The 137,279-nt window shown below is 40.1% G+C and overlaps 1 protein-coding gene across 1 annotated transcript; it reads left to right on the top strand.

Annotated features, from left to right (window-relative positions):
• The first annotated feature begins 79,167 nt into the window (after positions 1 to 79,167).
• Positions 79,168 to 136,941, top strand: cdh2 (cadherin 2, type 1, N-cadherin (neuronal)). Its single transcript, XM_061044771.1, has 16 exons — positions 79,168 to 79,479; positions 81,069 to 81,177; positions 114,507 to 114,727; positions 118,737 to 118,904; positions 120,022 to 120,177; positions 121,486 to 121,630; positions 121,949 to 122,121; positions 123,540 to 123,677; positions 124,157 to 124,342; positions 124,845 to 125,098; positions 125,894 to 126,036; positions 127,097 to 127,330; positions 128,108 to 128,341; positions 128,594 to 128,733; positions 132,672 to 132,836; positions 135,415 to 136,941. Exons 1-16 carry the CDS (start codon positions 79,420 to 79,422, stop codon positions 135,619 to 135,621), a joined length of 2,733 nt encoding a protein of 910 aa, XP_060900754.1. The 5' UTR covers positions 79,168 to 79,419; the 3' UTR covers positions 135,622 to 136,941.
• Positions 136,942 to 137,279: the final 338 nt, after the last annotated feature.

The raw sequence follows: 137,279 nt of genomic DNA, 5'->3' as shown, positions 1-137,279 counted from the left end.
ATCAGAGCACAGTTGAATCCTGTGCTCCGGAGGACAATCATCTTTCAACCCTGCGGTGCTCCTTGCAGCGAGGGCACAGAGAATTAATCACTGCAGCTCAGCCCACAGACATGGGAAAGCTGTTAACAAGTTCAAGAGGGGCCCTAGGTGCTGTCCAGAGAGGGTGTCAAGGGTCAAAATGCACTGCTGGGTTAGTAGGTCAACTCCTGACCACTCACACTGGCATTTGTTTGTGCACTGGCCAATTCAACAAACGACAAAATCAACGTGTGAGACTGCTGTATTATTCCATCAGCAGTTTTCAGTTAGTAAGGTAATTCATTATAACCCCACATTAACCAGAGATGAACAGTTGTGGGATTTCATATTTTTTGTGAAGCGCTAAAGGCTTCATGCCTTAAGTTCTGTTAAAGGTACAAATAAATGTAGAAATGTCAGAGGCCAAGGCACATAGGAATTTTAAACAGCACAACATTCTTGTGGTGAAAATAATTAATTTGAATACATTTGCACTGTTAACTGGATATCTCAACGGGCAGAGTAAACAACCCACTTTTTTGGAAACTTCAACTTTGGTGAACTTTGGAAAACTTTTTGTCAAATTGTCAACAGAAAGAGACCTTGACAGTGTTGATTACTTTTTAAGGAAAACAGATAAATGGACTACTGTTACTCATTAGCCCAGTTGCACCATCCATTTTTCTTCAACTCTTCCATGACCCAGAGCAAAACATGATTAAAAGAGAAACACGTAAAAGATTAATGACTTGCTGACAGTTATGAGACGGGACTTGATAGTGTAAATAAATACCTCGTTCTTACTGTTCTTACTTACTGTTCTGTTGGCAAGTGAGCTATGGAGCTTGAAAATTAGCTAAAATTTTTACCGCCTTACAAATTTTCCTGTGTAAAATTACATACACTCCTGAGAATAAATGTAGAGACAAAACTGAAAGAGGCTTGAATAACTACTATCACTGACTAGCACTAGCATGTTTCCATGGCTCCCCAGCTACATCAGTATAAAAGAAAGCCTGTTTCCTGTCATGTAACCCAAATATTACCCCGCCTCGAAAAAGTTATTGGTATCACATTTTGGTCTTGTTTTTATGAGCTATGAAAAGACTGGGTAAACCTGTGGTATGTATGGATAATGACACACAGCTCCCTCAGCGGCACAAAAAAAGATTTAGAGCTCCCCCTGCTGACTGGCTGCAGTATAGATGATAAACCCTGCCTCCTCCACATTAACAGATGTAACAACGGGCAAACTTTAAAATTCAAATACATGCCAATGTTACCAATCCAAAAATGTATGTCATCATTTGTATCCCAGTGGTCACTTTTCTAAGAATTGTAGCCGTAATTAGTTATTTTATGCGTAACAGAGTGGATGTAAAGTCATGATTGACAGCCCTGTTGACAAACGCAGCTAATGCAGCCTTCTTAACTGTTTTATCAGAGAGGAGTAATGGCAACAGAAATGAAACAAACACTAACTAGAGAGTCACTGAAAAGAATCTGTGCATGTCCCGGCTGCATACATGTATAACATCATCAGCACAATGTCTATGAACCGTTACCGGGGTATTTCGAAAAGGCTGAAACTCAGGCCACCTGCTTGCAGCTAGGGGAACTACAGCTGTGTAACCTGCCTTGTAACGAGATCAAAATCATCAAGACCAGAGAGAAATTCTAGATCTTCTATCATTTAAATACATTTAAAATGTCCATTGTCACACAAATCAATAATGCACAAAACAAGAGACCTGAATTGGAAGCAGCCAATTGTAACTTAGCCATCTTTCATTTTATCGTTTCCTTCTGTGCTTTACTACAGGTCTTCTAAAAAAAAACAACTAGGTTTCATTCAGTAGCTACTTGTAGTCTATATCTCTTAACTTTATGAAAAAAGAACCGATATATATATATATTTTTTGTGTAGGAAGTAGGACAAAAAAAAGTACAAAGTGATACAACAAAATCTGTGTAGAGAGGGAATTAAACTGTTTTGAGTGGAATAGAATTAGGTTGGAGGAGGATGTGTGAGCATTTGCCTGTCCTTTTGTTTAGTCAGTGTTTTATTTCTTTGTTAGGAAAAGCACTTTGTGATGCCTCGTTCAGATTTGCCAAATTACTGTAAAATGATAAACAGTGACAATAAGCACGAAAAGCAACGTTGGGGAATTTTGAAGTATTGAAAATCTGCAGATTAGTGCTTCCAGTTCCATTTGACCATTAGATTCTGCCTTTAGACAATAGCTTAAAAGCTTTCACAGATAACAGCACATTTTCTCAGATATTCCAATGTAAGCAATTACCAAGGCCCATACGCTCTCCATCTGCAGTCTGAACAATTTCCAGCCACTCTGCAGTTACTGTACAAACACAGCCTAGTCTGTTGTTAGTAAAGCAAAGAGAAAGCCTTGCAAACTTTCTCAGCCAAAAGAACTTATTTCAATCACAGGACTTTAATGAAAGTGTTTGAAAACTAAGTCTCAGCATGAACTGAGACATGCATCTTCCTTCTTGTTTAATACCCGGATTAACTTATTTGTTTTGGGCACACAGCCGTTTTTCCCCCCGTTTTTTATCAGCACAGGACAGTAGGAGATAATTACATGCCAAAGCACTCGATTGCCTGAACAAAATACTTCTTCAGCTACTTCAATCAATATCAGTTATGTTGAGATGGATAAACAATTGGCCATTTTAGAAAATAGGAAGAGCCTGCTGGGTGTTTCATCAGGTGGAGACGTAATACATTTCAAACTGTTAATGAAAATACAGTAGCATGTCTTAATGTTAATGTCAGACTAATCTGGAGGGTGGTTTGAGACGCCTGTGAAGATAAAATATTATTGTTAAAAATACAATTCTGGCTAAATTCATATGAAGACAGACATGAATGATAATGTGTGCTACAGAAAATCACATTTGAGTAAATAATAATACATTCATTTAATAATTATCAGAATGGATCTGGACATTTCTGGTCTTTTTTTCTACTTAACCTTTGATGTTTTGACCTGCTGTCTCTCTGGTGTCACTCAGGAGCCTCCACTTAATCTTCTCATTCTGAACACATGTTGGAACCGGCTAATACATGCAGACTTAAGCATAGGACTTTTTGATTAGTAGTGACCTCATTAATTCATGATCAATTTTGTTATCTTGCAGTGTGTCTGGGCCTGTCAAGCCAACCCCACATCATCACCACCACCAAATAATACTTCAAAGGATGTCGATGCAGAAAGACATTTGACATGAAACCGGGTCACAAACAAATTCTTATGACCTGAACCTGAGCCTTTCAATGATGGGCAGCATGCTAAAGATATTGACACAAATCCTAAAGTTGAATTGATTATCCTTTTTTATCTCACTTACATTAAGTGCAACTAAATACATCTTACAAGGCTAAACTAAACTAAGAGAAATATGTTACATTTGTTACTAAAACTTACACCTAGTGTCTTTTGGAGGCATAATAATTGGTGGGGAGGAATCAGGAAGTGGTTAAAGGCTTCTTTTAACACTTCATCTTATGAAATCAAATATTCACTCAGAGTCCTTAGAAAATCAAACATCCTTATTTACAGTAGCTTACAATAGGTGCCTATTTTAAAGGTCAAGATCACCGGTTCCTATTTCAGTTTAACTTGTATTTTCTTGATGCTTAGATTTAAATAAATCTATCAGTAAGATGTTTTTCCAAGCATTGTTTTCACACGGTGCCACTATAGTTTTGTTTCATGTTAATCAGAGCGATCCAACCCGGTGAGCTTCAGCTCAGCTAGTAGAGCAGGTGCCCCATGTACAGTATATATATGTAAAGTCCTCTGCACACATTGGTAGCTGGTTCCACTTAGCCTGCGAACATTTGGTGAATGTCATCCCCAATCTCTTTCCCCCCACTATTGTTATGGATCTTCAACAGTCCTACCTGATAAATGCAATTCCTTTGCCTGCAGTGAACTGGGTCTATAGTGTACGAGTTAACTTGGACCTTGCCTAGCACGCTGACAGTAAAACTGTGTTTTGATAATACTGCATCTCAGTTAAAGATCATTTTAGGCAACAAATGTGCAACGATTATCAGGCTGTCGCAGTCATGACTGTAGTTTGTTACTGTAGCTCAGTTTTCCTCTTTAACAAAGAAAACACAACGTATTTGATAAACATATTGACCATGGGTTAATGCAATAAAGTACAGTGCAATCTTGATAATCTTATTGTTTACATGATTGTGGGAAGCTAAAATAGTAATAGAAATTGAAACTCGATTAATTGTCCAGACCTAATGAGGTGACTAGCCTTTCTTCTGTGCTGGCACACCGGATGACATCTCCTGTGGCTAATACACTTACAATTGACAAATACCTGATACAATCCCACTTCAAAAAAATCCAATCCATCCCTTTAAAGCATCTTTGATCTTTCCTGTTGTATTAAGCTGCTATCTGCTATTTACTTGCGGCTGTATTTAGCACAAATGGCTTTTGCTGTTCTCCTCTGACTTCTCTTACAACAGAGGAGCACTGACTGAATGGATGTTTTTAAAAGCCTCTTCCTCTGCAAACTCCAGAAGCAGAATGCATGAAAATCCCAGGGCGCATGTGGTCACAGGGTCTCTAAGATGCTGGAGGCATATCAGACCCCTGTCAACATACCAAGTTCGAATCAGTTACAGTAGATCAGAGCCAGCACATTTTAACATTTATCTGAGAAGTAAATGAACCGACCAAACCTGTCTGCATGCTTTATTCTCATGCTTTATTTATAAGAGAATGACTGACTGGAGTTATGAGCTGTTTGTGTGGAGAAAGAGGCTAAAAACAAATGCTAGCCTACAGCATCCTTCATCAATTCAAGTCACTTTCATTGCTTCAGATGTTAAATCACCTCCATTCAAAGCTCAGTAAACACAAACATTTTCAATTGCCTATCATGATGCATTTACCATCCCATGTCCTCTCCTGCATTGGATATACTTATTTTCTGGAATGTATAAATGATGTATTGAATTTGCTGGAGACCGAATGTGAATATAAAAATATGATCAAACTGCATTTAAGTACAACCTTTGCTGGAGACGGAGACGCCATTTTCATACAGAGGAGGGCTCATATTATTCAAGAGTTTACAGAGAATACTAAATAGCACCGAGGCACCTCTGAGTATTCAAAGTAAAAGTAACACCTGATAAAAAACGAATCAATGTTTAATCAATCAGTTCTACATTAAAGACACATTCATGTAAATTTACATATATATAGGTTTGTTTTAGTTTCTTTTTTACATTATTTTCTTTTTTTATTATTAATTTGTTTTCTATTTTATTCTCTAATTCTTTCTGTTTAGTCGTATATACTGTCTGGTCACTTGGGGTGGGGGGGACACATTCAATTCTTAATAATAGTTCTCAAATATTTCTTTTTGCAAGCTAACATAGATCCAAGTAAAAAAAAAGGCATTTTCTTATTACACATTGTAGTTATGAGTTTCTCTAAAACTGACTGTGGAGACAAGCACCGGACAATTTGGCAAGCGCAAAATCAGTCCTGAAGTCTCCGTCTCTGTGAACAGCAGCACCCAGTTTGGAAAATTCACAACAGATTGTTAAGACATTCAACACTTCTGAAAAAATCTGTGTAGCAATGAAACCGTGACCAAAAATTGGAAGGCAGAAACAGTCAGCCGAAGCCCCTTCAGTCCAAAAACACATGCAGCCTTGGTATGGCAGAGCTATTAACATAAACATTGATAATGACTTCTCGCTGAGAAACAGGGGCCCACAACATGTTTTCTACAATAGCTACACCATCCAATTATCCACAGATGTTAACTTCACAGAATGCTGGTTCACCACATCTGTTTGTTGGTGGGAGATCTCATTATAACGAGCGTGTTTTAAACCCCAGCATCAAGCCCTGCTTGGCACATTTTATTGCAGTGTGTTGAGCATTTACAACAAACATTCCTGACTGCTGTAAAAGTTTGCATGTTAGACTTGATGACTCCTAACAGTCAGTTAAATTCTCCTTGTCCCTGCTGATTGCAGCAGACAGTTTCCATGTCGACCTTTCCTGCATGTTGTATGAGTCGGTTTCCATTTATTGTTAATTTTCCTTCATTTCTTTTCTTTAGAAATGTAAACTGAATGTTTTTGTGAGACGATATGAGGCTGAAATCCAAAACCTGATCCAAGTCCTGGCACGGACCAAATCCGGAAAATGGTCTGGTAGCTGGAGAGGTGCCTGAGCACTGCAGAGGTGCCCTTGAGCAAGGCACTGAACCCCAAAACTGCTCTGGAGCGCTCGCTGTGGGCAGCCCCTCACTCTGACATCTCTCCAATAATGCATGTTCTGAAGGTTTTGACTAGAAAAATGAATCTACTATCAAATCTACAGCACTGCTATTTGATGCTGATAGATGCATATTAGTCCAAATTGATCTTTAAATTGTATTCAAGAAAACCCCAAAGCAATTTTCACCAAGTGGAAAACCCCATTGGAATATTCTTTGCTTCCTTCAACAGATTTAGCCCCTGAAATTGATGGTGGTATAGCTCATCCCCTGTGGAGAACGTTCAACGCCATGCTATCTTTGAAAATACACCTCTCACCCAAATTACAGAAATTGCAAAGTAGACATTTCCACACATCAAGGACACAGTGGGGGCATGTGTGTGAAACCTCTTTTATTTCATTATATCATCAGGACATGTGATGTCAAGCGGTGATCCCATGCTGATAATATAATTGTCTCCGTGTAAGGCAGAAGCAAAAGCATGACACTGCGCTCCCTGTGAGAAAGATGAGGAAGTTGTAGGGTGTAGAAAAGTGTTGTGATGATGTGCATTACAATGTTTGTAAGTAATTATTGTGTCTACAACACTGAGAAGCAAAGGTAACATTGAAACAAGTGTTTGCAGGGTTGTACTCATTTATACAAAAACATTTCAGATACTTGTACTGTCAGTGCAGTTTAAGAAGGCTTCAACTTCTTAGAGTGCACCAAGTAAAAACAGGACAGCAGAGATGCCACACTGCACTTTACAGCCCTATTTCATGTCAAAGCCGAGGCCCCCCTGGTTCACAGCATAAATCACAGTTGAGTTGTAGGTGTGTGATGAATTTACATACTCTGTTTGCAAACGCTGCCCTCTATAAGGATCTTGTAGGCAGGGAAGCAGCAAAAAACATGACCTTTAAAGCTGCTTTGTTGAGCAATCCATTCCTGAACACACTGCAGTACTCGGCCTCCGTGTCCCCTGAAGAATTAGGTTGATTGAGGACGGCCGAAATTGGATCAACCGTATCTTGCATGGCGGAGCACAGGGCCCGTTAAATCGCCTGGAATATGAGGCAGCCAAATACTTGGCTTTTTAGTCAGTGGGACCGTTTCCAATCCAAAGCCTGGACGAGTTAAAGACCAGCCTGTCTTTGTGACTGACTGCTGTCAAGCTGCAGTGCTCATTTTAGGCGGGCTGCGAGCTTCGGGTTGTTCCGACATCAATTTTTTCCTTCCTAATACTGATGGTCAGATTTGAGTATTGCCAAAAACGAGTGCGTCTACCATACAAATATGGTTTAAAAATATTTATATTTACGGTGTGTAATATTGGGGGTTAAATACTAAATACTGTCATTTGCAAGCTTTGAAAAACATTCGGCTCTCTGCTAGCACTTGTCTGTTGATATTTGTTATTATCACATCATTATTAAACTAGTTGATCTTTCAGAGCTAGTGGGTTAAAATATAGGGTCCTCCATTGACTTGTGTGTTATACAGTATCCAATAAAGATTTAAAGTCAGTATTGGAGGCCATTACTGATACTGGAATCAGTGTCAGGACAACCAGTGTTACACACACGTAATACCCGCCTGCCCAGACGATGCCTGTGTAGGCTGTCTGAGTATATTTAAAGACCATCCAAGTTTGTTTGCCAACCAATTACAACATTATGGTTGTTAAAAGATTGCAATCCACAATTGAAAAACTAGTGGATATTCTCTATTCTGTGCCTCTTGCATTTGGGTCGTGAGAAGCCTCTCCACCCAAGCTCTGCAGGTGATTAAAAGAGAGTCTCCCCTCTACTAGTGTGTCCTTCCTGTCGGTGAACTGATTGAGGTGCAACATATCATGGTAAATATGGACCTTTTAAAAACAATGTTTAATGATAAAGGACATGCAAAGGAAACATATAAAATCCATTTACATTTCTTGTGGGTGACTTTATAAAATGTACAGTTGATGAAGAAAGTCAAAAGAGTCGGTACATACAGGAAGAGAGAAACAGAAAGCTGCTGTGTCATTAAGAGAAAAGAGGGAGCAAGCTATAAGTCATTAAAAAGTAATAAAAAAGGATAAATAATATATGAGCATTCATAAATATTGCACATTTCTTCAAATATTCTCTTCAGACGACCCCCCCCCCCCATCCCTGTCATCACCCTGCCACAGGTACACCATCTTTCTGTGACAAATGCTGACAATGCTGCTTGTTGCAGATCACACCAGAGCACTCCCATTTAACCTAAAGATACTGTTCTTTTTCAATCTGTGCAAAACTATGTTTGTGTAATATTTTAGTGTGTCTCATCAAACTTACTGTTTTAGTGTGGCTTTCATGACATCAAAACAACTTCAAATTGACATATTCCACAGTATAATTTATGAGAATAACAAACCAACAACTGTTCATGCATTCATTTCCTGTCGCTCATATAGTTCCTGGACCAGAAAAGTTGAACATATATAGCTTTGTGTCCATTGGCCCGTTCTACAGAATCATTTATTTCTGGATTTTTTTAATGCACTGATGGACAACAGTGGTGTATCAAAGCCTCTCAGCCTTAACACCTTCAAGAGTAACATTACATGAAAATGAGCCAAATTTACAATTCTACTCGGTGCAGCACTAACAGCTGTCTGCCCCAATAAAAAAGTCTGTATCCCCCCTAAATGTAACCGCTGTAGAAGCTATTAGTATCAATCACGTCTCAGTGGAAAAGGCCATTTGAGAGAAAATGAGGCTCAAATCAGCCTTCTAAAATGAAATTGATGTGAAATATTAAGATTTATCGAAGCACTTCAACACCCCTCTACAATCCACACAGATACATGAACATGAACACACACACACACACACACACACACACACACACACACACACACACACACACACACACACACACATACTTCTTTCTGTTGCTTTTCTCAATCCTCTTCTTCCACTCCTTTCCCAAGTGTGCTCTGATACAGCACGCGAGGCCTGAGCTGGGGGGGCTAATGCAGAGAAGGATGGCTGATGATCCAGGCTGCAGATGGAGACGTGCCATGGGAATTAATTCCCAGCGCAGTCAGAGAACTCCTGAGATTTTAATTACAAACGCAAAAAAAGAAAAGAAAAAACAAGAAAGAAAAAACTGTGAAAAAATGCTGTCACTTTAATAATTTACAAGCAACAACAGAAACATCAGTGTTTCCCCAACCATTATATTAGGGGGGCGGCCTGTCCCCCCCAACGGCTGCCCCCCGCCCCCCTTAAAGGTGTCAAGTTAAAAAAAAAATATATATAATAAAGATTTATTTTTGGGCTTTTTGTGCCTTTATTGTAGAGATAGGAAAGTGGACAGAGTCGGAAATCAGGGAAAGAAGTCATTTAGGACACCTTTCCGATAGAACAGGACAGCTGTCATTAAAAGTAAAGCATGAACACCAAGATTCCTTCAAGTGTTGTGTCGGCGTGTCCCCCCCCCCCCCCCCCCCCACCACCACCACCACCCCAAAGCTGTAAACCTAGGGGAAATACTGAACATGATCTTTTTTATTCCAGCTGAGGGACACACATTTCCCAGTTACCTGTTGTCACTGTAATGGATTAACTGATGGAAAGAATGGTGTAGTGATGGAAGACAAATTAGGGGATGGAAATGAAGGTGTAGATTGAGCAGGTGAAAGTTATTTTGGTATTCGGTAAACGCTGCCATCTCTTTTCCTTTTCCAGGTTCACAGACAGTATTACTGTCTGCCGAAAAACGGAGTTTTTATTTTATTTTAAATCTTCCAATTTTAGAACCTGGTGAAAAAGACATGAAAAAAATTGCGTAACATGATGTACTGAAGTCTACAAGTGATTTTGAAAGGGAATATTTATGTTGACCATGTTTGATCGTACTTTATTTTGTGTGTCTGTTGTATCAGAAGGAAAAGACTGAGCCCTCGGGCGGACTACTATTTTAGTTTTGGATAAACAACGTTAGACATAGCATCCTGAAGTGAAATGTAAAAACTTTTAGACTTTGATTTCAATCGAAAAAAGAGGGCCAGAATACTTTTGAAAGAGTTTTGTGTGGAGAAAAAAAAGAAAAAGACAAATGTGCTGCATTGATGTTCAGCAGAATGTAATGGTGCATAAGATGATTTGCAATGCAAAATTTCATATTACCACTGTATGCTAATGATATTCATTCCAATTGTTTAAACTATATGGTGTTTGATTACATTTTAATAAACTTAAATGCAAAAGCATTTAAATTGGAAAACACAATGTGGTGCACATCACATCTCATCTCTGCTGCCTGGGAAATGTTTGTGGAGTACTGTTCCTCTATGATGGATAAAGTGCATAAATTAGTGCTATTTTTACTCCAGCAATTTGTAATATTGGAAAGAGGCTTTCAAGTACAAATGAGCCCTTTTGTTTTCCCATTGAATAGTTACACAAACTGCTGCACACACAAAAGGATGGTGGCATGCCTCCTGTCTTTGTGAAGCTATCTGAACCCATTTAGTAGTATTTATTTGGTCAATTACCTTTAACAATTATCTTCATTGTCTTAATAAACCATCACAATTTAGTCAATATGTATCGGAGATATTCCTCATCGTTCAGCACGAGGGTTGACTGCAGAAAAGCCTTCTGCATGATTTATTCCAAAGGGCGATCATGGCGATAATGGTGTAATGGACTGAAGGCAAATAGACAAATAATGAGACAAAGAAATCAATAAATAAGAATTGAGCATGAAATGAGCGCCCACACAGAAAATGAAAGCAACACACACACATTCTCTATACAGGATAAGGAAAATCTGGACTTTGGAGTTTCAGCTGGCAGTCTGCCCTGTCCTGTATTCAGCTGTGTGACGTAGAGACTGACACAGAGAGACAAAAAAGAAGCTGTTCAGCGTGCCTGACTCACGCAATTACACATCGCTGCCTAATGTGGGCCACCATTATTCAGCATGAAAAGACGGGTGAGACATAGGGGGCCAGTGTTGGGTTTTTGGATGCCACGTGAACAAGTAATCTTCCCTGTCATCCTCCAAAACAAAGGAGATGTTTGGAAAGTTCAGTCACGGTTTTATCAGAAAACTTGTGCAACACTTGTTTGCTTTCAGTCTTCTGAAAATGTTTCAAAGTGAGATCACAACAAGTTCCACGAGGATGTGTTATGTCTGTTAAAGAAAGAGGAGAGATTACAACTGGAGAGAGAAGAATGTAAAAACTTTACATTTCATCGTTTAAGCTTTTGGTACTTTGTTTAAAAAAAAAAAGAATATAATCAAACAATCAAAGAGAAATAAAAACATAGCTGTTATTTTTTTAATTTTCATGATTTGACGTTTTTGAGCAACTTTGACCAGAATGTGGAGCTGCTGATCAATTTTAATTTAGTTCCGTTTGTTTGCACGAGTGAACGGCATCAGACGCTGTAAAACTACATGTGAGAAAAAGGGATGAACTGCTTATTAAAGATGAACTGAATATAATGTGGAGCTTAAGTCCACCAAGATTTTCTTAAAGCCATTTTTTTTAATACTGAAACAGACACAGTGTGTTTTATCAGGGGTTTCAAAGCGAAAGCAACAGGAGGCACATCTTCGTCTCCTTTTGTAGTGATGATCTCCCTGATGTTACCCGTTAAGGTAATGGCTTTTAATTTGAAAGGTTGAGATGATAAAAGGGCAGAGGACACTTAGTGGGTAAAAGTGAGGCTCCAGAATATAAATTGGTTGAGGTGATAGGATCAGGAGCAAACAGATTGGCTGGACAGATATGGCAAAGAGGCACCAGAATGAGAAGTCTGCTGGTCTTCTGACAGGGGTGATGGAGATGCTGTGTGTGTGTGTGTGTGTGTGTGTGTGTATGGTGAAGGTGGATATGTCACCTGCCCTGGCTTCACTTTCCACAAAAAAAAACCATGAACAAGGCCAATTCTTCCTTGGTTATTGGTGCTCAAATGTTCCTTTTTCCGAAGGGAAGGGTGCTGAAATGCTGGGAGGGGGTAAACCAAGATCCAGTTGTCAATTGAACATATTGCATTGAAGGATGTTTGAACGTGGCTGTGTTAAAGTCACAATTGTCTAATGGACAACAATGGGATCATTATTCTTAGATGTCACCAAGGATTTCATGATGACACCATTATCACCCTCTTTCCGTCATTTCCATCCCAGCTGACTTCAGCTCAATTTGAAATGTAAGCAGTCGAACAAAGGTCGTCATTATCATGAAGAATGTTGCTGTCATGCAAAGGGTACAAAATTAAGCACATTACCATCGTCATTGCAGATTCAGTGTATACGCTAAAGGCATTTTAGCTGCATATTTGTGGACAAACCATGTAGGCCTGCGAGGAATGACAAAAAAAATGGATGTGCGATATTCAATATTGAGAAAGCTAAAAAAAAAAGAAGAGAAAGTGCAATAAACAGAAATGAAAGAGTGCATGTTAGCTTTATCTCCAATATTGATAGCATATATCAATTATTCTTCACAATTTTTTTTTCACAATGCCTGTGTTTGCAACATGCACCTTATAAATCCAGAAAAGCTTTTTTGCCACTAAATTGGCACATATTATTCCAGTGGTAGCCGATAGATTGAGCATCCACTGACGTCATCAAAATCAAAAAATAAAATGTTCACATGCTGAGTGAGAAAGTATCGATTGTTTACATAAAAAAATCTTTATTTACCATGGTGAATTCAGGCTGTTGCGATGTTTTTTTAAATTTTTTATTTTTACCAATGCTCATATTGGGATGATATTGTGATTCAATGTGAATGTCAACAAAACTACAAACTTACAGTCATGGAAGAGGAGAAGGCTAATAGGAATAGAGGGCAGCATGAGGATGGACTGAATAAGGAAGAGCAGCACAACTGCACGCAGGTTTTTTTCAACTTTATTGTATGTATGGACAATGTTACGATGGAGTACAACAAACACACAAATAAACATGCCAGGGGTCAACAAAGACTAAGACAAAGTCAAACATAGGAAAAGGTAACAATCTATAGATCATCAATACAATTAAACTGATCACAAATTTCAAGAGACTTCATAAGTGTCGAATGTAAGGTCTTACCTGCTCTATATTTTCTGTCAATTTTGAACCAGGTGAAGATGCATCCCTGTGTGCTTCCTCCACTGTGATTGACTTCTGCTAACAATGCTGCCATGTAAGCTGAGAAGGCCAATAGAAAGAGAAAGTAGCCTGATGCAGAGTGTGTCAGGGAATCTCAGTCTGTTGGCTGCCACCTCACTCCCTGCTCGGATGATGACTGTAAGTGACGTTGGCTAAAACCACTTTTGAACCAGACAATGACATAACCTGCTTCACTGCTGTCCACTGTGACTGACTGTTCTGCTGACAGTACTGGCACGAGAAACACTTTTGGGTCTGGTGGAATTTTGTAAGTTAATCAGAAAAGGGTGAACACTTTCACTGTCTCTTACTGTGTAATAATCTGATTTATTAACCTAACAGATCACAAATTAAGACAGGAAAGCAAGACTCATATTATTATTAAAACAGATAAAGGCTGATAAGTTTTGTCTAAGTGAACCTTCAAACTGCAGGGAAACTTTGCTTTTCCATGACAGAAAGACAAAAGAACATACTCTTACAGCTTTAAGTAAAATATAAGAATATTTCAATTAGGCTAACAGCTCCACATTGAGCTTCACCTTGTACTGTTTAAAAAACATCCACATTTCTACTTAAGCCCAGTTGAACCTTGAATTAAAATGAGAATGAAAAAAACTGCTGTCCCCTTTTGTTGGTATTTCTCACAGATAACAATAATAAAAAAAGAAAAAACATCAGTGAATAGTTTCCGAGCAAGGACCATGTTAAAAGCCTTCAAGGCAATGTAATGTGCAGGAGCATTAGTCAAGGCCAGCATATTCTTCAGCTGAAAGGAAAAAGGAAACAAAGCATTCCTACAACTGGGTCAGGCAGAGTCACCTCACCAGTGAAAATGATTCACAGTCAGATGTGAAAGAAGCCTTTCAGAAACATCTATTGAGGCAAACTACAAGTATGGTAGTTCAGAGTTATTTTTAATTAGCCAGCAACTTGTATAATGTCACCTGGTTGTAGCTCCCGTACCAAAGTACCAATAGCCAGATGTCATTCTTTATTATCTGCTGCTGTAAGGACTCAAAATGGAAAGATTACTTTACCTTGGTATTAAGGCAATACTTGTCCTCATCTGTTAAAAGCTGACATTGCATCCTTACCTCAACTTTATAATCAAGGTCTATAATCCCTCCTGTTGATTATACTCTGCCAATAAAAGGCATCTGGTCCAACCTTCACACCATGGCCCTAAGTCTCTAACTAGAGTCTTCTCCTCTGTCGTGGTGGAACGAACTACCACGCTCCAATTGATCTGCAGAGCCCTTTACACCTTTAAGAGAAAGCTAAAGACCCAGCTCTTTCATGAACGCCTACGACCTTAATGACATTGATGATGACAATGATGATGATGATGGTCTAGCTGTTTGTTTGCACTTACTGACACGGTTCCTCTTTTCTAGATTCCTGCTTGTGTTGTACCTACTCTCTGATGTACGTTGGATAGAAGCGTCCGTTTAATGAATTGTAGAAAAGTTATGCGTCAGTTATGGTCACTGACGCTTCGCAGGTAATCTGATAAATTCCCTGTTTTTGGCTGCAGCCTTCTTCTTTTGATCTCTTTGGGTTTAAAGCATCACTGTCCTGCCTGTAGGGACGGTGGAGGCATCTGTGAAGCTTGAAAACATTTGAGGAGATCAGTTTTGAATAACTCCGCTGCTTATTACACGCAAAGCTCGGGAGATCATCAGGGCTTAAGGTTTAGATGACAATTCATGTTACACAGCAGCAACAGGTCATTTGAACCGTCTAAAATCATACAGACATTTCAATCCATGCTTCTGTCTAGTGTCCCCTCTTGACTGTATGTGAATTTAAAAAATATTTGAATTGGTCAAAAAAGTGTGGCTTTCATCAAGTAGTTTCTCTAGACTTTTAAGACTCTGAAAAAAGTAGTAGCCTTTGAGTTCATGTACTTGACCTCTCTTACTTTTTAGATTTTGGTTTTCAGTTAAATTCAACAGATGTTATTAAGAAGTCATCGTGAACATCAAAGAACTGATATTTTGACATAAATGACATACTGGACCTCAGTCGGATTTAATAACCCCATTGGGCCATAATAAGGTACCAAAAATGAGCTCTTTGAAAAGGTCAGGGAGACTGCATGGTTTGGGTAGAATTTCTATTTGATTAAGTTTTCAAGAGCATTGTTGCCATGGATACAATAATATGCATGCGGTTTAGGCCAAGCAGCAAGCAGGTTCAAGCCAAAAAATTAATAAGAATAAAGAAACAAAACATTTTTGGATGTGGATGCATTATCAATTTTCCATTAAATTTATTTTGGTTGTGTGTTTTGATTATTTCCCAAGTTCAATAGGATTATACCCGTATAAGTCTTTCATCAAATCGTTATTTGTATGTTTGTTTGTGAAGCAGAAAGGCTTAATCTCTAAACAGATCTCACTGGAGAAGTCTTGGCTACTTGGACATTTTGTTCACTGAAAAGGGAATTCTAAGTACAGGAAAATTGGTGAATGCCTAAAATTCTCTTGAATCATTTCTATGATCCACTTAAGCACAAACCTGTTCACAAGAGTGGTTTTGCATGAGGCTCTCTCGTTGATGAGAGATTTTCTCTGCTTATGTGTACCACTGTTTTCACATTCTTTCATCACAGCGTGTGTATTCCAGCGGGCCCCTCTGCTTTGTTTTTCTTGGATAAAGACACAGGTTTGCTGTTGATCTGTACTATGAGCATCTGGCACTTATTACTGAGGGATGGGAGCGCGAGCTTGGATTATTAGGATTACTGCTGGATTGGTAGAAGGACGGGATTCGTAGCGAGGTTAATAATAGCAAACTCTCCTTTACCCGTATAACAGCGGAGAGGCAGGACTGCCTCCCTACTTTACAAACGTCTGAGCCCACCCCCACTTTTTGAACAGACCAAAAAAAAAATCCCCTTAGAAATCTCACTAAAGCTGCTCTGCTACCAAAGGAAAGGCTCTAACATGTGTACAAAGATACACAAAAAAACAGAAGACAGCATGCATGAAGACCAAGGATTCAAAGAAGAAAACAGGTGATTTCTGTTTTTAACAAAATCGTGAGGATGATGCCCAATTTGCAGTTATTCAGAAACACCTTTCCGTTTGTTAATCTTATTTACAGCCTCAACACCTCGCTTCATCTTGCTATCCTGTCAGCACGGTTTTCTGTATTTCTTCGCCCGGGTGTGTGTGTGTGTGTGTGTGTGTATTTGTGTTTAGAACGTGGACTGTATGCGCAATTCCTCCAGGCAGATATAAAAGGACCACTAATCCAGAGCGACAGAGGAATAAACACAATCCCTAATCTCATTGATCCCTCGCAAAATCATTCAATTATACTCCACTGCTGAACATAGAATCATGCACAGAGGGAGAGGTGGTTAAGGTAAAAATGTCTCATTACTGAATGATAAAACCAAAACTCAGTGAAACATGGAAATGAAAGAGCAAAAGCAGACAGTAAGGTGGCTCTATTCAAAAGAGGCCTGTCATGCTGCTTTAAGAGCATGAAAACTGGCAGTCCGACAATACCCTATATAACCAGCAGCAGTTTTGTTTGGTGGTATTACTAGAGAGATAGTTACTGATATGAAAGGGGGGGGGGGGGGGGGGGCGGGGGCGACTCTGTGCGTCAGGGCTCTGCAGGAGGGTAGGCATTTTTTTTTTTAAACAGGGGGAGGAAGAAAAGAGACAAAAGAGAGGAGGAAAATACTGAGAGAGCTCAACAGATACATGCAGCACTAAGTGACCCAGTTTAACAGCCTAAAGCCAGCTACCTATTATCACAAGGGATGTCTGTTTTTCTCCAGCAGTTTCAGCATGGAGGGCAGACCCACTCTGATGTCAGTGTGACAGCTACAGGGTTGCTGCTGCCTGCTCATTGATTCCGGGGTTGTGTTTTTTATCCTGTTCATTAGAGCTTTCTAAGCGGTTGGAGCGCGTTTAGGTTCTTGACATTTCAGGGAGACACATCAAAGGCTTTGGCAAATAAGGTGACGTGTGGAGCAGCTGAGGGTATGAGAGGTGAGGCTGGAATGGTAGCAAACACACATTAAAATAAATGGATCAGAACGCCTCCATACAAATTATTGTGCTCCCTTTTTTTCCCACCACAAAAAAAGAAAAAGTTCAATTTCACTACCTGGACTGGAATGACCTTTAAAAAACAGGGCACAAGAACCTATTTCTGCCTCTGGACCCTTTCAGTCCCCTTTTCACCCCGTAAAGCAAATGTTAGTTTTGAGAAGTTAGTTTGATCAGGCTAACATTGAGTATGAGGGGCGTGGAACATGGTGGAGCTAGTTTGATGTATGGCACCAGATGCCCGCTGCCAGATGTTGTACAGGCTGACATGCAGGTCTGGCATGTGGCTACTTTTCAGGGCTGGCTGTGAACTAATTAATCTACTCCCGCCCTGGTTTCACAGAAGGTCACCGGAAAAATGTGAGTGTGTGAATATCTGAATGTCTGAGTATGTCTTTGTTTGAGTCTGTGTTGTATGAAGTGTTTATTTTGACAAAAGCTTTTGTGTCTGAGAATGTGCCCATATCCAAGGACAGTTTCTATTAATTTGAGATCGTACAAGCGTATGTCTGGTATCCTCTTTGTGGGAGTATATTATGACCAAAGAGCATGTCGGCCAGTGAGAGGATAAATTGAAACAAGATGTGGCGGCCCCTCACTCCTTTGAAGGTGTTCCACATCATACCTCTGATTCTGCGGAGGGTAGGAGCGCTACCATAAAAGGACACTCTGTTTACCTTAACCTGCCAGCGTCTGCTTGCCAGATGTTCCAACGTTTTTCTTTCATCTCCTCACACGAACCTTATTTTCATTTTTACTGCGAGTTTGTTACCCTAAATTTTGCCCCGGTGAGAAAGAAGAAAAGTCAACGTTCTTTGGCTGCAGGGCGGAGAGACTAAATTTGAACATTGTTTGATTTGCTTTTGGAGAGCTTGCTGAGATTGAAGGATTTGGGTGGAGAGGCACATAAGGCTCACTAGTCTCTCCTTCAGAATCCCTGTACTGATGAAAGCATTGATACCACAGAGACTAAAGGCTAAGACCTATAAACATGGCCTCCATTAAGTCCTCAGATTTGGAAAACACGTCTACACATGTCAGACTTTCTCTCAATGTCCCTGTTATTTTAACAGAAGTGTTTCCTTTGGATAACTTACTAGCTGATTTCAATGACGGCTAATAGCTATTTAAAGTAATTTTCTTTTCATTAAACACAAGGACATATTGCAAAAAGGAAGTGGCAAGTGGATGGATATTTATACAGAACCATATGGATGAAACCCTTAGCTCAACCTAGAGTATGTTCAGCATTGAATTTCCAATATTTTAATAAGAAAATAGCTGCAGTAAAGAACTTGTAAAACAGCATGTATTCAATAGGCTGTAGCAACTTGGTATATGAGTGCAATGTGGAGTAGATTAGCCTTGTATTTTATGTCAGTAGTTTTATGATCTTCCAAAGGTTGGTGTGCTGCTTGTTCTCTTTACATACCATTTCGTGTAGGGGTGCAACGGATCACATATCTCACAGATAGATCAGGGATCTGAGTCACGGATTGGATCGTTTTTTCAGATCAGCCAAAAAAATAAAATTTATGACTCACAACTTATATCAGACACAAACCAAGTGGGCAGTGTCATCAGGAAGCAAGCAAATCAGATGCAATCTATTCGAAACTCAGCAGCAAGAGTGCTAACAAAAGACCAGGAGGAGAGCACGTTACAGCAATTTTAAAATCGTTACACGGGCTGCCTGTGAGGTTTCTTGTTGATTTGAAAATTCTTTTATTAGTTTATATGGCACTGCATGGCATTGCACCGGACTACATCTCAGAGATGCTTTTAGTTTATGAACCAGGGTGGCCCCTTTAGATCCTGTAGCTCTTCTCTTTTAGTTGTCCCACAGAGTCAAACAAAAACATTTGGTGATGCTGCTTAAGCCACTCTACGCTCTGAGGAGCTGGAACCGTCTGCCAGAAGATCTGAGAGGAGCTGAAAATATCCATACCTTTAAACGTCAACTAAAGACATACCTATTCAGTCTTTATGTAGGTGTCTTATGCTTTTATTTTGTTATATTTTATATTGATTTTATTAATTTTGATGACTATTTTTGTGCTTTTATTTATTTTTTAACTGTATCTTTAAACTCTTATTATCTCAACTATTTGAACTTTAGTTAATCTTTAACTTTGAAACTTATTGTTTTTACCTTTTTATTGTTTTAACTACATATATTTACTTCCTATTTGCGTGCATTAGTCTCTACTTCTAAATCATCACACTATGTACCATGTTTTGTCACTATTTTTATGTTTTTTCTTTATTGTTTTCAGTCGCTGTAAAGCACTTTGAATTGCGTTTGTATGAAAGGTGCTGTATAAATAAAGATTGATTGATTGAATTGTTGGATTAGTGCTGGGTACATCCCACAGCTTCTTCATATGTTCACTTCAGGGACAACGTTAGTTGGGATTTGGCACTGTATAAATAAAAACTGATTGATTGAATGACGATAGATGGACGACTTTACAGTTTTTTTAAAGCAAAAAAAAAAAGAATCAGAAAATAGGAAAATACTGTTTACAATGCAAATGTGTCAGAGAATGAAATGTAATCAAATTCAGAGTTTGACCCTGAGCATTCTGCCAGACTTCCTCTTAGCAGACTGTTTAAATACGTTCATAAATTTCCACCTTTCTAATGTAATCAAGAAAGGCACTTTTCATGGAAATAGCTTTAATGTTATTATATGTAATGAATTCTTAACCTTGAACCTCAAGTTGTTTTATTCCAAAGAGAATCATTGAAATGCTGTGGCAGTTAAGACCAGTAATTACGAGGCCCTTAGCCTGAAAGAGGGAACAAATAATAATACGTGTAGAAGGTCACTCATTCCTGCTGCCACGCTGCCGTCTCCTCCTTAAAATTAAAGACGGAATTAAGTTCTGTATAAATGATGGTCTGACGAGAAAACCTTATTTAAATAGGAGAGAATAGTTATAGTACGATATATGTTTTATTAATGTAACTACCTGTTTAGTGGATGCAATGCAATACATTTCAATACATTTCAATACATTTCAATATATTTCAACTAGATTTCAAAGATGCTGCTCCTCATCAAGTTGAAATTAACATGTTTACAGATGAGTCTGGTACTTAGCCTCCTTTCTTAATTCTCTCAATGAGGTGGAACATTTGAGAGAGAAGCTAATGGGGAAATATTTTCCTAAACTGGAGATGATTATTTCTGTTGTCTGGTTGAAAGGTTCCTGATTTTCTCATGTTCACAAAGAGGATGTTTCAAAGAGATGAATGTCTGACTATGATCAGGAATAGTTCTGCTTTGATCTCAAAGATTATAATCATAAGGTATTGCTTTGTGAACAAAAAAGACATTCAGAAGATTTCATTTTCAAAGCGGCGTAACAGAAATGTACCTGTTACTGGGGTGCTGGTGGAGCAGAGGTTAGTGTGCGCGGCCCATGTATGGAGGCTGTAGTCTTCCAAGCGGGCGGCCCGGGTTAGAATCCAGCCTGTGACTCCTTTCCTCCATGTCATTCCCTATTCTCCCTCCCTGATTTCAGACTCTATCCACTTACCTATCGCTCTATTAAAGGCCCAAAAATAAATCTTAAAAAAAAAGAAAAAGGAATGCACGTGTTACTCCTGCCAACTTTTCAGGGAGGGAGTGAGAGAGAGAGAGAGCGAGAGAGAGAGAGAGAGAGGGAGGTGTGTTGTAGACCTAATGATTCTAATGGCAATGGTAGAAACATTGGTGCAATTGTAACATCTTATACTATGTGTTCTGTATTATGGAAGTTGTGTGGTTGAGAAGTTGTAGTACCAAATGAAAGAGCAATATACAGCAAAGTGAGGTGGTTGCCAAAAAGATTCCAAATGTAGTGCACACTTCAACTTACTCAGTTTTTTTTTCCGGGTGGTCTTTTTTTAGGTGGCTAAAATGAGTTTTACTGCAGTGCAAACCCCGTTCAATGGAGGTGCATGGCTGAGAAAATGACGGCTTGCAAACCACCTTGGAACCACCTGCATCTCCTGCAGAGGCTCCATCATATTTCTCAGCAGTTTCAACTCTGAGGGGACCTTTGATCTTCACTACAGCACAAGAAGCAAAGAGCAAAGAAACCAACATGGAGTGGGTACGCAGTAGAGATGAGCCGGAATCCGAATATGAATTCAGAAAGGCACCGATAAGTGAGATGGATACGGATATAGATGGTTCTTTTTTTAATGCAAAAACCTGCTTGGCCAGGTCTCCCTTGAAAAAGAGGTTCCTAATCTCAATGGGACCAACCTGTTTAAATATTGACACAGCAGTCCCTGCAGCTCAAGTTATATCCCTAATATCATTTCTAATTTGATTACGTCTTTTCTTGTCCTTTATGATAGTTGTTACAAGAAAGATTTAAAAACACACTTCTAGTATGAACCACGCCCACCTCCGGTTTATATCCGAATACAGAATACAGATCATTTATTGATTGAACAGATGCAGATATTGACGTATATCTGCACTCTCGTGAGCAGCCTTTCCTAAGTTGATCTATTGATGATCAAATGGAATGAAGTGGATCATAAATCTATACCTGAGAGTCATCCAGCGATGCTCAGCTAGTTGGTTTAGGCATGTTTTCCTACGACAGTATAAATTGCCTTGAGGAACCCAAAGACAGATAGAAAGCACAGGAGTTTAATCCTTCTCACACATCTTGATCTCCTTAGCTTTATGTGAGGTGTGTTGAATAACCACTGACTACCTAGAACTTCATTTACGATTCGAAGGATTCTGTAGAAAGTCCTCGTTCTGCAGATTGTGGGTTAGGCTTAAAGGAACCAAATAGCCTTATCAACACTTTTCCATTTGACAAAAAAAAAACACACTTTAGTGTGTAGAAGCCATCCTTTGTCTTCATTGTCTTTCACAAAGCATTACATAGTAAACAACCTTGGATCTAGAGGATGCACTTCAACAGACTTCATTAGTTTTACTGCATGTTTGAGGACAGAAAGAATATCTTCAGGCATGTTTTGGCTGTGAGGGTCTCATTGAAAACAGCCATGTAACCAGAGATTGGATGGACAGACTATCTTGTTGTGAGCCATAATCTCTGATTCCCCATCATTCCTTTAGTCCAGTCATTACACATTTCAACTCAGTGTGTTCAGTTAGAGAAGTCCATTAACTGAAGAATACCTTTTTTTCTGTTCTTCTGGAGAAAGTCTGCGGACAAAACTAAATATTTGTAGACTTTTGGGGGTGAACATGGTAAAACTCTCTTTTCTTCACTACACTGGGTCTCTAAACGCACATTTGACTACTTCTTTGGCATCTGGTGAGTGTACATCTTGAATGTGAGGAAGTCCCTTTTTTCCGCTATTCTGTACATAAAAAGATGGGAAATACAGCACATATTTGAGCAAGAACACAAAAAGGTAACCGTGGTGGCTTTTGAAATCTTGATCTAGAAAATACATAAAAGTGCCCTTTGACTAACATGTTCGGGTGCTGAATTAAATAAGGGAACAGTATCAGACAGCTGCTGGCCAAAACCTTACTGCACTTCACACAATGTGACTTGGTTCATAGGCTTTGCCAATGTAACAGTGTGTCATAAGAGCATGCAACATGAGCAAGAGTCAGCAACAAAATCTAATGTGCTCCATTGTTTCCTATTTGAGTGTCCTAAGAGCCTGCGAGCTACGCAGCGAGAAGCAACACCCCGCTTTTACCCCGACGCCCTGTAAATATTGAACAGATGCAGTGTGGACAGCGAGCGTCCAATACTGCGTGATGCGACATGATGTCAGATGCTGGCATGCTGTGAGGACACAGTGTAACCACATCATTTTTCCTTCCTTACCTTCGAGTATGACACACACCCATAACATCCTTTTGGTCGCCTCCTTTAAATATTTGCCTAACTCAACTACTTTAGCAAGTTTGGAGTAATAAATAATTAAAATGTGTTGTTTTTTTCTTCCAGCTAAGATGAATCAAGTCCATTATTCCCCAAGACAGCCTTTTCTACTTCTTCCTACACACTCTGCTTTACTGTACTTTTTTCATTTTGCTACCATCTTAGCACATCACCTGAAGGACAGCGACTAAAAAAAATAATAAAAAAAACTTCAAGAAGAAATCTTTTTTTCCTTTTGTCTTCCTGTTGTTTTGCATGCAACCTAAAACCCCTTCTCTTACCCTCCTCTTATTCCTGGGATAAAAGTGACAACATTTTCAAAGGCTGCTTGATTAGGCAGAGTGCAGTAGTCGCTGGGCCCTGCGGCTGTTGTCAGGCTTGTCTCTGCACCGCTGCCTCTGCTGGTGAGATTTATCCTGTTTGTTTTGGTACAGTAGCAACATGTTTCTCTTTCTGAGCAGATATGCACCTTCACTCCCTCGAAAGAAAAACAACATTGTCACAGGAGGAGAAGAAGAAAGGCACAGAGGCAGGTGTCTGCGCTACTTCCAGGAAGGCTTTCTCACCGGCAGACAGTATACAATGTAACACGTTTGGTGTTCCTTTATCTGCAATGCTTTGAGGACCCTTCCACACCTTTATTTATGTGAACACTGATTCATACAGTCACACCATCTGTATTAGTTTACAACACATGCAAAAAAAAAAACCTCAGGTGAGATCGTGCTACTGGAAGTTATTCTGTTTTTGTGTGTTTGTGTGACATGGTTTTCACACATGCACATAAGAACATATACTGTGCGAACGTGTGAGATTGTGCTTTATTTATACACACGATATCATTGTCTGTACAGTAAGTTGATGACTATATTCGAACAACTGTGAATAAATCAGGTTACTTAGTTAAAGCTTGAATCCACAGTGTTCTGCTTGTCACCTTGTCCTGTGACGACAAGTAATTAAAAGGATGTTTGAATTGTTGAGCTTCACTCACTGTGGACGCTTCCAATAAAAGACGGCTGTTTGAAGAAATCAGCCAATTGCAAAAAAAAAGGGGGGGGAAAGGCATAATTACTGTGCTCATGCAGCTTATATTGATGCAGGAGAATACAAACGTGGTATGAAAGGCTTCACTTTCAGTGTAATGGCATGTCGACCAGGGCGGTTTTAACAAAACAAGCAGATTGATGTTTCTATAATGGTGCTTTTTGAAAGTTGAAACGGTTATGAACAATATGAAGTATAGAGGGATACGGACATGATGTTAGGTTCCTATATTTTCTCATTTGTTCAGAAGTGACAGTAGAATGTAGATGTGCAGGGGCTAATCAATGGTGCAGACAAGGATGTGTAGAGAAGTGTTGTACGAACAGTTTTTTTTTGTTTCTTGCTCAAGTTTGGAAGAGGAGTTCAAAATCTGAGCATTAGCCTTTGCTAAAGCTAGCGTGAAGGAATTAGGATGCTTGTTGAACTTGGACACAGTCTTGGAGAGACCCACTGTATAGGGATAATACTTAGCCATTTGATATTTGGTATAGCCATATTGTCATCGGACCATTGTTTAAGTTAAAGCTTGAGATTACAGCTCCAAGCTGTAATAGGATCTAATAGGAGGAAAAAAGTAATTGGTGTGACTGAAGTCTAACGTAGATCATTGACCCTGGTGACAGCTAGCCCACAGGATTGAGCAGAACATGTACTGTATTAACTCAGTCTGTCTGCTCTCTGGATGGATTCCCCTACTCCAGGGAATTTCACTTAACCACAAAGGCTGAAACTGAATTGTAAAAAAGGAACCTTTCTCTACCTCTCCAGTCTGTCATACTTTGCATTCTTAAAATGAAGACGATTTTGGGTCAGTTGGAGGGAAAAGATCATTTAATGTAACTGGTTTCACTTGTGACAGTCGCTTCTTACAGGGCATCCCTCGAGAGAGAGAGAGAGAGAGAGAGAGAGAGAGAGAGAGAGAGAGAGAGAGAGAGAGAGAGAGAGAGAGAGAAAAAAACAGCTGTTCTCTCACTTCCCAATTGTCATTAAAACACTGTGCACCTCGCATGGTGTGGGGATACTACACACTCTATGATGCACATCACACACACCTAGTGCCTCTCTTTAACTGTGCCACCACTGTCATTGATTCTGTAACAGCCAGGTATGCCTTTAAGGCGGGGCCTCTTTGCTTACTGCAGGCCAGTGGAAACAACAGTTAAAAAGGAATGACCTTTGCAAATAAAAGAGATTCACTTAAATATCTGGCAGGTTCTAGGAAGGAAAACAGACTCTAGGCATAGGGCAGGAAAGATTGCGTGTGCATGCATTCACAAATCCACAAAGTAGGAGAAACTGAGATTGAATAGGAAAGGCTTTTCACTCTGTGTGGCTGATCTTGTAGTGCTGACAATCTGTGTCCATAGAGTGTGAATTGTTGTGGCACAGAAAGCTTAGCAGCTGCTCGACGCTAATTGTGGGCCTCAGGTGAATTGGCAGCTGATGCTTTCTAAGACACCTGAACAATGTAAGTCAGAGGAAAGTCATCATTAGAGGACTGGAGGAGAATGAGGAACCAATTTCAAATGCAAACATATATTCAGCTATAGCAGAATGGACAAAAAAGCTGACTTATTTGATCGTGTGATTTTAGATGTATCTCCGACTACCACACTTTCTTTATTTCTTCTTAGTGCGTATCCATGGTAACGCCTGTCGGTTGAGCACACATCTGTGGCAATTTTCATAATGACAGGTCATTTTAGCTCCAGATGAGTATGAGTAAGGTGCAAGTGGGGAGCCACAATTTATTTAATTTACAGTAAAAATCTGTGTTTCTTTTGTGTGTTCTTTTTTTATCGTCTCCTAGAGCCGGCTGAACTGATCTGCCATTTCATCCATCTCATCAAAAATATTTGATTGTATATTTCAAATTCTTAAAACCAGATGTTGTTTTTGCATTGTTAGCATATTGACTTATGACCTATGAAATGTGCTATAGAAAAACATTGAGGAACCTGCCTGACTCCAACTGCTACAACTATCAGTCATTCTTATTTGATCATTCCTTTAGTTTTAAGTGCTAATATCAGACCTGTTGACTCATTTCTATCATCAATACTACCTTTACTGCATTTCCCTTTATCTCACTTTCTCAGCCCACAGTTGCTGCAGACTCTAGTTCACCATGAGTCTGGTTCTGCTGGAGGTGTCTGCCTGTTTTATCCCTGCCACTGAAACAACGTGTTGTTCATGGTGAACTCATGTTGGGTCTCTGTAAATAATCTAACAGATAATCTAACAGAGTATGCTCAATACCTGCTCTTCTCTTTGTATCGTGTCCTGAGTGAACTTCTTTATTTGCTGTATAAATAAAAACTGATTGACATTTGCAGACGTATCTTGATGTCACTGACTAGCTCACAAACACCCAGCATCAAACATTAAAAGTCATTTTGAATTATTTGTTCAACTAATTTTCTTTCGTTGCCACATAAACAGAGTCTAGCAGAGCAGTGTGTCTGATGAAAATATATAAGTGATTATTGAGTTTTAAATTGAGAAGACTAAGAAAAAAGATTGCATATGCTTCACAATGTAATAGGCTTTCTAATCAAGAAAGAAATGTTTCTGTGTGGCTGTTTTTGTCTGTAAAACAGAAAAGAAGAACAGAGGGAGAGAAAGGAGTAATACTGTTTTGTATCCACTTCTAACCCCCTGCCCTGTGGCGATGACATGGTCTGTAGGAGTTCCTCCATTAGTACGCACTGACCTAATGTAATAAACATCCAGGACTGATTCCTCCCAGACCATGGGTAGTTTATCACAGATGATAAACCCTGTTCTGGTAAGGCAGGCTGGCTGGGGGGGTAGTGGGGGGTGGGGGTGGGGGGGTCTAGAGGGGAAGCTTAAAGGGTGAGCACAGCCATTACAAAGGGCAGGGACGGACTGTCGTGCTTTTGCGTCAGCCTCAAACCCCCCTTTTCTCTGTCTCCGTCTGCATTCTGCTTCACTTGTCAGGAAAATTGGCAAGCACAGGGAGTGAAAAAGGCGGATCAAGTTGAGCAGGCTCCCAGCTCAGAGGCCACGCTCAGGCATTGAAAAAGAAAAGTTAAGGTCCTCCCACTCGAGAAAACAAGCCGAAAGAGGAAGAAAAAAAACACACACAAAAAAACAGACAAGCTATTTTTAGACAAGACTTTTACAGCTGTAAGCATTTTAAACTGCAACCAAAAAGTTTTGACTATATTGTAACCATATAAGGAATCATGAAAGATGATCAGTGCATACATGATGGCCTATAAGGAGGGGTAAAATGTACTTCTTAACATCACACTTCCAGGAAAGTTGTGTTTCAATGGAAAACCGTTTGCCAGAGGTGGGTGGGTTCAGCTCTTTCTCTAGAGCAGATAAACTTCAGAGAAAACTGTCATTTACATGAATGCTAGATCAGCTGTTCCACGCTATCACACCACTCATCTCTCCTTTGTAGCTCTCACTTTACGAACTGAGGGTGCGATACAAATATGTGGTATCTGTCAGGATGGAAGGTGTTTATCTTACGAGGGTTTTTTGCCATGGGGTGTGCAAGAAGAAGAAGAAGAAGAAGGTTTGAACTCACACAAACCTGAGGCAAAGCCTGAACTTTACACACACACACACACACACACACACACACACACACACACACACACACACACACACACACACACACACACACACACACACATCACAGCTCTTTCTTTGAGCAGTGCATCAATAAAAAACACTCTGCCTTGTGTTACTGAAGGCTGACCCTTAGTGCTATAAAAACAGGCCAGGTGGGCTCAGTATAAAAGCAAAGGAGGATTTTGTGTCCTGGTGTTTCCACAGCAACGCTGAGCTTCAGTGATTAATATACCTCCCACAGTGAGTTCTCATTTATCAGACAGCAAGTGAGAACCGTGGGAAACTCTGCAATACAGTCAAGTACTGGGCTTCTACTAATGTATTTTCAGGCTTACTGTGTTAATTTACTTTAATTCCAATCTAAATATGAGTTTTTGAACTGTGTCTCACCTAGTGGGGGACTCCAAGGTAAGACTATTTTCCCACCAGTTAATAAACTTGTTCCAACACTTCTGTGACCTGTAGAAGTGGACAAGATATTAGCTGATGACGATTTCTTCATTCTTTAAATGCTGGATCCTCCACCATAACCTTGTCAATCATCATCCTTTTCACATGACTATGGATCAACTCTTTACACCATTCTCATGTTTTGTGAAATCTGATTTGTTATTCTGCTCTGTTGTAAAGACTAGACCACCAGAGGTTACGTTAGACGTTAGGTTGCTGTCTGACAGGGTTGTAAAAATTCTGTCATAACATTTCCTGTCATTTAAAAACATTTTAAGATAAGATACAGCCTATGATGGCTATCAGTCTCTCAGCAAACGATGAAAAATCTCATCTCTTGTTCAATCCTCTGTCTGTGTTGTTAGAATTCAACTTTCCACTGTTGGGCTATAGTTATAGTTTGGTTTGGCTAACATTCACTAGCTAATTGTTAGGTGGGGGTTGTTTGCTAGTTTGCTAGCATTAGCTCGCAGCAGTGTTGGCTCAACAACATGGGTTTGTTAGCTTTATCATCAGCTCAATACAGTGACTGAGCAGCTGAGACTGAAACGTTCTAGACGTGTAGTGGTTATTTCTGACATCACAACACAACTGTGCATTGGGCACACACAAACTTAACCTGGGTTAGACGTAGTTTGCCTTGCTGTTGCTGTTATTTTGAACAAATGTGAACTTACATTAAAGTTTTGTATCCAACCTGAGGTTATTTTCCCGCTGGTCATTCCCCTCTCTCTCGCTCTCTCCCTGATTTATGACTCAATCCACTGTCCTGTCTCTCCAAAAAAGGCACAAAATGCCCCCAAATTAAAAATAATAATAATAAATATGTAAAAATATTTTTGTTGAAACCCACGTTTGTGAAGGGGAGGGGGGGGGGGGGGGGGGTCGCAGAGGATTTCATGTTCTTTTAGGCCAGGAAAGATGAGCCACATGCAGTTATTAAGACAAGTTCCGGTGTGTCTTTGTTTAGCATAGCACACCTACAGCACTGCAACACTGTGGAAAAAAATGGAGGTCTGTTTGTGATCCAACTGACACTTGCTGACAGAGACACCCAACACCTGATAACAGCTCAGGAGTTTTTCCTCCCCTTAGTGAAATCATCTAAAGGAATCTGCTGTTGCCTCTATTGTTTCTGGTCTAGAGCTGTGTTGGTGTACAGTAGGATGGTGCCAGGTAATACATTGTGGTAAACTCATTAGGAGCCATTGGTAACTCATTGTCTAATAGAGGGGTGATACCCTGAAGGAGCTCAGCCCTAATGGGATTGGCTGAGTTTTCTCTAACCCTGCTATACGCGCATGTGTGCGACCAACGCTGCCAATACTATACAGGCACATAGCCAATCACTCTTTCAAATGCATAGTCAGTCAACAGCAGGGAGATTAGGGAGTGAGAGATGTAATTAAATGGATTGCTTTGGATGCAAAGAGCGAAGATTCATTGTGCCTTCAGGTTCAATGCTTCATTGACTGAATGGGATGGATGTGGCTGTATGTATGTGTCCATATATGTGAGCACAGGGATGTGTTTTCCCTGGAAAAATAATACACTTCAGTTATTCAGTAACATAATCTGTAATAACAGATTCTCTGAATGTACAGTTTATTTCCATTAGATTAAACACAGGTATCTCAATCATTAAAAAGGTAATTGTTAGCATGTAATTTAAAAAATTTTTTTTTTTAAATGGAACTTGGGGTCTGGTCTTGCATCTAAATGGACATTAAGTCTAATGAAACTGGGGCTGCAGTAACCCATATTTTTCCTTATCAGGTAATCTGTCGATTAGTCTGCCAATTATTTGAGCAATCAAATAAGAAATATTGCATGGTCAATTCATTTTTTCATTAAATCACTTGCTATATTCAAGAGCAATGGTAATATACAAAAGAGAAAATAAGGTATCTTAAATGAACAATTAACTTAGTTTGTTAATAATTACATTTGTTAGAAAGGGTAAATAAAAGATGAGCTTTTTGTTCATGCACACAAACTTCATGCCACCTCAGCATAAGTCAGGGTTGGGCCATCCTGGTCAAATCAAAGTCTAAACTCGCCCCTGCTTGTTGAGCTAACACGCTTGCACACAGGAAATGCGACTTTGTCCAGTAGAATAGGACAGAGGGCTCTGAAAGATTACAAACTTTCGTCCATTGATCCTCTCCACAGTGACTGATGTTGCTTCTGTTGAGAAGATCACATCTGATTTCATCGCAGTAGAAACATTTCCTATTGTGACCGACAAATCCTAGAGAAAAAAAAAAGCTGAAGATAGTGCTGAAAGTTCCGAACTTATCTGATCGCCCATATATTGTATTAAAAGCACATAGGACTGCATCTATTGAGACATGCCTGTAAAAATACTACACACTGCGTGCCACTGTCAGGTAAAAAGTCAATGTAGCTCACATACAAGCTCTCTCCCTCTCTGTGCTAAAAATATAAACCAATTAATAATGTATACTATCCATAATGGTTTCGCACTATAAGGGCACGTGTGTCGATTAAAATATAAAAGTCAGCGGGAGATTAAAGCTGTTTCGGTATCATAAATGTTTCAAAGAAATATCTTTTTAAAAAGCCAACAGAATATGGTACAAGAAAACGAAACAGTTGCAACTTCTCAGAAAAGAGGCTCAGCCAAAATTCATCATGCCGCTGTGTCTGATGAGGAATCATAAAGGCGATGTGTCAGTCAGTGTGTTTCACAAAGAAGAAAACTCGCCCGTGGTAGGAACACACGAGCAGAGCGGAAAAGAGCCCTGTGTAGTAATCCGGTTTTATACAAAGCCTCAAATAATTTGACCTCAAGGCTTTTTAGAAACTGAGGTACTCGACTGATGCGAGGAATCGTTTCAGACCTAACTGAAACACAGCTTCATTTGGAAAAAGGTACAGAAATTATTTTAAAAGTTTTGTGTAAATGCGACTAAAAAAGTGTAAGATAAACAATGAAATGCGTTTTAGGAAGCACATTGTAGCAAGTGGAGAGCAATAAGTTCATGTAACCAACTTTAAATCATAAAGTTACACTGCAGTAGTACAGCAGTAAGCATGCAGTCCAACAGAGTATCCACACAGGTATTTTCCATGCAAAAGCTATGTGACAGTTCAATTACTTGTAAATCATCCGGAGGAGAGCAGCACACCACACATAGTGATACAGTAGACTTACTGAGCTGTTCTGATCAATGATTAGTAAACCACTGAATCTGAATGATCTGTGTGGGTGAGAGCGCAGCAATCGTTATCAGAGCAAACAGAGTCAGAGCGTGTGATAATGAACTAAACTTCTGTCTTGCTCGTAGTTTGGACATGGATACACAAAGGACTGGTTATGTAAAGCAGTATGCTACACAGCTAAACTTTCATTGTTACTACACAAATTGAACAAGTGATTCTTTTTCTGGAGTTCTCCTTCAGTTACTCCATAGATTAGTGTCCCTTTCTGGTTTGTTGTGATTTGTAGGCAGAACACATTAGATTTGTCGTCTGGCGTACAGAGATGCATGTGTGCATATAAACTAGGGATGTCCGTCTTTTGTGGACTAAAGGATTAAACGTTGTCACCCTAGTTGGCACCAGAATTTCTAGTCAGTTAAAATGCATTAGTAATATTTTAGGCTGTAGTAATATTTTTGGCCCTCATTGCCAGTCAAATATTATGTCCAAGCTGTAACACATCCGGCCGCTACTAGTCAGAGCTAAAGGCATAGACTGCTGTAGCCTTTACTAATGGGCCTTCTCTTCTGGCTCTACTGCCCCGATGTAAACAAATACAGTCACTGGATTGCATCTCGTTGGAGCAACGTGTCTGTCAGTTTTTTGATCCAGAAAATTGAGGAAAAAATGAATGAAGGCTGTGTCAGGTTAAACTGGTTAATCGACAGTAGCAATCCATAACTTGCTAGGGGGACAATTTTAATTTTGGCTGACTATTAGTGTTATTTTACCTTTGGACTATTCGGTTAAACCGATTTTAAATTTTGCGCTTAATAGACTTTGAAAATTGTCACAGAGGAACATTTTTCGACTCTCTCCATTTTCAAATCTCATCTCAAAACACATCTTTTTAAACTGGCTTATTCAGTCTGATCATTCTCCACCCGTTCTCATAACTCCTTTTACATCCTGTACATTTGTGTTTTTTGTGTTTTTAATGTTAATTTGTTGTTTTTATCTCTGCTCTGTAAGGTGACCTTGAGAGTTTTGAAAGGTGCCTTTAAATAAAATGTATCATTATTTATCCCTATGAGTGAATTATGTCAACTGAAGCTCAAAATGTATTCTTAGCTGGCAGTGGTACGTTCTAATTTCAGATTTTGAGATTTCATTACAACTCAATTCAATCCTTGAAGGGAAATATTACAAACATATTTTTTTTTTTTTGGATTAAAGGCCTATTAAGACTTCAAGCTGAAAGTTAAGCCATTATGTAGCTATTAAGCTTCAAAATCTGTCTTTTTGGAATCTGTTTCTGTACTTGAAGTCAAAGAAAATATAACTGACACTATCATGATCATTTCTGGCAGTGTAGAAACATATTAGAAGCAAATACTCCAATAATACATCATATCTTCCAAGCTTAAGTCAGAGCACAACTGTTCAAAAGAAGTGACATGGTTCATCAAATCACACTTTAAGACAATGATAAACATTCATGAAGTTTAATTTGTTCCCTGATGGTGTGAGTGTTGTGACCGTGTTACTGCAGCCTCCGTGTGCGTCTTTACACGAAGTGTTTCTAACTATTATGTACTTAAAAAAAACAGCTGAAGACTCCCACCTGAGGCAGAGTTTTAATGCAATTCTATCAAATCTGTCTCTTTGCCGCGGGAGCTGTGTGCACTTCCTGCTGAAATATTTGCATTTTCATACATCTTCTGACAAATCCTGGGGGATACAGGCCATTAGGAACCTGGGCTAAAGGTACTATACATGAATGCTAAATGAGCTGTTAAATAAAATCACCGTCCTCATATTTCGTCTGTGGAGAGCTTGGCAAGCCATGTCCTACTGCTTGCTGTGACTTATTGCTACAAATGTGAGTGAGTGGAACAAATATCTCATTTTTTGCAACATATGGAGGGCATTACTTGTTACCTATGTTGCTAAAGCATTATTTCTTACTGGTGCTGTTACACTGATTATTAAATGGTTGTCTAAAATTAAGTGAATATCCAACCATTTCTCTCTTACAGGCTCCTTTTTTGTAGAGGATCCATGATTTTTTTGGAGTCTGGATGGATGGCTTAAGCATCAAAGAGTATTTCGCACTGCCTACTGCTAATTTATTATGACTATTTATGTGTTTCTATGAAGAAGTCATGCACATGAAGAGCAAAACCAAAGGTTCATGTTCTGTGCAAAATGAAACTTCCCATCAATATGCCATCTGTGAATCTCCGTTCAAATAGTTCAGCTTTACATTTGCATGAATTGAAAAGGAAGCACTTGTCATTGTGTCCACTGTTGGTTGCTGGATATCAATAATAAAGAGGTTTATGAAAACAACCTTTGATTGGACTTCCACAGCGATGAAGTGGTCTCCTGTGACATTCCTTCAAAGTTGCTCTCAGCTTTTTCAGGCTGTTCTCCAGCTTGAAAGTGTAAAATTCAAACTAACTTGGCCTTGAATTTAATGCTTGCTCTCTTTCTCATCCTGTCTCCATCCCTCTTTCTATATCTACCCATCTAAACACATCAAAAAGCATGCTGTTAAAACCCTGTGGTGAGTGCCTTAGAGGCCCGTGCATTGCACATCCACTGAGGTATCTGCATGTTAGAGAAGTGTAGAGAAATACTACAACTTTAAACAACTCCAGATCTTGTGAAAGTGGGATTATGATTTCTGATTCTCTTTTATTTCCCTAAAACTGACAGCTCTGTTGGCCTTGTACCAACTAAACAAACCAATTGTTAAGTTGACAGATAACTTCATTCTCCAGGCGGTATCACAGCCTACACAGAAAACTGGATTAGACAGATTTCCAAAAGTACAGCTACTCTGACAGTGCTGCCAGGGGGTGCAGGTTAATAGTAGCCCGGTTTTTATCAATACATTTGTCAAGGAGGTTTTACAAGATATTCCCCATCACTTTATATCGATAGTTTGACTTTTGTTGAACTAAAAGGTTCCTTAAAGGTTGGTGAAGGGATGTGTATTGAGAGGCCTCCAAGGCACAGACATACAAGCCGCAAGAATATATATTAATCGAGTTTCTCTGTTACTTAACTATCGGAAAGAAAGTGAAACTCATCTCTGCTTGAGGCAAATCAGAAAGTGTTTGGGGAAGTAACCCCAAGACAGTCAAATTTTTTTTAAAACCCATAAAGATACATGTAACTGGAAGGCATCGCAGCATGGTGCAAGAAGTACGTGTATAGGATTAAGATGTAAAACAGGATGTGTTCTCTTTGCAGCACATTTAATGGCCTGAATGAGAATATGAATACACATCATGTAAGAAGTCTACTTTAATGCAGAATATGCTAAACTCTTCATTACAAGAATGTCCGCCATAATCATACAGCACATACTGCTAGCAGAACATGTAATGTTTTAATGTTTCATGTACCTGTTGTAATTATCTTTACATACTGGAAAAAAAAACATATGTGGATAAAACTGGAGAAACAAGGGAGGTATTAGAGCCCTTGTGTGTGTGTGTGTGTGTGTGTGTGTGTGCCTGGAGGCTTGCATAATTTACATCTCTTTTAAAACATTCTGTTAATAGTGTTCTATAACCGTTTTTCTGCCAATGCCATTGGCAAGAGACAAGACAGGATATGATGTTTTCTCTACAACATATATGTTTATGAAGCATTTGAATCGTATAAGATCAGACCATATGGACACATAATACCATGGACAGCTATATTTATGTCCTACCGCAACTTCTGTATCGCATACAATGGGTTTTCAGTTTACTGGTATCAAATACTGTCACTACGCTGTTCATCTCTCTACACTGGCTCCCAGTTACTGCTCCCATCAAATTTAAAACCCTGCTGCTCGCTTACAAAACAGCTCCTCCTTACCTATACTCGCTCATCCAGGTTAACAATCTCTCCCGCCCACTACGCTCTGCCAATAAAAGGCGTTTGTTCCACCCTTCACAACAGGGCCCTAAGTCTCTAACTTGACTCTTCTCTGTCGCATCCCGGTGGCGGAACGAACTACCAAACTCCATTCGATCTGCAGAGTCCCTTTTGCACCTTTAAGAAAAAGCTAAAGACCCCGCTCTTTCTTGAACACCTACGCACTTAATGATATTATTGATAACAATAGATATGATGATGATGATGATGATGATGATGATGACAAATGTCTTGGTTGATAATGGTGATCTTAGGATAGTTTTGATGCTGATTAGAACTCTCAAGAACAGCTGTCGATGTTGTGTTTTGCCTCTGTAAATTGCCTCTCAGCACCAGTGTGTCCAATCAGACTTAAAGCTGTTTGTTTGCACTTACTGACGTTGTTTCCTCTTTTCTAGATCCTTGCTTGTGTTGTACTGACTCTCTGATGTACGTTTTGGATAAAATCGTCTGTTTAATGAATTGTAGAATTGCAGAATACTGTATTCTCTGGATTAAAGTATTTACCTAAACACTACAGTCTCTTAGCTTTAGACAGGAAAATAATATTAGAACCTTGTGTTAAAAATGGTTAATGTGCAGAAAATATACTGTATCGATATACAAAGCTGTGCTCTGTGTGTTTGCAGACCTGTACTACATGTCAGGAGTGTCCTGCTCCTTGTAGAGAAGTTGATTTCATTGTATTTTTAGACAGTTTTTGAGCCCAAAACATCTCCAAACTCTTTAGACTGTCTTTCAGACGGTTTTTTAAAAAGCTCCCAAGAGTGGATCGTATTTTTAGACATTTTTTTCCTTAGGGGGAGTAACAAAAGGGATATTAAAGTAAATTATCTGAAAGAGCAGCTATGTTGGGCTTAAATTCTTTATTTTCTCAATCAGTCATCAGCTAAGGTGCATGTCTTAGTAATACTTAGGGTAATGCTTTTAAAGCAACCAGATTTTTCAGTGTCTGCTTTTCAGTTTTATGACTGTGTTTTTGTTGCATGTTATAAAGCATCACTCCTTGAAGTGAGTGAAGTAGAAGGGCAGCGTGAAAAGAGCCATGCAGCATGAAAGGAGAACACATAGTAGCAAGTTATTTTGACATTTCAATAATAACCTTTGGAATAAAATAACTGTTGGTATTGTACAATAATGGAGTGCCAACAGCCTAGGGGCTATGTTGTGCCCAAGTTGAAGCTAAAGTCCTCTTCGCAGCGGCTGTGGGTTCGAATCCGACCTCGGCACTTTGCAGCATGCCATCCCCTCGCTGTCCTATTCAATTAAGGCAAAAAGGCAAAAAAAAGAACAAACAAAAAATAAAGTATTGTACGATGATAAAATGGTCAGTTAAACCTTAAACTGAACAGTAAAGATGTTGTGTATGGTCGCATTAAATATAACAGTGAGTAGAAATGGCTATAATGCGTTGAATCCCTTCTCATGAATTCACTCTATTAAGACTTTACATAAGAAGCTTTTCAATTCAAAATCTGATCTTCATCTTTTCTCTGATGTTCTCATCTCACTCTAAATGAAGAAAGGCGGATTTATTTATTTGCATAATTTTTTGTATTCATTTTCTCTTCATAAGAAATAGAACATTGGCAGTAGTGTTTCCTCCTCTGTCTACCTTAGACATCAGCACTCCAAGCTCAAGTGCAGCAGATGTGTTTTACTCCTTGATTGAACGACACGTTTTAAAGTCTCTGAAACTAGCCGGTCTGACCCTGCATTTGTCCAGCCCTTAAGAGTATATGGTACTGATAGAAAAATCATGCAAAATGCCTGTTTCTTGATGCTTCCCTGTTTCCAGCTCAGTGACTTCTGACACTTCTGCATAATTCCAAATCAGTGTTCATAAGACTCATCCGGGGGAAGCTCAGATGTTTTTTTGACTGGTTTTTCTCCATTTGATTCCAGGGATTAAAGGGTGGGAAATGATAGATTTTACCCAAATAAGATTTGACTGGTGATGTGCTTGTCATGACTCAGTACCAGAGGAAATCATTCTGCTAAGGGATGCCAGCCTCCACAGCTAAACCACTGGGACAGAGAGGAAAATGTGTTTAATGGATGAATTCTGCTTTATGTTACTCATTAGCACTTAATTTTAATGATGTGCAAGGTGTCAAAAATATGCAGAATTAGCTTTTCCTTTGTGTTATCTTATTTCCCTCTGTTGCTAGGTTTGCATTAAACGTATTATCCATTTCTGAATATTTGGTTTATGAGATAAATTCAGTCTTATTTGTCTTTTTTAAAATATTTTCCTCTTTTCCTTTTCTTTTTTATTATTGCAGATAAAAACCATCAGAATGAAAAAAAAAATGCAATGGATTCCGGTACAGTATACAGGTGGCCATCTTTACCCACAGTGATAATTCTTCAGTTCATCCACATCAGAGCTCTGCCTCAGGGGACGGTGATGAAAACACAGATAGAGCCTGTGTAGTGCTTTAACTGACGGGTGGAGAAAAACCTGGAACTGGCACTTAAATCATAGCTTTCTTCCCCCAAAGTATATAAAGCAGTAAATCATATTTGTAACCTTTAATGGCCGGCTTTACATTTAAAAAATTCAAGGTAGAAGATGACCAAGTAGTGATTTATTACAGCATGTATTTAGAATTGTCCCAATCGGGATATTTATGATCACAGTTTTTATAGAGAAATTGCTCAATGAAGGACATCAATCATGATCCAGGGCTTTAGAATAGGGGTCACTAACAAAGGAAATCTGTCACATGTGACTTAAAATACTACCACTAGTTTGCTTTTGCTCCAAATGGCCAACAGATTTGTTATGGATAAATATAACAGAATCCACTAATGTATTTCAATATCCAAACATTATATAAAATACAACACTAAGGTCAAATGTTAACAAATGTGGCCATGAATGGGGAATTATTTGAAAATGTATGAGTAAAGTCAGAAAAGAGCCTTACCTTAATATACACGTTTTCCATTTTTCTGCCTAAATGCTTTGACATACCCCTTTTTATCTTGATTGGTGTTTTGATCCTCTTATCAAAATGGCTGTCAAATAGTTTGCAATTTTGTTTGGCATAAAGAATGAGTGTAAGTTTTTAGTCAGTGCAATTGGAATTGTAATAAGCCCCTTCTTAAGAACAAGGTCTATACTAGGCATGCAACAATTCTCAAAAAAATATTGAACCGTTCGATACGGCATACACGGTTCAATACTGACTTGTGAATTGCGGTTTTTACGGTTTGGCGTTTAACTAGTTTCCGCGCATTGTATTTCTCTCTAAATTGGCTCTGCCTGTGTGTGCCTGTGAGTGCCTGTGAGTCAGCGCGCAGGGATGAGGAGTCCCCGCCAAGTGAGTTAATAGCCAATCACCACGCGCTAAAGTTTGGCGACGCTGACAACAGCATTACTTTTAGCATGGCGAGCAGTGAGGAGCAGCTACGGCTTGAGGAGGCACCGCCGTCTTTAAAGTCAGTGGTGTGGGAACACTTCGCTTTCATTGTCGAGACTAATGACAAGGAAGAGAAAGCGGTGAACATAAAAATGACTGTCGGTAAACATTCTTTGACACGTATCGCCTACTTAAATGGAAACACTTCCAACATGACTTCCCATCTGCGACGCCATCACCCAGCGATATCATTGTCTGGAAGCAGGGTGACCAAACAGGTAACACCGTCATCCAAAAAGCAACAGTCCCTCGCCAGTGCCTTCGTTCAGACATACCCCACTTGTTCAGAGAAACACAAAAAAATAACAAACGCAGTGGGGGTATTCATCGCCAGGGATTTGCAGCCGTTTTCGGTTGTTGGAGATGTGGGCTTCCGTCATCTTATAAATATGCTGGATCCACGTTACAAAATACCCTCTCGCACATTTTTCAGCACAGAGGTAGTTCCTGACCTTTATGAAACAACGCGAAAGGTTATTGAAAACGAACTTGCTAAAGCACAGAGCCTTGCTCTCACGACAGACAGCTGGACCTCACGTGCAACAGAGAGTTACCTAACTGTGACCGTTCACTATCTGTGTGATTGGGAAATGAAGAGCGCAGTACTCCAGACCCGTCCCCTGTATGAAAGTCATACAAGTGCCCATTTGGCACAGGAGTTAACAAATGCAATAAATTTGTGGAAGTTGGAGAGGCCAAACACATCACTCCCTGTAACCACAGATAATGCAGCCAATATCGTCAATGCGATCCGTGAAGCTGATGGACTGGGGCCACAGATTGGTTGCTTTGCGCACGTAATCAACCTTGCAGCCAAGAAAGCAGTGTCAATCAACTCCGTGTCCCGTCTCCTGGGGAAGGTCAGAAAAATTGTGACTTTTTTTTCACAAAAGCACTACTGCGCACCACGTTTGACTGTGAAGCAAGAGATGTTAAACTTGCCAAGACACAAGTTAATTCATGATGTCACAACTAGGTAGAATACAATACATGACATGTTTGAAAGATACACAGAACAGCAGTCCGCCATCTACTCTGCCTTACTGGACAAAGGTCTGAAAACGTCTGTCAAGGACACAGCAATGTTGAATGATAGTGAGCAGAAACTTGCAGAAGCACTGATTCAACTACTCAAACCACTGAAATCAGTGACAACTCTCATGAGCAGTGAAACAACCCCCACCATATCGATGATCCTTCCTCTTAAAGAGATGATTCTCAAATCCATGTCATCAGGAGGTGATGACAGTGCAACAGTCAAAGAAGCCAAAGCAGCCATAAGACATGACCTGGAAAGGAGGTACATTGACCCTGATCTTCATGATAGTGGTGGGCGATATAACGATATTAGATCGTGAAGGATTTCAACTTGCTGACGATCTGCCAAAGCAGAGAGATCGTAGAATCGGGCTAATGTGTTTATTCTATCATGCTGCAGTTTATGCTCCGACACAGACGCGTCTCCCTCCCTCCTTTTTTGCTCCGTAGCGGTGAAAAAGAAACTTAAAAGTAAAATCTGCAAAAACAACTTCATCCCGGTTAAATGCAACTGTTGTGATATTTTTCCAAACCGACACACTGTGAGCAACAGTTAACTTATCCGCATTGTTTGCACAGTTAAGTTTACATCTCGGATAGCGACTCAAGAAACCGTTTAACGAGCCGGAGAGACGTTAACAGTCTGCAGAGAGTCAGACAGAGCGGAGCTCAGACAGTCAGTGAGTGGAGATATAACCCCGGTGTTTAAAATGTTGCTGTCGGTGTTTTCTGCTCTCTCTCAGTTTTTAAAAGTTACTTATCAAGCTTCTCCACCCGAAGCTCACCTGTTGTGATAACTGAATTTATAGGGTTTACACTAAATGACGTTACAAAGCAGCAGGCAGGTGAGAGTGAGTAACCATGGTGACTGTCTGTCTGTCAATCAACGATGACTTCATTAAACTCTTCTGTCAGTAAAACTTACTTTGATCATGTGTTACAGAATTAACACATTATGTATTATGTTTGATTATATATAAACCAAACTAAAGTTAGTCCAATGATGTCATAAAAAACAACAAAGGCTGCAGAGCCTGTATGAAGCTTCAGCTGTAGGAACTCTGCAGGGCTAAATAGAACAGAAACACAAGAACTCGAAGTCTACATGTTTTTAAATGAATGCATCAATGCGTGAAAATGTTCCTGATGAACATAAAAAGAGGACACATTACTAAATCATAATTTCAAAGTGGTGCAGAAAACCTTCAATTTGTGCATAAATATTGATCAAATTGAGGGAAAGACATTTCTGTTGCTAAAGATGTTTTGGGTGAGAGACCTCCAGACCCCCTTCAAAGATGTTTTTCAAATAGATTAAACTTGTCAGCACAAGTCTAAAGATCAGTATGAAAAAAATCGTGATAAAATTGTGATTGGGATTTTGCCCCAAAAGAATCGTGATATGATATTTTTCCCATATCGCCCACCTCTACTTCATGACTACCTCCAAAAGGCCACAGCCCTGGACCCCAGGTTTAAATCCCTGCCTTACCTTGATGACAGCATTCGTGACAGGCTCTTCAGGAATCTCATCGATGAAATTCTGGAGCATGAACAGGAGGTATTATTTGATTACCATGTTTTTATTTAAAAAATGTGGTTTGATTGTTTTTACATATAATTAGATGTATTCTTGTCACTGATATTTTAACAATTGTAGTATGTTATACACTGTAGTTGTGTAATTATATTAAAGGGCCATTCTCTTTGTAACACAGGGTCAAGCAAAGAGTCCTGTGCCATACCTAAGGGAAGAAAATACATCCTCTCCCCCTCCCAAGAAGAAGACTGCAATGTCAGAGCTTTTTGGGGAGCTCTTCAGAACAGAGGAACAGACAAGGCCCATTGCCCAGATCATTGAGGAGGAAGTCACCACATACAAGTTGGCAGACTGCATTCATGTGGATGCTGATCCATTCATGTGGTGGAAAACAAACAATTGAAAGTACCCCCATGTAGCAAAACTTGCACAACAACATCTCTGTGTCCAGGGAACCTCTGTTGCAAGTGAGATAATTTTCTCCACTGCAGGTGACATTGTAAGTGCAAATCGCTTTCGCCGTAACGCAGAGAATGTCGACAAGCTTATCTTTTTACAGAAGAACCTCAAAATACAGGAATAGATAGCTGACCAAACTGATATTGCACTTTACAATCTTAATGTAGGCCACTGAGTACAGCTTTATTTATTTAAAATGACCAATTTAAGCTTACTGAAGTACAGGTTTGTTAATTGAAATGGTCAATATATGTTTACTGAAGTACAGGTTTGTTAATTGAAATGGTCAATTTATGTTTACTGAAGTACAGGTTTATTTATTTGAAATAGCCAATTTATGTTTACTGAAGTACAGGTTTATTTATTTGAAATAGCCAATTTATGTTTACTGAAGTACAGGTTTATTTATTGAAAGTAGTGAATTTTTGTTTATTATTTATTTTACTTTTGAATTAATATTTCCATAGTTTGTATATGGGCTACCGGCAGCTGTGGGCTGCCAGGGTTAAGCACTTGTCCTTTGGAAGTGTTATTTTATTTTATATGTATTTTATATAGTTTTGTTTATTTTATACCATGAATACACCATACACAAGGAATATGTATGAATTTGTTTTTGCTTCAAAGTAAAATAAATAGTTTTGAAATGAAAAAAGTAGCTGTCTTTCTTTATCTATTGCTATTCTGTAAAATTAGCCGACAACACTTAGCACTGGAAACACTTTAACGGCCCGGGCCATCAGAACCGAACCGTGAACCGTGAACTGTGACCAAAAAAACGAGGTGCGTATTGAACTGTGGGCTGACTGTATTGTTGCATCCCTAGTCTATACTGTAGGGCGCCACAGGAATGAGTCCTCAAACCAGGAAGTAAGTTAGCATTTGAGCGCCATGAGGTCTATCCTCTAAAAGTCAATGGGAAATATGAACGTCTGTGGTTAACACAAGCTTAAGAGATGTTGGCGTTTTGTTAGATGACATAAACTACGTTAGGCAATGCAAAAATCCTTTAGGCAAATTCTCAAAAGACCCCATGGCGATGCTAGTTCCGGGTTGGCCTACAAAAATATGTCATTTGGTTTGTTCCCAATTGTGTTTATGAATTTTGTATTCAAACTGATAAGCAAAGCTATTATAATGCATGTTTAATGGAATTCTTAGTAACTACATTATTTATGTGGTTCTTGGATTCTTGTAACTTTCATAGACTTTCAGAGAGGATTTTGCTTGGTACAACTGCATCTAGTTTATTACTATGAGGACACGGATACAGGCCTAGAGATTTAGACATCCAAATTGGAATGTTGTACGGATAAATCAAGATTGCATATTTTTCACATACAGGAATGACATGTACACACTCTCAGACATATAGGATTAACTGCAGATTTGTTAAACACGCTTACAAAACCCCATCCCATTTCTATCATGACGCAGATTCAATTGTTTCAAGTAATCATTACCAGAAATTTGGATTGTATGTCAAAGCATTTAAGATGTTTCAATCAAAATGTTTCAAGTAATGGAATAGCTGTGTGTCAATGTTTTCAAGGAAAATTAGTGAATACAAACAGAATTTCAGCAAGGTCTTGAAACGTCCTTTGGTTTCCATACACGTCCCACTCGGAGCGATGGGCGTCATCAGCACTGATTCAGGGATAATTGTTCCATATAGTCGTCTGTGACTGCCGGTTATACAGACCACTGGTTTAATTTCTAATCAATCTGAATGAATGATAAGCTGCTGTCAGCTCTATTACAAATACAGACTTGACCATTACATTTTTAATTAACCCCAAGTACAACATATCGGAGCGCTCTCCCAGATGTCACCATGTATAACTCTGGGTAATAGAATAAAATGCCTCCACGTATTTCACATACTGAATTCAAAATCGTTTTGGAAAATGACGTCTTAGGCCTGATGAGAGCAGAGTTTGTACTACTTTCAAGTGATTAAGGCAATGTCTTTTTTCAACCCTAGTTTCCATGGAAACATGACTTGATGGGCACAATGTTTGCATGTGTGTATAAGAGACTGATTTAATTGTGTGTGTGTGTGTGTGTGTGTGTGTGTGTGTGTGTGTGTGTGTGTGTGTGTGTGTGTGTGTTTACGTTTTCACAAAGTCAAGATTAGGAAAGAGATATAGCTGCAAGCAAACCCCAAAAAGTTTCCTTTGTGTTAAATAAACATATTCTGCAATAAGATCCCAGTTACCCTGGCAACCAGGAGCATACAGAACAAATCCAATATAAGTTTATTTGTCAAACATATTCATATATTTCAAAGACAATGTGTTGACCGAAAGGTATTAAAATGTGTTGTGCTACTACTTAAAGAAACAACATATCTTCTGAATTAAATCATAAAATGACCCGACTATATCATCAGACATTAAGGAAACATGATTGAATTGCTGGCTTCTCCTGCAACAATGCAGCAGCCAGTTTGTCCTAAATCTAATTTTGATTCCAGACCAGAATGGTCTTTATTTGTTTGACCAGACAAGGTAGGCGGTTTCAAGGCACCCCGAAACAGCCGATTCAGATGCCCCTCGCTTTGTCAGATATGAGAGCAGTTATCAGGTCAAACCAACAGGTATTGCAGTGATGGAAACAGGCAAGAGAACTGCATGTAACTGATTCTTACCGACCTAAAAAGCCTTGGCATTTTTCTAATAAGCTCCATGACCAGAAATATTGTAAAATCAGAATCAATATTGGAGATGTTTTTGATAAATGGAGAGAGGTAAGATACTGAAGCATCCATGTCTCCGACATTGGCAACCGCATGCGCATCGACTCTAGGGGGGAGGGGCGGGGGTTTGCTGAATTTTGAATTTAAAACACTACAAATCAGAGCTCCTCTAACAAAATTGCTTTATTTAATTTTAACAAAACAGTGTGTATCAGACACATGTGAGTGGACAAAAGCAACATAGTGTCTTTTAGGCCGAATGTGAATTCCAGTGCAGTGAGAGAGCTTTACAGCTTTACAAACAAAAACCTCTTGGAAAGCTGAATGGAGGACAGTTGCAAAGGGAAGACCTATTTGATGAATAATGCAGTCATAATCAAGACAATCGCAAAAATCTTCCCAGTACATTTTTGCACATGATTCTCAGGTTTAATATGCATTTTTTTATAGGATGTCCATCACTACTTTTACTCACTGAAATGTTTTAAGCACAGGAATTAAAACAGCCATATAAAAGCGTACATCCTTAAAATGTAAACGTACAATACCATATGATACCATATGGCACAGTATGATACAACACTTCATTGTCCTCAGAGGAAAGTTTGTGTTCAACTTCCTTATCTTGTCTTTGATGTGAGTACTGCTTACATTTATCTGCCTCCACTGTGGTTCTCAATAATTTAAAAACAATAAAAACAAACTAACAACAACCCACACAGTGAAACACAGTGACAACAGGAGATTGGAAAACAAAAAAAAATAATATCAGTTTCAAAAAGTAATGATTGTAAAACTTTTGTATTTCATTGAAATTTTGAGCGTTATAAGGACACAGTTATATTTTGATTGTGCTAATTTGTTTTTAAATAAGTTAAAGGCTTGATATGCGATTTTTTTGATCCAGCAGATGTCGCCCTTGAGCACCAGTATGAAACCAAAACAACTTGCACTGCATTGTTGTGTTAGCATGCTAATGCTAGCGATCTTTATAATGCTCGTATCTTCACACTGCATGTAAATTTACCTGAAATGACCGTGCAGTGAGTACAGTATGTTATTCTTCTTTTCTCTAGTCCCTCAATTAAACAACTTTTATACGCGAGGGGATGAGTCAGCCGGCCGTCCCGACGATGTAAACAAACTGAAGATAGGACTCGGAAAAAAACTCGGAAAGCATCACAGACAGTGGGACTCGGGTGTTACACCCATTGTAGACAGTCATTTTCAGAGGATATACTTGATTTCTATTACATTTAAGTGCGACAAATCGCATATTAAGCCTTTAAGCTAATTACATAAAGATTAACACAAAACAATAAGAGGGTATTTTTTGTCATGAATTCAGGATCAGCGAAAAGAAAAACATGTTAAATCATTCACTGTTATACAGATCTTTCTCACCTCATTGTACATAATAAACGCACATGCTGCAAGACTGTGATGGAAAGAGGGTATGGTGGGGCTGAGGAGCCAATAAATTCTCTTGATCCTAATTGCACTGTCCTGCTGGGGAAAACATGTACATCATTACAGCCATTAGTTATAATAATAGCCAATTTAGGGCAGAGCTAGCATGCACCAGGGGGCCAGCGCCTATCAGCTAACATGGGCTGGTTATGCAACTGTCGTCACATGCGACAAGCCGCAGCTCCTTTCCCCCTTTCACAGGACAATGTGACCGCCTGCTTTGATTTCCCTGGCCCCATGTGGGATTGCATTGTGAGGTGTAGAAATTGTATTCTTTCCCGGGACAAAGTGATTTATGATTGGTGGATGGTTGCCACGTGTCACAGGTTAACGACCATGTATGATGGATAGAGACAAAGCTCGTGGGGGTGGGGGGGGGGGGGGGGGGGACTTCCAGAACTTTGGAGGAGTCTCTGTGGCTTGAAATCCCTTCAATACTAATTGAAACAACTTTCAAATATATTTCTGGCCGCTTTTCTTTATTTTTGGTCTGGTTCTATCTTTAAAAAAAATCACAGGCTGGCTTTACAAAAGAGCGAAGACTAATCCTCTGAGCACATCCTTCCTCCCTGGTACATCTATTATACTGTTCTCTCAGGGTATACACACTGCAGCAGCGGAGCAGAGGAGGTCATCAGTAGTTCAGGCAGCAATTAACTCTGTGCCATTAATTGCTGATTTCAGAAGAATAAACTGTTCAGAAAAATAAGGAGCACAGTGGTATTTGGAAGGCTATGGTTTGATTGGCTTTCATGGTGGCTTAAACTGAACCAGCTCATGCATAATGGCTAACACTATGCATAAGTATGCCATTAGGTCCCTTTTTGCATATATAGGGAAGCATTTAGGAGGACTGTATATAATCTAATATGCCCTGTGTACATTTAATACGCTGGAAAAAGGATTTTATTTTATTATTCATCCAGGTAGCCCATTAGTTATCCTTGACTTTCATTCAAATTAATTTAGCCCTCAGCACCCAGAGAAAGACATAGCTAATCACTATGCATTGCCCGATACATTATGGTAGTACAGGATGTGTACAAGCACAGGTCAAGAGGTGCAGGTCACTTACAACCTCTGTCGGCCAGGGGTTGCATGGGTGAACCTGGATGTGATCTCTTGAGGCCTGCGAGGGGCAGGAAAAAAGGAGGGGCCGTCACCAATGCAAAAGAGAGATTAAGAGCTCTTTGCCTCTCAGAGGGAAGTGATTCTGAGGCAGAGCCTTCTCTCTACAATTAGCTCAAGGACTGAACTTTATTCTTTTGTAGCAGAAGAAGAAAGGACACTGTTGATTCATTTAGACAGAATAGAGTTTGCGGCCTATGAACCATTTTGGAAATGACATAGAAGAAACTAATCACAGAAAATCCAGCAGCCTCAAAGACAAGAGAATAGAAATGACAGGCTAATTAGTTTGGTTCCAGCCGGGTTTAGGACAAAAAAAGTCCTGATGCTGTGCAGTGAACTGGCATGTAATGATGCAGCAGTAAGATTGCCAGCGTGGCCCTGAGACCCAGAATTTTCTGGAGGCATGGGAGGAAAGAAAGCAAAGCTGTCCCCCATGACTTAACAATGTTTGTTTCACCATCTGATATTTGACATAATGAGCAAAAGAAAAATCTGTGTGCTCATTTGTGCATGTGTGTGCAGGCTAGTAATTTTCTAGCATAAGCATAGATTAGGTAGGTGGTAACAAATGGGGGGAAGAAACTGGGGGCTCCATCTGGTGCTTGGCACTACAACTTCCCCTGTCAACAATCCCTAATCACTGGAGACAGGGCCTATTAAAGGACACAGACTGAGATGTCCGGCTCTCAACGGGGGCCCCCTCTGAGTGCAAATCACTACTCTCAGTGTGTTAAATAAAGAGATGGCTGCAGCCCTCTGTCTTGTCAGCACAGGTCATTAGCCAGTGCAAATATGTTATGTTGTGACATTAAGGCTAAAGGATTTGGAGTAATGTAACAGCAGACCTATTAGGAAGAAGGGAAATGTAAATAAATTACAGGAAAATCCTCAAATAAATGTACGTTTTCCTGTTCAATGGAGGGAGAAGAACCCAAGCTAATTTTGTACTGAACTAAAGCAAACACTGTCTTATTACTTTGTGTTAAAGATCTGAGGTCTTTAAGGACTAATAGGATTCAGATTAAGTATAAAATATTATGGTTGAGTTAACAATTATAACAACAATTATTAAATTGCAAAATTGGAAAAATAAGGAAGCACCTACATTTCAAAAATGGAAAGCACTGATGAAATATATGTTGAGTATTGAGAGGACAGTGTCAAAGGAAAACAATGTAACAGTATATGGAGCACGATTTATGAAGCTCAACCAGCGTCCAAAAACTCAAATGACCCCTTCAATCTGTCCTGGTGTATGTCAGTTGATGTGTATGCATGTGTCTGTGTGCGGGCGTTTGTGTGTTGTTTGTAATTGTAATTGTTGGTGTTTGCATATTGTGGATAAGTATATATTTATTTATGTTTGTGGGTGAGGGATGGAGTACAACCTATGAGACAGGTTTTGATGCAGATGAATGGTAGTTGTGTCTATCAATTAAATTAAATTTGTATTTTTCTTCCTTTTCTTAGGGAACTCTGATTATTAATTATGTTGTAACATCGTATGTACTGATGTACTCAGACCCTCACTCATTCAATAGTTAAAATTATATTTTAAAAAAAGTTTACAATAACAAAAATAAATTGTATGTTTTTCATAATTTGTCACGTACTTTGCAAGAGTGAAGCCAGGATTTTATCTGGTCTTTCTTATCAAATACTACTACGGTCATTTGGATGTTGGAGTGATTCAAATGGACGGGACACTTTTTTAAGTTATGATAAATATTTTAAGAAAGTCAGGATCACCAGGCCACTTCTTGATGTTCAGATTTTAAGTGAAAGTGACAGCTGACCGCCTCAATCATCATGTTGTAATTAAAAAAACATGGATGTCAACCAATTCAAGAGGAAAAAAAGTACTCATAATTTTAAGCGCTTTGGGCTGAAGTGGCCTCCAGTTTATCTCTGCTGAAAAAATGTAGCATTAACACTTCCTGTGCACCACATGCATATAAGTCTTTCTGTCGTTTTTACGTCACACAAAATGCTCTGTTGTCTAAAAAATGATCATTTCCAGAACAAGGGGAGGGAAATAGTAAGAGACTGAGCTAGAAAAGAAATGAAATCTTACAGAGAAAAAAATGTTTTGATTGCTTTCACAAAGTTCTGGTTAAATAGGGATTTAAAGATCTAGTAATCAGTCATTCAGGCTGTATCACACATACCCCTTACTGCTTCACAGCAGACTGCCGACGGCAAGCAATTGTACAAAAAAAGGGGGGCTGAAAGAAAAATGAAAATAACATTTCCCTGGAGTCTATGGTTTAATAATCAACGAAAAATACAGAGCTGAAAAACTCTTCTCAGTGACGTGCTGCATTTTACAAACTCTTTCTTGTTAAGGGTATCACACCTTTCTGTGGAGAAAGAACATGTTTAACACATAACACATGTCACTTATCTTTTGTGTGTATGAGGATAGCCGACAGATGTCTGTGGCTTCACCTGATTGGCCATATTTTTATATTCTGAGTAAAAGAGCATGCCATCTGTATCTGTAAGAGTTGTATTTTTATTGCCATTCAGGAAGTCTTTTGCATTGTGTTTATTTTGCAAGTTGGTATCACAGTGAAGATTTATTGCGCACTGCTAATAAAAACAGAGGGCAGTGTGATGTCACACAATGTGCAGATTGAGGCAATGCATGTCACATGTCTCTCCTCCTGGATTTTAAAACTGAACATGAGTAGGATGCATACTTTTATTTTTTCTGACTGTGGGGACATCTGATGTTTTCTCTTCACAGATGAGGACATTTTGCAGGTGAAACAAAACTTATTTAGGTAGATACAGGAATTAAGGGTGGTGCTGATCTGAATAAACAATATGACAAACAATACTTTGTTTGATTGATTCAAGAGTTTGTGCTTCATATTAGCTACAAAACACAGATATTTAAATCTACTCTTCAGGGTTAGGGTTAGGGTTAGGGGTTAGGGTAATGTAGTGTGAGGGCTTTAAAATAAACATATTGGTAAATGCTAAATGGACTTGAGCTTGTTTAGCACTTTTCTAGTCTTCTGACTACTCAAAGCGCTTTTACACCGCAGATTACACCTACCCATTCAACCCCATTCACACACTGATGGCCGAGGTTGCTATGTAAAGTGACCATCAGAATTAACTGATCCCATTCATACACGCAGCCGCCGAAACAGCAAGAGCAACTTGGGGTTAAGCGCCTTGCCTAAGGATACATCAGATATGTAGCTGCAGGAGCTGGGGATGAGACCCCCAACCTTCTAGGTGAGAGACGATCAATTTTACCGACTGAGCCACAGCCGCCCTCATATTGCATCCGCTATCAAAGTTAGCCATTAAACAACGTGTTGATTGTCAACCAAACATCGATTTTGATTTGAAAAGATAAACAGACACTTTGCAACACAACTCAAAAAGCTCAAGTACACTGAGATATAAAAATGATGTATATGTTGAATCTCAATGATCAGTGAAGAATTGTGTCTCCAAATGTTCAAGATGGATTTATGTTTGTGTGTCGATACCACTTAGAGCCGGCCTCTCTCTGTCCAGTCTTCCATTTAACCTCGAGAGCTTTTACTTCAGGTTAATGTGTGCTGTTGAATGAGAGAGCTTATTGGGTTGTGTGTAAGTGGATTTGGCTGCGGCGATGACCGAGGCTTTGCACCAGAGACCTCTCAGACAACACATTTTAAAAGCAGGGAAAGCCAGTTCTGACCACCTGTCAACTTAAAAGCCATTAAAACAAACAGCACGATGAGAGATGCAGGGCGAATATTGACTCTCTTTTTCTCTGGGGAAAACACAGCAGAAGGAAATAGAGGAATGTCAGAGAAATGTGAAGAGGGGAGAGACACAGGTTGTTTCCAAAGGAAAAAGAAATCCACAAACAAAAACAGGCTTTTGTAGAGAATATTGATAGTTTCTCCTCAGAGACAGATATGCCAACAAGCTGAAATGTCTTATAGTTATCACAGCCTGTGGTTACAAAAACACAACCCCAACACTATATCTGCTCCTGTCCCTTTCTGCATCCATCATTTCCTTTCATGTTAGCTCTGCAGGATAAACTATTTAGAGGACAAAAAGGGCGGTCTGTGTTCATTCTGCGAAGCTCCAAACTTTTAATTAGGACAAGCCACGAAACAACAACAACATTAACAATAGAATACAAAAACAATAAAAGGGTAATTATCGTGAAGCCATACTCTGGCTGCCAAGAACACCATAAAACTAATTACCAATGGCTGACAGCAGATGGTTTGGGGGTGGCAAGTTAAACTAGGAAGGTATATGTATATCAGAAGAGGAGCTGTTGATTCCAAAACAAAGCTGTGTTTGTAGTTCTGCCGAGTCTTTGTCTTTGCTGCAGCAACATTTGGAGTGACAGAGAAGTACAATGATTGACGGTTTCTTTTTAGAATTCAATTAAGGCAGCAAGCTGGCAGGATATTCAGCCCAACTCTCACGCAAAACTCTTTTTCACTCTTATGTGATAGAAGATAAGAGAAGCGAGAATCAGAAACCCCTTTCACACACACTGCACTCCTGGAGATTTCCTAACGTTGTCCAGGTGGGTTGCATATTTGTTCACACCAACCTGAAGTGGACTTCCTCCTACCAGCCCCCGATTAAAGGCAGGGTTGGTAATTTTCTCCAGATACACTTTTTAAGATTTTGGTTGAAATCGCCTCTAGGTCCTCCTGACAGACATTAATAATTCATGCACTCTGAAAAAGGAACAAAGAAAATCCCTCATCTGTAGCAGTTGTAAGCATGTAAATGATGAACCAATCAGGTCTCCCTGTCTCCCTGCTCGTTCTCTACCCCATGCATGCACAAGCCCACACTCAAAGCACGAGCTGAGCTCCACTTCTTGACCAATGGCGCTTGTGCATGTAGGTGAGGGGCGTGGCTTTTGAGGGAGCACAGACGGGAGTGGGTGGGTGCAGACGCAGCAATGAGGGAATGCTACTTCCAGAAAAATACCAACCCTGCCTTTAAATGTCAACATGAAGTCATGGTGAACTGATGTGGTGAACATAGTGGAAACGTTTGACGACGTTAATGTCGAGCAAAGTTTCGCTGCTTTCTACTCTTTACTCCTTGTCTCAGTTACCTCAAATATGTTTTCAAATGTAGTGTTTCATGTGTATGTTGGATGCATCCGTGTACATGTTGTAGAGAAATTAACCCAGAAACAGTCTTCAGTGTGCAAGACTTCTAAGACTCCTATAAAAGTGTGTCTGACACAATCTCCTGCTGTGTGGAAAATGTGTGTAAGGCAGTTCCTCAAACTTCAGGAGTTGATTGTCCTGAAATAGTCTGGAAATTGCGCAAGGGACTGCAGTGCAACTAGGACTTTTAACCTTTAAAGTCCCCATGAAACTGAACTTTGAGACTTCTGAAACAGGATAGAACCTATAGAACCAATCGCAAGAGAAGGAGGGACCTAACGTGGGATAAATTTGATTTGATTGTTAGCTAAATATTTCCAGTTACGGTTATGTTGATCTAAAAATACTCAGATAGTGACTTATTGAAATAGATTTGGCAGATTTCATTAAGGGCATTTTAAACATTTTTGAAGTACTTTCAGATGTCATGAGAAGTGACTATTATCTGACACCTAGAGTTCAAGAGGAGTTTAAAGTTGAGGAAAGGCAACTGAATCTGTCAATTAAAGTGCAGAACAAGTAAACATGGCCGTGTAAAAGCAAACACCCAAGGCGTGATTTCCAGTTTCCTGTACGCCATGTCACACTGCTGATGGTGAGGTTTATTTATGTGAGAGTAGAGTTATAACACGTTGGCAGCCAGTTTAAAGATTCCATTTTTTCATTCAGTATAAAGCTGTCGAGCCATTATCCATCTTGCTTTTAAAAGTCGGTCTTTTCTCCTTATATGGTCATGTTTAGCCTGCCTGTAGAATGAAATAGGGCTCTACTTATTGAGTTTCAGGACTGATCGCTCAGGGCCCATTTAAAAAGGCAGAACCTGGAACATGTTGAGGACACCACTTTATATTCCTGAAAGCATCATGGCTGCATTCCAAAAGCACTGGAATAAATGTAATTAACAATTATGGTCTGCCCTGCTTGACATCTCATTATTTGAGCTTTCCTGATGTCCTTCGCCTTTCCTGTCTGCATCTGTTCTCCTCTGCCGTGGAAATGTTTTAGTCAGTCAAAACACACAAAGACAGCTGTTGGGGAGGAGCGGCAAGACAGACAAGAGTCTAAAGGCAACGCTTGTGTTTAAGTACATTTTTGGCTTGGGCATCAAAACCTAGGGGGGTTGAAAGAACTTCCAGCAAACAAGTGGATTAGAAAATCCATTTGTGAGCCCCTGACACTGTGCTGCCTGCTGATATTCTGACATAAAAAGAGTAGGTGGGTATGTGGTATGCACACATCAAACACACAGTCAAACATGGATGTCTGCGGCAAGCCATTAGGCCCAGGTGAAGTGGCTGATGGATGATATCTCTGTCTGCCCCGAATCGCTCACATTCAGCTTGCGTGACTGGATGAGGTCTTGTAGAACTTCTCAAAGTCATCGAGTGAGCTGACTGTCTACTCTAGCTCACCTCTGAGCACAGTGACAGAAATACATTTTTCTCTCTTTTTCTCTTTGTGTTTAATGCAATTGCCTTAGGCTTGGCTTATAAAATGACTTGCCTGCATTTCATCCATACATGTTACAAAAGAGGATTCTTAAAAAGCCGTGTTATTTACATGCAAAGGCAGATCTCTAGTTTGTCTTTTTCACTGCTTTCTTAACTTAACCGCCAAAAATGTGAGCTATTCCAGAGCCTCCAAAACTGGCTAAATTGCAGTACCACTTATTGGTGAGGATGACAGTCCATGCAACAATCTAATTCAATGACTGGCAGAAAGTGCAAAGTATGGACTAAAGTTTTTCAAACATTTTAATCGCATGGTATAAAAAGGTACTCAGTATAAGTCTATTCATAGTTTACTCAAGTACAGAAAAACTCAAGTCAAGGTATCAGAATCAGTTTTGGTAAATATAATCAAATAAATTATCCATAAGACAAACTGAGGGACACTGTACTAAATTAGCAGTATATTGATTTAAATTCTAAAAGGCCATCTACCTGATGCATCTGCAGGCAAAGAATAACCTTGTATCTCATCCAGTGATCTCAATATAAAATCAGGACAACATTCTTCACTGTTGTCGGGCGTGTGCATCAAAGAAAAATTATGCATGACTGATGAAACACTTGCAGAACGAGTTTTAAGCACACTACAGTGAGTTGACAGAGCAGTTCTAACATGGTCATACAGAAGGCTCTTCATTACTCCAGACAAGCTTCATTTTTGATTCAAGGCCAATCCCACTTACCAGTTAAATTATTCAGTCTGTTTTTAGAGAAGTGTGCACTGTAAGTGTGATAAGGAGTGGGCATTTTAAAGAGAGCCCACATAATTAAAGTAATAAGAAATCGCTTGGCAACTATTGTTAAAATTAGGGGCCAATACAAAATACTTAACTAGAAAAGTATAACTTACTATCTAAATGAACACAGTTTTTCAATGACTTGCTGTCATCTTAATTACACATCATGAAAATGATCAATATTTACTATGGCCATCAGAGGACTTTAGTACATTTAAATATTTCATCTGGCCAAGTATTTATTACGTATGATCAGTGTCTATCAGAAGCTCAGGGAGCTATAAGTTCCCCAAGAAATGCAAAGTAGATATAAATGTTTCACAATGTCTACCATGTCAAGAGTTCTTCTCAATTTCTCTCTTTCTCTCTCTCTCTCGTGTACTTGTCTTCCGCCATAAAAGAGGAAACCCAAACCTCTATATGTTTGGATTTAGTGACTTTGACACTTGTACAAAGTGATTCTTTCAAAATCTAGATTATTACTCTTGCCGTTTTTTTGTTGTATTCTCCAGCTTCAAGACTTACACATTGCTCTTTTGGTTGCCTCTATGAAGTAGTTTGCCGAATCACATTGTACCACTGTTAAGAAATGCTCCTATGAAAGACCCATAAATAAGATATCTACACAATAAGAAGGGCCGGATGAAGCAATTTATTTTTACTCAACAGGTAAATGAAACACTTTTGGTTGCTTTAAAGTCTTAAACAAACCAAAACGGTGGTTGGTTTTTGATCATTAGCATGTAGCAAATTTGTTTAAATATATAGTTGCTTGTAAAGACGATGACTTTGAAAGTGATGACAAAGGTGTTTTGTGAAAATGCATCAATATATATCCAAAAAGATGATACTATCTTAGATGGTGAATTCATCATCCTACCTCAACAGATCAAATTTAGAATGATTTTGCATGAAGCTGACTAAGTGAGTAAGTACTTTTTTAACATCTTGCTCCTAAAAAGCTAGTTCGATATCCCGACTTTCAGTTCCAATGTTACCCAGAATAGAACGGGTGTTTACAGCTACATTAAAGGTGGCCTCTTTTTGTCAGAAATCTATGATTCTCCGTGCCTCACTATTCAAGCTTGAATAGCTCAGGAGCTAGAAACTTTTTTATTTCAAGTCAAGATCTCATAACTCCAGAAACATTTACTTTCAATGCCTCAGCTTTTCACCATCCGGCTGCATCATATCAATGTTTACAGCATGTCTAGATGTAAGACGTTTTGTAAGTAAGTAGGGTAAGGAGTATTTTTCTCCCACGACAGCAGGTATCCTTGCTAAGAGAGAAAAAGAAGATACACTTAGAACGGATCAATATCGCCTCAGACCCAAGTAGGAATGGATGACACGTCTGACCCGCCGAACTTGTTGGAACAAAAAGTCATCTGACCATTATCGGAGCACTTGTGCGACATGTCAACAGTAGCAGAGTGCAAAAGGACAGAGCCTCTCGAGCTGCTTGTGGAGGACACAGACTCTCTCAAAAGTAAATCAATGTTGCAAGTAGCCAGCCAAAATCACTCTGACTATTTAATTTTGTCGAATGCTTGAAAACATATTACACACACATAACACTGACTGAGAAGACCGAGTAGACCGTTTTTTGTTTAATTGCTGCCAGTCAATAAGTTTTTGTTAATAGATTTGATGGAGACTGTTCATGTAGGCTGCTTTTAATCAAACCACTTCATTGTATTGATCAGTTCAAAATGTACACTTGTCTTCCTCTTCCAGACAAGAGATATTTTGCTCAGGGGAAACTGTCCTATAATTAAGAACCTGAAAACCATTAAAGTAGACAGTAGCTCGAGCCTCTTTAGTTTGGTGTGCAGAGCCTGTGATAGTCCATTACTTTGATCTACAGGTCACAGAGGAACAAAACTCAATAGGCAGGCTTAGACGCTGTTATGAGCTGTATCAAGTTCAGGTGGTGCCGACTCAAAATCCATGACTTTTCTACAGTAAATCAGCTGTAATTTCTCAATACGATGGAGAAGGCAGATAAAAATAGCTTTAAACTGTCACAGTGCATCACTTCAGTAATACAGCTGAGCGGCTCGATGGTGGCAGAATAAATGAATAGGAAGCCCCAACTCCAAACAGCTCCATCTAAATCCCCATAAAAAGATAACTGCGATTCACATTTGAATTTCAGTGTTTTTTGTTTTTTTTTGCTGGTGTGCCAAAGTTGAGGTTCCTGAACAGCGAGGACAGATTGGCAGACGCTGCTATATAAAGGACGCTGCTATTCCATCTTGTTACTCTGAAGCATATGTCCTTTTATAACCACTTCAACTGTCAGTTAAGCATAAGCACCAAAATTATATAATATTTTAAAACTTTGTTTATGAAGTTTTCAGTCAACCTTAGACAGCCGCTTTGTATTGACAAACTTCATTACCTGTCTTTACAAGACAACGGTTTATCAAAATGTTTATTTCATACAGAATTAAGGTCACAAATTAACAAACATAAATTTCTGTCTACTACCTGCTTTTTGTAAAGTGTCTCGAGATGACACTTCTTATGAATTGGCGCTATACAAATAAAGATTGATTCATTGATTGATTCCAAGGCCCAAAAGGATACGTAACCCGGAGTCTCATCCAAATTGGACGTACCCAGAAGACTTCCAAAGGGAGGTGGCCAGGAGGCATCTAATCAGATGCACAAACACTTTCTGTGTGTGACTGCTCTTTGGTGGGACTTGTCTGTTTGGACAGTAACGGTGCTGTGGAAAAGAATTTCCCCTTGGGGACAATAAAGTCTAAAGTCTAAAATCTAAAGTCTAAGTCTAAACCACCTTAATTGGGTCCTTTTGATTAGGAATGGGCAGCGTTGGGCACATTACTGAATATTAGTAACTAGTTACAGTTATTAGTAACTACTATCACAAAGTAACTGAGAGCATGTAAGTTAAGTGGGAAAGTATTTTAGCTTTATTTTTGCTTCAATGCTCATATTAATGTTCACATTATTAAGTGTTGCTGTGGCCGAATTCTGCTGTGACAACTTGCAAATTTCAAATAACACTGTAGTCATTTTTAATTTGTAGGTATCTTACTGATTAGATCTTCAACTGACTCAACAGTTGACATGAAGCACGACACCAACAACAACACACCTCTATCTGTCCATCAGTCTACTAGTCTAGCTTACAGGTCATGAAGTAGGCGGCGGTGTTTGAAATCAAGTCGGCTGTTTGTTTGAAGTGTCTCCTCCTAGGTCGTCCGACTACCGTGAGCTGCACCTGGGACATTGGTTAGGGTTTGAACGTAGATGGACTAGATTGATTAACTCTCAGCCTCCTGCATTTAATACAGTCCCTTGAAATGTTCAGCCACCTTTTATGGAATATCTGACGAGATGGTCTTTCTATCCTGAGCGACCACACACCTCTCTGGTCCAGACCAGCTGAGGTGTCCCCCGCTCAAAACAAACAGATCGAGTTAAAACCAGTGAAAACAGCCTCTAACTGCAGTTCAATGACTAGCCAACCTTTTCTGGTTCATTTTTATAGATCAAAAGATACTGGTAAAGTGATAACAAGAAACAATATTCAAGTAATCCACAAAAAATATTTTTCCAAATCTTATATGACTGAAACCATTCTGCATACAGCTTTAGTCGCCATCAAGTTTCTTGCCGAACACAAAATATCTTCCAAGCTTCACAAATCATTTGTCTTGTTTATTTGTTTAGTACATTTGTGCTCTGTGTCTGCTTCTCCCAAACAAGAACTGAAAGACTGGATTCTTTTCAACAGCCATTACTTAAGCACATGCTACTTCCTGTCTATGATGTATTCTGTACACTGCTCAAGGCCTTTAAAGATTACTTTTTTTTTTTTTTTTTTTTAAATATCTGCCCTTTCAAACAGGCCCCACATTCACTTTTAAAAGAAACTAAAAATTTTAAAAGAATGTTATTCGTTGCTTCAATATTTCAAGCGAGTTGAAAATCAGAAAGTGAGACGCAAAGTTTTTTGTACTTTGACTCAGAGCATGAATGGATGCATTGAAGGGTAAAAGCTAAAGATGACACACAAAAGAAAGAAAGTTTAAAAAATCCTCAGTATTTCCTTGTGTTGGCTATGCATTGTGCTTTCATAAGCACTGGTATTGTTAAGAAGACTAGTTCACCCACCAACTGAAAAATGCCCCGGACATTCAGTAATTGTAGCAATAATAACCCAAGAGCACTCAAAGGATGTATTCTTGTCCAAGGCTGCACAACTCTGAACAAAATGTTTTTTTTTTATAATAGAAGAATTTCAAATCTGTAACATACCTTTTTAGAAACAAAACAACAGATGAAGAGATGGGACTGAAAACATGATGTCCTTGGTGGGAGTAATGACAAAAGAACAAGAAAAAGATGTAGCCAGAATACAGAGTCTCTGCAGACACACAAAGTGACACAAAGTGCATGGTGCTTAAAGTCACAATTGGATGGTGACGTTCTGAATAATGCTTTTCAAGGGGAAATCCTTCACAGTCATTGTTTCTTTGACGACAATGTTTTTTCACTCACCTCCTGTTTAATTAAAGCAGATTTTTGCGTTTTTTAAAGCTAACTGACCATAAAATTGCTCAAAATTAAAGAAAACGTTTTTAAATATTGTCTACTATTCCACTGCTTACTGTGTCTTTGCATATTAACAAAAATGTGATTATTAAAAAAATGCACTGATTCTGAAAATGAGGAGCGATACAATGTTTAAAATAACGATGTAGCTGATGGCCGATTCAGCTACTGATGTCTGTTCATCATGTCTTTGTAATTCTTAGGGTTTGTTTGTATAAGAGCGGAAGTGCAAAATCCTGCAGTTTGTCGAGTGATCGCTTGAGGCCGGCTCAAACAGCCCCTGAAGTAACTTTAGCCTGGTTCACACTGTGCAATTTTTCGGGGGTGGCATGTCAGCTTACACTGTAGGACTGAATCGTTTATGACGCCCGACCAGACCTTGCGATGTACGTGCTCACACTGTAAGACCCAATTGTCGGGCACGGCCGGAGAGCTCACACTGTACAAGTGAAATCGGGATGGAACGTTGACAATTGTTAATAAAGTTTCACTTGAATACTCCAACGGACGGCGGTCCATGAAAGAGAAGGAAGTGGAAGTTGTTGTAGGATACAGGAAAGTTGATACAACCGTAGAAATATGGATACCAGTTTCAGAAAAGTGCTGCACTTATGATCTGTACCGAAAACTCCACAAAAGAAAAACGCCGGGTTGCGTCCTGCCACTGGTCGCCATGACTACAGTCACACACAACTTCTGCCAGACTCTTTCATGACGTAATCGTCAAGATTTTAAATTCTAAATATCAAACATGTTTGAAATAAATCGGGCCGTCAACGACGATCAGAGAGCAGATCGGGGAGGTTAAGATTGGATCTTTGTAGCACTCACACTACAAGACAATCTGAGCAGAGAATCGGTTCCGAGCAGCCTTGAGTCGGGAGCGACCCTGAGATTTTCGGGAAGGAAGAATCAGAGCTCAAATCAACCCGATTATCCAACAGTGTGAGCCAGGCTTTACACACACAACCCATTCAAAAACGCCCTTTTTTACAGCAGAAATGATCATGTTTACAGCCTGGTACAAAAACGATATTGGTCTGATTAGTTATTGTCCTCATGGGAACACCATTTGCATTTTTCTTTTGTTAGGGAAAGAAATTGATCTTCTATCTAATTTCTTTATAATTGAAGATAATAATGTGTCATGTATTCAGTATTGTGGTACTTATTGTATTCTGACTAAAGTAGAGTGGATTAAAACATCCCTAATCTATATTTTTAATGTCCTCTAATAAATACCCTTCAGCAGCGTTCATCTGGCTGAGATATCTACATGCAACGTGTTTGAAAGTCCTTTAATGGGTTCAGAAATTGGTTTTCCTTTTTCCCACAACTTGGATAAGCTCAAGTGATTTGTCTCTGTAATTACCGCCTTAATTCTGCAGCAGCAGCCTGAAAAAACCTCCTTGGCCTTCTGTACGGCAGCACCATTATAATATCTGATTTCAGTGGTTTTAACACACAGGTACAATAAAAAGGTAAATGATGCAAAGTCAGTCTCCCTACAGAGAGCTACGCCCTAACTACTGCAATGAATTTACAAAAGCCCTAGTGAGCTAATTATGTTACATTTCAGGGGAAATTCATTTAAATCAATCTACTTGAAAACGTTACCTTCTGATGCGCACTATGGGCCCCTGTGGCCCACTCCTTCTCAAGGTAAGGACAAACAAAATTCAATGTTTTTTTTTTTTTGTTATCACAATTATGTTAAGATGTGAGGGGTCCAAAATGAATCATCCTTTATCCAAAGTATTCTCATCATGCAATTCTGCAAAATGCTGCTCCGCCTCTTTAATGGGATGAAAACTACTCTGATTTAAAAGGCAGTGGGAACATTGTTGTCCTTAGAATTCAAGTCCTCGTCTTGTGCATTTATTAGGCGTTCGAACAATTCCCATGTCAGTTGAACAACAATAATCTTTTCATGATCACTCCCTCTAGATTGCAACTGTCACTTGATGTGACAACAGCAGCCCAAACGTTAGCGTGAGAACATCACTTTTTGCAACACCTTAATCAGAGCTACCAGTGACAGTTTGACACATAGAGACTTTGTATTTTTTTTCTAATGAAAATGTCCACAATCAGCCTCTTGTTTTTGTTTCACTAATCTGAATCACTTTGATGATTGTCACGCTCAACTAAATTTAGGCATCAAACTGCTTTGCTACTCCTTTGAATGAGCTGCATATACCCATTAACCGCAATAAGCACTGGAGGTGCACAGAACAGTGTATCTCTGGTATCAGGCTGTACCCTCCATTAAATTCAAATCTAATCCATTGCAAGCAGTGTGACATTTTATTAACCCTATCTACAATGAAAACTGTATTTTTAACATTATCTTCACTCAGAGAAATGAGAGGTCACAATCCCCAGTGTAACATCAAAATTAAAACCACGGATCAAATGCAAAACTCAACAGATTCGTTAATTAGCTTCTTCTATTTGTTGTCTCTTGAGTGAAATAGGAAAAACATCATTGCCGCTCTGTCTGTATCAGCTGCTTTGGTGTTGGAAAACACATTATATATTGATTTAGAATTCCCCACTAATGCAAAAAGCCTACCATCTCAATTCACAGATATTTTACATGTGTTCCCCCTCTTTTAATTGTTTTAACCAGCTGAGGTTTCTGAAGCTGTACTATGGCTTACTTACAGTGAATCACTAGATAGGCAGGGTTGTTTTCAGTGTCAAACTTTAACAAAATGAAGTTACACAAACAAAACCCTGTGCTTAATGTACAAGTCTGCTGTATTGATCCATCCCCATCGACCAAATACAATAGCAGGCAGAGAAGCAATGAAGCAACAGTAGCCTATGTGATGTGCACATACTGTACCTAAAGCCAAAGAAGCACAATCATTTCAGTGAGAAAAAATCAAACCTGACTCGTCACCATCAGTGTTACTGAAGATTGTGGGGGTCCCTGTCCTGTAGCACAGTCTCAAGATGAATATAGTCATAAGTGCAACTTTAGCCAGCTATGCCCTCTCATTTTGGCAACAAGCTGCACTTTCCCAGAGTGAAGTATGACACTTTAATGTTGTTCAGACAGTCAGTGTGGACAATATTGTTTGCCATGTAGTGAAACATTCAGGGTCCGCTGATGTTGAAATGTATAATCTCTCTAAAAGGCTTCTCTGTCGTCAATGTTGTGGGGGGGGGGGGGTGTAGGAGGTGGTTGACGGGTCGCACCAGAGCTTTGTTAGGCACAGGTGTCTGAACTTCCGTATTTACTCTCATGGTAAAATGATTCCTCGGCAGCTGAATATTTCTCAGTTTCCATGGAATTAGTAAACTAACGTAAAAGAAAACCACTGCGAAAACGTCGAGAAGATTAGCTAGCTAACTACATTTTCACGCGTAATGATTGTTGTTACACCAATTTTCATCCCATCAGACACAATGCACATGATAAGTTCCACTCCGTCATTCTACCCTAAAAATTAATTAATTTAGTCTTTTTTTTTATACCTATACAATTCACAGTTGTTATTTATATTTAATCTTGTGTTATAGCATTCAATGTTATTATTTTATTTCTTTTTTTTTTCGGGGGGGGGGGGTCCTTTTAGGGTGCTCCACCTTGTTAATTATCACCCCTTGTTTCTATCCTACCTTATCTAATTGATCACTTCGATTTTTTTTTAAGAGCAACACTTTTGATAACTCAACAACAAAGGATAAAAAAGGCTTATTTTTCACTGCAGTATGTATTACGGTTTGCATTACTATAGCCTATTGCTATGCTACTTTAGCCTGGTTTCACTCCCCTTCAGTCACCACTCTGGACTAAAAGACATGTGACTGTAAGCAGTGGTAGAGCCAGGTCAGAGAGGATGTGTCACTGCTTTTCCAAAGCATTTTCAGTAAAGGCACTCAGGCCAAGGACTTTAGAGATAGCTCTGGGTTAAATTGAAGTGCTGCCAGGACCACAGTCTAATCTCATGGAGAGCGAAGAACTTTTAGGGGGAACTTGAAAGAAAACTCAAAGCAAGGCCGTTAGGGTATTACATGTGCAAAGTGTTTATAAATCTTATCTGAAAAAGATTACTTTAGACCTTTTTGTTTTATCACATAGTTCCCTGGCGCCATCATTTCAGGGAAAAGCTGACTGAAACTTTGTTCTGACATTTTGAGTGTGTGAAAATAAGAACTACAGAACTAGATGGTACATTTTGCTTTGTTTGATTTCCTATAGCGCAGTCTAAGTCCAACTATTATAATGACCCAACTGAGCAACTGTCACATTCAAGTTTACAGTGCAGTCAATTACAGTGCTACATCTTTAAGAAGTCATATAGGCTGAAGGAAGCCAAGCAGGATGCCGATTCATTTCTATATTTGTGGCATGTTTTAAACTGGAAAGCTTTAAGTAATAAAATGAAAGCTGAAAAGTTTCACCCAAACACTCTCATAAGACAACTTTCTGATGAAGCTGTAAAGAAGGCTACATGAATGTGAAGACACATTTTCATCAAATGAACAGTAAATGGCTCAAATTTGCTTGTGTGTGCCTTTCAGTTATGCTTTTATAACTGCTCCATCCAATGGCCGCATGCTACATAATAGCAAAAATATGGAGAGACTGTAACAGAGGTCTCTTAGCAAATCAGGGGTGATTATTGGAGGAGCAATGATGTTAGTGGCATCAACAGTATGCAAATTTAACAGGTCATTTGTTATTGTTCCAGCGTTAGACATGTCCCATTTAGCAGAGTGGTAAGGAGAGGCAAACTCAGAAATAAACCACATGCTCAAACTGGACAGAATCATCAAAATGTCAGCATGACGTTTATAGCTTATCCACCAAAAGCATGCCAACAAGGACACATTATTTCCTTAGATTTTTTTTTTTTTAAAGCCTTGTTTTTCTTTCATAACCTGCAGCCATGAACAACATGAATTTCATGAGTTAAGCTCAGAGACTTGGGCGTGCTTGGGTCGATGATTCAGAGGATGTTGACAAATCAATACCGCTGACAACTAATTTTTCAATTTGCTTCATATGTCCTGTCACCTTGTGCTCAGACGTGCGGCTGCGGTCGCTACAGAAGATTTATTTTTTGATGGATATAATGGAGATTAGAAGCAGGGTTTGGTTACACATCTGTTTATGTGAAGACCTGCTGTGAAGCACCCCAAACAAAATGAGATGTGGCATTATATAAACGTCAAGTATTGTTTAATAATCAAGTGTATGCCGCCTCTGTTTGCAGATTTGTTATGATGTCTGTTTGACCTAGTTCAGCACTTTGTTTGCTGTTGGAAAATGGCAATCTATTCTCATTTGGAAATAACTTAACAGCCCAAATGCTCAACATCAATAGCACAACTCAAATTACACAGACCGCAAGATGTTTCCACTCTGTTGGCAGGATTAATGGTAATCATAAACATGAGTATGGCCCATGAAGGACACTGGTAGGAGACGTCTGTTTAACATGTCACTATTCACATAAGAAATCTAATTAGCTTTAATAAGATTATACATTTTTTCCTACTTTGCATGCAGGGAGATGTCCTTTTGAAATTGTAAAGTGGGAATACAAATTTAATTAAAATCATGATATTGCAATGGTGATTTCCAGCATCCCTTTCATAGCCTTTGTTATTCTTTGTTTTTCTTAAGTGACAGGCTGAACATATTTGTGTTGTCTGACACATGTGAGAAATTGATTTTGCAAATCTTCAGCCACATTTAAAGTATTTTTTCTCGGTATCTTCCGCGAAGGTTAAGGAAAGAACACCAAAGATGTCTAGCTTTTCGGCTCAAAGCTTTGGCAGGAGGAGGATAATGATGAAAGGAAGTCATAAAGTTGCTTCTCTCCCTATGTGACTAAGAGGACTCATCTCATCAGTGCGCATCAGCAATTAATCATAAAAAAAAAAAACAGCTTTCAAATATTCAAGGGGATTAAACATCAGAAATAACATCCCTTTCAAATCAACCATTCTAATCCTTTAAGTAATAATACAGGTTTAAGCAAGGTGATTCGCAGCCATTGCAACAGCCTTTTAATTGAATACCATTGAATGCTATAACACAAGCTAAAAATACATTTTAATTAACAGCAGTCAATTCAATCCAGACAGCTAATTAAAGCATAGGAGCAAAAGATTTTAAAAAAGAAACAAAAGTAAAGCTCTACAATACTGCATCAAGGTTAAAAAAACACAATAAAAGGCTTAGGGAAACAAAATATAAAAATGTTACATCGAGGTTTTCTCCTGAGTTTCTTAAAAGCTGCCATTAAATAGAGTAGACCATGGGGTCCACATAGAAGAGGGCAATATGTATGAAATTCAGCAAGCTCAAAGAATAGCTAAAAATAAAAGGTAAATCTCAGCTGGGTTCCTGCTCTCTTCCACCACCATATTTTGTGATTCCAACAGGATGCCGTGGGGACGTTTGACTTGTTCCCAGTTTTTATTTGGATAGGGAAGTTTGATAAGAACTGGAGCGTTTAGTTTTTATCTGATTATTTCTAAAGGTGCTTTTAGATTTTTGAGGCATACTGCAGCATATTTGTGTGTCTACCTGGACAGACATTTTAAAACAAAACAGCTCTGTTGAAATGTGAAATCATGTGATTCACAATTAGCATTTTTAAAAAATCGTTTGGATACACCGACTCCACCGCTCAGTGCTTGAACTGTAAGCCTGTCGGTAGTGAACAGTCTCGTGTGCTGACTGCCTCTCTACACCTCACTGCCACCTTGTTTAGCCTGATCCGCCAATCTCCAGTGGGCTAATGCAAGATGACACTTTGTCACCAGAATCCTAAACTCTAGCCACAATACAATTTGTCATCACACTCAGGAGCCTGTGACATTCATAAGAGCTTTTCTGTCAGGATCAATTTCAGTCTTATTTTAAGGGGGTCTGGGTCCTGGCATCCTCACCAACAGTGTCCCTGAGGTTCATCGTGTATTAGTAAGGCAAGAGTGTTCGCGGCCCTGACCAATAGTTGGGAATATTAATATGACAAAATGTACATCTCCTTTACATGTGAATGTTAGAGTTGGATTGAAATACTCCTTTAGAAATTAACAAAACACATATAATACTTCTATGCACAATGGTGGCAGTATGGGGGGAATTCTGGCCAACAAAAGCAACATGCAGCAATGGATTAGGAAATTATACAAAACATGCAGAAGGCTGAAACACCTTCCATGACAGCAAACAGGCTGTAAAAACAAAAGCTTTTTAAAGTCAGATAAACACAGATAACAGTTGCCACAGAAAAACGTTATATCTCTAGTCAAAACAACTGTAGCCCTCCAGATCTATAGGGGGCATTCACAATGGAATAGACTGTATAAAACATAGATGTAGTCTCCCATCTGTTTTTATGCTGTGTGTTTTTAAATTTACATCATTATCTTTAATTTGATGCTGTTTTCTCCCATTGGAAAACTTCTTGGCCATTGCAGCACAATTGCCGTAGTAGGCCACCTTAGGAGAGAGATGGTTATAATAATAATAATTCATACATCAACACATGCATTTAGAGCTGTATATTCAGTCCTGTACTGTATTACTGACCTCTGAAGCAGGAACTTTGTAACTGTAACCTCTAATCAAGGTGACGTCTGTCTAATGTAGCCCTGCAGGCAGAAGTGAAATACAGGCGTAATGATGCGTTTATGATAAGTAATTTCTGACCCTCAAGGAAACAAAGTAAATTAGACACTTGGGCATTAACATTTCAGCTTTTGACCTAGTCACTATTATACTAACATTTACATTACTGCTCCATGTATTTGAGAAGTGAGAAGGAGGTTTTAATTGAAGGTTGATGTAACCTTTTCATGTGTAAGGTTGGGCAATCAGTCTTAATGTAGGGGGGTGCAATGCTCGGTTAACCTACTCAGGTTACATCATGTCTAATATATCTGCTGTTTGCAATCTGGCTGCATTAGAAAAGCAAAGTAATTAAGGGAAAATGGAAGCTAATTAAACGTTGACTGTGAATCTGTGTGTCAAAGGGTCAGCAGTCTGTCTTACGGTAAAACCCCAGCCTCACAAAATTGACCTTGTCAAGCTAGATTAGGCGAAAAAAATGATTGTGGCAAATACAGAAACTCAAATATAAGAAACTACTCAATGAAATCGATGTTCTTTAAAAGGTGATTTCATAACCCTCTGTAAATTACTGCTTCCCAAGGCCCTGAAAAGTGATTAATTTTTTTTCTATTTTTAGATCAGTTTCCCATGTATTTATTTCTTTATTTAATGTAGGAGGCAGACGGCAGCTCAGCCAACAGAAATACTTTGTCAGCAACTTGATTGCATTTACATGGTAGACTGAAGCCAAAGCTGGAGCAAATTAGAGCGCTAAGCCATGGGCGATGCTGAAATAACAGGCACTCCAATAAATGCTATGTGAGGAGACTTCTCAAAATCAACACCTCAGGAATGTTGTTTTCTTCACCTTGTGTGTTTCACACATCACCATCCAACAAACTTTTCTCTATTTAAAAAAAAAAACTGTAACAGGAGATGACAAAAGGAATGGTAAGAACATTCTGCAACAACAGATGGTATGTTTTATCACTCAAATCTTCATGGGAAAATTCCCCCGTTGGATACTTTTATACAGTAGGGATTCAAGTGTGATGTTCAGAGCATCTCAGGGATTGTTTTATGGTTTGTAATTTAGAACCATATAGTAAACATTGGACTACTGCAGGCTTGTCAGCGAGGCTATAAAAACATCCTTATTTTCTGATTTGATTGATGTTTTTAATGAAGCATTTCCGCTATGATGCATTTCCTACAGCAGCTGTGAAAAAAACAAGGTGACCTTACCCCCCTACACATAAAAACACTAAAACACCTCCAAGAATTAGGCTCAGTCATTTTTGCTGTAATGATTTGAAACTGTACTTATTAATGAATCGGGTTCATGCAGACAGCAAAACAAGCAGTTAACATGACATTGACATACTGTATATAAAGTCTCTCTGGCTTACACTTGCCTAAATACACATCCAGAGATTCACTAGCATGCATTTGGAGCTGTGTTTATGGCCACCTGATGAAGTCCAATGTCTATAATCATTTAGCTCGGTTTCATTTAGTTTGGTTTTCCAAAACTCCTCAGGAGAATATCTGGCTCTTTCACTGTTTAATGCATCAATATTTCACCAGCTATTAACTAACTCTTGTTCTGCCAGCTCTTTGGCACTGGGCAGGTAGTGGAGTGCGTTTATCAGACCTTTTTTGGCTGAAAATAGCTGCCCGCTGGGGTTGGAGAATGGTGAGATCAAACTAAAACATTAAAGGTGCAGGAAGCCAAAACAAAACAATGAGCTGAAAGATGCTAAAACGCTACATGGAGTTAAGGGAAATGTAGCATTAGGTGATAAATTGACTTGGTTGAGGAGCTAAAAGGAACAACATAAATTTTACAATATGAATTTTTGTAGTTTAAGTCAATAAGAAAACGGAATAAGGCCATGGGCATATGTTAATATTTTGTGCCCTTGTGTAGGCTTATCATGTAAGATGTTTACATTTTGGCAATTCAATACATTCTGGACTGTCTATCATCATTAGACATGCTTTGTGGCCCAACAGAGCTCTCATGGATAGCAAATGTAAGGTTTTAGGTTGTCTCAGTGTGCTCCTGGAATGCAAATCAGCCCATTTTGTCCACTATGGTGTAATGATATCTCCAAAATTAAACAAAACAGGGTTCACACAAACAGCAGTGGCCCATGAAAATCTAAATCAAACAATAAAAGCCCAATTTAAATTGTGAGTTTGGATCATAGCAATATGAACACAACAGTTGTGTGAGGCTGATTCATGTAATATCCTCTTCTCTCTGGCTCCATAGTCCCGCTGACACAGCAGCTGTGAGCAGTACGTATGCATGTGTGTGTGTGTGTGTGTGTGTGTGTTGTGTGTATTGTGTGTGTGTGTGTGTGTGTGTGTGTGTGTGTGTGTGTGTGTGTGTTGTGTGTGTGTGTGTGTCAGTGCAGGTGGTATGAGGGAGGGACAGCAATGCCTGTGAGCTGAATAACAAGTCTAGCATACTGCACACCTGAGAAGCTGTCACTGTCATAATCAGCCGTTTATAATGCACGGTAGAAGGGTGACAGGAGTCGAGAGGAGGAAACGAGGACACAGTCGGTATCAAAGCTCTGTCAGTGTTATATCCTTTTCTTGTTATCCTCTCTATCGCTGTGTGCAGAATTGAAAGGGTGAATTTTTTTTTTTTTTTTTTTTTTTTTTTGAATTTCCACTCTGCTCAAATTCCCTTCAAGTTATTGCTTTAGCTCTCTCTTATCCACTGAGTCACAGTCATCACATATGGCACACTGGAAAGCCAGCTTTAGTTTTTTCTCTGCCTTCATCCTTCCTCCTTCCTCACACCCCGTCTGGCCCAGCAGGTTTGTGTCCGGACGCCTCCTCTAGAGAGCTCAAGGTGACACACGGTTGCTCAGGCACAGATGAGTGGCTGTGTCCCCGGGCCTCTTGACGACCGCTAGTTTGCCCCCCGCCCTACCATGAGCAGCATGCACTAACGTCGCCCCCCCCCCACACCCCCCCCCCCACCCCTCCCCCGGAGCCTTTTGTTGTTTCTGTGCGACGCTAATCTAGGGGTTCTGCTGTGAGGGCCACAACAGCGGCAGGTTGACTCACTTCCAGCTCACTGACACAATCATTCACTGCCTGTATTGGGAGTGCTGTGTGTGTGTGTGTGTGTGTGTGTGTGTGTGTGTGTGTGTGTGTGTGTGTGTGTGTGTGTGTGTGTGTGTGTGTGTGTGTAGCCGGAACAGTGCCTGTTAGACATCCTGGCTGATATTTTTCTGCAGGGTCAGCAGAGACCGGGCCAAGCCAGCATCATGGAGGAGTAAATCAATGAAACCCAATTAGGCACAGGGAAAGGTGAGAGAGGAATTGAAAAGCTAAAAAAAAAATCACAGACCAAGACAAAAAGTGTTCCTTGAGACTTTTTTTTTTGCAGAACTAGCTGAGAGTAAATCAAACATCTTTGTTGTAGACTCACATACACGCAAGAGAGCGCTTTGTGGTTAACGGAGCAAAAGCATGCTACCAAAAAAAACGACAAATCTGAAGGTAGCCTCATTCAAGATCTGTGGGAGTTTAAAAGTATCGTGTGGGACAGGCTTTGTGTGCCAGCGTGACTCACACTGCTGCATCATTCTGCTCTTCTTTAGCCAAACAAATCTGTGCTATGACTGTGGAGAGCCTTTTGTTGTTACAGTGCATGAACAAACATTACTGGACACCTGAAATATGTGGGTGAAGAGAGCAGTCATGTGCCTGTGCGGAGGGCAAGAGTAAAGGCAATATGTCTCATGATCACCTCCTGAGCGAGCCGAATGAGGCACCCGTTGCTCTGAGCAACCTGCCACTAACATCTGCTGCTTTGGCTACACATGCCCATGTAAGTTGTATAAATCCTGTCTGATTTTTGGTTTGAACCATTTTCTTTACTGCCAGAATGAAAACCTCAAATATAACATGAGCTCCTTTAGATGTTGCATTTTTCTTAAAGCTCCTTTGAAGAGATTTTAGCTGGTTATGAACCAGACTGAAATTTATGTCATTGCCTTTTTATGAGCTACAAAAACAATGAGACTGTCAGTGCGATTGCTATTTCTATATGGTATTTTTTAACGCCTGTACCCAATGCCAGGGGGGGGGGGGGGGGGGTTGGGGGGGTAGGTGTCAGATGAGCGATTTAGTCATACTGACAACACTTTTTTCTTTTTTTTCTTTTACATTTCTCCCAACAAATATTCACAATGACTCGTACAATTCACAGTTAAGGCTGTGTTCACACTGGACTACTTTTTTCAGCGCCTTTTCAGCACTTATACGCGAGTGTTCTGTAACCTTACCAACGGGATCTAGCCTACGGTGCAACCGTGCCGGAACCGGCCGGAGCACGACCGAGCGCGACGCATCAATTTAGCACAGAAAAGAACAAACGGGACGGGAAGTCAACATACAACATTAAAACATCCGGTTTATTTTCAGAATAAAACTCTCTGTTTTGACGGTTCAGAAAAACGACCGTTTGTGTGTTTCTTTACGTGTTTATAAGGTTTGTATTGAGTTTTATACCACAAAAACATATTATCTTGTGCTGTCGTGAGTGAATCTGTAACATTACCGCGGAAATTCCTTTGTCTCCGTACTCCAGCTGTCCAGCTGTGCTCTCCGTGTTGCAGACTGAGAACGCAGCTGGTGGGTGTTGACGGATGTTAGGGTGCACGGACCCGTAACGGACCGGAGCGGACACACAATGCACACATATCTGGTGGAAGTCCTGCTCGTCCTGATTGGTCAGCTGTCAGAAAGGCGCTTGACGTCACCCAGCGTTTTTCTGAAAAGTTGAAATAATTCAACTGAAAAAGGCGTCGGGCGCAGCACTTTTTGAAAAGTTACGCAATGAGATAATACGTAAGCCTACTGCTTTGCTCAAAGGGGGCGCCAAAACAAAAAACAGAAACCTAAAGCTCCTGGGTTAGAATAGATCATATTTAGGCTAGCAGGACCCTGATTTTGTTGAGGCGAAAGGCAGGTCAACAGTGCAAAGTCCATGATTTGGTTGCATCTCAATCAGAATCACTACACCAGCAACAATGCACTTTATAATGCTCCACAATGTGTTTTAATCTTTCAGCAATTATCAGATTCAGATGAAAAAAACATTTTTTTCCGCACTAATGAAAGAAAAACAACATCTTAGGCATTTGATAACCTGCTGACTGCTAATGAGCTGTGTAGATAGCATTATGCACAAGATAATAATCATGTTCATGTTGACAGGGGAAATAATAGATACTAATACCCACAGGCAAGGGTGCTAGTATAGGTACTATGGCAATTATCACCAATAAGGATCATATTCTATAACCTCATTACAACACAGTGTATTGTGCCAAATCTGGAATACTGTATACAGTAAAAAAAAAAAATCTTTAATTCAGTTGCTCTTTATAATAAGGGTTTTTTATACACATTATGTTTATTATATATTATGATTATATAATATGTTTATATATAATTAAGTTTAATATAAACTAGCTATATGGCATGCCTTGAAGGAACATTACAATAATGATGATAATCTTCATATTCTATGTTTTGGTGTATTCAGCTGCATTTCAACTACCTTGCCTTGTATAATACTTTTACTCCTGATTTTAATTCTTTTAATGAACACATTGTAGCTGTCTAGGCAATCTAACATACTCAGAGAGCAAGATAGCCCTTCACCACCTTCTTGAGCGCACAGCAATTATTCACAGATTTTATTAATCAGTCACCTCTGCCATTCGCATGAAAGCAGTCCAACAAATGTAAAAACTAAACTCTCCCGAGTAGCAGATTCCAATGACCAAGAAAAAAAAATCTAGCTCTTTTCTATTATAGTAAGCTCTAACCTCATTTACTCCGTGATTACCAAAAAAGGAAGAAAAAAACAGGACCTCTTTTACCGACTGCCTCCAAAATTAAGCCCATGGTAGGAAAGCTCAGTGTGAGACAAAGGAATGCACATGGGCGGATGAGTCCTCATATAAATCCATCCAGGCACCCGTGCTCAGACAGGCTGTTGGTCCACTCTTAAATCAGATAGGCCAGGCTGTCACCACCAAAGACCTTGCCTTCTTGCAGATCAATAGTGATAAGGGGAAATAAATTCCGAGCTGCAAATACTGAAGACACCAAAGAGACACTCAGGTTGGCAGGAGCTCTATAAACCTATACACTGCAATTTTGAATGTTGAAGTTTGAAATATTGCATACTGGAAGATATGATTTGATAGACTATGCTCATGCAGATAACAGCAAAAGGAGACTAAAAACAATTGATTGCGAAAATTGAGAAAATGATAGTGACCATGCATATAGCATGTTATGCATGATGTGCTATTGCAGTTATTGTTTGATTAAATTTTGAATATAGCTTTAAATTGTTTCAAAACCAGAGACAGCTGATATGAGCTTTATTATAAATATCTCTCAATGGGTTACTTGTGGGCTAACTTGTTAGCTGTGTTGTAGAAGAAGAATGCTAGCCAAGGTAGCTAGTTCCAAAATTGCATACAACATAGGGCACATCCTTTTTGAATGACCATTTGTGCAAAACCTATATTACCATCAAATGTTGATTCAAAGTGTTTCACATGAATGGTATATTTCTGTAAAATGATGTATGTAGTACATTCCTCAATGGCTCCCTCTGCAAAGTCACTCATCAGATTATCCCCGGCACTTTTTAGAGAAAAAGATGATTGGCCTGACTTGAATCAAGTCGGATGAAAATCTGCCAGAGGGGCGGTCACACACATCTTTTAAAGAAAATAAAACACTTGCAGATTTTTCTGGTTCCAAAAATGTACAAATTAAGTGACTGTATCTGTGAGCAAAAGTATTTATTAAAGCGTTTAATTTCAGTTTCCCCCTGAGAACACAAAAACTGGTAACCATTCAGCCTTTTAAGCATTAGCATATACGCATAGCCATTGTAAGATTAGCATTTATTTAGCTCAAATCTCAACAGCCTTCGTATGGCCTTGTATAATTTCTAACAATTCATTTGATTAAGTTTTTAACTAAGGACACACTCACAACAGGCAATCTGTACCGTGCCCAATCAAGTTTGACCCCAAAGTCCAGTTGGTTTGACTAGTGTGACAGCACCGTACTGTGCTCAAGCACGGTTCACTTCCTTGGCCCTGGCCCTGGTTCGGTTGCTAGCGCACGAGCACAAGCGTGGGTACACGAAGTTGATGTGACTTATAGCCTTACCGATCTGACCATTCCTCTCGACAATCATTTTCAACAATGGCGACAAAGGGTTCATGTTAGTCTGATGCAGGTCAGGTGATTACTCGAAATTTGGGCAGACGTGAATATTCAGAGTCAGCTGGACTCTGAGGTCTTTGGGAAAATCTGGAAATATTTAGAACTACTATGACATGTTTATGTATGTTCAAGAGGTATCCATGCTCAGGCTCAGTTGGTCCTGGAGCAATGTGAGTGCAGGCCAGCAGGGGACTGGGGCAAAGTACGGAGCAACTGGGCCTAGTGTGAGTGCAGCCTCAATTTCCTATTGTACAGTACATACTGTCACAAGATACATGTTCTATGTTTAATTAAAACATAGTGGCAAAACTGATTAGGCAATAATGGTTGTTGTACTAAACACTCGGTAATGTTAGATACTTATTTCAACAGTTTTGGACTGAAATAATGAAATAAGGAAAATCTTCCCTGCAAAATGACTAGTTTTGTTAGAAATAAAATAAAAGATAACATGTGAACAGTGAGTAATTGAGACAACTGCCTTTTTGCACACATGTGCCATTACAAATCAATAGCCACACTTTTATTGCATCACTTAAGAAAGATTCTTTCCTTTCTGCTCAGGTTGCTCTGGAGTTCAACACAATTTGCCTTAATCAGGCAATCAATCACTATTAGATCTGTGTGCCACGCCAGCACACAGCAGGCAGATGTGTCCCCCAGCAAAAGCTACAATTCCTAAATTGAGGCAGACACACACTTGTATGAGCCCAGTGACTCAGTAGACGCTGCCAGAGCTGCTGCCAGAGCTCGCAAAGCAGCATTTCTCCTTTATTTGTCGACAAGGGGGTGGCACCAAGCTGCTTTACTGACATGTCTTTTCACTGGAAATTACCGTGAATACACTCAGTGGAAATGTTCTTGGATGTCCCTGTCACTGTTTGTCACTTTGCACCAAATACAATATAATCAGATCCCTTAAGTTTACCATTTTTCAGTTAAGTCCTCATGCAATATTTTCATTAAATGTCCATCATGCTTAACATTTCTGGAGAATGACATGGTGTGACCTTGTTATGAAACACTCATGAAAACCAGAAGAAGAAAAAAACAGGCGTGATTTACACATGGAAAAAAGAGGAGTGTGTGCACATGTGTTCTGTGCATCCTCTGTTTGGCTCCATTGTTTAAACAGCATTAAACATTGAATGAGCCGATTTGGCACAAGAGAAGAATAATCAGAGCATTGCTGTGGTCCTTAGAGAAGCTTTATTGAATGCATAACAATGAAGTTTGATTGGAATTGATAATGGCTCTGAGGACTGGGTTGCTCCTTTCTAAACGCTAATCTGTTCCAACGCAACCTTTGACACACATCGGATTGCCGATGACGAGATAAAAAGCCAAGAGTTTTGTGGGGTTGAAATATGTGATTATTCCAAAAAAAGGGTACATACTCCCTTACTTATTACTTATATTAAACAGTTTCATTTTATTTACATTTAATATTTAAATGTAAAATAAAATGAAACTGTTTCAATGTCAATTAGGAAAAAAAAGAGAGATGATGTATGCATGTGTCACTGAATAAAATTATTTAATTTTGGCTTTCAGTTAAACTGACAGAGCTCTGAACAGTAACAGTATAAGAGAAGAGGTTGAACTGTGTGATATTCCTGTTTCAACACAGAGTCAGCAGGAGGAATTGCTGCAGATGTGAAAGTGCTGCTGACCTCGTCCATTTTTCTTCCCTTGCCATCAAGGCCACCCTGCTGCATCCAATTGTGCAGAGTAAAAGGTGTGGAATCAAGGGCTCCTCCAGGCCACCAGCCCCTCGGACACCTGCGTTTATGGCAGTCAACCGCGGTGTCAGCACCACGAACAACATGCATCATAAGGCTGCCTCACGCACATGCCTGCAACACAATGTTATCTGTCCACACACATGCAGCACAGGCAGGAGAATACATTCAGCATGGACTGCACAGTGACCTTGGTGCTAAATTTCACCTTTGACTGCACTTTTTAGGCCATGCGTAATTCAGGTATATGCTGCACACAGGGTTCTCAGGGGCTCTCAGATTGGTCTTATGAATCATGCAACATGATATTGTTTGATTGAATGCACCAAGTCCAAATTGGATTCCCACCAACGCCTCCTCTCCTCCCAGCCCAGACAAGTACTGATGAAAGATAACCGCCTCTGCATTAATCAAAGAGATGGGGGCATTTTGATCCCACTCTCAATTAGATTAGATTACATGAATTTAACAATTTGTGCAAAATGTGATATCAATTATCAACAGGTCATTCACTTTGATCTGCCCTGATTCTTTCAGAGAAAACAAAAAGAGAGCACATTGAATCTGAAACATGGTTTTGTCATTTTTCTTCATAGCTGTAGGAAAATCTGTGCGGCAAAGCATCAGGGGCATTTCCAGGGGGGGGGCTTAGGGTGGTATGGGCCCATCTTTAAACCCATCATCTTTAACCCATCATCTTTAGACGTGAAGGCGGGACTGTTATGCCCACCCTCAATATAAAACATGCCAGCCAGCGTCAGAGGTAGTAACAGAGGCTAAACAGCAAGACAACTTTGCTGTTACAGTATAAAGGCATAGTGACCAGGGGTAGTCGCCATGTGGCAGAATCACATGCTCTTTTCAAACTGCCGTTTCTCTGTCCCTGTGACATTTCACCATAAATATGAATGTAATGGCGGGGGACGAAGTGACCCCCCTCTTTACCGTCTTCACAGGTAGCAACAGAGGTGTTACAGGGGCTAGACAGGATCAGTTGAGCCATCTGGAGAGTGCAGTGCTTGTGTGTGTGTGTGTGTGTGTGTGTGTCTGTACATGCATGACTGTGTGTGTATGTGGGTAATGTGAATTCACAGACTGGAACACTAATATTACCCCATCGTGTAATCAATATGTATGTACAAAGACGTTACGACGGCTGAGCTAAGCTACGGCACGATCGCGCAATCTGAAATGGGCTACTGTGTGAAAAAGCTTAATATTGGCAGTCAGAGGCAGGACTTAAGTTCAAACCAACTAATTGGACTCGGGTGCATCAGGAGTAGTGCATCAAGAAGTTTTAATGAAGCTCTTTTTGTTGGTACTTTATTTATGACTTCTGAAGATACCGGTTTGTTTTTGAGCCTCTACAGAACTAAGCATGAAAGTCTTTTGTTTGATTTAAATAAAAGTGCACAAATTAATGTAACACTGTATGCTTAGATAAACTCAATAAATGCAATTCTGTATGCATGTGTGCACATACATATTTCACGCCACCCCTTGATAAGTCAATGCCTGGGTAGGGCCCCCCCAGTCAAAACATTATAGACATGTCCCTGGAACATAACACAAATCTTTATTTAGAGGGCGAAGAATGTTTGCTTGATTTTGTTGCACTTTCTTCTTTTGCTTGCATTTATTCCCACCAAAGAGACAACAGATTATTTTAAAACAAGGATGATCAGGTATACTAATCAATGACAAGATTGTGCAGTGACCCGTGTCACTTGTTACAAGCAGCAAACACTTAAAAACTATTCAGCCCTCTCTGTCTGTGTGTTTGTTGTCTGTGTGTGCTGTCTGTAAGTGGGATGTGATGGTGCTCACTGTTTGCTTAGGATAACAGCACACTCTCAGGAGCGGATGGTTTGATTTGTAGGAGGAGGGGAGCAGCATCTCTCCCATCAAATACTCACATGCACCTCAAAACGCCAATAACTTGAAAAACAACAGATTGCCCAGGAGGAAATGAACCAAAAGTCAGCCCTTGTTTTTTTTATTTTTTATGTGAAGATAAAAAACATACTTTTCCTCATCTACCTAACATGTCTCTGTGTTGCAGATACAATCTATTCCATACAGCCTTCTCTTTAATTCATCAGCAGCACAACCAAGGTAATTTAACCTTCATCAGTCCGTATCACATGAGAAGATAATATGAGGGAATTATTCATTGCATATTTTAGAGGAACATGAAAAAAAGCTTTACTAATGGATTCTACACTTAAGTAATGATACATGCAGAATTCAAAATTCCACAGTGATACAGTCATTTCTTAAACAGTGAGCTTGTTGGGCAGCAATGAGTGAGCCTGCGTGGGTTTGAATTTGTGTAAGAGAGGGAGTGTGTCACACACACACGTGCATACATTTGGTGCCAAATAATTGACACTAATGATACCTAAGATCCTTAAGATCAGATGAGCGGTAGACAGCAATTATTTGAGGGCAATGTGATTAAAATCTTTAAAAAAACAAAAAAAAAACATCAATGAAGCTTGTTGGCTGAGAGACAACTGACTGGATCCTGAATCACTGATGTTCATGACATTGATAAAGCTGAATTTACATAGGCTCTTATCATTTGACAACTTTAAATAACTTCCATAACTATTTTATAGTAATAGGCTACTTGTTTTTCTTTGCATTAATACCACAGTCTAATTTAAATATAGTGAGTGAAATTAACCAATAAGCAAATAAATGGTGTCCTTAAAATGCTGACAACTATGAAATGGGGAGACATATGCTAAAGACATTTTATTAATATCAACGAGCACAACATGATTATTGGTTAATGTCATTAAAATCCAGGTATGAAATGATTGCATCTAAAATGTTTTAAATATAATAGGCTACAACTGAGGGGGGGGGGGGGGGGGGGGTAGCACAACATAGAATAAAATAAAATATTATCTAAGATTTAAAAAAAAAAAATCACCGCAGAATCAACTCTGGCTACCACCCACTGCGAGTGAACATGACTATTACGTGTTAATATTATAATACTCTGTCATATGGGATGATGGCTAACATAGGGGACCCCTCTCGGTCCCAGCAGTGAAATTGGCTGTGTGACCAGTAGGGAGAGACAGTGAGATGGGCGGTTTATAGACTAGTGGCCGGGGCTCTTATTGTTTTGTGTGTAGGACTGAATGGGAGGGAGCAGCAGCAGCAGCAGCAGCCTCAGTACCAGGCACTGCTCCCCCTCTCAGTACTGAACTGGATAGACAAGAGGAGGAGGCTGCTGCTACATGCTGCCGCCGCCGCCACCGCTCCTGCCTTTGTCGTAGAGAGGAAACCTTAACCGCCACGGCCACACTTGAGCCAGAGGGATATTCTTAATTTTTATTTTTTTTACTTCTTCCTTTTTTTTTTTTTAACGCTGATTCCGAAGGGGGGAAATAAAGCAGTCACGGCCGTCCCAATGTACTCACTACACGAGGGCAGCGGTCTGCTCCTGCTGGCGCTCTTGGCAGGACTGCAGGTAACGAAATCTCAAAACCGGTTTTCAAGCTAGCGGAGTTTGCACCGGACAGTTTTAGCTGCTTGTTGTTCTTTTGGAGATGATGTTTTTGATTGAGTTGGCACTTAAACACGGCGTGTAAACAGTAAATGTAATGTCTGTGTAGCGCGAGCTAACGGGGCATTTTTACTCTATGCGCACGAGACGCTGTTTTTGGTTAAAATTGTAGCTCATTCAAATTAATTATTTAATGTTTGAAGTATCTAAATGGGGATGACGTACGCTTTGTTTTAGAGTTCGTTGCTTAATGTGCAATGCCTTGGGAAGTTAAACGTTACAGGCTCACATTAACCTAGTTCTTACTCGATTATATTTAGGTTTAATATTTATGTAGATTGCTGCAGCGTGTCTCTGTCCTCCGGTCAGATGATTGTCTGTCTGCAACAATGAAAAGTAGCCTACTGTAAAGTACTATCGCAGTGCACATTATTAAGAGCCTAACTGCATGTAACGGTGATGGGATAATGATTTAGGTCCAACCACAAGGATTAAAATAGTATGCTTGAGGAAATATATTTTCTGTGACTACATTGTTGAAACAGAGCTCCTTAATAAGCGATACACTTTAATAATGCAGTTTCAGCAGATTGAATAGTTAGTTTGTGTTATATCCAGAAATGCTTATATATATATATATGTATATATATATATATACTGCTGAATTATCGGCTCTGCTCCTCCCCCTTCTCTCTCTCCCAGTATTTTCCATTTAAATTCCTTTGATTAAGAATGGCAAGTGGCACGGATACCCACAATGCTCTTTTTCAGCAGGACTCCTCTCGTTTTACATTCTTTTTAGAGTGCATGCTAAAGAAATAGGGCCAGGCCTCTGTCTGTTCCTGGGAGCTGAATCAATGCTTGGGATTGTGTGATGGAGTGGATTTTGAAGCCAGAGCATTTCGTCCACTTGTGATTTCTTGCGAAATTCACGTTTTAACAAAACACAAGCCCATGCTGTTCACACAATTTCCCCCTTTGCAATATCCCACACTATTCTCCAAATCTTTTGTGCAGACACCCTTAGCACAGAGTTTCGCTTTGTTAAAAAAAAAAACACTTTATTGATCACTCTCTTAGCCCTACTGTTTCTTTCGACAGCACCAGTTGTTTTTTCGTTTACTCTGACTTTGCTCATGTTTACTCCTCTAACAGGGGATCTTTAGCATTTACTTTTTTATTCCCTTGTTCCTGTACTTCAAAGTAGAGTGTTTGTCCAGAGCAGCGTGTTGATCAGAGGGGCTGACCAAAAGAGAGTTGGTCGTAACCCTTGCCTGTGCCTGGGCCTCTCCAGGGGGACAAATGGAGCTTGTTCTTGCCTAGCCATGCTTTTTGGCTAATGCTTAACCCTTTTGGCCTCATTATCCTAATTGCGGTTCCTGCTATAAAAACAACAGATGCTTTTGTACAACGGTGGAGACTTCAGAACGTGACCGAGAGCATTTGGAGGCAACAGAGTGCATTTTTTAAGGTTGATTTATGACTCATTGTGCCCCCCCCCCCCCCCTCCTTCTACTGCTTTCCCCTTAACCCCCCTCCCCCCACTGTCACAGATTGTAGCAGAGGGCAGGGGCACCCCACCATGCCGACTGGGCTTCTCTGAAGATGTATACAAGGTTGTGGTGCCAGATATGACGGAGAGAGGACAGCCCCTTTTCAACGGTGAGTGGTGAAATATTGGTATACTAGTGCTGCCATTCTGGGCTTGATGCTTGTTATGTCTTTGTTTGAACGTGTGTGTGTGTGTGTGTGTGTGTGTGTCAGCATGCATAAGGGTTGAGCATGCTTGTCTAGGTCTACATGTGTTACATTTCAGGGAGGATCAGAACATGCCTGCCATATTTAAACAATTAGCTTCAGTGAGGTTGTGTGGTGTTGGAAGTCATGTAGTTTGCCTTGTAAACCTGCTCAATGTGGTATAACTTTCTATAGCTCCTGTCGATGTTGCTTACTTGCTGTTTTTTTCCCCCTTCAGAGCAGAAACAAACACAGGCAGATTGTTGCTCTTGTACTATTCAATACATTGGCTTTAACAGTTTGTGGTTTTGAAATTTGCTTTTAGTTAAAACTACATTTTTCTACTGACTTTTTCGTCAGATGCAGGAAAATATTGTTGATTGCACCAGGGACTTTTCTTGTTGCAATGAAGAAAAAAAAATCACCCACAGATTTTTAATACTTGCAACTTTAATGAAGCAAATAGCTTAGTTTAGAAAAATTGCATTTTATTTTGTTGGTGCATTTTTCAGTACTATTCGCCATTATTTATTATTTAGCTTCTCCTATTTCTATAACCTTCTCTTTACACTTCGTTAAAATCCCTTTAAACTATATGCAGAAAGTGTTTATTTCTGTTACTTGGAACACTTTTATGCCTTGAGCTTCATACTAGAATTATATGGTAATGTCTCCAATTGCAGTCTTACAATTGCTACACCCACACAATGACAGAAATAACAGCAATTTTAGTGTCTTTCAAAGTGTTTGTTGCAGCAATTGTCTTTCTGTGACCCAGCTGTAGTACGTTTATATTTTTAATAACAACCAGTTGCAGACAAGAAAGTGTAAAATAATGATTATTTTTGCAGTAGTCCATTACATTAAAGCAATCATGACCAATGCAGTCTCTTTGGAGTTTGTTATTGGCAAAATCAGGATGCAGCTAGCATGAAATGCAATCCTACAGACGGTAATAAAAAGTGGAATATATCACCAGTGTGCCATGAGAGAGGTTCGAGCCTTGAGGTCATTCGGAGCAGAAAACGTTCTCACTTGTGTTGGATTTCACAGCTAGTGCCTAAAAGTTGCATGTTGCCGTTGATGTGAGTCAGAGAGGTGGAGTGGGGAGGGGTAGCAATGACGAGGGAAGAAAGGAGTGAGGGAAGATGGGTGGTTACAGCTTTCACTGGGCTTTACCTTGTGCACAAGTTTCTGTTTGATCCTGCAGGTGATGGATTTCCCTCTGTCGCTTGTGGATGAGCCGTGACCAGGGGTAATCAGGTTCCCTTTTGTTTGCCCCCCCCCCCCCCTTCCTTCTTTCCTTTTTCTCTCTACCTCCCCCTCCCCCAGTGAGTTGTTGCTCTGTGGAGTTTTCCTTGACAGAGAGGGGCACTCCTGTGTCATTGTAATGCAGCAGGGCTCAGCAGCGTGGGATGATGTTAATGAAACTGCATTCTCTAATGAAAAGCTCCTGTGGCATGTTTTGAAAGACAAAGCCCCCACATTGTGGAGAGTATAGCGAAAGTTTTTCAACTTTGCTTTTACCATGCTGTTTTGGGTTATTGTTTTTGACCAGTAGCTGTGAGTTTTTGTCATTCAAAATGGTGCTTTAGCCACATGTAGCTAATGCCTTGAATTTCCTTAGCATTTTAATAACATAGTAAATGGTGCTCCAATAGACATAAGATTATTAACAGGATCTTATTGTAGCTGTCACTAATTATTCTACCTTCAAGTCCAAACATGGGCTTTTTCATGATATAACTAAGCCAGTCATCTTATTCAAGTATGCATACAATCCTTAAATTATTTGTTTCATATTAAACTTGTTTGAAATAGATTCTGTAATACCACCAGTACCTTGTGTAAGATGTCCGTAATTTGATCCCTTTGCTCATATTGTATTGCTTTCGACCCCAGAACATGCATGCGATGCAGCAGGGGTAAGCTGTTAGATATGGCTGTCCCATCTAATCGCAGTCTCGTCTTTGTTATTGATTAAGAGAATACACATCCTGAGGTCTGTAAAACCTGGAAATGGTAGCACTTCACATGCAAACAGCTGGCATTGTATGCGCTGAATTAGAGACATCCTGTGGATTTGATGATGGCAATTGTGGCCAACCAGTTGACAAAGCTATTTGACTGTAAGATTTAATCACATTCCTGGGGGCGTAAAGACTTTTAAGTTAACTGTTAGCTGGCCATGGGATGCCCCATTGATTCTCAATAGATTTTTAAAAAATGTGTTTCTTCAAAGTTGCTAGGCAGAGCAGCACAGGGAAAAAACAGGAAGGACAATTATTCTTCCATAAGAAGTCCTCTCCAATGATCCATTAAAGGGAGGTTACGCTCATTGTTTGAAGATACAAAACCACATCAGGCTTAGCAGGGCCCACATGACCTTGCTTTTAGGGTTGGACTATTTGCTCTGGCCTGATACCAAGAGGAGGGAAATGACCAAACGTCGTTAGCTCCTATCAGACCATCATACAGATGAAAGCAGCTTTAAGCGTTGTGCAGTGTTTTCTCTTATCTGGTTTAGTCACTTGATGAAGTGTCTTGTTTTACTAAATTGCATTTAATTTCAGGTAGCCTGCGGGTGGTTTGCCCCTGGGTGTCTAATGGAATTCTGGTGGCTTTGGAGAGCTGACACACATTGTGCAGGTCTTCTTTTTTTTTCAGATGAGGCCTTTAAAGCAGGGTTGCAGAGTGAGTCAGTCGGAGCATTATTCAGCAGAGGTTTCCCTCCCTAAAAACTGGGTTAATGAAAAGCCCAAAAGCCTAATTGGGCTTAATACACTCTCTTATGCTGCTGTTCTTCCATCCCTACCCCTAACCATCTTTTTCTGCTTTCATTTTTCTTCTCTGCACCCCACCCCCCTGTGTTGTACTTAATTTTCTTGACAATTATGCAAGCTCTGGCGATGAAAGAAAAGTGCGTCTGCCGCCTACTTTAGCTTTGGTTTAAATACTTCAAGTGTGAGCTCGTCATGGAGGTCCAGTGAGGCGGATCCACAGACAAGTTGAGGGGAGGGACTTACAGTTGACTAGTTTAATAATGTGATTGTAGAAAGTTGTAGTGTCAACGTCAGCAATGAGTACATAAACTCGAGAGCTCTCTTGGGCTATATGTTTCTCAGAATTTGCAGTTGATCCATCATTAAGTTTAATTACCCCTCTTTTCTGTTTGTTTAAATCAAACCTGTTAAACAAACCAAACCTCAGCCCTTTGAAAAGAAAAACATTGTACTCTTGAAATCCTGAAATTCTGCACCAACTGAACCCATTTGAATGTTGTTCTGGTTCTCTGCGCTCTGTTAAGATCGTGATAGCTCTTGGGTACAGCTGGGGCCACTCAGATGTGTTTAAGGGGCCCCAGTGTTTGGTGAGACGTGACCCTGCTCGACCCTCTCCTGTAAACTGGGCCAAGTGCTCGCTGACATGCTCTCTTTCCTGAACACAGATTCGGGATTTAGCGAGTGGGGGGGTTTTCTTGGTGCGGTGTAGATGAATGAAAGACCAGCCAACAAGGTCCTGACCCCCCACCAGGGTGACGGCAATTGTACGGCACCCCTACCTCTTGTTGTTGTGACCTGTGGGGTTGATCGTTCATCATGGAGAAACAGACAGAAGAAAATTTCACAAAAACAGGTTTTCAGGCAGTCTGCAAAGTGAGATCTCTATTTATCTCTATCGCTCTATTTATATTTGCCAAGGAATACAAAGAAATATATTTTTTAAAATTGCAGAGTTTCGATGTAATATCAACCTCTGTTGTTTATGGAAATATACAGTCTATGGTTGGTAACTTTAAGAAAAAAACTGGTATCTTTGGAAGTCCAGGGTGTCAGAAAAAGAGCGTCTGCCTCTCAGATCTTTATGTCTGAGGTGTATGAGGTCTGTATTGATGTCTGTGTGTGCTGAATTATTCAATAGCCAAACATGACTTTCTTAATATTCAAATTCTTGCCCTATAGAGCACAGCGGTGTTATCATGCAGTCGAAGAAGGGTGAAAAAAATGAAAAGAGGCATGAGATACATGGAAGTTCTGGCTTTTAAATGATATTGCAAAAATAATTCACAAGAGTCATCTTTGTCTTATACATTGGGTTTAAATTCTTGTACTTCTTCCTTAATATTTATAATCTAAAGCAGCAGTTTGACTCTTGAGTTTGTTTGTAAGCGCACTTCATTGCCCCCATCCCCCCATCTTTTTTTTTTCTGGAAGTGGATCAATGAATCCAGGGTCTTTGTTTGCACTGATCAATATGTTGTAATGAAGGCTGCGTTCCAATTCCCAGCTAAAGCATCAATGGCGGGTTGGGGTTGAATTCCCTTTTTTTCATTGTTGTCAGCCTGCATACTTTCTTTTCTTTTCTTCTCCTTGTCACTGTTTTTTTTCCCTGGTAGCACCATGGCCTAGATATCCCCTACATATTATGACGGCAGATTGGATCTTGGCAGTGTATGGTTTTGGGAAGTAACCTTTGATGTTATTTGCCTACAGTAAAGCAAGGAAGAAGAGTAAGTCAGAGCTTGTGTAAGGGCCGACAAAGCCATTTTCAGAGGATCTGTTCAAGTCAAAAGTCTATATCGTTAAAATGAAATAATAATGTTAGCATACTGAAGCGATTGCGCCCATCCATGTCTAATTTGTGGGTGTGTTTTTGAGCCCGCTGGGTGGCATGGCAGGAGACAACATATTTTATTTATGTCTGACCTTTTTTAGGATCTGGGTTCTCCACAAAAACAAAGGCTGGCCTGAAAATAATCTCTCCTTGTTCTGAGGTAGACAGGTACCTGAAAAATGCCTCTGCCTAGATAAAGTATTTTGTAGAGGCGGACATTATCCTGATGGCTTCTCGTCACCTCTGCTCATATCACTCTTATCAGCTGCAGGCCCTGCCCTCTGCTGTTGGCACCTAACTGTGTGTGGCTCTGACATTGGTCAGTAGTAAAGGTGTTTCTCTCATGCCTGTAAGAGTGTGTGGGGGGTTGTCCTTGGCATATAATTAGCTTGAACCCAGACAGCTCCTGGTAACACAGACTTCTATAACTATCTGTTAGTCAAAGTGAAAATCAGCAGTCAGACTTTACGGTATAATCTGACTTAACTACATAAATACAGGATGTCATTTGTTTTTCACAAGGTTGCATTTAACTACATTTGCAAACTCAAAAAATATCATTGTCTGGCATGATTCAAGGGGGCAGCAAACAGATGTGGGCAGACCTTTTAACTGTATTGCTCCTTCTCACAGTCGTGTGAAGGTTAGACGGGTTTTATAGGTTATTTGGTTCTAGATCACACCTGGGCCCCTCCATCCCTGACGCTGTATTGCTAAGGTTTTAAAATTGATGTGTGCTTCCATCTAAAGCACTGTCACAAGAGAAAAGATTTATTCCTTCTACTAAAACAATCTTTTCCTATTGGTCATGATGTGAGAGGGAGCTTGAAGCTTTCTTGGTGATTTTTCTTTGGTTCAGCTGACACACTGCTTGTGATGGGATTTTATTTAATACTAAGAACACCCAGGAAGCGCATACTATGACCCGGCTATGTAATGAGGCCGTGTATAAATAGCTATATTGACCTGACTTTCTGCATATATTCCAACTTATAACTAGGCTAGTGTTATTTTTCACAAGAGAAATGGTAGAACCAGTGTGGAAAAGAAAATGCCACCTTGCACTTAGAAGACAATACATCAGCTCAGGGAGTGAATTGTTTACTTTTCCGGGGACTGATTTGTGGATTTGGGTGCCATTTTTCTTCTGTGGGGCGGCCTTTTTTGGCTGATAGAGCAAACAACACCATATCTCTTTCACAGATCCTGTCTCTACAAAGAAAGCCCTGTTTGCTGTGTTGCCCCAGCTGTTTATTGTGCAATACCCCCGTTGGATTTTGCCTACAATTTCTCTCTACACAGTGCTTGTTTTTCTCATTATGTAGAGCTAGATTAGAGCACAGAGAGCCTTGGTTTCATGTTTTTAATCGGCAAGCATGTGAACGGAAGCTACAGCCAAGCCCCTACTTTCTCCTTGTCTCGTTAAATCTTTTGTCTTTACAGCAATACATTTAGCTTTCTTTACCTTTAGCTTTGTTGCTGTTAGACAGGAGTGCATTCACTGGCTGCCCAGATGTAGATTTAGCAGGACTGAATGACACACCGCTCGCAGACACAGTGTCTTTGTGCGCTGGGTCAAACGGGGAAGCTAATACTCAAATGAATATATTAATGAGACAGTTTGAAACAAATAGAGAAATAGAAACAGAACTAGCCTTGTGTTTATCCCTGTTCTGTATAAGGGTGACACACATAGCTCACATATTTAAACCTCAACTGTGTTCAAAAGGCTACATGAATTGGCACGCTATTATTCCCCCGACAACAAAAGAGAAATTTGAAGCAGGGAAACGTTAATTGACCCAGATACTGTAACCATGTTTCATGAAGACCAATATCCTGCCTGGGACGAGATGTCTACCTCCTGCCGGCCACGCCGACTATTGTGTTCCGGCGGAGGCTTCAATTTCAACACACCAGCGCATCTCTGGACATTAGCCTCTGATGAGTCGTTAGGTCGTATGCCATGATATTCTCTTCTCTTCTCTTCTCTTCTCTTTATACACCCTCCACCACTCCCTTCTCATCCCGCCCTACCCCCCTTTTACACGTGTGCTTTGAGATGGAGGCGCTCCCTCGACTCTAACTGATGATTGATGGGACTTAATTGAGTAATGCAAGGACAGTACTGTAGCATTTAGTCCTTTATTTTACAACTGAGATTCTCTCCCAGAGTGACCTTGGTTGGTTCACAGCTTCAGTCATGAGTGTGATGTGCGATTTTAGTGGTGTTGGTAATATATTTGATAGATGGTTGTCTTAGATTTTGTGGAGGTTGTGGGTTTTTTGATAGTTTCTTATGAGAAGTGTATGCTCAGTGTGTCTGCTGCGTCGGTAGAGAGCAGGATATGATTTAAGTTGCATATACTCCTGATTGATCTTATCATTCCTGGAATTATTGGGTGAGAGTTGTTTAAATTATTTTTTTTATTTTGCCTGTCTAACAATATAAAGAACATCATACTTTTATATATCGTAAATATGTTAGTTTAATCTTGATAGACCAGATATTGGGGAAATTGTTTAACGGTTGGTTCATCAGATAAGCATATGTAACCCACCATATTCCTTGTCTCAAGTGATCTACTGTTACCAGGCCTTCCTGACACCAATGTCTGCCATCACCACATGGATATTATGATTGACCTGCAACAATTTCTTGTCCCCCATTTGAGCGCACACTATGGCAGTGAGCAACATATCTCTCTGCAGCCTGCTTTGTCTGAGTTTATATTATCTCTGCCTTTGTCGATATTTACTGAGGCATTAAAGAGTGTGCAGCATGTCGCCACTTTATTTCCTGTAGCACTGCCTGCTCAGCAGGACAGGGGCTGGGTGGTGGGGGGTGCATTCTTACTAGAGGTTATAAATGCTGCTCCAAGTTAAAAAGCATCTAATTTCTCCATGCATGTTGAGTCTGACTTGCATAACGTAACTTTGTCTGTTAGACAAATCTTCACCTCTGGGGTGTCTTAGAAGAAGGCTTTGCCATACCAGTTTGAATGTGATTTTGTTGTTGTTGTTTTTAACTTTATAACTTAAATTACGAACACAATAAATAGAATTGTGGAGACATTACAATGGCTCGATTGTCTGTTCCTAGAAGTGACTGTCATCATAAATACATTTTCACTAAATCAAGAGATTTCCAAATACTCTATCATCTGTCATCACTACTACAGCACAAACCCTGTTTTTTTTTGTTTTTTAAACCCTTTTCAGCTCTTAGAGTAATGGAAAATGTTTGCCAAGATGTTGTCTATCAAAAGTAAGAGCAACATTGGCACCTCAGTGCAGAAATCATTCTAGTTTGCTGTCAAATATCAAAGGTTTGCATCTATATATCTGTTCCCAGTCCTGAATTAAATATATGGTTCTCTTTACCTTTCTAAATGTTTAAATTACTTCACCAGTTTCTAAGATTCTTTGTTTGCCTATTTACCCTGAGCAGGTAAGGTTCTGCTTGTGTGAGGCTGGGAACTGGCAACTGCCATCCATTTGAGCTGCATGATTAATTCTATTAAAATCAATATTTACATTCAGAACTCTGAATCACATTCATACACGACAATGATTTTTTGGTTTGGATTAGCAGGAGATCAGTTGCATTAAGCCAAACACTCCTAATTTCTTCAAAAACTGCAAATTGAGATGAAAATGAGTCTGAGAAATGGAAGCCCTGCTAGTAATGTTGAGAAAAAGGGAATTTGTGAATCCAGTTTCGACAAGTTGTACTTAAATAAGGGTTATATACTTTGGTGTGATTTATTGTATTATACTATCAGGGTGATAGTGGAGGGCCCATTGCAGCAACAAAGGGATCAGCATTGTTCAGTATGAGTCCTGAAAAACTAGTCCCTGTTGCCTTCCCTTGTTGTTTGGAGGGGGAAAACGTTCCTTCACAAAAACCTTCAAGGTTGTACTTTTTCCAAGGCTGTTGCATTGCATTGAATTGCATTTGGGTCTACAGGTGTCACTATTGTTGTTTAGTAAACATTCCAAATAAAGCAAGTATCCTAGTCCCAGAGAGTCTTTTTTATTCTGCTGTCAAAAAGTGTTTAATAACGTCTGCACATTTTATGTAAACTGGAACTGCACATACTGTAGGCTTGACAACAGTGACACAGGTGTTCCAGTGCTCACCAGCATTCCAACCACCATCCATCTGATTGCACCAGAATGTGATACACTCAATCTTGTATAGGTCCTGTGTCAGCCCTTCACTCTCACACTAATTGTTCTAAGCACTGTGACCTTTGTAGAAGATAAGCTTCCTTCGGCTGACTTGAAGAGTTTGGAATAACGGCCTCAACCATTAATTTATGGCATTGCTAACCATATGAGGGCTATGAGCCAAGGTTATTGACCTTTCACGCCTGTCACTAGTGATAGAGGGAGCCAGACCCAAGAGGAAAATGAATTGGGCTTATTAAGGAGCTGGGCTTTGGATCAAACCTAGGGGGCATCTTTATTCTCCAGTTTTCTCTTTCATTTAAATCATGACTTTTTCACACCGTTTGACCAATTGTCTTCTGCCAAAGTAGAAATTGAGAGCACATACAGCGGGAGTTTCTCTGAATCATAATGCTCCCATGACTGTGTCTAGGAGAGATCAGGGTGCAATGCGTGAAATGCCTGGAGGATTAACACTTGGAGCACAAAACACATTAAAGAGTGCATCTTGAACTGAGGTCATTATTATTAGATGAAAGATTCTGCAGACTCAGAACAGCAAATCAAGATTTTTTTTTTCTGCAAAGGCAATTTAAAGTGCTTGACAACACTTTGCAGTTTTAATTCTCTCGCAAATCTTTTGTCTTTGTGGGTCTTAGCTTGTTATTTACTTGTACAAAGGGTAGCTGTTAGACAATGGAGAAAAGCTGGACAGGCATAAAAAAACATTTGAATAAAATGTAGCATGCAAAGAATGTTGTGTGCCGTGTGGACAGCCATGGATAGAGATGATTGAGCACATGTTATTTCAGCCCCATCCTCCCTCTTAGCTCCGAGTCTGTAAAACCCTTGTGGGAGGCAGGGGAGGCATGCATTTATATTGGATCAACATGCTATGATGTTATTTTTCCAGCTCCACTACTTGTGTTTATAATCATACCCGGTCCCTTATGGGGTTCAACTAAAACCATTTTTATTGACTCTGGAGAAGCTTATCTATTCCTGATGCATTGTTTGTACATAGGACCGCAATCACATCCCAGTGGAAATAAGCAATAGATGACAACACAGAACTTGTGCTATAACTGTCTTTTTGTTATTAGAAGGCCTCCCTGGTGGGGTCCAACTTAAAGGGCATTTTTAATAATGTATGTTGTGTTTTTTTTATACATTTATCTCTGAAATTTCAACTGGCCTTACCTAATTTGGAGAGCAGGAACAGACTGATTTAGTGATGCTGCTTCACTCCCCCTCTGCAGGATTAATTTAGAGGAGCTTGTTGAATTTTTCAAGTGTTTGTTTATTTGCAGCGAGATAGCCAGAGGATGAGGTAAAGGACTAATGCATCAGTATTTTGTGTGCCTGAGAGAGCTGTTTGTAAATGCATGTGCATTTGTGTGTTGGAGGGACTTACTTATGTGCTCAGATGGACTACTTATCAAATTGTACAGTACGTACGAAATGTGAGGGGAAAAAAAACATTATCTCTACTGCTGAGTAGCGTTAGTACCTTTGAGTGGGAGGGCTATTTTGGAACTGAAAACCTCACTACCGCTGGAGCTTATACCTTGAGCGGGGACTGTGGACAAGTGGGTGCCAGGAGATGGGGAAAAACATGCTCTTAGGGTGTGATCACACTGCAGCGGAATATGGTTGTCACTCGAAAGCTTTAGGTTCAAACATAGTACTGTTGCAGAAGAGGATGCCAACCAAATACAGGAAATGCTTGAAAATGTCTGTTGAATTTCCGTGTGTTTGTGCGGGGTTTCAGCTGCAAACACAATCAGTAACTCAAAGCGGGCAACATAATGGTCATTCAATCACTCACTTCTGAGTGGCCCTTTTCCCATGCAACGTTACTCATGGAGATAGAGATGAAATGTAACATCCTTAAATTTCCACATCTAGATGTTGCCTTTAAACTCTTTTTTTGCCCTCATTGTTGGCCACATTATGGTCTGGCATTGAATGCTGCATCTTAAGCTGAGGACTTTCCTTAAAGCTTCTATATTTGTCAGGAGGAAAGCATAAAAAGTCAGTGTTGGTTGATCACAGCCTGGTGGATGATATGATGTCACACTTTGGTTGTTTGAGGAATCAAGGCAAGCTGAAAAAACACTGCTGGTGGCCCCTTTTTTATGTTCAAACTCGTGTAACCGTGGTTACTGGTGTTGGTAATGGATAAGGACATTAATTTAATTGGCCTGTTTACACTCCTAGTGCTCTGATGTAGTATGTAATTTCAAATCATTGTCAGTGTTTGATAAAAACTATAAATCATAAACTTTCATTAGAAACAACAGAGCTGCACAACATTGTCCATTAGTCATCAGGGTTTCAGGCGACACATATGTTTCGTCAAAGATTTTGTTTTTATGGTGAATGAGTGTATAGCCATTATTCATGCTTCAAATCTACAGAAACCTTTTACGGACAATAATGTTTGACACAGTTTACAGTAATATCAACAGACTTAAAAAGCCTCTCTAGTGGACAGGAAACTTCCCAGACATGAAGAGTCCTAAATAAAGTGTGCTGGGGAGGATTTGCTTAACATAAACCATCAGGTTGACATGGCTTTATTACTTCAGAATTTAGTGTTTGTTTAAAGCAACTCCCCCAACCACAGCACACAAGCACACACGCACACACACTCACACACACACACACACACACACACACACACACACACACACACACACACACACACACACACACACACACACACACACACACAGCTTCTCCTTAAAGGGGATCTTATTGGATTAATAGCCGAAAAACTACTTTGACGAAGTTGTATGAATCTTTTCTCATCTCTTCTACCAAGAATGTGTTGTTTTGGAGAGCTGAGGTCAAAAGACACAAACAAGCCTTTGTTCTGCAATTACCAGGCTTATTCTGTGCACACAGACTGCTGTGGACAACACTGGCACACATTGTTCTTTCATATGTCTATTTGATAGATTTGGTTGTTGATTGACAGATAATACTTATTTATGAGCTGTATATAAATTATCTTCAAAATTTGAATAAAGTAAAAAAATATGCACTGTGGGATTTTTCATAGACAAAGAAAAATTTGAATGGAAAGATTCATGACCCACCCAAAGATCCATAGTGTTGTTTGGAATTATTGACAATTAGTGATATGAAATTGAGTCGAATAAAATCCTCTTATATGTTTGAGATGTCAGAAGACTACAGACATTATAAGCGTCCATTACTGCTAGATTTCTATTGCTTCAGACCTAAATATTATCAATTTGCCTATTCAAAAACAAGAGGCCTGTAAAATAATAATAATAATAATAATAATTGATAACAGAGATAATCTATTATGGAGACGATTCATTCATATTTTTGCTCCGCTTACAAGTATAACCAATACTATCTCACAGGAAGACAGCATGGTCGTTGTAGCTTTCATTTGCACACATAGTAACAACTAGGCCACCTTCAAATTGATCATTAAATTGAGGACCATGAAAAGGGCTTTTGCTCGCATTAAAGGGTGTGTATGTGTGCAGCACTAGGTGTTAGGCATTACTGAAAGCTGAAACAGCCTATGCAGTGTCTAGCCAACCATCAACCTATCCTCTGATCACCAGCCTTATTGGTCTGTCTGCAGTGGGCTTGGAAAATGCAATCTCACCAACATTGATTTGTGTCTGTTTGAAAAAAGGCGGTCCAGATACCAGGCACATGCTTAAGTGTGAGTGTTTTTCCTTTTTCCATCCTTTCCATCCTCTCCGTCTTTCTCTCTCCATTTCCAGCCATCTCTCTTTCATTCCTTTGCTTCTTGCAAATCCACTCTCAGTGTTCCACACAAGACAAGACGGCAGTTCCTTAGCCTCTTATCGTGCCTTCCACAAGACCACCGAGGGGTCTAAGCATGTGTACACAGGCAGCTGTGCACCACTGTAAGACTCCATTCTGTGCAGGATAAGTGGGGATTGGCATGTTCTCTACTCAAAAATGCAACAGCTGGGCAGAGCTTTTCACTCCTCCCATATGAGAAAGACAGACTAAAATGAGACATAAAGAGACAGAATGAGAGAAGGGACACAGACCCAAAGAGGGGTTGCCTCAGCTTCCCGACTGTGGCTTGGAGCAAAGCAAATGTTGGCACATGTGTGATGAGTTAGCACCGACTTAACAGTTTTTAAGAGTGGCCTAACACATTAAAGATGTGTGGCTAGCCACTCGACTTTCTTTCTTTACTCTTTTTGCTGTAAACACTGAGCGGTAATGGAAGGAAGGGCATAAGAAGAGTAATTTATGTGCGGAGGAGAAGCCCGAGATGAGCCCTCCCTCTGGGATTAATGGGAGTCTCTGTCTCTGTTCACAGGAAATATGAAAGGCCCTTTGTTGGTAAAGGGCTTGCTGCTGCCAGCAAATAACTACCCCCTGTCATATTGAAAATCCCCCAACCTCTAAATTCATTGCCTCCTCTGCTGCTCATCCTTCACCCCCCTTTTTTTTAAGCCTATGTGTTTTCTGTCAAAGTCGCTCATTTATGATTCTACGCTGCGCCTGCTGTACAGAAGCCCAGGAGACCCTCGCTCACATTGTTAGTATTCACTGTCACTTCTTGAGTTCTGGCCATCGGGCGAGAGAAGAAAAGAGTGGGAGAAATAGTGCAGTACAGGTGGAGATTCACACTTTGACTTGTGATGCCATGTTCTGTCTTTTACCTCAACTATTTTCTGTCTGGTGTGTTTAATTCTAAGAGTTACTATCATATCAGGCAAGGAAACGCTAGCTTTCTGCACTTAAGTGTGACTGGTGAACTGCGCTTAGGGTATGGGTTTATTTTTAGTATTGGTGCCGGTTTGTGTTGGTCTGAGCACACCTCCTTAGGCTAGACTAAATAAAGAATGGCCTATCAGTGAGGGAAAAGACTGTTTGGCACTTAACTGGCAGTGTGTCTTTCATCAGGTCACACATTGGTCTCCTAACACCTGCGGCTTAGGACAGGGGGGTGAAAGGCTGTTGGCAGGTGTTAATTGCAAAACAAAAAGGCAATAGAAAACCTGGCTATATGTAGTTTTAATCATTTTCCTGCTCTCTACATAGCTCATATTTCACACTGCTGAGAATATTTTCTGACCAATATCTTTTTTGTATCCAAAGAAGAAAGTAAAAAAATGTTGTGCTTGTCCTTTGTCTTTGATTTAAACCTTTGCTCAAGAACATCAATATTGTGTACAGATTATTGTGTGAAAAAAACAACCTTTTTCTAGGCTCTGACCTTGTACACCCTCTGAGGAAAGTTTCATATTTTTCCCTCATATGTCCAGATTTTCATTAAGCATGGGGACTTAAACTTTTCTTTTACTTGTTCATGGCTTTGAGGAAAAAAACTGTGAACTGGAACATCTCTCTCACACCTGAATAAATCTTCAGTAAATGCATTAAGAAATAGCAGCTTTGAATTGCTTCTTGCCTGAAAAGATAGTCTTGCTTTATAAAAAAATTGCAGTTGTTTTGAGCTGTCCGTGATAGTTTCAGCTGTGTTTGCCTTCCCTGCCTCAGGAGTTGCACAGTGAATCTATTGGCTCCATATTGACTTCCCCAGGCTGTCTCCAATGGATTTGACATGGATAACACGGTTGTGTTTGTAACGAAAGGGGGAGGGGACTTAATAAAAGCAGGAGACCCCCAACTGAAAAAAAGGGAGGGAGGAAGAGTGAAATGAAAAAGAAGGGAACTTAAGTGGTGAGGGCTCAACTTCGCAAAAGCCATGGGTTGTCAGGGGCAACCGAACTGACTCTTTGTAACCTCCCCCCCCCCCCTCCTTCCCTGCCTTCAGGAACGCTCAGATGCAGGAACATAGTAGCACAGGAGAATATGAGCCTGACATTGAAAGGATGAAACAAAATACACACATTAGATGTCTGCCTTATAAATGATGTATAATTGAGTTATCCAGGGCTCTGCTCTTGGAGTGTAGATGGAGGAGAGCTTTAATGAGCTGCATAGTTTCATGTTATTCTATGCTTTAATTGTGATACTGCAGGACGCCATTCATTTGTTTAATTTACTAGACTTGGAGCTGATGGCATGGTAGGGGGGGAATTTTATAGCCATCCTCTGGAAAGGATAAGGCTTATTAGGTCTGATGGTGTCCTGTCTCATATAACCTAATGTGGCCATGATAGACAGAGGATTCTAGGTTTGGATACACAGGGACTATAAATCCGAGCATATTTCCAAGACACTGGTCATCATAATAGCCCATTACGGTCCATGTTTGTAGATGGAGGGGCCGGATGTCCCCCGTGTGGCTGAGGGTCCAATGTAGGCTTTGAGGCAGCATGCGGTTGAAGTGAGGAGGAGTATGAGCAGGACATCGGCACTCATTAAATGGACTTGCTCTCTGCTAGCAGACCCATAAAAAAAGCCCTTTAATGTTCTTAGCAGAGAAGCTCCACGATTTGCCCACAATTCCGTAGCCATAAAACCGGGAATTGAATTCCATATGAATTCTCTGCTGTCATAGCTCACGGCACCAGCTGTCTGTCCGTGTTAAAATCTAACCCTTGGGCGCCACTCCCTGTCCAATTGGTGTCTTTCCACATGTTACATTGATCTTAAAAAGCTGGAGTCCCTTTGGTCTACTTGAGGAGAATACCTTAGCTTGATTGAGTGGGACATATGCAAGGACAACATCAAACATTTTAGTATTTTGGTAAGATCATATGACCTTGGAGATGTTATCCTGATTGATTTATGATGCAAACTGGGATTCTCATGTTACCACATGCCTCATTTCTCATCCTTACCCCCTCATACTTGGTGAATATACATAAATGTGTGTGTCGATTCTACTCATGAAATGGTAGTTTAAATTACTCCAGGCTGACTGTCAGCAAGATCATGTCAGTGTCATACTGTACATGCATGGCAGCACCAATCCCTCTCTGAGCATCCAATCTCTTGTTTGTGTTTGGGCTGTAAACTCCCCTGCACAGCTGCCACCGGGTCATGTCTGGGGGTTTCAGTAATGCGGCTGACCTCCTAATGTGGATTCCAGTGAGGCAGAAAGGCAAATGTTTGTGCTTCCAGGTCTTCCTGGTATCCCGGGTCGCTACAGCTGTCATGTTATCCCCTTCCTGCTCCAGCCTTCCAGCTCAGAATGCAACACAATATCTGCTAGCATCCCAGCTGCAGACGCTTAAAGATATCTGCTGTTATTTTGACAGAAGCCTGCATACTTAATCATTAGGCTTCCGGCACAATAGCCCTCTTTGAGTCTTAACTAGAAAACAACAACTGTAGTTTTCAAGGCAGGAATCTGATTTAATGCCCTCATAAAACAATTGTCTCCCATTGCACTTTACACGACCCACACTTTTTTAAAGTTAATTCACACTTTAAATGCGGTTGAGGGTAAGAGGTAGTTAACTCTCTGCTTAGCTACGCTGGGTTAGTTTGCAGAAATCCTCCCTCCCATTGTATCTTTAATTTCATTGTTTTTTTTTTTCTGTGGAATGTTAAAGCCCTGTTTGTTTGCTGGTCATAATGAGTGCCAATGGAAAACTTATTTACACTATCTGGGTTTAGTAGTGTTGGCCAGCACAGTGGAAAGTCTCTCCCTTTTTGCCAGTGTGCAGGGACTACACTTAGTCCTGCTTCTGGCAAATGGGTCTTTAAATGTGACAACTGAAGGAAGCCCCACAGTTGCTTCCATGGTCCAGGATACAATAAAACAGCTAGTAGTGGAGCTATGCATCCACCCCCTCCTCTTTCTCTTTGTTTCACAAGGTTTTTTTTCAATTCTTTTTCCTCCTCTCTGTTCCACAGCGCTGGTTTCTCTGTCGTAAATTGATATGCAGACTGCTTCAGGTTACAGTACAGGATAGGAGATTCTTTTCAAACGGTCAATTCTGTGAATACCAGAATGTAGCGGAGTTGCAGGGATGGAGGAACACAGCACCTTGGGAGGAGTTGCTCTACCCTTTGCCGCTAGGCTAAAAGCATTCAGCTCCTGCCCATTGTGCGCCTTACTCAAAGGGATTTGTGATGGGTATGATCTTTGACCCTTCTACGCCCACATTATGTAAATGAGTGTACAAAAGAAGGGGATGATGCAATTTCCCGAGACACACGGATTTTAATTTGAGTGTGTGCATACTGTGAGTGTGCAGACCCTGAAGTGATTGAACTCTTAGTACTAAAGTGGACTTAGTGTCTTTGTGATGATGCAAAAATGTAAGCCTCGTCCGTACTATATTATGGCCTCAACACTCTTGTATTTTCCCCAGTGTGTTTTTTTAATTTATTTTTTTACTGCTTAACAATCAGTGTCCTTAGGCATCTAAAAAACACATATAGAGAAATATAGGAAGATGGACCTGTTGTCATGTTACTGAGCATCCTCCATATGTTGTTATGACAGTGGTTGGGAAGGTAACAAGATCCCCCTCTGTCAGCCCTGCAGCCCTCCTCCCTCTCCCAAATGCTGTTATTGTCCCTGTGCACAAAGGATGGGGGGGATGTGTAACTCTAGATGAAGCAACAAGCTGAGGTTCATGGACAACGCCCTTTCCCAGACTGTATCAACTTGCGAATTTCTGGTCATAGTAGTGTTATTTATTTCACCTCAAAGAAACTGTTTGTAATCAGCATGAATGGGTTCAACAGGACTTTTTCTACTTGGGTCTTTATCCTGGATTCTCCCTGCTTTAGTATGAATGGGGTGTATACCATGCGGAAACCTCCGGTGTTGAAAAATGAAGCGATTGCGGAAGTGCAAAATCCTTGCTGTGTGTCTGCTTGATGAAGAAGCACTGGAAGTCACATACACACCAACTGCTGTTTTTACAGCAGAAATTGTTAGGTTGAATAAAGTTAGGGTGAGACAGCATTTGTCAGTGAGCGCAGTTGACAGGCTTCAAAAGCCCTCTGCGGTAACAGATGGGTGACGTCACTCATGATCTGTTCACTATTATTTGCAGTCAATGATGTATACAGGTTATCATGCAACTCCTGTGGTCCAACATGGTTTCTATAACAAGCCTTAAGTCACTTTAGCATTACACATAAGATAGTGGTATTAAATTCCATGAATGTCAGCCATGTAAAAGAGAACTGTTTACAGACCTCAACAATTGGAACTAATGTGGATGTTTTACTGACCTGTATACATTTAAAACAAGATTCTGTACATGCTTTAAAGTAATATAAAGTTCAAACTAACCCAGTTCTACTACAGTCCCACCACATGACTAACATGGATTGGATGGATTTTTTTTTAACTATTTCATACTCTGCTTTTGGAAGACTGTGGTTCCCATTAGTTACTCATTAGTTTAAGCCTGGTCTCTCTCCAGAAACCCAAGTAAACATTTGCTGTGCTTTGTGTGTTTGCTTTAGCCACAGACTGGAATCCAGTTTTCCCTGCCCTTATGCGAGGGTTAATGGATAAAACAGTACCCCTTTTGACACTAGGTAATGGACTTTACGGCCCTCCATTTTTTATATTGTCCTACATTGTTTTTACACATCTTCTATTCTTTTATGTTAATTTTGCGATAGTGTTGGACTTTAAAACAGAAAAATGCCATTATGAAGAAAGAATAGCCTTCAATCTCTATGAACTTAAAATAGGAACAGTTTTACTTTTGTGTGATTAATGATTGTTGATTAATTTGTGTTATGTGTAGAAGAAGAAGGCCGTCAGGTTAGCGTTGGAAAATAATTTCTTGAACATTTCCCCCCTCGATTGTATTTTTGGAGGTGGGAAAATTTCCTGTGATACTCAAGCACCATATTAGAAAGCTGATTGCTTGATTTAAAATGCATGCGACTGTTCAGTTACAGTCAACCTCAATAACAAACACAGCTTCGATTCTAATTTAAAACAGGATTAAACAGTGAGCCAAGTATGTTTTTTTTCTGCATTTGAAAAGTGCTTTCGAATTATGTGGCCTCAACAGTGCAGTGTCAGCATTTCTATACATCAAGATGCATTTTATGATTTGTTTTCAGTGTTTTAAATTAATCCAGCATTAGCGAATACATGGACCCTTTGCTTGTTTTTCAAACTCAGTATGACTGATGTACTTGACTCAAACCATATGTTGAGCAGGGCTTGAAAGGGTTCCACAGCATCAACAGACACAGCTGGCCAGCAGTCTGTGATCTCATTGCAAGCCATGTTTGCCATATTTTGCTGTACTCGTTGGCCTTGCCAAAGCCCTACCTCTGCTAACTAATTATTTGCCCTCTGTTGCCAAATCGTGCCCTGATGAATAACCTTCAAAAGTGGTCACTGTCATGCTTTCCTCAGAAAACAATCGAGTGAGATTAGTCAGACAATGTGGTGAGTTTTTGGGAATTAGAGTTCAACACTGGCGTCACTGAACTGGTGAGTTTGTAAAAATGTCAAAGGGTTGTTATTTTATGGGTGCTGTGGAGGGACATTTTTCAATACTTGTGTTAAGTGTTAGCATGAGAATAACAGCCTGTATTGGCGGTGTGGCGGCTGTAGACAGTGAGTTACAGCCTTACTGCGCTCTGAGCTGATCATTAACAGGTCTAACACACTGGGATATTAAAGTTTGTTTTACTGCTCCCATCAACAAGCATGCAGGCCTATAGACATGTGTTATTGAATTCATATAATGTGAGTTATTAGGCCGTACATCTTGGGTGTCCATGTATATTGCCGGATCTGTCCGGTGTGGTCCTAGAGGAAATAGAGTAGCAGAGGAGATCATATTGGTTATTAAGCAGCTGTGCCATAGCTGACCACATATTTATTATTTATTATAATTGTTATCACCTCTGGACTTCTTTTTCAATCACAACGTCCATCTGAGCATGCTCACACACCTGGATCATATAGACTTTGTTCGAAACAATAAATGAGAAGCTCACTTTTAGTGCAGGGTTTTATCAACCAATGAAAGTAATGAGATTAAGCTAGTAAAAAAAAAAAAAAAAAACATAATTCCTCTGCCCACTCCAGTGAATCAGAGGAATGGGGAGAAGTGGGGAGAACAGCCTTAGATGAGAAGCAGCCACAGTAATAAAACCGGCCGCCTGGTGATGCAGCCTCCATTATTCCTGTTGGTATGTTCATGCGCTTTGAAAAACAGAATAAATTCCAATGTCGGGAATTGCTGTTCTTATACCTGCAAGCCCAGTAGGGGAGTTTTAGAGAAAATAGAAACCCGCCTGGAACAATTGAATCCTCCGACTTCTCTAAGAAAGAATAAACATGCATCCTGCTTGTATTATGTGCCAGTTGGCCAGTTGTTGCCAACTTTAAAAGCCCCACCTTTTGACTATTTTAACTGATGAAATACAAGAACTACATTTGGCCATGAAGTGAGCTTTCGGTTCTCTTATAAGCATGTAAACTATAACAAAGCAGAGTCTTCTCAGCTCTAAAACAAAGGCTTACCAGCACTTTTTAAACACAACATCTTATTGTGGGATTATTTCTGAATAGTGTTCGGCATCATCTCGTCTAAACTTTGCGTATATGTGAGAGAAGAAAGCGGGACAAACGGAGGCACGTCAGAAACAGTTTGGTGGATTAGGGTGCAACAGCGTGGTTTGATGTTTAATCACTCCTTGTGCGTAAGCTGTTCTGAGGGGGATAGAAAGGCTTTCCTGTAAGCTCCAGCGGTAGTGGGATGCCTTTCTGGTGAATCTCGCCTCTGTGGGCAGAACTTGCTGTGAACCTGCATTTTTTTGTTTGCCTGAGAGGTTGCACTGAAGCAGAATGATAGGACAGCTCAGACCAAACATAGCACCACACTTCCCTCCCCCTCTTGCTCTCTCTCTCTTTCTCTTGGTAAGGGTGACTCAGGGTTGAGGCACTATGATCACTTGATACTTCAGGCTGCTTAAAAACTGTAAAGATGAACAACTACACTTCCTAATCACAGATCATGTTTTATTTGTGATAAAGAAAAAGAAGAACGGAAACAGCCTTACTGTACAACTGAGATTTATAATGAAAACAGAAGTGATAGTTTGCCTGAGACCACACAATAGCACCACAAGCTGTCAACAGTGATTCACATGTTTATGCCACCTGCTTGCTCGTGCCACTGCTGTCGATGTTAGTGTGACCCTGACGAACATCGGCATCACTGCGAGGAGACAGACTACTCCCGTGGGTCCTTGCGTTAAAAACCCAAGGTCTGGAAACATTTCCGCAGGCGGGCTTTCCAAGTGGAGACAGATTTGTACACGGCCATGCTTGTGGTTTGGTGTTATAGCTGCAGACAAACTGAGGACAGATGTGATTGGAGTCATTTTCATCCCCCCCCCCCCCCCCCTCCACCTCCTCCTCCTCCTCTTCCTCCTCCCCCGTTATTCCCTCCTTCCTCTCTCCTTCCAGTTCCCCTAATCTGGGACTCATTGTGTCTGTAATAAAGCACAGCTGCACAGATCCTTCCTCTGAACCTACTCAGTTCAGCTGATTACATGGGAGTGAGAGGGCTCTACTCTCACTGAGTCCAGTCACATAGCCATGCTCAGCACATGTTAATGCTCCACTGTTACATACATGTGAGAGAAGACACTTCCTTTAACTGGACTTGTGCCATTGCTATTTATTAACAACCTTTTTTTATATTCACCCTAGCCAACTGTTTATATCAGTTTCTATTTATATCTATTATGTATTACATAGATTTTGCTTACATAAGGAAAAACAAATCAGCATTTTTTTGTTTGATACTGATTGAGATACCTAGACTTAAGTATTGTCCAACACCAAGTACTGCTCACATACCAAAATGTATATACTATTGTTGGAGCACTGGTTGCTGTGTTGTTATTTGTTAAAATAATAATGATTAATTGCCCCAAAAATGTGACATTATATCGGAGGTGTTACTATGTCATGGTCTAAGATTTGTTTCTTGTGGCAGCTTTTAGGTTAAAAATGTAACTAGAGATTTGTAGTTTTTTGAGTTTCTGAGATGTATTGTTTCAGAACAAGTGGTATTGGGGTGTGCACATGTCTTTGCTCTTCAGGCTACAAGATTTTTTTGATGAAACCTTTTTTTGAATGAACAAAACGGTCATCTTTTAATGCTGCTCGTTCTGCTTTACATGAAGGCACGACTCCACTGCATTTTGTCAATTTGTTGGGTTGGAGTGTTTTAAATTGCTTCTGCCCTGAAAAAAAAAAAAAAAAAGATGTCATGCATATGAAAGTGAGCAGCCCTAATAGAAAGATGTGTCTCTCTTACAAAATGGTGCAGTGTTGAGCATCAGCGGCTAAACTTCTGCATTTTAGGGAAAATAAAAAGAACAGTAACAGGGATAAATATCAGCTCGGAATTGTGCAGGAGATGTCTGTATCACACTGCGTATCAACTTTCAATCCAAATCAAATGAAAAAACTGAAGCTCTCCAAGTCTTCAAACTGGCCTCGATCTAAAGAAAGCATTTAAATTGATTCCTTTGTCTTCTGGAAGTATACAAGTTTGTTCTATCATTTTGAAAACACGATTTATTCAGCCTTGAGGTACAGACATAAAATTATTTTCACAGTAGATATGTTTTCTTCCACCCGTCTATAGAAAAAACCTGCCCCCTCCCCTTTGATCTTTTTTGAGCACAAACTATGAGTGGGGGAGGGTCACGCAGGTCAAATATGTTTAGTTGCGAGCTGCATTCGGCATCTCAGCTGCAGCTTGATCTCTCCAGGAACCAGCGCAGTACAAAGGGATAAGCTCGTTGACACATTAAGACAGCGTTTGTAAATTCATACAAATGCATGCCTTCCTCTGTGTTTGCTTTTCTTGTGCTGGAGCAGCACATAACAAGCTGTCATGCGTCTGAAAAGCTGTGTATGAGTTGAATGCGTAAGCTTCAGATACAAACATTGGGCTTGTCTTTAATCTTTCCTCTGTGTATTTTTTGTCGTTTTCTGTAAGCACGGGCTAATTGTGATTCAAGCAGAATTTGACACATATTGATTTAAACGTGCAATGGGCAAATGCTCACTCCCCGTGTATTGGCAGCTGCCCTAATCCCTCTCTTTGAAGAAGCTTCTTTTTCCTTACTGTCATTGTTTTGAGGAGGGATTTTCTTTTTCTTCCCTCCTCGCAACCTTCCAGAGAACTCAGGTTACTCAACCTCGTGACTCTGCAGCTGCTGTTTTTTTCCATATGTTAGTTTGTTTTGCTCTCATGAAAGGGTTCAGAGAAGATAAATTGTCAAGTGTCTCATAATGTGTGGCATAGGGTGAGTGAGTAAAATGAGGATAATGGTTGGTAGCTGCAACAGTAATGGTCTGCCCACTACGGTGACTCATTTCCTTTGTTTAGCTGAAAAAAGAAGTATTCAAATGTCCTCATTTTCTCCTGAGCAAAGACTTTCTTTTTATTGTTCTCTTCTTGAAATTATTTTGTTTTAAAATTTGAAATATATTTCATCTTCCATTCCTCCAGGAATATTTGAAGTCACTACAGTACGTATTTTTTTTTTTGCACTATACAGAGGTTTGTGTAATCAGTAAGGCAGAATATATATTGTATTTTTGCGTGCAAATGACTGGGTAAAACATTTTTCTTTTCTTGGAGAGAGACGTTGAAGCAACCTCTATCTCGCAATATAACAGTCTTCTCCAGAGGCTGTCAGCCTCATCTTCCTTTGTCTGCCGCTTTGTTTCTCAGCCAAAGAGGATTCACATGCCTTCTCCTTGTTTTTCCCCGTGCCTCGACTTCTCCAAAGAGAAAAAAAAAAAAAGGAAGAAAGCCGGAATTCCATTAGCTTTGTTCTCAAAAACTCAGTGTGAACTTGTGACTGTGTTACACATGACATAATGGCCCCAGAACTGGTCCCAGAGCTCCATGCATTTAATTTAACATCTTATACTATAGGTGAGTGCATCTCGTCCCTCCATGTTCTTTCTCGTTACAGACACTCTGTGTTGTGTTAAATCCCTCACTTTATGAATCTGGTTTAAATTGCTGGGCGGTTCTGTCTGGCGGAAATTGAAGGTGTGTGTGTGTGTGTGTGTGTGTGCGTGTGAGAGATAGATAGATAGAGTGCCCCACCACGTGTGCATGTTAAAAAGAAAGCGAGAGAAATTGAACAGAAAGGGCATGTTTGTGTGTGTGGTTAGGTTTGTAATTGGATGCAGTGGACCGCATCAGTCTTTACCTGAGCCAGTCATTTGCATGGGTGTGATTGACAACAGTGCTATGCAAAGCGGGCACACATATTATTCTCTATATAGGAAGAGAGGTTGCAAAAACCATGCCTTTTTCATTAGCTATCACTTTCCTGTTAAAGTATTGAGTCATTATTGCTAAGACACAGGTTGAGATTTCATTTGCATAACTGCGCATCAACTTGACCTCTCCATGGTCCATCTGCTGGTGTGTTGGAGTTTATTTTTGCAGATTAGATCTCACCGCAGTTTAAACATAGTGGGAGGTTTCCATAAATTTGCTGAAGTCATCAAACTTAATGGACTCAGAAGAATCATAAATGTTAAAGCCCATCTTAAAAGGTGCAGCAAGCATTTTTTTTTTTTAAAGGCCGTCACGGCGGTTTCAAGCAAGTACAGATAAAAAAACATCCTGACAAAAAGTAAAACTCATTCAACATGTTGGGTAATAATAAAGTAATAAACATGGAAATGTAAGTATTTTCATTCATGGGTTACATTGCTTTCTAGATCACATTATACTCTTGTCATTGTGTTTGTTCTGAGTGGTCATTCACTTAGCTCATTCAGTGTATTATGAAAGTTTAAACTTATTTAAAAATAGGAAGATTATTAAGATAGTTACATTTTAAACCAGACAGGAAGCACATTAAGGTGTAAGGAGTAGCGTTAACCACATGCTGCTGTATGGCTATGCTCAGAGGTTGTCACAGATGAAGAGGGGGCGCGTAGCTCTGTCCCGCATGGAGGTTATTATTTATGGTTGCTTGATCTGCCTCCTTTCACTGTCGAACCCCGTGTCAAGCAATGACACAGGAGGTTAGACAATATGTTAGAATTTAATCACTTCCACATGTACAACAGTGTTCATCTTATCAAATTTGATAACTTACAAATAGCTTCCTCGGTGGTCAATCTCCCAGGCTTTGTCTTCTTGAAAATTAATTTGCACAACCTTTGTCCTGTTGAAAACAAAGTTTTAATGAACTGTTTGGCTGGTCGTGTCTGTCTCTAAACTTCCTATGAATAATGCAATATGTATAAATAGATGCTTTTATAGATGGATTAAAGATCACATTTATTTTTCTTACTTCAACTTTTATTACCATTTTCATTATTAAGCACAAACCAGGCATTTTATGAATACAAATAGAATACTAAAATAAACACCCTGGGTTTTTTTCCCCCTGAATTATAATTCATTAAAGTCATATTGACCGTAGTATTTATTTATATTAAATTGAAAGGTAATGTTGGTGGTTTTTCTGCTTCCAAAGAATTTCTTGATAACAATGTTTTCAAAAATGCATCAAGGTTTAAACTCCTCAAAATTCTTCTTTTATTCATTCCTTATCTGTTCATTTGTACAACTATGTCAGAATGTGGCTAACCTCAGCTTCAGTTTGTCTCTTGTTCACCTCATATGGTCAGGATTTCGTTGATATAATATGTTTCCTCCCTGTAAAAAAACATGCTATGTTTGCATACAAACTTGTACTGCTCTGGCACCAGCAATCTTCTACCACAAAGACACCAACAGTCTTTTTCTGCCATGATAACAGTCTTACTCTTTAAAAAAAAAAAAAAAAATGAGTATCCCTTTGCAGCAGTGTCAGTGATTGTTGATATAATTTCCATAAACATTCTCTCCTGACTCAGTTTAAATAGGAGAGATGCCGTGCCAATGCTGAGCCATAGCATTTGGGCAGCAGTGTTTGATGGATGATCTCTTTTACAGCTGGACACATTGAAACTGGAGTCCATAGCCTTACTGTCTATGATTTAACACTATTAGTTTTCCACTTGGTGAAAGCAGAACTAGACATTGACATCATTGCATAAGTCACCTTTTCTGTTTTTCCACCCAAAGCGGGATAATGATTGTCCCTTTGGATCCATGATTGGTACAGATCGGTGCAGTGACGAATGTAAGTCTGTGTTTCTTATCCCAGCAACAAATCAGAGACAGGACCAGCTCTGCCGCTGTGATTAAAAAAGTCTTACAAGAGCCAGTGAAAATGCCAGCAGGGGTTTCCTCATCACTGGTCACTGCCTTCTTCTTTGTCTCTTTGATTTTTATGATGGGATTTTGACAGAAATGATCAAGGGGAAGAACTAAATAGCTTCGAGTCTGTGCTTTCGAGATCAAAGGGACCTAATAATGTCATATTACAGGTTGCTCTGAGGCAGTTTTAGTGCCCAGCCCTCGTGGCTTCTCAAAAAAAAATATCAGTCCGCTGGTGTAGTCGTTGGCTCTATTATAATACATATTTGTCTTTTATATCCCATCTTTATGACATTAACCACCAGTTATATTTAAGAAAGTAGTTTAATTATTTGAGGCAATTGAGCTAATAAATAATTTAAACCATGATTTTACTGAGGCATTAATGCAGGTGTCTGAGTAGGCTGATTGTGCATAATACTTGACCTCCTTCTTTTAAGTAGTGTCTTTGTTTTCATCACAGTGAATGTATAATACATGACTGAGATCAATATCTGATGTGTAATATTCATGGATATTCCCACCCGATGAGAGCCTGCAGAGATGAGTCTAAAAGAAAACGCCTGAGCACGGTGGCAACAGTGATGGATGTACAGTTCAGCCAAGCATCTCCTTAAAATGTGTATTACTGCTGTGTATGGGCACCAGAGAATGACCTGTGTAATGCAGAAACAATAAAAAAGTGATGCATGTGGACATCTTAAATGGATTATTATTCACAGTCTGATTTCCACAAAGACATCTGAAATGTCTCGACCCGCTTCTGACCTCCAACCTCACACAGCTTGGTTTATTTTAACCTCTACCTGCTTTTGTTCTCAGTCTTTATCTTCTCTCCTCTGTTAATCATTAAAGCTTTTGTAGACCCAACAAAGTCATCTATTCCAGCAGTTGTATGTTGAATTAAGGTAAAGAGAGCAAGTAAAAACCATTAACCTTACATGAGAGGGAGGTCAGCGAAAAGCTGTTATTGTCATTAAGTTCAACACATTCTTTAATGTTTACTCTGGGCGTTGTCGACTCTTAAGCTCTGAGATTTCGAAACAGGAGACTAGATTTTTATTATAGGATCAAAGTCACCTAACGCTTAGCTTCATCATATATCATATAGGTTTCTTTATTCGAAAAAGGATCAAAAATTCTTTAAACTTGAAATAGATAAGACTCTCTGCAAAATCTCTGCAAACCTATTAAGATATCACCTCTCCTCAGTTTATCTGTTTGATTTATTTACCAGCAATTAAATGTGATGCTTTCCATAATGATGTTCACCTTTAAACAGTCACAGGGGTCACAGAGCTCTTCTAAAAGACGTCATGAAGCGTTTAGAGTCTGACATCCTGGTAATGTGGTCACCAGACTAAAGCCTCTGTATCAAGCCTCTCGTCTCTATAACTCACAGAACAAAATCCCAGTAGCTATGCACTGATAACTGCAGAAGGATGTAGCTTAGTCTTATCAGCTCTTGGCTCCAGTGACACAGTAATCCACACAATGTGCGCCTGTCATTGTACTGGAAACACACAATCATTTCATTTACCCAACAAAGGCCTGGGAATAATTGTGATGTCCCTAATGCACTTCCGCTTTACCAATAACCAATTGAGATTTCTAATTTTCAAAGGCCAAATATTATTTATTCAAAAGAGCCTGAATGTCATCATGCATTTCCTTTTCTTTGCAGAGAAACCTGTTCTGCCTCTGGAATAATGTCAGTTTAGCATGATCAAAGAAGCTCGTAATAGTATGTTCTCCAGGCTGATCATAGCTGGGACATAACAGGGAACAATTGTACTGAAAATGAATAAAGAATTTGGCATCCTGAAGAAAATGGGGGTGACTTTTGGCCTGGTGGGGGGTCTGCTTACCTTGTAATTGTCCCTTTTTTTTAACACAATGGTTGTCAAACTTGGTTGCTGTATCCCCAGGAGAACAAACGGCAATGTGCAAATGCAAAATAAAAGCAAGTGTAAAAAGAAAAGAAAGAACATGTCAAAAGGAATAAAAATAGTTTTCCCTCTCCTAAGGGCCAGTTTGCTAGATCAAGGGAGCTTAAAAATCCACGTGTTTCAGATTGAGCAAGCTCCTATCGCCGCAGCGGCTCAGACATTCATGCTACTTAGATTTCTCTCTGTATACCAATGTGGGCGTGTGTGATAAGGGGAGGTAGTATCAATACAGTTTTTGAGGGCTTCCTCATAATTCTCTAATCGAGGCGGCAGTTTTAGGAAGGAGAAATAGCTCAAACAATATGCATAATCACGACACAAAATGTTGGGAGAATGGTCACTGGAATCAGGCTTAGAAACTGAGCCAGCTGCATGTTCAATGTGCCTATGCTCTGATGCAATTCCTCTTTAGTTTTTTTTAATTGCTAGAGACACTGAACAGAGGACAAACATTGCTAGTTTTTTTTTCTTCATGCAAATCCCTTACATATTTTAGGCCCAGCTATAAATGCATGGAACGCTTTGCGCGTTTGAAGTGCAGTGCATTAGTAAAACGCCTTCAAGGGCTTAGTCTGGCAAAAGGCAGTATCATCATTCCCAGATCCAAGCTTCAGCTACAAACAGTTCACTCTCTCTGAAGAATACACTGTTTTCTGAAAAAAACAAAAAAACCTTTGTCTCCTTCCTGTATTTTCAAGTTCTTTAAATAAATAGAATTTCTAGAAATGTCTTGATTTAGTAGTGACATTGTACTGGGGGGAATGATTGCTATTGTACAAGCGCTGGTTATTTTATGAAGACATGATGGGTTATGCTTCCACAACCTGAGATGTATGACTTAATTCTTTACAGTAGTGTTTCTAGTATCTAAACAATGTGGTAAAAAAAACATATTAATAATTCATTTTGTGAAAATAATAAAAACTGAACATTGTCCATTGGAAGAATTAAAAAAAATACTCATGCATTGTATGCATCTCCATGGAAAGAAGCCATAATAGTGAAGAATAGGATGTAATAAGCTGCATAATGGTGTTTATTTCGTACCGGCCTTGAAGCTGTGAAATCTACATTCATAAGAGCAGCGTTAGAAAAAGAGTCCAGTCAGAGAGACAAAAAAAAAGCATGCCTGCACAATTACGTCCTGAAGCAGCCATCTTAGTTTAGGAAACATTAGCGTGTTGTGATTTTAGCAGTTTGGGCAATAATTGGGCAATTACTGAATATGCTGTGAAGGATATTTTTGTGGTCTGGCACAAAGTCTGCACACTGTTAGAGAACCTTGTCCTTAATTTGGCATGTTCTCCCCAATGTTTTGGGACTGGATTAGAATTTCATATCACAGCAGTTTGAATTGAGGTACCCGAGTGTGAGCTCCACTGGGGCTTAACAGGATCTTATGAACAGCGGGGCTGGCATGGATGTCTCACGCAGCACATTCAGCTGGAGCCTCTGCTTCATATTGCATTGTCTCAATGCCAGTGCAGGCCACTCTACTAAACCTGGTCACATTCATTTGTGAATAATGCATTTTGTCAGGGGTGTCGTAGCATTTGCCCGGGTTGCGTGTGTGTGTGGAGGGATTGCCACTGGGGTATTTGGCTGGGTCTGCATTTATCCACAGCTACTGATGAAACACCTATGCAGAGTATTTCTCAACTGTCAGTGACCTCACTTCCCAGAAATGAGTGATGGTGTATTGGGATGATCTCACATGAGAGGTTTCAGGCTTGTCACATTTACAGCACATTAGAGGCACTCTCAGCTCTGCTCACTTGCAGCCGGTGATTTTGGCAGGCAGGCATGAAAAAGCTGAGATCGTGGAACATTTTCTTTGCTTTCCTGCAGTCCAAATTCTGCATTCCAAATTAAATGAATCTCCCTCTGCCTCTCCTGGTCTCTCTCTAACTATTTGTGTCTGTCTGAGTTAGAGTTATCACGTGACGGAGTGGACAATAGAGAGGCACTTTGGCTCCACTGAGAGGTTAGCCGGGTTTTTTGTGTTGCTTGTCAGTGAGGGGGGGCATCTAAGCTGTGAATAGGATCATTGAGTCGGAGGTAATTTTGGGCCCCGGTGCAGGGCATTAGTTGGACAGGCCTTTCTGCTGACAGGCCTGTTTCTCCCACCCCCACCCCCTTTCTCTCTCTCCCTCCCTCCTTTTTTTAACCCCCAGTCCCCCCTCTGCTGCATCGGCATTTCTATCCAAACCATAGGCCTTTATCGTTGTGGCCATGACGACATGTCTGATAGGGTGGGGCAGCCAAGACCTCTCTTAGCCCTGTACCTAGGGAGCCAATACATCTAGATAAAGATAAGCTGCAGAAGCCAGGGTTTAAGCGGTGCCACACTACACATTTCTGTGCTTTCCTAAACCACCAGAGTGTTTCTGATAAATGAAGAGACACACGCTGGACACTCTCATTCATTATCATTGGAAATGGTCGTGCCTGTTGGGAACTTGTGCAGTGATTGCAGAGGGGGCTGACTGTTGAAGGGCCTCTCAAAGGTGTCCTGATGGCCAAATTTCAGACTAAGTTAAAGAGCGGGACCACAGCTCTGCAAGAGGATTGGGTAAAAATAACCGGCAGGGGACTGCTGCTGTCAAGTGCACTGCTACCCATGTTCACACAAATGTATGGCCAAAAGTGACAGAAGGTTAGAAATAGAAATACATGGACAGCAGATCAAAGGCATTTAGTGATGATTTAAAGACGTGTGTTACATTACTGTTTTCCTTTAACGATTTATTGACCACATGGGGACTGAAAGCCTCTAAGCACAATTAGGTGGAGTGGCATGAGCAGAAGAAGAACTGCTAAAATAATACACAAGCAGACAAAAACAGCAGACGGATTGAACAGCCTGGTTCAGACAGTTCCAGATCATTACACAAACATATACCTGCTCACACTTTTTTGGTTCATTAGACATTTATTTTCTGTATCTATATTTGCTAGTTTTTTTAAATGTATAATCTAAAAAGTAAAACTGTAGAATATGCTGAAAAATGGCCATGACAATTTCCCGGGGTCCAAACTGATGTCTTCAAAAGACTGATTGTCAATCCTCTGAGAATTCAAATATACAATGAAAACAGAAAAAGAACAGCTGATCTTTATTTGAGAAGCTGTTGAAATAAAATGCCTGAAATTTGTATAAAAGAAAAAACTTACCGTACATAATAAAACAAGTAACAAAATAGTTGCAGTACAAGTTTTTTTAAAGTAATTCCAGCACAGCTTGTACATTTGCTAAATACCATAATAAAGTACAAGCACCTCAGATAGAACATTTAAGTTAGATGTTACCAACCTCCAAGTGAAATTTAAAGCCCATGGACTGTCTTCTGCTGCATTGTGAGGTGTGTTTTTTTGACAGACACTTACTCTGTATTCTCCCTCTGTCTGTGTATCTGCTGACTTGGACCGGCTGGTGATTGCCTGAAGGCTTTGAGTTTACAGGCTGCTGGCTTTAAGGCAAAACCTTCACAGAGAGAAGGTCATCTATCTGATGTCAGCTGTGCCAGGTTCAAAGAGAGAGAAAAAACTAATTGGTCAAGGGTAATTTAACAAAGGCAGCCAGGAAGAAGATGGTCAATATCAAGTGCATTCCAGTACAGAGAAAAGATCGTGTCATCTTCTATCTTCATTATTGTAACGGCTGCCTCTCCTGTAAAACCATTTCACCTTGAGAGCTGTTGAGCACCATTTAGATGAATAGCTATTCTTAAAGTAAAAAAAATAAGCTGTTTTGTCACTGTTGAAATATTTGACTAATAGCTGTAGTGGGGTGCAGCACATAGTCCTGGCGGAAGATTTGTTCACCTTGTTCAGTGCTTGATAAAGTAGAGCAAGTTTTCAGATTCGTTCAACTGGGTGAAAACATTTTGATTACACAGCATGTCAGTTTGCAAACTTTCCATAAACCACCTCAACATTCTTATTTGTATAGGATGTTTTCTCATTCACTATGAATAATAGTCTGTTTTTAAAAGGGAAGATTTCTCTTCCCTCTCCTGCTGCGTTGCTTTCAGCCATTCTTCTTTTAGTTGCTCACCAGGAAAACAAGTTCGTCTTTGTCAGATGCCGGGACCAGGGGCATCTACCTGAAAACATCTGCTGTTACAAGCAATAAGAAAAGCGTTCAATTTGCCCCTGTCACCGCTAGAGAGAGATTTAGTAGTAGTAGGGTGTGGTGCACTTCAGGACAATTGATTGCATGTGTTTGGGTGATATTACTAAATTAAGCCTGGCGGTTAAAGTTATGACTTCCTTTGGACCCCGGACGGATCTACTGCATCCTCTCCCAAAGCCCGAAGGGACTCATGTGCTGAGAGTGCAGATGATACTCTGAAGACACCATTGGGTCCCCAAGGTAGCAGCACAAAGGAAGATTAGGCATCCTCCTTCAAGGCTTTTGTTAAGTAATTCCACATCTCCTTTAATAATTCAGAGCGGCACCAGCAGAGCCTCCACACAAACAGTATAAGGTAATATTGTGATCTCAGTGGCCGGGAGGAATTTGTATCTTTCCATTTATGCCATTTGGTGCTATAAAAAAAATAAAGGGGGAGGGGGCTGCCAGGGAAACAAGGCTATACAAAGAGATCACACAGTGGAGCTGTTAGTATTGCGGTGGATGTGTTTGTGTGTGTTGGTGTGTAGAAGCTACGTAGGCTCTGCTGCCCTGTCACTCACTTGTAACATGAACTGGGGTTGTACCACTGCCGCTGAGGCACCCATGGGACTCGAGCCCCCATGAGCCACCTGTCTGTGGCCTACGTATGCGTGCACGAGTTTCGTGTGTTTTCTGTGTGAGCATGCTGATGAAATAAACATCACACGCGCTTACTTCTGTCTCAGGAGGAGCTGAGGATCGGTAGTCATCCGCGGAAGGCAACCCTGTATGTCATTGAGGACAAAGCTAGCATGTGATGGCCTGAGCTGAAATAAAAAAATAAGACTTCTTCAGCAGAATTAAACATGTTTATCCACCCTGTATCTTTCTAAACCTAAGGCAGTGTAGACAGTGTAATTTACACATCTGGTTTTAAGGTAATGCTTAGGGCTTTTGCATTCTTCTTTAATAGCCCTTGAGGGGCACCCTTCTTTTTTTCTTTAGTTTTTCTCTCCCTACAACTCCCTCCTCCACTGCACCTGTTTTGAGCAATACCTTTGGGGCACAGCTTGAAGTGAATAATGTATGAGCGCGAAGGAGAATCAGAAAACCTTTGTGGACCCTCTGACTGCATGTCTATCTGTCTTCCGCCTCCATTGTCTAACTCTAGTTTATTTTCTTGAGTTTTCTCTCTTTGTTTGGCTATTTTTCTAACGTAAATCTATCTGTGTCCGTCTCTTGCAGTGAGGTTTGTTGACTGTGGCCGAGGCGATCTGGTGAGGTTTGAATGCAGTAACCCATCCGACTTCCGGATAGAAGCTGATGGAGTGGTTTATGCTGCCAGGAGTATTCAGCACTCTAAGCTCCCTGCGTCACCGTTGTTGATCAAGGCCAGCGACACCACCACTCAGCAGCAATGGGTGACTCAAGTCAAGCTGACGCACTCCGCTCATTCCAGCCAGCAGGTAAATAAACCTTAACCACCTCCATAACATTTCAAGCCTGTTGTCGATTGTCTGACTGATGTTACCGATATAGAAAGGTGGAACGATCAATTCTCCCTTCGCCTCAAATAACTTACACTTATTAGGCACACTGCACATTCACAGATGACTAGTTCCCTAAATTGTAGCAGGTGTTCCAAGAGACTGGATGGATGCTTGCTAATTAAAACTTAATGTGTCAATTTACTAGCAGCGCAAACATAGGAAGAGGGTAGCAAGAGCAGATGCAAAATAGCTCCTCATAAAGTTGATTTGAGTGAGCATGCCTTGTCATTGTAAGGTTATTGCCTTACCATCCAAAAGGGGACGCACCTCTTTTCAGAGCTCTGGAAGACAGGAAGCATCTGTCTGAGCTGTGGAGCGCTTCTCTAACTGTTCCACTGGACGTGTTGTGCAGTCATCTGCAATTAGTTAGAATGACCGTGTGCTCATATGTCAACATTGTGCTTGGCTGAGGATCAGAGGAATTGCACACAAAAAAGCACTCGCATGTCCTATTGGTCTGCCTCATAACCAGGAAATGAAAAGAAGCCCTGTTATTGTAGTGGTTTTTAACTGCAGTGCCAGTGGATTATGTGATCCTGCTCAATTAGATAATATCTGTTGCTTTAGTCTTACAGGACTGACGCTAACACAAATGCTATTCAAAACTCTGTGCTACTCTCCAGCTTTACCCATTTTGTCGGCTTCAAAATTAGCATTTCCATTCATTTGTAAATAATCATGGTTGTAATACTTTAGATTATTAACCTCTGGTGTCTTAATGAACACCCCTAAATGTAATAATCATGTTTGTAGTACAAAGAAAGCAGTGCACTTTCTTTTTTTATCTCTGTAATACACTAAAGAAAATGGTCACAAGTGGCCATTTCTAAATTTGTAGCACAGAAGATCATCTCAGGACCTAGCGTCGTATTTTATACTGGTGTAGATTAAAAGTTAGGGCTGACAGTTATGTGTAGTTACTGCGGGCTCAGTGGTCTGCTGGGCAGAAATTAAACGTGTAGCCAGTAATGATTTCATGGCTTTGAAAACACCATCGTTACCCACTGACACTCATTAACTTTAGGGACTGCTGCAGGTATGTGATTTTAATGATACCATCAGTCACTGTTGTCGGTTGGTCAAAGGCAAAAGCATAGTTTTCCCGTGCAAGGTAAACAAGTCACAGGAGGTTTTTCAAAGTTTTTAACTAAAAGGCAGAGCCCCACATTGGTAAGACATGTTTACAGATAATCAGCGGTGTCATCAGTAGCTGTGCTCTGATCTGTATCTGCAGAGAGCTCTCGGGTTTGCCCTGATTTGTCTGTAATGAAATCAGAGATTGACTTTCCTGTATCTTGCACGTTTAGGAGGTCATGAGCGGTTGTCTTCCCCACAGCATAATTATTGTCATGAATCATCACGCATCTCTTAATCACACCAGCGATTACATTTTGTATTAGTCCATGAATGTAGCAGCCTTGGGGAAACATTTTAATCAATGACAACCAAACAATATCCTCATTACCATGAGAGGACACTCACGTTCACTATCTCCACCTCTATAAGAACCTCAGCTCGACCGTAGTCCGTAAGGAGAAAACATTTACCGGTATGTACTTGAACAAAGCATTTTCTTTCTAAAGAGGCGAACACACACATGCCTTATCCTCCCTATACACCCACAAACACTCAGGTCATCACTCTACCTAACATTTCCCTGGACTCTAAAGATGGAGGGCGGTTCACAGAGTGTGGATAGGTGCAGACCCCCAGTGCACCAGAGATAGATGCATGTTGTGCTCAACAAGCCCACTATGCCATTCATCATTCTAGACACAAGTTGCAAATAATTACTGCTCTCACCCGGACCCATTTTAATAGGGTAATAGATATTTCTGAAGCATGCTCCTTTACTATCTGTCTGCTTGCCTCTCTGAATATCCAATGTGTGAAAGCAGTATAATCGGATTTCAAACATGATTAGTGGAATCTCTGTGACAGCTCCCCAGATGTTAGAGTAGGGGGAGTATGGGATGTGGATCACATTTTAAGGTGGTAAAGTGGTAATTAATTTCTATTTGCATTGGACACTTTGTAGTAGAGTGTAGGTCTTAACTACCTCACAACAATCAACGTTCAAATGATTTCAGGCACCAGTAGAGAAGATACTTCAAGGGACTTGACAGTGCTGTTCAAATCCCAGCTATCATTCATTGACATTGACAGATTTTACATATTGTTTTTCTGTTTTCCTTCCCGCCTTGTTTTGTTCAAGGTTATTTTAACTTTCTCTGGCACTACTTCAGTCTCCTCAGTCTCTGGAGCAGCAGAGGCAATTTGAGCCATCTGTGTGTTTAGTGTCTGGCTTGCAGGTACCATCCTCCTTTGTTTCAAATCTCATTCATTACAGCAGAGGGAGGATGGCAGATCCATTATGGGAACTGGTCTGTCTGTGTAGGTGCATTTTATCAGGACATAAGAAGAGGCCTGCCATTTAAAGCAAACCAGTGCTGGTGTTGTGAAGCTTCTGCAGTAGCCACACCAAAAGCACTTCATGGCATATCATCACAGGATGTACTGTAGATATTTTAAGCTACAAAGGATGTCATAAAAGAATGGATGGTTTGATTGAACACACATTTTAAATGGGAAGTAAATGACATTTGGAAGAGCTTATTAGGTTTTGTTTCCTTTTTATCACCACATCAATTTCCCTTTGTTAAACCAAAAGTGAAGGGCCATTGATCAATCTAAAATACGATTCTATGAAGTGAGGTGTCACTTCAGCATGTAGTGTTGTGCTCAAAAAGTTGTAATGGCAATATATTGTCATGCACTCCTTGCAAAAAACATGCATCAATGCAGATTTTACAGAATCAATATAGCCCTTAAGCTGTAATTGCAGTTTTGTAAGACACAACGCCTACGGTTCAGTTAACAATAAAGCCAATAGACGGCAGTAAAAGTCAAACTACAGGATGCAAGCACATTTCATATCAGAACAAACAAGCCTTGGTGAGAAACTCTATCCACTACACACATTTTTGCTGGGAAGTTGGGTGTTGGACACGAGTCATGCAATATGCAAGTCATGCAAAAACAAGGTAAAATACTGCAGCAACATGACCATCCTCTGCCTACACATGACAAGTCGCGAGCAACAACAGCTAGGCTAGCTACACAGGGCCATTGTGTGCCATTCCAACCAACACTGAGTGAAGTGAATGACGCTTACATGTCAAATTTCCCTCAACTTCTAAACAGGTTAAGAGGATCACAAAATCACTTTTATGCTTTATTTGTACGGACTTGTGCCTGTACGGGGTAGTTCAATTCAAAAGGCTTCAGGCAGCTGCTCAATGGGTTTGAGTCGCACTTTATAATCTACACTGACTTGTATATTATAGAAACTGCAATGCAGATGCAGATGTAAAGCAAAAAGACGTTCTTGCAAACAAGTGGACTCGTAGTCAAATGAAACCAGAATATTATTGTTGAATCCAAAAAAAGACATCAGAGAGAGCTGTTTAAAGATTTTAGAAAAATTTGCAAAAACAATAAGCACTCAACGCAAATGAACCGACATGTAATTTGTTTGTTTTGCTGGATAAAAAAACAAGAATTAAAATAATGACAGCAATGCATCTTCAGGGGGAAATGAATGCATGAACCTAGTTATATGGTTTCCTATCCAGTTGGTGTGTAGAAATTTCACAAATTCCACATCCATGTTTTTTTTTGTTGTTGTTTTTTTTCAAGAAATTTCAAGGGCTACCTGATCTCAAAGTATTTGTCCTCTTGGAACCATTTAGTTTGCACACTATTGAATCGCCATACCTCCAGTAATTGTTCATTTGTTTTGTAATATGAAGGTTCAACTAACCATCCATAGAGTAATGCCAACAGCTAAAGAGGTGAAGGTGCGTTTTTCTGCATAGATAGGATCACTACACAGCTTTTTAACTATATGATTTTCTTTTTCCAGGTCCAGGAAGGTGCTGTCCCTCCAGTCATGTCCAAGGATTTGAAGGAAATATCGTTTCCATCACGAAACATGGACAGCCAGCTCAAACGCATGAAGAGAGACTGGGTCATCCCCCCAATCAATGTCCCAGAGAACTCCCGAGGCCCATTCCCGCAAGAGCTTGTCCGGGTATGTTGCTCACGCATGAACACAGACACACAAAGACACAAAGACACACAGACACACACACACACACACACACACACACACACACACACACACACACACACACACACACTCTCTCAGAACTTTAGGGAAAATACTTTTTTTTTCTTGGTATGACAACCTTAAAGGTCCCTGCTGCCCTTAACTCCCACTCAGGGGTCACAAGCATCAGACTAGGGCTTTCAACAAAATGCTTTGTATTTACAGCACTTAGCTAAAGGTCAGAGCTCCTTTCTCCGCTGTATTATTTATCTTTTGTTTTAGGCTGTGGTTGATATCAATGTAACCTGGTATTATTCAGAGACAGAGAGAAATCTGAAGTGCTCACCATCACAATTGCTCCTCAGCAGACTGTTGAGATATTACACTCCTTTTATCTTGGCTCAAGGACACACACAGCTCCATTCATTTGCATCAATTCTGTGGTCCGGGCTGGGTGTGGGTGGCTGACAGAGGACAAGCAATACCGGGGACAGCTAAGAACCAGATCCTTTTCAGCATATTAAGCCAACTTCCTTACCGAGTGCTAAGTCCTGTACATGCTATTTGTGTGTATTATATTTAATCCAGCCATATTAGAAGGGATGTTTCTGGGCTTTAGCGGATGATATCTGAATGAGGAAATGCTCTGTTTGCTCAGTATGGATTCAGGGGGAGGCACAGAGAGTCTCAGCTTACATGGCAAGCAGAATAGATAGCAAAGCCAAGACACGACTTCAATATTCCACAGACACATGCACTCTTTATATGTCTTCTTTTTTTTTTACGCAGCAACCTATTTATTACCCACTATACGTACTAATGCTGCAATAATTAGTTAAGAAGTTAGTCTGTAAATATAATAAAGCAATTAAAATGAAATAGCAGATCAAAAGCTTTACTTATTATAGTTTTTCATAGATAATTTGCTGCTTTTCTGTGTTTTTTTATAATCAGACTTGAAGGCTGTTTGATTTGTCTATTGCTCATACACCATCAATACATAAATTAAAGAGAAAAACTAGGAAGAAAAAGTCTAGTGTTAATCATGGTATGGTTATCATTTGTTGTAAGTTTAGTGAACACATCTTTGCACCCACAGATCCGGTCGGACCACGACAAAAACCGTTCCCTCAGATACAGTGTGACAGGCCCTGGCGCTGACCAGCCCCCCACAGGTATCTTCATCATCGACCCGATCTCCGGAGAGCTTTCTGTCAACAAGCCCCTGGATAGAGAGCACATCGCAAACTTCCATGTAAGTTAGACATAGTGTATTATTTGAAACCAATGATGTGTTTATTACTTTCAAATGGTGTTTCCGATGTTCTTCATGAAGAGAAACATGTTCTCTCTGGCGGTGCTGTTTGTTCCTACCAGTCAGCATGTGCTTCAGAGTCATGTGTTGCCCACACAGTCTCCTCAGACACAATGCAGACTGGGGTCTCCCAGGAAGTCTGACTGATCCGTCTGAGAATTTGAGGCTTTAATGTGATGTTCTTGAGTCAGTGTTAGATGTATTATGATATGGATGTTTGAGATTGCCAGTGTCAAGTGATTCTTTGCCGTAATTTCAACTAATTTTCTGCTGTATATAACATGAGGTTGTACAATAAAATGTTAATTATTTATTCATGTTTATTCAAATAAGAATTATTTTGAAGAACATTGTAACACTGCCAGTCAATCATGAATACATGCTACTTAAGCTCAATAGACTCTCAAGCATGAATTGGTGGGATCAAAATGTAGATATATCACTGAGTTGAAATCTTGTATGAGGCACTAACCTTGTAGTTGTTTGTATGCAGGAGAGATACATTTGAAGTGCATAAAAATGCATCATACCAGAGTTGTTTTTGTAGAATAGAAGTGAACCTGTTTTGACCTAGTGTAGGCAACAGTACTGAGTATCTTTTCCAAGAGACAAACATCAAAATGCAGCTAAAAGGCTCATTTGTTGTCGACTCTTGCAGGTATCTTACTAAATCCAGTCATTTGCTTCTCTTTTTGCCTTGCACATGATTGATTTTGTGGTGGGAAAAACCTGTCTTGTGTATGGAAGCTGAATTCCTCTCTTAGTCACACACTGGTCTAGAAGTAGGATTTTCAAAATTGTTTGCTCTTCTAAATAGAGTGAAAGCTTTTCAATGATAGTTGGTAGGGGTTACAATTCCCTTTCACTTGTAAGGTCATGATTTATTTCAATTCCGAGTTCTATCAAACATTTCTGGAAGCACCAGTGAATAGTTCTTCTATCATTCATTTTTAGATGTGGTTCTTGACTTTACAATCTTTAGGGAAAGTGCATAGAAAAATCACTGTTGATAAAGCCACATTTGACCAGAGCAATAGTTCGACCTTTAAATAGAAAATGTAATAGAGGTTTCTGATTATATACTGCATGTGTTAGTTAAGCTCAGTGTTTTAATTTAGAATCACAACCACGACACCCACTAATGGTTAGTGAGGTTAATTGTGTGACAGCAGTTCAATAGGTGACATGTTTGTGACATGTGTGTTGGATCAGTTCTAAAGTCCGGATGTGTGTTTGTGTTTCCTGCAGCTGAGGGCTCACGCAGTCGACCTGAACGGCAACCAGGTAGAAAACCCTATTGACATTGTGATCAATGTGATCGACATGAACGACAACAGACCCGAGTTCACTCATCAAATCTGGAACGGCACTGTTCCAGAGGGTTCCAAGCCAGGTAATAAACCACTTCAAGTCAACATTGCATCACACTGTATGAGCAGCTGATCGGCTGTAGTCTGAGCTGCCGGCTTCACACACTGCTGTGTTAGCAGATCAAACAGCATTGATGACATTCCTGCAGTGTCCACTTTGTTAACTTTGCTTCTGCTGTATCAAAGCGATCCGGTGGTATTTTTATATCACAATGAAGAACAGTGGATGTCTATAACGTAGAACACCTAACTCAACTTCCAATGTCTGAGAATTGCCAATAAAAATGGTTACAAATAAAGCTCATGTAAAAGTATATACATCTTGTCCGTCTATTCCACAGGAACTTTTGCTATGACAGTAACATCTGTTGACAAAGATGACCCCAAAACTGCAAATGGGATGCTGCGCTACAAGATCCTGTCTCAGAATCCAGAGAGTCCAACTTCTAACATGTTCACCATCAACAATAAGACCGGCGGCATCATCACAGTGGCTGCGGGGTTGGACAGAGAGGTGATTGAACCATGCTCTTTCTTAACTGCTTTGTGGCCTGTGTTTCATTCTCTCTGTTTCTATATTCTCATGCATTGGTTTGTCACTTAGCTTTCAGCTTCTTTACTCTTCTAACAACTCAATGTTTACACCATTCCACTCCCTATCTTATTCAGAGTTGTATAAAATTATCAGTATTCAAGTAAAACTTCCCTTAACAAGTCCTTCCATTATATTTAATCATTTCTTCTTTGTTTGCTGCTTGTTGTGCATACCAAATTTCAATTTTCCATGTTTTAATACAGATGGGCTGTGCCTATTTTAAAAGAAGACAACAAAACACAGCTTGAGTCTATTTGCTTTTATCCAGATTGTCTGAGACCTAATGAACCAAACTGAATTTTTCTGATTACCGACTAAATGAGAAGTAGAAATGGACTCGATGTTTCACACTTGTTTACCCTTACAAGGAGGCAGTGTGCATCACTGAGCAGCTGAATGTTTCTGTTCCTTCATTCAAGCCTTCCCTTCCTTTCTGTCTCTAAAGCAGCAGCTTTAGTTTGAATTTTCTTTCTCACCATTCCCCGTCCTGTAAATGCAACTATTTGTCATTTAATTGAATCGCACGGCTTTCTGTGAAGAAAAAAATGATATAGAAAGCCAAAGCCAGTTGGTGCAATTCTAGTGAGGGCAATCTGGCTAGGTGGCTGCTCAATCACTTCTGCCTTGGGGCCGCCGTTTTATGTTCGCCAGTTGCCACCATGAAAGTAATTTGCCCTACACTCATTACCCAGCAACTGGTCCGTCACTGGAGTGGCTTTTAATGTGAAAAGAGTCATTTGTTAGCTTTATGATGGTCTACAAAGCAAAGCTGCAAGTTTCACACATGCAAACCCACATCCCCCATATTGCTAGCCATCTCAGGTTAGTCTCATGTTAGTTGAACATAGGAAGACTTATGTGCATTAAGTTAATTGATTAAGGGACACTTAAAAATCTGTTGTACTACACTATAAACAAAGTAGTTTTACACCCTATGTAATCACAATTATAATGATTAGTTTTTACTCATAATTGATAAGAGAAAGATCGATTCTACTCCATAGTCCTTTCCTTGACTGTAGTTTGTGGATGAGTGATATTAAGCTTTATTATATATACTGTTTTTGCAACTACTCTGTTCTCATTTTCCTAACTGAGGAACATCATTTTATTTAACACCTTTCAATATCCTGTATGATACTAAAATCAGTATTTGAAAATACTTGAAAATAACTAGAGTTAAGATGGGAATTATTATTTGAATTGCATTAAATTATCTGATTTTTTTAAAATAAACTGCCTGTCTTTTTCCAAACATGGCTACAGAATTTATAATATTCATCAAAGATCAAGCATTTTTTTCATCCTGCTGTTGCACGTTTTCCCTTTGCTTCCAGAAAGTGCCTCAATACACGCTAATCATCCAGGCCACTGACATGGAGGGCAACCCGATGTACGGCCTCTCCAACACAGCCACTGCTGTCATCAGAGTCACTGACATTAACGACAATCCACCAGAGTTTACTGCTGAGACGGTAAGAAACAAACTCTCATCTGAGACATCAACTTAGCAATCCGTGCTGAAAGAAAGCACCGCATGGGCCCGTGTTTTACTCCGCTGTAGAAGTATGCACTGAACCGTCACTTCAGCTCACTTACCTAGTTCTGCTGGCCCAGCATTTCTGAAGCTATACAGATATACAAGTAGCCAGCCATGCGTGAAGTGTTATATCCTCCTCCAAATGTTGACACATGCAACTACGGAGATATCTGCCGAGTGAGAGAGGCACTTACTGTGCTTGCGAATCACTGAAATTTGTAATGCCACTGTTGTGCTATCAGGGGAGGACAGGGAATGAGATGACCATGACGACATGATAAGTTACCTCAGATGTCTATTTACCCGAGATTGGTCCTGCTGTGCTGTGCGAGGCAGGGTGCAGAGTGTTTTCCGCTGCCACAGCAGTATCACTAACAGCTCGCTCTTCTCTATGTTCATGGTTTATTCATGCAGTTTTTCGGAGAGGTGCATGAAAACCGCGTGAATGTCATTGTGGCCAACCTGTCGGTGACTGACAAGGACCAGCCCAACACGCCGGCATGGAACGCCGTCTACAAAATCACCGGGGGCGACCCCACCGGCAGGTTCTCCGTGCCCACTGATCCAACCACTAACGAGGGCTTGGTGACTGTCGTCAAGGTAAGATCTGCTCTTCTCACTCCACCCACATTATCCCTTCGAGATTCATGGTAGATTAATTAATGCCCTACAGACAGGGTTGGCAGTGGTTGTCTCTGAATTATTGTCTGGCAGGTGGAATACTTCTGAGTGTATGTTTAGTATGTTTAGGGGAAGATGTAAGATTGGATATTTTGCTACTTCTTAATTTAAACAGCAAGTTAATCTACCAACTGTCTTATTCAATTGTCTGAAGAATAGTAGCATTGTGTGTATAACTATTATATAGGAACAGACTGACTTTGTGAGCTGACCACAAAAGGATAAAGTCTCTTTATGTCATCCCACTGTCCATTGTGAGAGTTCACAAAAAGACTTTTCAGGCAAAGTCTTAATTCTTTGCTTTCTCACCACTTTCACTTAATCAACGACATGACGTGATTTCCTTTTGTGTCATTTATGCCGCATTGAGATGTATGACTCTCTCTCTCTTTGTGCACTCGTTCTCTCTTTTTTTTTCCAGCCCATTGACTATGAAATCAGTAGAACATATGTGCTGACAGTGGAAGCGAGGAACGAGGTCCCCCTGGCCAGAGGTATCCACTCTCCTCGTCAGTCCACCGCCACTGTCTCCATCAGAGTGATAGATGTCAACGAGAGTCCTTACTTCGAGCCCAACCCCAAACTCATTAAACTGGAGGAGGGAATGATGCCTGAGTCAACACTGACCACCTTCACTGCACAGGACCCCGATCGCTTCATGCAGCAGAGCATAAGGTAGGTTTTACAAGAGGGAGAGTGAAATTCTGTGAACCGTTGCAAACCATCAAAGGATTCAAGTCTTGTTCACACATGTGAATAATATCCCGAGCCTCTAAAGATTGGTTAATTTCATCCAGTATCTCCCTAATCACCGAGCACAGATGTTTATATCACACATTTAGCTAAATTGATTGGCAACAACAGCTAAGAGGATGCTGGTAGGTTTGTCTCTGATTCTGAGCGAAACAATAGTGACGTGATATGCTTAGATGACTTTCTGCATCACTCCTGCTCAAATGAAACTATGCAGCACACATTTCTCCGTCTCATTGTTTTTGAACAAGCATCTCTTTTTTTTCCCCCTTTTCATCATCAGACGTTGTGCCTCACAGCTGTTTGGCCGTGGAAGTGTTTATCTGCCTGAAAACAGTCTGTGTGAAATGAGCTAGCTTTGTAATTCCACGGTTTGTCCTACAAATTAGTTTGAGCTACTGATAACAACAAGCTGGTTCAGGCTCCCCTGTGAGGCTGTTCGCAAAAGTTAGAATAATTATGTTAAATGTGTGGCATCTTAAATATTTAGTTTGTGTAAACAAATAGAAGGAAGTGCGTTTTGAGAAGGAAGAGCGGCCAGACTGGAAATGGAGCGTGAATTCACAGAGATTTTCTACTGCAAGGGACAAAATGAAACGTTTTTAAACTTCATCACTAGTTCTATAAGAGGAACTTTAAGATGAGCTCTTTCTTGAAGTTAAAGTAAAAAGAAAGGATTATGAATCATTGTGTTAATAATTGTTTTTCTTCTCTCAGATACTCAAAACTCTCGGATCCAGCCAACTGGCTGAGGATAGACCCGAGCACAGGTCGTATCACAACAATTGCCGTCTTGGATCGAGAGTCACCGTTTGTGAAGAACAGTTTGTACAATGCAACGTTCCTGGCTTCTGACAGCGGTAAGTAACCATTTTTCAGTGGTACTGCAGTTGACTAAAATATCTTGTTGAGCTGCTGTGATGCAACGGTTACATGGTCTAGGTGTTGTTTTAGCCATGCTGTTACACAAGCACTCTATTACAAGCCATCATTGTCAGAGCATTAAGGAGGAGATAATACTTCCTTTTCAAAAAGAAGCAGAGTGGAAGTCTAATATAGCCTTCCTCTTAAAGGTCAGGCTGAAGCTAGAACTGCTTTGACTACCTCTGTGATGTTTTTTTCAGTGGAAGGCAGTGCACAAACTTTCCCTCTCAGGTGAAAAACACTATCTAAGTTACAGCCACAAAAGACATCCTCCATGCTTGAAGGTCAACCTTGTACCAGGCACCTGGCATGTCTGCGACACTGACCACCTTAGTTGAAGGTTAATGGGCTGGCAATCCCAGAGCCAGCCAGCATGTGGATATATTCACCTCTTCCTGCACTGGTGGGATTTACCTCTGTTCAGGTTTACCCTGTTCTGTGGAGCATAGCTTAGGCCAATAGGCTTAAAAACTCTACCAATAAAGAGGTTTCTCAGCATTAATGGGTCAGGATTGGATGACTAGCTCCTTTGAGCGTGGCCTGAATGATAAAAAAGCCTCTTAGCTGAGTGAATACATAGAGGAGCCTGAGAGCAGCGACAGTGGGCTCTGTTTGTCTGCTTTAGTATTCCCATCCCGTGTCCTTCGTCAGGAAGACGTTCTGTGGACACACTCACACAAACACACACACACACACTCCCCAAATGTTCTGATATCTCCCCTTTTCTGTCTTCCTCCTCACTTGAGATTAGATTTTCAGATCAGTATGCAATTTGGAAACTTCTCCCATGAGACCCAATAGCTGTTTAGAACGTCTTATTATAACATGAAACTCGAATGAAAAACTCCATACTTTACTTTTCTCTGTGGAGTACATTATGGCTGAGAGATGGCATTTCAATAGTATAAACTCCTATCCGTATGTAAATGTGTAAAATCCCATTCCTCATGAATATGTAACAGCATGTGTGTGTGTGTCATCTTATGGCTTTTGCAGGTGTACCTTCAGCAAGTGGCACAGGTACTCTCCAGATCTTCCTGCTGGATATCAACGACAATGCTCCAAAGGTGTTCCCTCTGGAGGCAGAGATATGTGAAAAGCCAGAGCCAAATGCCATCAACATCACTGCACTTGATGGAGACCTGAACCCCAATGCAGGGCCATTTGCCTTTGAGTTAGCCCACCGACCTTTGAATGTGAGGAGAAACTGGACCATTACAAGAATCAGTGGTAAGACACTGAACACACAGACTATTATGTGTTATGGTCATATTTAATGCTAATATGCAGCAAACTTATCTTCATGTTATGTTGATTCCACTGTTTGGCCTGCACAGGCCTTTAGTTGTGTTTTTTTGCGAGGTAATAAAGGGAGAGACGATGACCCTTTCAGCGTTTTTCAATTACTGGTTGTAATAATTTGTGAGAAAACGGTTTAAAAGAAAGAGTATCATATAACAGAGAGGTCAGGTGGAGCTGGGGCAGACAATGTGATATTGTACTAACATTAGCAAACAGTCCTTAATTGTTTATGCTAATTTGAACCAAAAATATGAGTAGAAGGAAACAATTTGTTTTGTGTTAGCTATTAGACAGTGTGACTGGAAAAGCAGTGAATATATCTTAATAGGATAATAGCATTTGGATTACAGCTACTGGGAATTTAGCCTAAGCAGCATTATCAAAAGGTATTCAGCAGATTTATAAGCTCTAAATCTAAATCCTGACCATGTTTTGGATTAGATATGCTGATGCAACTTCCAGGTATGAATTCACGCTGCATATTTGTGATAATTTGAGTGTAATCGTGCTGTGAACACAGTGTACACAAACGTTACAAACTCAGAGTTTTGGATTAATCCCTCCCTGAAAGACTTCTCTACTAAAGAAACATGTTATTTTAATTTAGTACACATTGAGTTACTGAATTTCTGCATTAGCTCTAACAAGGAGCTGTTGCGGATCACTCTCTGATTCTTTTTGTTCCTCCTCCTTTCCGCCTCTCAGGTGACTATGCTCAAATGAGCCTGAAGATCGGCTTCCTTGAAAGTGGCATCTACGAGGTCCCCATCATAATCACAGACTCAGGCAACCTGCCCATGTCCAACACCTCCTATCTGCGGATTAAAGTGTGCCAGTGTGACATCAATGGAGACTGCACTGACCAGCAGCACATCATGGCAGCCGGTCTGGGGACCGGTGCCATCATCACCATCCTCCTCTGCATCATCCTCCTCCTAAGTGAGTGTCTGGGTGCCTCTTTCATACAGCTCATCACACGATCACACAGGGATTATAAAGACAGCTAAACATGATCCGAGGTACTGATAGATTACGGAAGGATTACTAAAAAAAAGATAGCCCCGATCAGGCCTCCATCCAAGCTCTAAAACACGGGATCCGATTAGACTTGTATGGAAATATGCAGTTTGTTATGATTATTATAATTATTTTTTAATATGAACTCTCTCTGTCTGTCTGTCTGTCTGTCAGTTTTTGTTCTGATGTTTGTGGTGTGGATGAAGCGCCGGGATAAAGAACGTCAAGCCAAGCAGCTCCTCATCGATCCAGAGGATGACGTTAGAGACAACATTCTCAAGTATGATGAAGAAGGTGGAGGAGAGGAGGATCAGGTAAGATATGTATATACAGCGTACGCTCTGTACGTTTAAAAGACACTATAAAGCATTTTTTTTCTGTCTGTTTCTTTAAACTACCAATGATTCCTTCATTATCCTCATTTTTTAAGATAAAAAGGACATCTAGCGGTGCTGCTTTGTGTAGTGTTTATATAAGTAATTATAAAAGTATTACATTTATTTGAAATGATTTGACATTTTTAAAGTAAGAGTATGAAACAACAGGAGCATATTACAACAAAAGGGCCAACAATAGCAACAAGACCACGGAACAACTAGTAGTCTCAGTGTTGACATAGAGTTTTCATATACTTCTAACAACAATCAGGATTTGGCTACGTTTGAATCTGGAAACCATGAATTAGCTGCATTTGTTCAAGCAGCTTAAGCATTGACCTTAGGCCTTGTTTCTTTAATTAGAGAAGGTAATTTTTTTTTTAATTTGTAGAGAAATGTGGTTTTCATATTGGTACTTGTATAATAAAATGTCAAGCATCCCCCAGCTCATACCATCGAGCCACACTATGTAAGCAAAAGATGACAGTAAAGAGTCAGGAGTTTGGTCTTTGTTGTGTAAAACATTCATCTCACATCTACATTATGCAGCACTGAAGCAGCATGAAGACAAAGAGGGCGATGTAGACTCATAGCATGCATACACTTCCAGTCATCCTTTCTAGTGTGAGTCTGCTCAGTATGCTGCTCCAAGATACACTTTTCACAGTGTTTCTGTTTAAACTGTAAATAGTATATTTATCCTAAAAGGAGCTGGATATGGAAATCTAGAATCAATGCGGTGAACAGATTTTGATCCAATCAGCTCTGGAAATATTGGAACTGATTCTTCAACTGGAACTGTCTCCTGCTTATGCACACAAAACACACAGTGTAAAAGCAGAGCCACGGGCATCAATAAAGCCACATCTCTGTATCCCCCTCCACTGATCAGACACACGCAGACACAAATTCAATTGTCTTAATGACCCCTTGTTAGCAGAATGGAACCATTTCATAAAAAAGGTGGTGTTATTACAAATGGGCTAGTGTCTTGCTGCTAGCAGAAGTGCTGCAGAGGCTTAGGTACAGCAGAAATGAGCAGGAGACCCCGGTCTGACCCAGCACAGTGCTAAATTAGCCTCGGAGACTTGTAATTGGTGAGCTGATGTCATTTAGAGATAGACATCTGCTGTGGCACAATAATGAAGCTCTGTCTAAGGTAACAATATGATGGGAAAGTCATTACTCACATCAGCTAGTGATTAGGCAGGAGGGAGTCGACCAATTGTGTATACACATCCTCACTTTAACACACAAAATGAACAAAAGTTTTTATCCAGACCATTTTGAAAAAAGAAAACGTGTAACGCCCCTCAAAGCCAAACAAGCTGGTGCAGCAATTTATTGTGAGAAAACAAGCTTCCATTTTGAGTGGCAGAGAGGAAGGCAGGGCGCCGGGAGAAAATGGTCTTGTCTGCCGAATCAGGCGAGTCAGTGTTGGGTAAAAAATGTCCCTTTCTTTCCCAGCGATGTGGTCTTTATAATGCCCACCTCTGTTCCCCCTATCTCCCGCAGGGGAGGAAATTGAAGTGTCAGACCATTGGACGCTCTCAGAGTATATGATTTTAGTTGCCACTGCCATCGCCCTGGTTTGTATTGGTTTGTGAGGCACTCATTTCATCAAAAGCAGACAGCTGATCAGGCACGGCTGCACAGACACGGGAAAAAAAATGATGCAGAGATAATAGCAAATTGAGAAGTTTTTGTGCACAGGTTCACAGGTGTGAAAAATAAAATGTAAGACGGAGATGAGTCATCTGCTTCTTCACATCACCTCAGAATCATTTGATGCACATTAACCTTAGACAGTGTGGCTTCGCAGGCATGCTTTGAAAAATGTTTTGATTTGTTTTCAATCCCACACAGTAAGTGAAACAAAACGAATCAGACCTGTTTTTGTAGATACTTCAAGTAGCTCATGTTTTGCACGTCAGAGACAAAGACAAATTTAACATCTCAGTCAGTTCTGGTTTATTGTAACCTGGGGGTATTTTTGGACCCATTTTAATTAAGAAAACATTGTACAAAAGGTATTAATTGCTGAGATTTTGAATGACAACCAAAAGACCCTCACCTATGCCTTGCAAGACAAGAGACAGACGGGATCGTATTAAAAAGAGGAGTTTGAAATGTTGACAAATATGCTAATTAGCCTTCTAGCAGAGCGTTGGATGAGATGGCAAACATGAAGCTTAACTTGGCAAAAGGACTAGAAAAGAGGTTGCAACAGCTTATCCAAATTAAAAATATACATCATTTTTTTTCTGTTTTTATGCGAAGCTAGGCTAAGTGGCACTAGCCTTGTATTTAATAGTTTTTTAACAATTTTTAAAAATCCTGAATGTCTGACTATTTCTTATCATAATGACCCTTCACTGACAGCTTTATAAACATGCTGGATTTGTTTCAGGGTGGAATAGAAGTGAGCATGCTGTAGCGTTGGTTTTTTGTCCATCATAACAAAGGAGTTGAAGTCCCTCTTTAGACTTTTTTGTTCGTACAAATCTGTTGGTTTAAAACCAGTGTGCTCTTGTTTCTTGCCCGATTGATTTATTTTTAGGGATGTTTTTCCTTTACCAGATGAAATTGCTCAGCTATATCTTCTGACAGATAAAGTGTGTAAGGCTTTGCTGTGTTCAGTCTTCCATTATCGAATGTGGGTCATGAGAGCCAGGGGCGGCCATTTCAGCGGGCCACTGTATGTGTGAAGAGTCAATTCCCTGAAGGGGGCTGGTGTGTCATTAGACCTTCCTGCTTAGTTCAGCCATTATAAGGCTGGGTTGCAATTCCTGTCACCAACTCCTGACCCCTCTGGTGTGTGACCTCAGAGAAGGTCAAAGAGGAGTCACATTGGAATGAACCTCGGATGATGGATAGCATTATTGCGTGATGTGCGATGGCTGTGGTTCCCTTCCTGCTGGCCTCGGGGTTACTGTCATTCTCCATGAAAATCAAATTACACATGAATAATCAATGTTTGTTCAAAATTTGAGGTGATACGTTTTGGTGTGGAGTTGTGTTTGTCAAATGTCAATGTCCTTCATCGTATTTGTATGTCTGGGTTGTTTGTTTATCTTCACAGGGTTTCTATTTATTCTCGTGGTTATTTTTACATTGGAGTGTTTGCAGCCCTTTTTTTTTCTCTTCGGAATACACATGAAAAAGTGTGTGCGCACGGCTGTGTGTGTGTAGGAACATGTGCAACTGAGCAAAGACAATTTTAAAGGGGGATATTAGAAATGGATGGATTACCGAAAATCTTCTAAAGAGGGACAATCCATCATGCACGCTTATTAGGCACACAACCTGATTCTTGAACGGGGTTTTCTCTATCATATCTGCTGTCACCGAGATACCGTCCCGTCATTCAGCACAGGTTTTTCTCTGCAAACTCCTTTACTCTCCTGACTCTTTTCTCCTCCTCCTTCCCTGCCCATGACTTTGCACAAACTGTGAGCCATTCAGGTTGCCTTGGTAATGTTAATAGGATTAGCAATGGCTTATGCATATCCACCATCCCATGTCTGGGCATTGATTAGAGCAAAACAGTCGCCTGCACATCCTTCCTGCAGCACGCTGCACAAGTACAAACACTCTGCAGCGTATGATGTGGTCCTCAGCCCCGGACCCCCTCAGTGCTGCCTCTTTTAATGTGTCAAATTGTCCCTGGGCTTTTGCTTCACAGACAAGAAGATTAAAGTTTCCCCTCAACTCTTCCTGCTGCAGTCTAACTTTAAAATCTTCTCCACTCAGTTGAACTCCTCTTCCTCTGTTCTGTACAGGATGTTTGACTTTTTTTTTTTAAACAATCGCACACAGTTTGGGGGTTTCCGCATGCTTCTCAGCTAACTCCCATCTGTCCATGTGTTCCCCAGGATTACGACCTCAGTCAGCTCCAGCAGCCGGACACGATAGAGCACGATGCCATCAAGCCGGTGGGAATCCGCCGTCTAGACGAGAGGCCCCTCCACCCTGAGCCGCAATACCCCATGAGGTCAGCAGCACCCCACCCCGGAGACATCGGAGACTTCATCAATGAGGTAAATAATTCAAAGAGTTACTGGAAAGTGAGATTGTAAAATTGTTGTACTGCATAATCAGAATCTAGGAAAAGAGCTGAAATGAAAGGATCACTGCTGTCACAAGGGTTGAATTTATTTATTTGTTAAGTTAAATTACTTTCTTTTAATTGGCCTGTATCTTGTGCAGTGCCTTGTATACTGGGACGAAAGGAAAACTGGCAATCTAATAGATTAATATGAATTATTTCATCTTTTCCCAGCAGAAGGTAGAAAACTTTTCTCGTCTGACATACATCCACTCAGACATGCACGAAGCCCAAAACGTACATGATCCTAACTCACTTAGATATAATTGTTTTTCTCCTCACTTTCCACCAAAGTGGAGTTGTAGATGTGTCAGCATAGAAATCGGAGATGAGAGCAGCAATACATTGGCTTGCTATGGGAGTGCCGTGTTCAGAGTGCCCTCGTTTGCCTGAGGCCATCATTGACTCCAGCATGAAGGGAGAATGTAAAATGAAAAAAGCAGTCATGTATTTTTCACGAGCTCCAACAGACAAGAGTTTCACAGCATTACAAATGGAGCTCTCTTCGAGGTTTTGGACGGCGCCCATGTTTTTAGATTAGAACTTGCTCTCTCAGCTCTGCTCCCCGACCATCTTTCTCTCAGATCCCTTCACACAGGCACCGCTCATTTTCACCCTCGCAGCGCGTGTCATTAATACACCTCGTACACTTGTCGTAACAGCTGATACTGAGCAAAATGTAATATTTTTCCTGCGCTCAAATAAAGAATGTTTCACAGCGCACACCATCTTTCATCACACTTGTTATTTTAAAATTCTCACAAGACCTAAGAGACGTTTCAAGTCTGAGCATCCTGACCTAGAAAAACGCCCTGCAAACTAGGCAACGTCGATCTGTTTTTAGTCTCTGATTTGACTGTCGCTAAAGCTCAGTCATGGTAGCTGCGGCGCTCACATGGAGCTGGAATCTGACCTAACTGATAAGGGGGATGGCTGCCAGGGGAACAGGGAGATGAGAGAGGAGGGGGTAGGGGGTCTGATCTCCATCCTGTAATGTGCAAACGCCAAAGAAGCTTGTGGCTCTTAATTAAATTAAAAGGAGAAATAAATTAGGCAAAGGTTTAGCTTAAGGACTTTAACCTCACAGGGGGACAAACAAAGGTCTCTTGGTCTGCAACCAAAGAGGGGGCTTACATTAAACACAGTTGGGTGACCTCTGTTGGTCACAGGTGGACTAAGTGTCACAAAGCTGAAGTGATTACGCTCAGTGTTTGCCTTGTTTTGGCTCTGGCGAGGCTGCAACTGAGTAGAAAAGCCGAAGGGTTTTATTACACGTCTCTTTTGTTATCTGTGGGATAGACTGGCTCCAAAAATTGAGGACAGATTCACAGATTGTCTGCAGCACAGTGGAGGATTCAGATGTATTAAAATAACGAGTTCTGTGATTGACTAGACTTATGAAAGTGCCAGTGGGGTTTTGGTTGTGGAGGTAGGGGGCTATAACCATCAAAGCCCTTATGGTAATAAACGATTGATTTATCATATTTCACTCCAAATTATCAGCACTGTAGCCCTGAGCAAATACTTAACCAAAGCTAACAAGTAGAAAATAATAGCTAAGTGCCTGGGCACTTTAATTCAATCCATCTTTTTATTTGAGAGTGTTTCAGCGCTATAACGGCAGCACAGAGGAAACTATAAATCTTGAACAACTTCCCAATGAGCCGAGGTCTCGTTTCTCTGCGTTATGTTGCTACACTTCTGTTAATTCATTTATTATTTGTCGGGGAACCTCAGTTGAAGTGATGAGAGGGAGAAACTCAGGCTCAGATCCAAAGGGGTTCATGGCCAAAGCACATCTCCACTCCTAGATTAGCAATCCATCAAGTCTCCAGAGTCCCGTTAGGGAACGGTGCTGGAAATCAATAACAATCCATGAGGACCTCTCATGATGCTATGAGGATTTCTAGGAATGTCGAGCACAATCTTCAAAATAATACCACCCCCACCGGTGCCACGAGCCGGCAGATAACACACGGAGACACGCATGTGTGGCAGACACACGTATATACTGCTCTCATCTCTGCCACAGCTGTGCCCAGTGCTACTGTTAAAGCAGGAGACGTGATGTATATTAAAGATATTGCTATCTAGATTATAGATCACAGCGTATCAGTTTGCAACTGTACTTCAGTTTAAGGGCCTCTTATTAAAAAGGAGGGCTTGAAAAGAGGTCAGTGCGAAAAAAGAGGGGATGATTCCAGTCATGTAAGCCTGCTGGTCATGCTCCATGTTGGCTCTCGATCAGCTATCAGATGATCTAACATCCCAGAAATCACAACACAGAGGTAACTCAGAAACACCAGAGTCAGATTAGTCTTCTTTCCTGAACAATTGGAGGAAGAAGCACCGACAGGTTTAAGGAAGATTAGCCTGTTTGTGCGTGTGGGTCTGGGGGGCGGGGTGTTTTGTTAATGTGTCTCCCTCCTTGCTGCAGACAGTGTTGGTGTGCAGACGCTTTAATCTGCTCATCTCAATGTGGCTTTATGCTTTATTTCCTCTCTGTACAGGGTCTGAAGGCAGCAGACAACGACCCCACTGCTCCTCCCTACGACTCCCTGCTAGTGTTCGACTACGAGGGCAGCGGCTCCACAGCCGGCTCACTAAGCTCCCTCAATTCCTCCAGCAGCGGGGGTGACCAGGACTACGATTACCTCAACGACTGGGGCCCACGCTTTAGAAAACTGGCAGACATGTACGGCGGAAGCGATGACTAGGACACACAGCCACTCCCTGAAGGATGAAAAGATGAAGAAGAAAAAAAAAAAGATGAGAAGGAAAGATTTCTTGTTGATGGACACGTACAGCTTCTGATATTCCCTGAGAGAGTGACAGAACTGTGACAGAAAAGAAAGAAAAAACAAACACTGATTCAGAAATATTTTCAAAAACAACCAACCTAGGCTTATTGTTGTAGTCTACGCATACATATGCTTGTTGAAAGCTTAGGCATAGGCTGTGGTCCAGTTTTGGAGGCTGTGGGAGGGAACACTGGTGGACTGTCACCACTTGGATTGTTGGTATTGAATGCGCTCAGTTACACTTGAATTTCACAGTACAGAAGCACTGGGATATAATGTGCCTTTTTGTACATTTTTTTGGATCTAAATGATTAGTTTTATGTTCAAGGCTTTAATGGTACTGACTTTTTGAGTGATTTCAAACAGTATGTTACACTCTGGTATGCTTCTACATGCTTTTTTTCTTTGGTTCCACAATGCTCCTGTTTGTTGAAGAATATTTAAATACAAAGAAGAAGAAATGAAGGATCATCTGTTAGCTTTGGATGGAGTGAAAAACAATTAAGAGCAGCACTGTACAGTACGCAAGACTTCTAGACTTTTTCACACAAAAAATTAAAATTATGCAGCTGGTTGCAATTAAAGGGAGTTACGAATCATACTTTTGTAGCAGATTTCTTTTTCTTTTGTTTTCTGAAGTGATGTAGTATTTTACAAAAACAACAAAAAAACTGTTTTGGTCTAATCTATGTACACTTCATTTGCCTTAGTCATCATCTGATATTTTCAAGTTTTACTTCACTGTAAAAAGATGTGTGTACATAATGTTTTCCTTTATCTTTTTTTTTTCTTTTGATGTAGTATATGAAAAAGTGCAAAAAGTTCCAAACTTGTAAATGTATAATTTGGACTACAAATTCAAGTTTTTTGCATGTTTTTATCTTTTCATGACAACAAAAAATGAAAAAAAATGTTGTTTCCCAAATTTATTTACAAAGTGAAAAAAATAAAAATCTGGGTGACATTACATGTGTAGAAGTAAAGAGAGTTTTTGTATTAAAAAAAAAAAAAAAAAACAATGATAAAAATTTCAAAAGTAGTGATCTGTCAGCACAGCTGTTGAATTTGTACCAAAAAGGGGCTGGGATGACATGCTAGGCACTAATTACTGGATCAGCTTTAAGACTGGAAAAGGTTTTGGACTTAAGCCTTGTGGATAACCTTGTGTACTGGAAAACAAATTATACATCTCTGACCCCCAACCATCCAAATAAAATGCTAATTTTGGAGCTAAAATCTGCCTCTTTATTTATGTGTTTTTGCTCAAACTCAGCATTGTTGCAGAGGCTTAATTTGATAACGAACTGTGCAATTCATCTCAAAGGACAATAGCTGTGAACAAAAAAAAAAAAAAAAAGTCTCTTGTACAATACTTTCCTGGAGGGGAGAATAAATCATTCATACTCTTATTTAATTTGTATTATTTGCACACACTGTGTGAGTAAAAAGCTTTGGGCCTATTCAAGTCTATAGATGATAAGTTGCAATGCTCACAGGCGGTGTGGTGAACAATAAGCTCATTCTATAACACTATCTGCGTTCTTAAGCCAAGCCAAGGTCAGAAGCTCATGGAA

Source organism: Labrus mixtus, chromosome 8 (assembly GCF_963584025.1).
Source record: "Labrus mixtus chromosome 8, fLabMix1.1, whole genome shotgun sequence".
NCBI lineage: Eukaryota > Metazoa > Chordata > Actinopteri > Labriformes > Labridae > Labrus > Labrus mixtus.
This window is presented reverse-complemented; position numbering and strand designations above follow the sequence as displayed.

What these genes read in the sequence shown, in the direction of transcription:
- cdh2 (XM_061044771.1), top strand. Translation starts at nt 79,420, where the DNA reads ATGTACTCACTACACGAGGGCAGCGGTCTGCTCCTGCTGGCGCTCTTG. An exon ending in AGGACAGCCCCTTTTCAACG is followed by an intron (nt 81,178 to 114,506) that starts GTGAGTGGTGAA and finishes CGTCTCTTGCAG; the next exon opens with TGAGGTTTGTTGACTGTGGC. An exon ending in GACCATTACAAGAATCAGTG is followed by an intron (nt 127,331 to 128,107) that starts GTAAGACACTGA and finishes TCCGCCTCTCAG; the next exon opens with GTGACTATGCTCAAATGAGC.